This window comes from Crocodylus siamensis, chromosome 12, assembly GCF_052110815.1.
Source record: "Crocodylus siamensis isolate JL-2025a chromosome 12, ASM5211081v1, whole genome shotgun sequence".
Lineage (NCBI taxonomy): Eukaryota > Metazoa > Chordata > Crocodylia > Crocodylidae > Crocodylus > Crocodylus siamensis.
The window spans coordinates 24,993,766-25,136,036 of NC_143406.1; the positions used below are offsets into that span (position 1 = coordinate 24,993,766).

The window sequence follows — 142,271 nt, forward strand, 5'->3', positions numbered from 1 at the left end:
AGCTGCTCCTTTGAACCTATGAAGCTATGAAGGCTGTGTGGCTCCAGTTTGTAGTTGCCTCCAAGCTGCATCAGATGCGGAAGGGCTGGTCCCAGGGTCTGTTACAGGCTGGAGCATGATGTGAATGAAGCTTTTGCAATCTAGCAGGTGTTTGAAAATGCAGGCTCTAGTGTGGGTCTTTGGGGGAGCAGGGACATCTAGCCCGGAAGCTCACAGTGGGAAGCAAGAGACTGAGGCTTATGCAAATGGCTGCATAGGGGCTCCCTGTTCATCTGCATCAAAAATTCCAAATGATAGTACAGGGTCGGTTACCCCTGCAGCGACCCAGTGGGGCTATGGAAATGCCTGCATTGGGGCTTCCTGTTGTTGAACTCCTCTCTCTCTGCACTGACACTTCCCCTCATCCTGACTGTTGCACTCAGCTTCTCAAACTGGAGGCAAGTGGTAGGGCAGTGTGTGACAGTTTCTCAGCTGGGAAAATAGTTGGGGTAACAGAGAAAAAAAACAACCAGCAGCTCATCTCACTTTGCTGTTGGGATGTTGCATACATACATCTGTGTGTGTCAGTGAGAGAGTGAGTGAAAGTAGCTTCTTCTCTTTCAGATCCCCTCCATTAAGTACACGGACATGACTGTGCCTTTCCTCAAGACTATGAGTATGGGACCTGGCTCCATTGCTTGATTGCCATCCAAGACCACTTGCTACCACCCAGGGTCTGAGTGCTCAAGAGAAAAGGCCAGATACAGGGGTGTAAATACAGATTTCCTCAGATGTCTGGACAGACAGCACCTCCTCTTCTTGACCTCTCAGAAAGTGAGCGACTTAAATGAACTCTTGAATTTGGAATGAACCACAGTCGTGTAGGCAACAGTGTAGGGTGCAGTTCCTTGCACATCCTGTGGTGTAGTGCACACCTGTCAGAGACTTGCATTAAAAAGGAGCCTTGTGTAATTAATTTGCCCCCAAATCTATATGAGGACAACAAAAAAAAATCAACCAGGCCAAAGACTGTCCAATTCTAACCCCCTTACCAGGTTTCAGTGAATTTCCTGAAATGACTCCTCAGTGGGGAAGAAGCAGCAGGGTATATTTGTATTTAAAAAAAATCATGTTGGTTTCATCTCCTGGGGGCTTATGCCTTCACTTAGACCTGGGGACAAGAGGACATTTTGGAGCATGGGGTGTTTTTGTTTTTGCTTTTTGTGTTGTGTTCTAGGTGGAGAGTAGGTAGAGCACTAGAAGCAGAAAGTGAGTGACTATAAAGAAATGCAGTTGATGGATCTAGTTTCCCTGCTCAGGGGAACAAAGTAGAAAGGCAAAGTACATCCCTGATGATATTAAAATTTTATTCTTCCTGACTGTAACAGGGTGCCTCCTCATCAGGTCTTCACCAGCCGCCCTGCTCCTGGGGTAACCGCCTGCTTCGTTTTCCTTCCATGCCTTGATGGAAAAATATATGAGAGTTATTACTAAGGCGGGAGACTACCCATTACTTGCCCTGCTGACAAGGGCCTAATACCCACTCTGACCTCCCCTCCACAGGTCCCATGCCTCGCAAGCATTACTTTAGTGTTACTTCCAACCTATGGCCGGAGCAAAGTGGGCACACAACTGTAGTTCTTTTCTGCAGCCCCAGAGGGCCACTCGCACACTACCCTTCTCTCACTGGGGTCCCACTCACCCCACTGGCTCTCGCCCAGCCTATTTCGTACTGCCCTCTCTGAGCCACACTCATCCTGCCTGGCCTCACTTGGCTTCGGGCTTAGCTCTCCTCGCCTTGGTTAGCCCCAGCACAGTCTGTTGGGTATCTCCCGCTATCCTCACCTGAGCATTGACTGAGCGGTTGTACAACTGTAGGCCTATTTTGCTCCTGGTCCCTCACTATCCCACAATGGGCCTCCTCACTCTTCCACACTCTTGGGACCACTCTAATCATCACCCCTGTCACTCCGGGTCTTTCTACTAGTCACCAGGCTTTTCCTGCTGCCTGGGCATGACCCTAGGTCCCTCCTCTGCCTCAGGGCTCCTTAACAAACCCTGGGCTCCCCCTGCTCGTTAGAACACCACCAGGGATGTGGGGCTGGGGTTATGAGGCACCCCAACCTGTCTTTCACCTGGGAGGTCACTGGCCTGACGTGTCCTGGGGGCTCCCTGACATGCCACTAGGAGCCCCACCTGACCACCCTTCCCTGGCAGGGTGCAGTTTTACATCTTGCCCAGGACAAGGGGTCATCTCCACCCCATACCTTGTGCCCTTACCCTCTGACCAGGCCAGAGCAGCCCCTCAGCCTGATGTTACCTCCTTCCTCCTGCAGCAAACTGCAGCCCAGCTTCTATCCCTGGGTCCACCATGGCTGTCCTCATCCAGCACCTGGCTGCTGCCTGTTTTCTGCTCTTAAAGCAGCAGGCACCAAAGGTGCCCTGCCACACTGACTTTACCACTGTAGTTCCTGTGGCATCACTAAAATGGAGAAGGGACCTCTTAACCATTTGTGCTGGAAGTGGACAGCACTGCCTCAGTTTCCGAAGATTGTAATAGCAGCCTAAAGGTAATGTTATTCTAATAAGTGACTGCCCTTTTTTCCTTTAGCAAACATCGATTTCCCTCCCCGTTCTGAATGCAGCTGAATTAACAAAGCTGGTTTTGTTTGAACGACAATGATTTGTCTTGTGTCTCCTCGTGCCAAATCATCTTACTTAGCAAATCAACATCTGGGAATAATGTTCTCTCTTTTACTTGTGACAAAACAATAGCAGTAACCAAATCACACTATTTTTGATGGTCCTACAGAAATAGAGACTACTTCTGTTTTTAATTTCCTGGACTGAATTGGTTGCTATATAGTTTAAATAGAACTGGGAGGGGGGTGGAAGGGATCTAACTATTTTAAATGAGGTGGATTTTCAGTGTTGTGCCTCTGAGGGGATAGCACATACAACTGAGGCTTAAATAGCTTTGAAAGTGAGTGAGAGAGAGTACTTTAATTAAACACAGTGAAGTACTGGTTGGATTCTATAGCATAGGCCAGTGAAAGCAATCATCTTCAGAGGCAAAATGAATCTCCTAAACTCTCATATGCAGCATTTTATACATGATTCACCTGTGTTGACTGTGTTCTCAAGCAGAATACAGCTTTCATCCACACTTCAGGATGACTTAGTGTTTATAGCACAGCTCTGGCCATTTCATTAGGAGTCTCACTTGTCTGCCACTGGTGTCCAAGACTCTGCCCCCGTGCCCACTCTGAGCTTCCAGCACCGTAAATGCTTGCAATTTTGTCAGGAGCTTCATAACATTTTTGTGGGTCTTCCTGGAGTCATGTGATCACCCAAGACACTCACCTGTCATTTTATTGACATGAGTTTCAAACCCTCCTTGCTATGAGAAAAAGCTGGGGAATGCGACTGTTAAGAGCTCCTGAAAGGAGGCATATAAAAAAGAATGGTGGTGGTTGGTTTAAGTAAATTCTCCTGATTACTCATTAAAGATCCTGATGTTTGCATGCATAGGGTTTGCATTACTGAGCTCCATGTGGGAGTGTGGTGTGAGGCTGCAGCACTTGGCTTTTGCTGAGAATCTTTTCCCTCCTTGGGCAAATACCTTACCTTAGCTATGAACTTGGTACCATCCTCAGCAGAGGTAGGCTGAGAAATGCTTTAAATTCTTATTAAGGGGGCAGGCTGCAAAAGCTTATAATTTCTCACTGATTTTTAAGATTAAATCAAATGTACATTATTATTGCTTGTCATAAAGAATGATTTATGGTTTTGCTTTTTAGTTGTGCTGGTGAAACCCCGTGAGCTCCAGCCCCTTGCTTTGGATTAGAATGATAATGCAGGCTCTTCCTGGCACCCAGTCCTTTCTTTCTTGACCACCTGTAGTGCCTTTTGCATTCCTCCAACTTCTTGTTTTTAACTGTGGTGCATGGCAGCTGTGTTATGTCCTGGATGTAGATGCATTTTGGCAGGGGCTGGATAACTGTAGGGAAGCGTGTGGCAGACTGATCATGTGTTCTAGTGGCTGTAGGGGACTGGGAGGTGGTGTTAGGGGTGGATCAGAAGTGGGGGGTGCAAGTGCACCCCCACTCCTGTTTAATTCTTCCTCCACCCAAAGTTTAAAACCAAGTGCCTGGCAGTGGCAGCAGCATTTCTAGTCAGGATCAGGTAAATTACACTCAGCCATAGATGCCTTGAGCAGTGCCTGTCTCATTCATTCCACAGGGTTAATGACCCTCTCTCGTCTTGACATTTCACCAACCAAGCCAGCCTTTGCTCTGCCGTTCTGCTGTTAGCTGCTCCTAGTAAGTGGCAGCTTGTTTTTAATTTATTCCAATGACGTGATATTTGTTTTTGCTTCAATCTTAAACCAAATAACACAGCCCTACGCCCCTGGCACGTTAGTAAAGGTTCTAGTTTCTTTTCAACAGAGAAAAATAGGGGTTGTGTGATCTGCACCCTGCTCTTCAGAATTCCAGATCTGCCCAAGGCAGGGGCCTGATGCTTTGGGGGCCAGGGTACAGGACTTGAGCAGAGGCTGAGGGAACTGGGCTTATTTTCAGTTTGCAGAAGACAAGACTGAGAGGGGTTTTAATAGCAGCCTTCAGCTACCTGAAAGGGATTCAAAAGAGGATGGAGGTAGAGTGGTCTCAGTGGTGGCAGATGATGGAACAAGGAGCAACGGTTTCCAGTTGGAGCAAGGGAAGTTTAGGTTGGATATTAGGAAAAACTTTCTCAGTAGGAGGGTGGTGAAGCACTGGTACAGGTTACCTAGAGAGGTGGTGGAGTCTCCATCCTTGGGGGGCTTAAGACCCGTCTCCAAAGCCTTGGCTAGGCTGAGGTGGTTGGGGAGGGCTCTGCTTTGAGCAGGCGTGGGTCACTCAATGGCCGCCAGAGATCCCTTCCCACCCTCACTTCCTCTGTGCCCCGGGCTTGTTCGTCGAGGACGGGGGAGCCGAGGGGCCCCGGGGGCGCGGGGCGATCGGGGCAGGGCCCGGGGGGGAGCGCCAGGCCCCCGCAGCACACTCCGCTCTGGCCGGCGGCAGCCGCGGGCAAGCGCCAGGCCCGGGGCGCGGCTGGAGGGGCCGGCACGCGCGGGGCCCGCTGAGATTCGCCGCCCCCGGCCCGCGCGGCGCCTCCTTGGGCGGACTACACGTCCCGTCGTGCCCCGCGCGCGCCGGCGGCTTCCGGTCCGGCCTCGCACCGCCCCCTGGGGCTTGTAGTCGGGCCGCGCGATTCAGCTTCGCCGGTGCGCAGTGTCCGTGGCGTAGCGCCGCTCCCGGCTCGGGGCGCTCCGCTACGGCGCTGGCGTAGGGCCGCGCTTCTGGACTCCCGCGCGGGCGGCGCTCGGGCTGCTCCTGCCGGGAGAGGAAGCGGGTCGGGGCAGGCGCCGGGCGGGACGGGGCAACTTACCTTTGCGAGCGCGGGGCCGGGCCGCGCCGCCGCCGCCAGCCAGGTATCACCCGGGGCTCGCGGAGCGGGGACCTGCCCCTTGCGCCGGGGCCGGCTCTGAGGTCCCCCGGCTCCGGCCGGGCCTCCCCCCGCCCGGCTGCCCGCGTCGCGCTGGGGACCGCCCCCCCCCCCCCCCGCGCCCCTTCACCTGCTGCGGCCCGGCTCGGCCGGCGGGACTGCCGCTTGGGGCACCTGGGGCGGCCCCGGGGGGGACACGAGCCCGTAGCCGGGTCTGCGCAGTGGGGCCCTGGACGCGGGTTTCCCGGTGCCCGAGTGCGGGGTTCCGTGCTGAGGCCAGCGGGTCTCGTCCTGACCCGGCCCCACCCCGGGACATCGAGGTGGCCGTGGCTGTTGTGAAGCCGCCCGTGCCCCGCTGGACGGGCTGCTACCCCTCGGCCTGGCCACTGGCTGCACTCCGCAGCCGCAGAGCAGCGACCAGACCAAGGAAGTCCTTGTGCTGTGGGCACGTGGCAGCTCATGCCGGCCTTGGCACGGTGGCGCAGGGGCCGCTTTGGCACCCAACTCTCCTGTGGCACCGGTGAGCGTTGTTCATGCCACTGCTATGTGGGGAGAGGCAGCTTGGAGCGGCTGAGCAGGCACCCTGGCGCTGAGCTGGGAACCGCTGCCAGGACCATGCTACCTTCCAGTCCTCTGCGCTGGTCGGGAATCCGGCTGCTATCTGAACCGGGATTATGCCCCTCTTCTTTCTTTATCAGAGTGTTTAGGTGCAACTTGATCCTTCCTGTCTGCTGTCCTTCAACTGCACAGGTTGTAGATTGACCTAAGGCCGGTCACATTGTCGTACAACTGTCCCTAGCTCTGGGGAGACTCTTGGGAACTACCATGCTACAAATAAGGCATCAGTCAGAAGTACGTCAGCCCATGACTCCTTAAGTGTAGGTATCTGATACGATGCACATAAAAGTCTCTCTCCACTAATCAGCCCCTCTGTTATTCAAAAAGCACTTGCGTTTGTGTGTCATATTCAGATAATTTGGTTTTCACTGTATAGACTATGTGCTTGAAGTTTGAATGCAGGTTTCATGAATATGCTGTCTTCTGTACTATCTAGTGGATTGGACTCTATGTATTTGTAGATGGTGTGTGTTTTTTGGAGGGTTTTTTGCTCTGTATTCCTGTAATGGAAATAAACATCCAGGCTTGTATTCTTCAGGCGGCATGGATTGGTGCTGTGGTCAAACCACCTAGGTAGCTTTGTGATGCATGGAGTCGGGGGCATTGTGCAGTGGTGGTGGGAGGCTGCAGTGGCTTGGTTAGGAGTCCCTGGAGCCCACACTTCTTGTCAGATGTGCTCCACTCTGCCTCTCAGCCTTAGGGCTCATCTACCGATGGATACATATAGAAGAGTGGCCCCAGAGGACCGGCAGTCCCAGGATGGACTGCTCCTTATTGATCTGTGTTCACAGATCTTAGTGTGTCACAATACTTGGGGACCTACTGTTCCTAGTGGTCCTTTCCCTCATGAGTGAAGGTGAATGTGATCATGATTTATTTTATCCTTTGCGTGCGAGATGTGACCTTTTGTAAATGGTAACAAAAATCTGGAGGGCCAGGAAATCGTTAGTCCCCCCCTCCTGAGATGTATGGCACACTAACTACATTGACAGTCTGTTGGGGTGCTTCCTTCACAGCCATGTCATGAGATTCATGGGCGTAATTGATGGCTTTGAGCTTGATCCTGCCCTGTCCGAGCCAGTAGGAATTTTCCCATTGAATACAATGGCAGCAGGATCAATCCTGTTTTGGAGTATTAAGGAGTCAGTAGTCAGGTGGCATATTGGGTGAAGTGAATCGTATCACTTCACCCCTGCTAGAAGTGTTATCCTACCTGTTACTGTATCTGTAAGTTTGCCAGGTTTCTGTCTTGTTCATTGCCTCTCTTAATACAAGGCTAGTGGACTGCTGGGGAGGGATGTCCCCATGCTTCACCTGTCCATGAGGCACACAGGTATTGCACCCCTGTGACTGCTCAGGCCAGACTTGGGCTTGTGCACAGCATTGCTGAATGAGTGGGGCTGTCCTTACTTGCTGCAGCTGAGGATTTGATGTTTGTTTTGAACCATGTGGTTATTTTAAGCTAGGCTGGAAACAAATGACTATTTCTCCTACCCTTTCTCTCCATCTGGACACATTCCCATCCCTGGTTAGGTTCCTGGTGGCACCCTCTGCCATGAATGAAGAGGGTGGACTGATTGGAGCCTAGCTGGCTTCTGAGCCTGGCATTGTGTGGGCTGAAGGGTAGTTGGAGGAGATCCTGAGAGTTGTCCTTCTGAGCTGGCCATGCTGGGCAGTAGCAGTCATTAATAGTTGACTGACTGGACCCCATGTTTCTGCCTAAGAAGTGCAAGGATGACATAGCCTGGAGTAAGCAGCCCCTGCTTGTAATGTAATTGGGGCAGGTGAATTGCTGTTATCCTCCTAGGCTTGCCTTCCTTGGCCCTTCTCTTCAGAGCAGGGTAAACTGTCACCCCCGTTCCCTTGCCTGACTGACCTGGCCTGCATGTGGCCATGGGGCATAGATTCTGTGTGAATCTCCTGCTCAAGCACATGTGCTCCCTTCAGCCCAGGAGGACAGTGGTCTAGAGGGGTGCAGCAGGCCATGGCCATATTTAGTCCTGCATAGCTCCTGTTACTATTTTAAGTGCCATTGCTTGTCAAGTGTTCAGTGATCTCTGCCTGAGAAGCAAGGGGAGGAAGAAGCACTACAGGCAGTGCTAGAGAGGCATGTAACTCTTGCCTCCCCAAATCACTGCCACATGTTTGAGGCTGTGGCGTTAGCAGGTGGGAATCTAAGAACCACTGACACCTGGCATTCCCCAGGTTGTTCCTGCATTTGAAAGATGGTGAGTGGCTTAAGTGTCACTTCACCAGGCCTCCAAAGAAAAGCAGCTCCAGTTCTGTTTGGTGTAGAAGAAGGGGAAAGGAGCTAGCAGGGGAATCTGATCCAGAAGAGTGTGTCACCACAACAAGAAGGACCTACCCTCTTCCCTGCATTTACATTACAGAGCATTACTGCTCTGTCAATATGGCTGATGGGTGACAGCCAGGATAATGCATTTCTATTGATGTAATTAGGAAGACATGGAGTTCACTGTTTAGCTTAGGGGCAACATGGTTTTGACTTTATCTCAGCAAATATAATGGCAGGAGACCAGAACTGCTACAATGGAGTTGTGTTGCCCTTTGGGCATATGAAGGGGCAAGCTTTCAACCACTGAATTCTCTTCAGGGGCTTCTTATTGCACTGTATGAGGGATATTGGATGGGAACAATATTGTCTGACTTACTTTGGGTCTGGAGGATGCTATTTGTAGAGTGCTTGAAATGATCACTTTTTACTTGAGAAGCCCAAAAGGGAATTTTGGGCCTTTCTACTGCTACAGCAAAGAGCATTGGCGTTTTGGACTCCCTCCCATCTTGATGGATCCCTAAGCTTTCTGCTGATTTGTATGAACTGTAACATGCATACATAAATACAAATCGCTTTGCCCACCTCTGAAAACCAGCTGCTTCTTCGGTAACACAGAACTCCTCTTGAATGGTGTACAGCAAAAGGATGGAAATGGTTGGAGGGGAAGTGGATGACACTGGCAAAAGGTCCAATGTGGGATTCGGCTGTGACATCAGCATTAATGATTCTGTCCTTACCAAGACTGCTGTGGGATCTGGAAGGCTCACAAAGAGTCAGGAGCTCTGAAAGGCAGTGCCCCCTGATACTTGCCAGATGAAGAGCCAGCTACTTCCTGCAACACCTACATTTTCCTTGGATCCTTTCATCTCAGCATGAACAGAGCCCAGACCAGGGGTGGGCAGTTATTTTGATCGGAGGGGTGCTTACTGAGTTTTGGCAACCCATTGAGGGCTGCATGATAGGCAGCCAGGGGCAGATTAAAAAATTTAGAAAATTAATATTTGGGGCCCTGTGGGCTGGATGGAATGGTCTGACGGGCTGCATCCGGCCCCCGGACTGCATTTTGCCCACCCCTGGCCCAGACCCATGCAAATCACTGCAGACCTTATCACCTCCTTTTCAACCACATTCCTCTGACTTCTGCAATCTGTTCATTCCCATCAAGAAGAAGTTTACAAGGAAGCTAAATCTTTAACTGCTTTGCCAGGTGACCACCTCACTCCCTAATGGTTGTATAGTACTGTTCAGATATGAAGCCCTATATAAGTGCCAAGCATTATTCAACTGGAGGCAGTGGATTTCCTTATAGTGGCAGATGTGCCGTGCTATTCACAGCTCTGCCTGCTCACTCCATTCTCTTGGGGAAGGGGGGTGGGGGTGGAGAACTGAACTGGACAGGGATCTGGGTCTTGGACTTGTCCATATGAATCACCTGTCTATGCATCAGACCAGAACTGAGAGGCTGAGTAAGGGTGATGATGTGACATAGGCATGTGCAACCCCCTGGAACATGAGTGCATTGCAGAGGATTAATTTTTAAGGTTCCTAGGTGTTAAATAGTGTCCCCTTCTAGGTGTGTGTGTGCGTGTGCCTGCACACTTTACCAAGCACATCAAAGGGTCTCCTCGCGTGACCAAAGTTATGTTATTAGTTAGACATTGCAAGATGTCCTTTTGTTCTGATCATCAGAGCTGTTTGTCTTGGGGCTGAACTGGAGTTTGAATGGTCTGAGTGTCTAGATGCCTCTTAACAGATATGTATTAGCTCTACCAGGGATTTTTGGGTGAGACTCACTACTCTGTGCTGCACAGAGGGTCGAGTCGGCAGTGGGCCCTTCTGGACCTGGTTGCAGTCCCATGTTCCCCCGAAAAGCAGGTGGAAAATATCTCTGCACTGACACTGAATTGTTGAATTGTTGCCTCTTGTCCCCACTGTAATTAACAGCATGATCTGCAAGGCAGATGTAGAATCAGGCCCTTTGTTTTAGCTGTAAAATTTTGACTATCTCTCTAACCCCTTCATTCCACTACTGTCACTCTTGCAAGATTCCCAAGGAGGCTGGAAGTCTGTCATGTTGTGCTTAAGTACTCAACCACTCCACGAACCCTGAGCTGCAGTGATCCTAGTACTTCTTTGTGACACCACAGCTACCTTGAAATGTAGGTTAAAAGAGCTATGCAATTATAAATGAGGATCCTTCACTCCCTCATCATGGGCTATAAATTCTCTTGTGCAGTCTCATCCCAATGGAGACTTTTTCTTCTGAGGAGGAGGCTGAGGAGAGGGACAGGAATACAAGGGCAGGTTTCATTAAAATCAGTCAGGCTGCTTTGCAGAGATAAGGAAATGAAAATAAAACAACTTTTTTTTCCCCCGCAAAAGCTGGTGTTGTGAGAGGGTAACCAAGTCCAACTTTCAAACTTCAAACCTTGGAGGATCTTGCTGGGGACAAGCATTAGATATGTTCCGAGAAACCTGCATTCAGAATTTGCCAGTAGATGCATTTGCAAAGACGTCCTGGCCAGCCAGGGTAATTAACCTGTGTTGCTGTATTTGAACATGCCGGCAGCGTGTTCCTTTAGACATCCCTGCATTCACACACAAGTCCCTCGAGAGGGCCTGCCCCGCTGCTAATCATAGGAAGCTGTCCAGAATCCCTATCATTCGGATCCTGCTGAGTTTGCTACGTGTTATATTACCTGATTACGATCAAGGCTTTCACCAGAACCATAAACAGCAGCCTTTGGCAGAGTGAGGAGCAACAGAGACGATAACGGCGGCTGTCTGGCTGTCCTCCGCAACAGAGAGTCAGAGTTGTCCTGTAACCCCTAACTGCAGCGGAGAGGCTCCAAGCAGGTTCAAACTCTTTCTCATTGTCAAGCTGATGCTGTAATAAGCCCAAAGTCTTCTGGGAATTGTAGTTCCAATGAATCTGGAAGCCTGACAGATGATTTAAGCATGGGATTTATTATCTGTGGCTGAGGTGCCCATTTGTGTGAGATCTCAACAACTACTTGTGCACGTATTAACACCCCCTTCGTTCGCTGGCCCTGTGCTGCTGCCAGCTGGTGCACCTAACAAACCGGGACTGCAATACAACAAAGAGTTGTACAAGCTGGTGCACTCAGGGGCCATCTACTACAGCCCTGAGGCCAGACGCCCAGCTGGCCCATGCGACTCACGGACTCTGGCAGTGCTATGAGGATCTTGCAGTGGAAATAACTTGGCCTGCGATGTAGAAACTGAGACTGAAAATTCTGGCCTAAGGCTTGGAATTCTTTTTTGTGGCTGTCACCCTTTATGGTGGATGGGAGGAAAAGGAAAACAAGAGAAGACCTATTCTGCCTCCCGTGGGTCCTTGGCCCAGTGTGGATGTTACCACCTCCTTCTCCACCCCATCCATTTCCTCTGACATTTCTCTTTCTCTCTCGTGGTGTTTTGTTTTCCTTTTTGGTGCTTCCCTCCCCTGCTCTGTGTGCAGAAGGTTCTCTGCTGCTGCGGGTGGGAAGGACATGTGACTCTGGATTGCCTGAGCTCTTGTGTCTGAGCTGTGGCTGCAGGAGCACAGGAAAGAACCTGGGGCCATTGTGGGATGATGCTTTGAACTTCAGAGTCTTACGCACCAGAGCAGCTGTTCAAGCAGCTACATCAGAAGCTCCCACAAGAGCGGAGAAGGAAAGACAGGAGCTCAGTGCTGCTTTGCCTGTAGCTCCCTGAGCAAAATGGCATTTCTCAGTTTAGGGAGTGGGGTCTGTGTGTAGGGCAGCCTCCTGGGACAGATGTGAGGAGCAGCAATGGTCTAAGGTTATGCACTATTACTGCTCCTCACTCGAGTCCAGTTGTCCATACCAAACCTGTCTGGTGCCCTGAATAGTAGCTTAAGCATGTGGACCTGATTGATCTGGCCTTCAGAGCTCCCAGAGAGGCCAGAAATTCAGGAGCTGGGTGAGCAGTGGCCCCATTAAGCCCTGTGTCTCCCTGAGCTGACACAGCAGTCATCACTCATCCTAGGGATGAATTCTGGGATATGGAGCCCCTCTGGGAACTTGTTTCAACAGTAGCAGTGTGAGCCCTGCAGTTCTCTGAGGTTATGCAGCAGGGCTCATGGAGCCACAGAGCTTAACAGTGCTGCTGTTTGCATTGCTGCTGAAAGTGGGGCTGGAGCCAGTGCATGAGGAACCTCATGATCCAGATTTGGCCCAGGTGGAAAAGAAGTTTGACACCCCTGCTTTAGTGAACAGTCTGTTTCTGGCTTTGCATCAAAATAAACCAGGAATGTGGTTAAGGATGGGCTCATCCTCTCTGGAAAGGAGTGCTCTAGTCTTGGACATGGACCTTCTCTGGATGTGGTCACCTTCATCATCCCCTGTTCTCAGTTATCAAGGAGGGGAATCCTTCAAGACATCCATAACTCTGTAGAGAAGAACCAGGACCTGGAATCAGCTCTAGAGTATGAGGAGGGGTAACAGACTGCAAGGGCACCTATGTAGTGTGCCATACCAGCCTGGCTTGTGCAGGAGTCAAAAAGGTCCATACTATCTAGGTGGAGTCTTCATGTGATCTTAGCAGATAACTTCAGATAGTTGCACGGCTCCTGGCAAGTGGAGCCTGCTGCTTCACTGAGTGAAACTCCTCTCTGAGTGTGGCAGATGCCATGTCTCAGAGAGAGTGGGTTGACATGGAGGAAATACCAGTGCAGAATTATAATGTGACTACATGTCTTACTAGGCATTTGAATGACTTCTGTAGTGCATGAACTCTGAGCTGCCCTCCTTCCAGGCATTCCTTCTCCCAGGCTGATTTAAAGGTTTTTTGAGCATCTAGATGGCTATGCCTGATCTTGGGTGTAGCTGTGGCTTTGCCACCCCCACACCCATGGGTCAGCTGCTGCTGATCTCTCATTTGACCCAAAAGGAGATGCTGGTTGTGAGGAAGTGCAGTGCAATACTCTTGTTCTGGCCTGGGTCACCATGTTTACTTGCTGAAAGCATCTGTGTTTACATTGCAGTTCTTCCTTCTACAGAGTAGTTTCTTCCCATAAGATCATCTTCTTTGTTTAAAGAGCAGGTTTGCAGTTAAAGACTGCTAAGGCTTTGCCTAAACATCAAAGCTGTATGATCAGCCGTATTGGGGTGCTTAAACTGGCACAATTTCCATAGTCTGCATACAGCTAAACCAGTATACAAGTGCACACACAGGAAAGAAGGAATAAACTCAGTGGTATAAGGCACTTTAACAATGATCTAAATGGATCTGCATGGGGGGGTGGTGTTTGTGTGTGTATAATATCTACCTATCTCCCACCCCCACCAGAAGGAGTTCTGCCAATACAAAACCTCTGTGTCAAGCAGACTTTGTAAGTGAGGTGCAGATGCTTATTCAGTTCTGCTACTCCTTCTCCTGTATTTTCTGGTTTGTTTCTAATGCAAACACTAAATGCCACCTGATTTTTGTCTGTCATGCTTATTCTACTTCTGTGCCTGCCTGAGGCCAAATGTGAGACACCAGCCCTATAAAATCTAGGACAGTGGATTGGAAATTGGGACGTGGTAAACGATGAGAGCAGAGAAACTCCAATCTGTATTGAACAATGTAACCTGGGGGAAAGAGTCTCTCAAACTTAGGCTTGTGGACCCACCTTAAAGGAGTAGCTTGCTGAGTCCCAAAAGGGGTATGGGAAAATGTAGCAGTGGTGTAGCATGGCTCTGTTGAGGACAGCTGTGATATGGATGCTCATGCTGTAAGTAGCCCTTGTCTTATCCTGCTGGAGAAGCCTTATGGGTGAAATATGCCAGTAGCTTTCTTATAGGTTTTTCTATAGCATCTATCACTAGATCATCCAAGCATTTCCTTGGAGAATTACAGCTGCTGCCCTTCTAGGCCCTGTGCTGTGTGTGTTTTCCTTTCAGCTACAAAACTTTCTTTCTTCCTGCAAGTCCTGGCCCCACCCTGTTCCGGCAAGCCAGCTAGTTATCTACTTATCTTTCTAACTTAGCTAGCATAAAATGAAAGTACAATCAATCGCCTTTGCCCTTTAGAATAATATCTTTTCTGTGTACAGTGTACTGGAACTCAAGGCACTTTACAAATGTAATTGAAATACAAAACGTACCTGGGACTACTATACCCAGTGGAGAGTGAGGTGGTGCAAACATGGGATCTGATTTAGATACGACTAAAACCTGCCCATATCACAGGGACCATAGGACTGTAGGAGTAAGAATGGGCAGCCCTCCTGGGACCTCAAGACTTCTTGTTGCATCCCTTCCGTAACTTCATCAAGTTCCATCTTGGTGGGTTGTTTGCCCCCAGAACCCCATTCTTCTGATGGTTCAAACCCTTCCTCTGATATTCTGTCTAAACTTATTTGTAGCCAGTTGATGCCCAACACAGAAGTTGATCCTCATGCAACTTATAAATACAATTTCTTCGCTACTCTAACATGTTTTTAAGTTTCAGGACCCAGTGTCCTGAGTGACCTTTCTGCTGTGCAGGCTCTGTTTCTTTTTGTGTAGGGTTTTTTTTGTTTTTGTTTTTTTTTTAGTGTTCCCTTTGTTTTGCTGGGTTATTTCTCACTGGTGGGACATTAAATGACTATGTGGAGCTGGAGTTCAGAATGGACACACAGTTTGTGGATTGCAGTCAGTGTAGAAGATCTCTCTGCAAGCCAGTGCCATTTCTGTTTGGCTTTACTTCTTGCTTTAGCTGCTTTCACAACAATGTCCCAGTAGGGGAAGTTGGTGTCAGAAGCCACCAGTGCCATGAATCAGGGAGACCCGGGAAGGCAGATGCTTGGAGGGGATGGTGCCTGGCTCTTAGTCATGGTTCTTACTCATGTTTATCTCTCACTGTGAATGTGCAATAACAACAGTTCTGCTCTATGCAGGCTGGCTCAGCCTCAGACAGGAAGATCTGCCGTTTACCAATCAACACTCAACTGTAGCAGGAAAGAAAAAAAAATTTTTTTCATTGCTGCCACAAAATTCAGTCAAGTTAAACTCATATAGAAAGAGAGAGAACTGGAGCACAAGTCTGTGTGAGAAGCATTCTCCTCCCCAGTCTTGCATGCATTCCTTGTGTGGAGTCTCATTTTGAACTGTTGCCCATTAAATCTGTAGCACATTTGTAGTCAGTAACTTAAAACTTCCCATTTTTTATAATGGTCTCAACAGGCAGGATGTAAAGGTGATTTTCAGCTACCGTCTCTCAGCTGGGCTTGTGAAATGATAAAGATATGTTATGAGGATTATAAATGTTGAAGCGAAAGGGTTGGAAAATGAGACCTCCTGCTAATGCTCATGGAAGTTGGATGCAGTGGCCTGTCTTGTCTTGTTTTGTATTTTTTTTTCCCCTCTCTCCTCTTCCTGTGGCACCTACAGATACTCCTGTGGTGTCACTAATGAGAGGAGCTGTGCCAGCCCACACTCGCTTTTGTTAATGCTGCACTCAGAATCTGCACACAATTGGCTAATAAACTGGAAAATAGGAGAAGCCCCCTCACATCTCATTGAAGGCATGTTAATTGGCTTAATGGAGTGCCAGGCTCTGCCAGTGTTTGTTTTTTGAAATTTGTCTGCTTAGGCCCCAGCTTAATGGTGGTGGATTGCAAACTTGGTGCTAATTCAGATAAAATGAACTTCTTGTCATAAATCAGTGACAGAAATGGACTTTGAAATTAGTTGTTACTTAAAAGACACCATCAACCAACTGCCTCTTCCATAACTTTTAATTAGGACTTTGATTCCCTTCAAGATCTATATAATTCTCCATCTTGAAGCCTCTGTTACTCATGATAGATTTACTGTAATCAGTCAGAAAATTGTTGTGCTGGCCCAGATGTCCCACCTCCACCAGCAACTTTGTACCATGTTGTGAAAGGGGGAGGGTGCTCCTTAACTTTGGCAACAATTGATTTGAAGCTTGTTGGGAAATGAGACTGCTTTTCCTATTGGCTGTGACCCTCTTGTGAATCCGACCCCCTCTGCACTGACATTTGCAAAGAGCGAGTCAGTGCTGGGGCCAGGCTGCCTTGTGTGTTGTTGGGGTATTTGCTAGTGGTGTCTTAGAGTCAAATCCCAGTTTGCAGGGAGTTATGACATGTAACTGAGCTTTGTGGCTCTACTTTTGTGTACAGCATCAGCTGGAACATGCACAGATTTTACAGTTAAGCTGTGAGGCTTTGATTGACCTTTTATAACTCTAGATGCAGTGTACTCTGGAAAAGAACCTCTGGCTGGCCAGTGTTGGCTGGGGACAGGTTATGCAGTGGGTTCAGTAGTTCTGGGCACACCTTCCCCCAGAAATAAGGGCTTATCAGGGCAAATTTTCCCTCCCTGTTTATGCATGACTCCAACACCTAGGGTCTGAGCACCTGTCTTTGGTGTACATATCTTTGCAGCATTAATTTTAACCCCTCTGTGATGTCCGGAGAATGGAGTAACTTGTTTGAGGTTGTGCAGGAAGTTGGTGGCAAAGCCAGGAGTTGACCCTGGGTCTTTCAGGTCCCAGGCTGTTGCTCACATCACTGTCTGTTCTTCCTGTCTTCATTCTGGTCTCGGTGACACCCAGAGTGGGTGTGTGACTCTTGAGGGGTTTGCACAGACTTGTAGTGCATTAGAAAGCAACTTGCTTACTGACTCCCCAAACGTGGAAACTCCACCTCACTCCGTCCCGGCTGTACTGGCTCTGCGGGGCTAACAGGAGGATGAAGGAGCAGAAGCATTTGCTTGTTACCGAATTGTCAGGTAGGCACAGGACACCATCTGACTGCAAGGAGAGGCTGGGCGGGTTCATAAGGCCACCTCGCTTCCTGGAGCAGAACAGCCTTTTTAAGCTCCTGCAGCTGCTGGCCAGGGGAGCCTGTAGCCACATCCGTACTACATGGTGAGTTGGATTGAGCGCTCGCATCGTGGTGGTAAACACTGGTGAAGTTCTTGGCCTCCTTTTTTGCCTGGGATTTGCCTCTTGCTGCTTAAAGACTTTTGTGCCCCCCCCCTTTGCTCTTTTACAGTTCAGCCACAGCAGCCCCTTGAGGACAGTTTAGGAGGGAATGGAGCTTCACTCCTAGCCCTTCTCCCCTCACTGAAGCGCTAGCCAGACTTCTTCGGCAGGTCGCCTTGTCCCCAGTACTGAGAGGATGCTCTGGTGGGTGCTGAGGTAGACCTGCTCCCTGTCCTGCCTGAGGCAAGCATTTCTGAGCCCCGGGCTTTCACTGCACCGAGTGCACAACACGGATGGAGCGAGATTAGTCTTCCAGGACGGGGCTCCCGTCTCCCCAGCCGTGCGGCCCCCTCGGGACTCGGGGCCTTGCGCGCGGGCGGCCGGCCGGAGGGGCTGGCTTGAAGCGGGCGAGGCTCCGGCAGCGGAGGGCACGGAGGCGGGGGCAGGAGCACGGGCGCTCCCGGACGCGCATCCTCCCCGCCAGCGACCGGCGTGTCCCGGGCCCGCGGGCGAAACCGCTCCTCCACCCGCGGCGCGGCGCGGCGGGGCCGGGGCCCCCCCGGCCGGGGGCGGCGCTAGCTGCGGCTGCTGAGCGGCCGCGCCCGGCGCCCGCCCCGAGGAGCCGGTGCAGCGGGCTCGGGGCAGGCGCAGGACGGAGCCTTCATGGGAGAACTTTGCCGCCGGTCCCGTAAGTGCGGCCGGGGCCGGGGCGGGGGCGGCGCGGCTCGTTTCGGCACCAGGATCTCGGGCGCAGCGAGCGGCTCGTGGCGGCAGCGCCAGACCCGGCCGCTCCGCCGCCAGCTCCCGCCTCGGGCCGGGGCCGGGAGCAGCCCCGCGCTGTGTGCACCGGGCTCAGCTCCGGCCCCGCAGCTGCCAGTGCTGAGGGACTTCCCGGAGCGGAGGCTTCCCTGCCAGTCGCACCATCCCTGGCTGCCAGGTCTCAGCCCCCTGCTTCCCGCGGGGCAGGGTGGCGGCTCTCCTCTAGGAATTTCACAACCCTCCGAGGACCGGCCCCTTCAGCCTGCTCTTTAGTTTAGCCCTTTGCATCCCCGGCAGCATCCTGCTGTAAATGAGTCCCCACAGCCCCCCACAACGGTGGGCAAGCAGCCCCTAGACCCTGCCCTCCCTCAGTTGTTTCATGTAGCCTTGGCAGGGGGCAGGTTTGTGCCTCACCCGGCATTGCTGCAGCCAGACCCGCTGGGTGCAGGGCTGCAACCCTCATGCCTCCAGCAGCCCTGCTCTTACTTGTGCACAGATTTCCCCCCCCCACACACACACACTTTTGAATCATGGGTTTCCCTGAGCTGTTGTTTCCAGGGCCCCTTCCTAGTGTAGAGGGAGCCAGCTCAAAGCCAAAGGATTTTAACACTTTGCCCAGAGCAATCCAATTGCACAAAGCACTGACAGGAAAGTAGCCTAGTTAGACCAAGTGGTGTGTGAGACAGCTCCAGCTTAGTGAGGTTATCCTGCACCTATTTATAGATCCCTTCCTGTACCCAACTCCACCCACCACAGAGGTTTACTGAGCAGCAGGATTCCCCTCTTCCCTGTTTCCTGAAATACATTTGTATTCAGGGTGCCTGATCAATCATACTTCTTGTTGCAGTACAGACGTGGAGGGCTGGGGGAAGGGACAAGGCAGGAGCCATATGTTAGATGCCAACAGTCATGCGAATGGCCCACTTCTCTGTCACCTAATAAAGGCCCAGGAGATGAAACTGGGATGTTCATGTACAAAGAGGAAGAAGATTGGCCTTTGTGTTGTCATCTTGGGCTGGATAGTTGAGAAAATGGTCACCAATGTAGCTGAGTTGCTTTATCCAGTTGCTCAGCTCTTCTTGCAAAGGTGTTTCATGTTGCAAAGTTCCCTTTTCTAGCCTATACTTGACTCCTAATTTGGTGACTCACCTTGTCTGCTCCGTCTGAGCTTGGTTTCCTTTTTGGCTGTTTGGGTCTTGCGACAGAAGTACAGCCTGCTAGCCTGGTAAATCATATGAAAAGCACTTCTTCAGTCCTTTTGCCTGCTGAGCTTTTGAAACTGATAGTGCCTGACATTGGAAATTACTGACATCTAGAACTGAGACAGAAAGTTAGGGTTCTGCTAGTTATAAATAGGTCAGATGAGACATGATCTACCTTTTAAATTATGATAATCATAAGATTGTGTTTGGCCAGTAAATGGATATGCTTTTGTTTTTTAAATTCCAGTTTCTCCTATTAGCACAGAAAATCTGTTTTCTTACCAATTAGCTACTTGGATGACAGTAAAGGGGAGAAAAAGCAAGGGACTGCTTTTTTTTGGCAGAGCCACAAAAATCAATGAGGTCCTCATGTTGGCTGTGCAGCAGCAGCAGAATAGAGCTGTGCTGTCTCTGGTAGTGCTAATACACTGAGTCCAGGTTGGCCAATTAAGGAGGCACAATCAAGGAGGAGAAAGTAATGCTATTCTCAGGCTTCTGAACCAATCATTACTGACCAGAGGGAATTAAAGAAGAAACCATTTAAAAAGTAGTTAACAATGTCTGTTTAATAACTAATGCTGGCATGGCAGTCCTGGTGCTAAGCTCCTATCCAAACTGTACCTGTCACACAAGGTTCAGTGTTCTGGGCTCTGCTTTCTGCCAATGCCTTTCTTGATTCCCTGGAACAATCCTGGGATTGAAAAATGGTATTTTAGAGTCTTTGTTTCAGTGCTTTTACTGCACGAAGTAGCTTCTTCACGAAGTCTTTCTACAATTTGTTCATTTTAACAAAACCTGGTGGGTAATTGAATAAGCTCAGCTGGGCTAAGTTTTTTTCCTCCTTGTTTCTTCTTTTTCACTCTGTTAAATGTTCCCTTGATCCTTTTCTTTCTGACCCAAAGCCAGATTGTAAAGTCTTTTTTTGGAAGTGGAAGAAAAGAAAATGTTGCTGAATCTTTCTTAGAAATCTGTGATAGCTGTAAGAGAGTATGTATCTTCTGTTTAATTTCACTGTACAAAATGGCCCAAGAACTGACTAGGCAGCACTAAATCTACTCAGTTCCCTCTTAACCATAGTGATGGTAAGGACCAGCTCCCTTCAGCCCCCCCAAAAGTTATTCTATTTAAAAGAAAAAAACAAACCTTTTCACTTCAGATGGACAGGCAAGTTATATTTCCCTGGCTGACTTAATTGGCATGCCAGATTTTTAATTAGCTACTGGAGCTTTCAGAATAACCCTTCTGTGCTAGTGCTTCCCAAGTGCTAGTGCTTCAGGCTTTGTGGCTGGGATTCTACATTTTCCCCTTATCCTACTTTACCTGCAGCAGAGCCCAGCATAAAGGCTTGTGCTTGGCTTTCCTCCACTGGCAGATTGGGAAGAAGTGAATGGGAAGCAGAAGGCACCGACAGTTATACCCTAAGTTTGGCTCTGTTGGTATGTGGTATTTAACCAGAAGAAGCCTCTCTCAAACCTTCCAGCATCCCCCACACCTACACTACAAACTACTTTAGTAAAACATCCTTTCCCATGTCAGTAGATGCTGGAACTGGGTCCTGTCTAGAGAGTTCATTAACAGGCTTCTATAACCATAGAGTTGCTGGCTTAAATCATACCTTGTTTCTTTTTCTTTCCCTTTTTCCTTTTCTTTCTTTCTCTTCTTTGTTTTTTTTCCACTCTTTTGATCAGAACCGACCTCCCTTTCTCCAGTGTTGGGATCTTTACACCAGTCCATGCCGCAGTGCCTCACCCGACTGCCTGCGCCGTTGGCCCTGCTGGCTCGGACCTAACCTAGGATAAGCCTCTGCGTGGGCTTGGGTAGGGGGGAGCCATGGGGAGCTCTGCCTCGTCGCTGGCCGCAGAGACGGAGTCGGACCATGGCTTCACTAGCCCGCCCTACCCGGGCCACCCGGCTGCAGGCTGGTATAGGAGTAGCCACAGTGGCCCTGTTTGGGAAAGTGCCCTTATAACACGGCAGCATCAGCACTTGCATCACCGGGCACGAAGGTAAGAAAGGGGAAGGACCCTGATCACATACCTCTCAGCTGCGCCCTGAACACAGGACAGTCCCCTTAGGGGCTAAATTACGTAGGGCCATGCTGGACCATCTCTTTTGAAGGGCTAGATCCTGGTCCTTTTGAGATCTAAAGTTTATTCCCATTGGGATCAGTGGAGCCAGGATTTATCCTTTATATCAAGGAGCTTGTGTCTTGAGAAAACTCAACTCATCTGTGTGGCTCTCCCAATTTCCCCCCTCCATTTAATGGTAAAGCTGCCTACACTAGACAGCTTTCCATTCTATTCAGCATCTGCCTTGCTCTGGTCCCATATGACCCCATTTCTTTGTGACCTCCCAACTGGTTGCTATAGAAGTGATTATGGTATCACAAATGGAGGATTATGATTTCAGGTTGGTGGGGATAAGCAACCAGAGTCTGCCAACTCAGGAGAATGAGAGATGCTATTTTCAAGCTAATGGCTTGAAAACAAAGAACGAGGGGAAGAAGCAAAAATACCTCACCCCAAAAAAACATATAGGCTTCAGAGACCATTGCTTTGAAGGGGAACTTGGCCTATTCATCACCAGTTCTCCATTCCTGCTGCTGTGAATCACAAAATCTAACTGCAGGCTAATTGCTGTACATCCTCCATCTCTTCCCTGCCAGCCACTTACAGTTAGGAAATTTTCTTCCTATTAGAGGGCTGGTGTCCTGCATTTAGTTTCCCGCAGGTTGAGAGGTATGTCAAAAGTATGTAACAATGCACTGCCCTGGGAGCTTTGGCTATGAAGGTTGCCGTGTTCTACGCTAATAATATTTCAGCCTTTGATTTATGCTTGCTTTGTATAGCTTCTCAGCTTGTAGGGTGACTGGACTTGCTTGCCTCTGTCTGGAGACCCCAGCTTTTCAGAGTAGCAGCTTGCTTCTGAGCTGTCATGGCTTCACTTTGAAAGCATTTGCTCTGGCAACTGTGTGATGTGTGTCGCGTTTCTGTCTTCTGCCTGCTGCTGCAAGTCCCAGTGAGTCTCCTCCCTGCTTCACAGCATCTGGGTCTTGCCAGCATAGAGTAGGGGAGAAATTCCCTGGCAGACAAGTGTCGTGCTTTGCACCTTGGCAGTTTGTGTCTTGAGTTTTCTGTCAGGTTGGTAACTGTGTGAAACCAATCAGTTGTGTCTGCTCTCAGTGATGTGACCAGGTTGCTGGAAATGCCCAAGTGGTCTTTAAGAAGGATGTTTCATGTCATCTCTACCATTATTGCTCTTCTGCCAACCTGAAGGGCAGACCTGCTGATAATGTCCATAGGTCTCTAGGGCTGGACCTTTTGTGTCTGTGCAGTAATTGTTCTCTGTTCATGTAAGTCCTTTTTTCTTACCTATACTTCACATCAGAGCTCTGATATTGGATTTGCAAACTTCCAAGAGGGAAAATGTCTGCAGCTGTGACCTTTCCTTCCCTTACTCTAACTTCTGAGTGGTATGAGCTGGGGAGCCAGAGCCTGGGCTTGGACTTACAGGATGGAGCCAGCCTGCTTCTCCTGGGTCAGCACAATACTGAACGGATCTGTTTTATTCATGTTGAAATAACCTGGCAAGCTCTAACACCTGATGTAGAGTCTGGAGGACATGAAGACCTGTATCCTGGGACACCACCATACATGTTTCCTAACGGGTCGCCCTTTGTGGTGGAAAGGATGTAGGGCAAGAGGAGGAAGCGCTTGTCTCTGCAGATAAAGCCAGTGTCCTGTTAAGGATGCATTTCCCCAGCTAGAGAGAAGAGAAATAATCCCCCCTCAGTGCATTGTCACTCTAGGAGGCAGGAAGAGATCTTGGTTGTGATTTGTTAAGGATTTACTGTGTGGGAAGAACTTGCTTTTTGGCTGGTAATTATGAAGCTGGGTTCAGAAGCTCCAGTGAAACTACACAGCCTTTCAGTGCCTACATCAAAGTGCCCCCAGTACTGGGGAAACAACAGCACTGAACAAAGCAGCCAGTCTGTGTCCAAGGAGAGCTGGATAAATATACTCCTTAAGAAAATAAATAAAACAAGCTGAAGCAGGCAGCATCAGCTCTGGCCAGTTCTTGTTAACCTGCCTTTGAATGTCCTGGTCCCTGGAGCTGTGCCGAGCAGGAAGGAAGTATAGAGCTGTGCAGTCAATATGAGGTGGGAGTGAAGTTCTGAGATAGACTTTACTTTTCCTGCTGATTTCCTGTCTGTATCCAGCTGGCTTCTGAGCTGATAAGTCCAGCCCAGAGGAAAACCCTCTGCAGCCAGTTTATGCCTTATGAATGAAAGCAGATCATGCTCAGAGGGGTTGATTGTAAGGTGATATCAGCAGGGGGGGTGGTGTGGAGAGGAAGAGGCCCTTCCCCTTTTGGATTTTATAGTCTGGAATGAGGCAGGCATTGTGCTCAGAGATTGGTGCTTTGGCTGGGGTGAAGCCCCAGGGATGGAGTTCTGCTTGGGCTGAAGGCAGGCAGAGCATGGAAAAGTCTAATGGCGGAGGTGGTCACCTAGGACGTGGGAGCCGCTGGGCCCAAGGTTCTGCCTTGCTGTAGATTTTTGGTGTGACTATGGCCGTGTTGTTTAATCTCTTTGTTTCCATTCTCCATTTGCAAATTTGAGATGGTGGCACTGCTCTTATCTTTTGGGGGGTTTGTGAGGATCCATATGTTAAATACCAAGCTGCTGCTCTTGTGAGGCTGACCTAGTACATGGTGAGTGGAAGTCCCTTGGGTTTGAGACCATTGCTTTGGTATTGAAATCCCTGTTTAGAGCAAGTGATTATATGCCGTTGGTGAAAGCCCCAGGCAAAAGGGCAAACCTAAGGGCTTGGCATTATTTTGTGAGTGATGAAATCATAGGTCACGGGCAAAATTGGTCTGTCTTTGTGGGAGAGATTTCAATGGAGAATATAGGGCTAGGGACAGACATTCAAAAAGCTGGAGCCTGAATTGATTCAACCTTTGCAGATTACTCCAACCTGCGTAGATTGAACCGATTTGCAAGTGAACAGATATTTACTTTTGACTCTGGAAGTGCAGGCACATGCCTGCCGTGGCTCAGGTCAGAAGCCGGGGGACGCTAGAGTGAGCCCTTGGCTGGAGAGGAAACTAAGCTGAGGGAAGGGGCATGGCTAAGCCCAGGCATCCCTGAATATGATTGGGAAGGGGTTTAAAACCCCATCCTGGCTTGCAGGGACCCCAGCCGAGTCTGTCTGGAGTGGAAGGCGGAAAGCAACCCCTGTCAGGGGTCCCCAGTCCCCCAGCCCCACTTGCTGGCTGGTGGTAGGAGTAGGGACCCTGATAGCCTGAGGGGAAGTGGGGGTTTAACCCCCACTTTGTGGGGGGGAGGGTGTCTGCATGGGCACCAACAGGCTTCGCTTGTGCACCCGGGGCCACGTACCTGGGGCTGCAGCAGCCAGACACCAGTAGCTTTAATCTCCTCATTGCAGGCAGCAGCAGTGGGGATACCAACACAGCAGCTTGAGTGGATTTAGCTGCTGGGGAGAGGGCAGGGAGCGGGGATGTGACCTGGCTGTAGGCAGGGGGTGGGGAGCCGAGCTGAGCCCAGCCGAGGCTGGTTATGGAGCCTGACTCACTGGTGCCTCCTGCTGTGGCAGCACAGCCCAGGCTGGGGCGGCCCCAGGGGGTGGGCGTCAGTGCCGGCTGCTTCCAGCCCTGCATGGGGGCCACGGTTTGCAGGTAGGCTGCAGCTGCAGTGTAGCTCCTTGCTCCCCTCTGACTCCTGGCAGTGGCAGCAGAGCAAATGCATCCCAGCGAGCAGAGGTGAAGCACCTCACATCCCCTCCCCGTGGTCAGCTGGTCACTCCTCGGAGGGACTCAGCCCAGGGGTTTGTGTAGGTGCCCCTGCCATGCTGCTTGCGATGGGAGGATTAAACTCCCGCCCTTACCCTCAGCCCTTACCCTCAGACTAGTGGCGTCTGGCTGCTGCAGCCCCGAGTGCACAGGCGTAGCCTGTAGGTGTCTGTGCTGCCCCACCCCATAATGGGATTAAACTCCCGCTTCCTCTCAGGCTATCAGGGTCTGGCCCCACCCCTACTCCTGCCACTGGAGCAGTGGGGGGGGAGAGGGCTGGGGACGCTTGGCAAGGGCTGCTGCCCCTCTGCCAGGGAGACCCGGCAGCACTCCAGAACAGGGTTTCCTACCCCCACCCCTTTCTCAGCCAGCTCCAGCAATGACAGTGCTCCTGCTTGGCTGGAGTAGACAGCCCAGTCCAAGATTGCTGAGCGTACTGGGATGCTGGAGAACTCTGATTTAACTTAAACCAGGAAGGGGTCTGGGACACAAGTTCCACAAACTAGTTCGACCTCAGTCACTTAAGTCTGATGCTACATTCAACCACTTTTATCTCAAACCGGTTTCAGCGATTTTGAAACTGGTTTATGTGCACTGACCTTATGCTCTGTTACAGGTTTAAGGCAGTTTCTGATCACTTTAACAATTTATGTGCAACGTCTGTCCCTAGCCTAGATGAGGTTGCTTACTGGAATGTTCTGTATCGTCCATTGCAAGGTAAGATGGTTTGGGGCATACTGCTGCCCTTTGAATGAGATTTCAAACAGACATTCTGGTTGCTTCTCATGGCATTTTTTTTCATGAGCAGAAGGAAGCGGCTATTTCTTGTCTTGGCCAAGCTCAGCTGGGTGTGTTTCCCCTCTGCCCTTCTTACTTCCCCCATGTAGTTGCAGACTGACATGGTGATTACTGCACTAACTTCCTGTTCACTGATGAACAGTTGCTGAGCCATATCCCAGAAGTGGTTGCAGTTTCATGGTGTGCTGAGGAATATACCTAGTTGGCCCAGTCTGTCTACAGTCTCCCTCTTATAGGGAGGATTCTTGAGAAAGGTGTGGTGAGATAGCTCTGACTGACTTTTGATTCCTCCAGTCCCCTTGACTGTAGTCAGTTTGTTTCCAGGGTTGGGCAGACAGTTCAGGCCCCATATGCTCTCTGCCCAGCTGGCATTAAGTTCTGTAACACAGTTGTTACATTTTCCAGCACTCTAGAAATCCTCAAAATTCTGCAGCAGCTTCAGATTTTTCACTAAAAGCCTGTGTTTTTAATTAAATATTGATAACTCTCAGTTGCTGTGGGGACTGAAGGAAACCGTGTTGTCTAACTTCCAGTGAACGTTTGTGCTTATAGGGTGATGATCATCACTATGTGAGAGAATGATGAGAGAAGGCAGTACTCTGTCCCATTCAGGTAGGGAAACTGAGGCACAGAGAGGGGAATCAACTAATCAGAGGCCACAGATGGGTCTGTCAGAGGCAGGGTTTAAAAAAAAAAAGGCTCTTTGCTGTTATTCCTCTGTTTCATTTCCCCCATGTGGTGCCTGTGGTAGTACTAAGGTGCCTCTCCTTGCAGCCAGCCACCACTCCAGCTGTTCAGTGGAGGAGATGGCTTAGCTCTTGGCATCCAGGTGAAGGAATAATGCGGTATGCTTTCTGTCAGTGGCCTGGGCAGCACTACCCCCTATAGCTGTGGGGTTGTTGCCAGCCTTGCAGTATTCATGACTATGGTTTGTGTGAACCCCAGACAAAAGCTGAGATTAGCTTGGATGTCTGCATGTTACCAAATGGGGAGCAGCTGGAAGTGGGTAGTTTGTTCTCCCTGGCAGGCTCCTCCAGGTTCTGTTCTGTGGTCCTTTTGTTCTGCTGGTGTATGAGACTCTTGGGCAAGTTAACAAAACTTTTAACCAGTCCCTCAAATCTCTTAACTTGCATGTGGAAGCTTTTTACTGATCTGTGGTACCAGCTGTGGTATATGTACTGACCCAGGAGAAGACTGGCAGATCTGTCCCCCTGTCATCCTCTGGTGTTATATGCAGTGGGGAGCAGTGTCAGCATATTGCCTTGATGCAGAGGACTGCTGGATGCAGTGAGTCAGGTAAGAAACCCAAAATGACATTTGGGGTTATTCAAGCAGGCCAGCAAAACAGTCTTTTGTATATCTGTGGGACCAGGGTGGGGAAGATGAGGGCTTGGTGTGGAGTTATTTCTCTTGGTTTGGTGTGAACAGGGTCTACTGGAACCTTTAACATAACTGGCACTTGGGTTGCTGAGATGGGTGGGCAGGTCCTGTAGAGATTTCTAAAGGTCCTGCATTCTCTGTAGCAAGTTTTGCCCAGAAAGAGCTGATTTTGCTACTCTTTGAGGCTAGAGCTGCCTCTTGAGCTCCTTCACTTCCATTGTAAGTGCAGCCTTAGAATGCACATACCCCAGAACAATATACCTTTGGTTTTACTCTTTAGTAAAATTATACTGGTATCTAGTATGAACACACAGCCAAGCTCTCCAGAGGTTATACCAGCTGCAGCAGCTGGCAGGAGGCATTGGCAAAGGGTTATACATGGATGAAACCCAGTCCACCTGGGTAACTTACACCAAGGGTATAGTTGCACCTCGTTTTCTGAGGGTAGTAACTTTGTCAGAGTGGAGTGACTGACACTGGTGTTAGTGTCCACTCAACTCTTACCCCAGAATAAAGACTTAATTACTCCAGAGTAAACATATTCATAGAATCATTGAAAATTAGGGTTGGATCTCTGCACTCATATACACACTGAAGGCAGAAATTTAGCTCTCTTATTTTATTGTAGTTATGATTCCCCCCTACATCTGCTGCTGCTTATTCCTTGATGCATTTAATCTGAAAAGCACAAGCCAGGGACAGTGGTATGAGTTGGGATGCTCACTTAAGGTTGCCATGAATCTGTCCCAGCAGCGTCTGGGTGTCCGAGTGGTTCTATTTCTTCCACGCCAAGCCAGCCAAAACCCAGCCTGTGATTGGAGATCATATCAATCCTTGGGAAACTGCTTTTACAGCTGCCAGGTGAGGAACAGAGAAACCCCTGCAAAGGGAAGACAGAGGATGGCCAGAGTCTGGTTTGACTCTGTACCTGGGCTAAAGCAAACAACGCTGCTGTTTCCCATGTGAAGAGCAGGGTGGGGGAAGGAAAGACTTCATTTCCACAGCCATGGGGGTGCAAAGATCTTGGGACTCTGGACTGTTTTGGGCCATGTTGATGAGGTCAGTGTTCCCAGGGCTGTGCTTCTGCTGATGCTTCCCTCTGTGCTGTTCTCTCTGTGGAGCCCCCTTAGTGCTGGCTGCAGATGTGGGAGCAGACCGAGGTGGGTAAGGCTGCCAGTCCCCCTGGGATCCACCACTGGGTTCAACTTCAGCTGGGATGTGGTAGCATAAGACTGCTGCTTGTTGCCACGGATACGCTCTGGATGGGAGCCTCCAGGCTGTAACTCTTTGTGTGCCTAGTCTCTCTGAAGCAAATGGTATATGTACTAATACCCTGCCTAACTAGTGTTGAGTATAGAAGAGGCAGAAGTGAGAGTGGAAGAGGTGCATCCAGCTTCTTTTGACATCGTGCCAACCCCACGGCTTCAGATAAAGCGTGCTTGCTTTGCACACAGGCAGTTCCAGCAGCCCATTGGTTTGCAAAGCCTCTTAGTTATTTAAATTGTTGCTATTTTTAACACATTGCTCTGAGGCTGTGGAGAACTGGGAGGAAATGCTTGTTGGGTGGGGACAGTGCAGTGATGGAGACTGGCGCTCAGCTTGTCCATGGACCGGAATAGCACTGGCAGCACGTGGACGTATTTCCCCCTTTGCTGCGCTCTGGTAATGTGCCTTCTGCCCTGGGACATGATGGGAGTCTGGCCTCTCTGCCCCATGAAAGCCTTAACTGGTCTGGTCGTGGGGACTAGTCCTGGGGTGTGGACATCATTGGTTCTTAGGGAAGTTGGCCCAAGCCACCAACTCATCTCAAGATCCTTAGATGCCCTCCACTAGGCAGGAGAGTTGATTCACTTCCCACTTCTGCTGGACTGCATCTTGCCCATTCCTCTCTTTCCTGGAGGCAGTGCAGCAAAGTGGAACTATATTTGTAAACTCCTTTGCCTGTTGCCCTCTCTAAAAGCCTGCAAGTGGATTTGGAGCTTGCCTGGGGCAAGAATCAAAAAGGCTGCTTCATAACCTGTGACCTGTTTTTCAAGAGGAACTGTTCAAACTCAGCCTGAGGAGTGAAAGCAAGGGTCTGTGCTCCAGTTTACCAGAGAGCACTGCAGCCTGATGTTTAGATAGCATTAATATTAAGACCCCGAATGCTTGTGTTTTGTTCGCAATAGAGCAGTGGCTCCATCAGACTTGATCTAGGCTCTTGTCCCACCTCCCCCTGTGGTATCCAAGTGCTTCCATTCCTGGTGGTGTGTGCATGGGTATATCCTCCACTGGCCTGCAAGGGCATTAGTAGCTTGGCTTTGCTGTCTTGGTGGGGGCAGCCCGATTCAGGAAGGAGGTTGGCCTTTTGTTGTGAACATGCTCAGGCCCATGTCCTCTCTGAGTTTGTGGGCTGGTTGTCAAGGAGGTGGTTCAGTCCTGCCCTGGTGACTGATTATTCTGTCGGCCCCTGTAAGCTATAGCACCCCATCCCAAGGGAAGTGCTGTGGAGTTGACTGGGGTTTGTTCTTAGGGGCATAGGCAACCCGTGGTGCCCCCTAGGTTTCTGTGCCAGCTTCAGGGGTCAGGGCTGTAGCCTGGCTGGAGCCAGCTCCTGGCAGCAGGGTGGGGTTGTGAGACGCCACTGTCGACACATAGGCAATGCCTGTGCTCTGGGACACCCAACGTAAAGGGCTTGGAGGCTGTGAGAAGCCAGAAGAAGCAGTGGAAATGCTTTAAAAGGGGAGATCTCTGTTATGATCTCCCCTGAACACCTGCTTCAGCCTCACTCCTCTGCTGCTGCGAGGAGGAAGCCCAGTCTGGCGGTTCATAATAGATCATTCAGAGGAGCGCTGGGACTGCCGAGAGTCATTGTGCGTGCTGCTTGTGCTGCGCGGCCGCCTCCCAGAAGGAACTGCTGAATGAATACCATGTCAGCAGGAAGGGGGAACATGCTGAGCCCCCTCAACGAAGCAGCAGACACAAGAAGGCTCCCCTAGGGGTCACATTAAAAGGCTGAAGGGTGGGGTAGAGGTAGAAAGGGAGATGCCAAATCTGCCTGTTGCCTCTGGAAAAACCTCTGGCTGTGTTAACTCGTTTGTTCTTGCTGTGATGTGCATGCCTTCTGGCAGACTGAGTAAGGGGCTTTTAAATCATGTGCTTTTGTGGGCAAGCTGATTTGGGCAGGGTCAGGCAGGGAGTTCCCTTCTGTGACAAGTATGGCATTGTGTGACTGGGAAGCTCCTGCACAGGTCAAAAAGCAGCCATCTTCCTCCCCACAGTTCTTGGAAGGAGGCTTGCAGGCTCCTTGAAGCTGCCTTCGGAGTTGTCTTTGTGGTGCCTTGGAGTGGGCAAACAAGGTTTCTGGAAGCCTTGTCCAGTGCATATGAAGACCCATGTGACCCCTGGCTGAGGAGGCAGGGCTGGCAGGGAGACGAGGGCAATGACTTGGAGAGGTGGTGAGACAATTCAACAAGACGGTTAAAAATATAAGATTTGAATGCAAAGTCTTTGGTCTGTGTGACACTGCATCTGTGTTCCTGCTATGCAGACTCCAGCAAGGCCCAGCTGCTGTGCCTTATTAGATGTCTGTCTTCTAGGGTGTAGCTTCTCACTCATCTTTCTTGGGTCACAGGGTGGAGGGCACTGTTCCCAAGGGTTTGCACCTGCCAGCACCATATAGCGGCACAGGGACCCTGTGCCACCCCCACTGGATCATGATGTAGTGTGTTAGCAAGGCACAATGTGTAGTGTTAGTGAGACAAGACAACAGAACCAGGTCTCAGATCACTGTATCATCTGTGCTAGCAAGCTGCACTCCCGGTGTCCCTTCAGAGGGCAGGCATTGTCAGGGACTGTGGCAAGGTGTGACTGATGAGGCAGCTCCTCTGTTACAAATGGTCTCTGCTAGGCCTGAGTATTTCTCCTTGGCTGCAGGTTATTAGAGCAGCAGCCGGCTCAAGTTGCACTGAAAATGCAGCTTTCATGTCTTTTAGCTGGAGTCGTACACTGCACATGCCTGTACCTGTTGGAATGGCTGCCAGAGCCTGTGTTGCCAGAGCCCCACTGAGCTCAGCTGACAGCCTGCAGAAGCTTGAGCGTTGCATAAGCTGTACATAAAGTGGGTCAGAGCAACCCCACTTGCCTTTGGTGCAGCAGCTCAGACCCTGGACATTGGATGTCCCAGTGTGCCATGCTCAGAGGGCACTAAGCTGGTGCCTGTAGCTTCCATGCCTCTATATTGAAGATGATGGGGGAAATTTTCCAAGTCATACATGGCAGTTAGAAACCCACCTGAAAGTAGGCACCAAACTGCCCTTTGCTGCTCTGGAATACTTCCCCCAAGCAGCTGTTGTAGGCCTGCAGGAACCATGTTTCCCTCGACCCAAGCTGGGTGAAGAGGGAGCCTTCTTTCCAGCAGCCCCTTGGTGCTAGGGGAGGGACTGCACAGAACCTGCTTTGGCTCTGCTATAAATGGAGCTTTTTCATCCTGGTTTTGCTAAGCAGGAGGAATCATCTCTGTTCAGGCAGCATTAAAGGGGATCAAGGATGTGAGTACAGCTGTTCTCTGCAGTTATTCTGCTCCTTGTGCAGAGGGTCACAGATGCTCCACAGAGCATTGGCAGGGTCTCCTCATGCTTGAGCTGCTTATTAGAGCAAGAGGGCTTTCTTAAATTTCCCTGTCAGGAGCTTGAATGGAGAATACTGTAGCTGCATCACCTGACAGCTTCAGTGCATCTCCTCAGGGCTGGATTTAGAAGCGCAGGATTCTTCTGGGCGCATAAGGAAGATGTCTGATGAGCCTGGGGATTTCACCCACCCATGTAGGATGCTTGATTGTTAACGTCAGCTTGGGATCACACAGCTGGATCCATCAGCATTGGATTTGGATGCTGCGTGTTATGTGGCTATTTGTGTGTGTTGGGAAACTCTGTATTACCAATACAGCCAAGCTTCATAGCTGGATTTTAGTGCAGACTTTTTGATGCTTCCCATCCCTTTGGAGGGGTGGTGTGGGAGTCACAGCTGCTGGCTGGCTCTGGCTTTGTAAAAGCTGCCTGAGAGAGTGCTGTCCGTAGGGCTCAGCTGCAGACAGGACCCATCTGTCATGTGTAGTGCTAAGTGTCTCGTGGGCGGGATGCCGCTTCTCGCTCCCCTTCATGTGTGACTACGGGTGGGAAGAAGTGTTACTTAGCTTGTCCTCTCTCCTTTGAGAGGGAATGTGCCATCTTGGGCCAGAAAGAGGAGGAGGGGAAGGCAGGTAGGTATGTATATATAAAGACGGATCAGATTTTGGCCCACCTTAACCCCTTCATTGCTGAATATTTAAAAAAAAAAGCCAAGAATGAGAGTGGGTGTGGATTTATGTTCAGCTCTCTAATGGCAGCGGAGGAAGATTGTGCTGTTGCATGAGAACTGGAGCAGTGGGGTGGGGGTGGATGGGGAATCCAGTGATCATCAGAGTAGAGGGGTTGCAGGCCAGGCAGCAGCTCACACAGCTATCTCTGCAGCTGCCTGTAATGGAGAGAGTGGGATCTGGCCTCTGGGAAAAGCAGATGATCTGTGTTTGGGGAGAGGAGAGGCTTGTGTTGGGAGGGATGTAGTGGAGTGAGATTTCTGAAGCTCTTCGGGAATCTGGTAGTTCCTGGCCTGCCATCTCCGGCACCTGGGGATTAAGAGGTTAATTGGTTATGACTGAACAGGGAACATCCTCTGAATTCTAGCTCTTGAGACACTAATTTAAACATGCTTCCTTTTTATGAGGCAATAAAGTGTATCTTGGGTTCTGTAAATGGCGTTCAAAGGCCTCCAGGGCACGGTATAACTCGTAGGTGCTTCCTTGGTAATTACTCTCCAATTGAATTGCTGAAGGGGTCAGAATTTCAGAGGCCTCGCTGAGCAGACTGAGATTTTCCCTTGCTGGACAGATGCAGTGAGAGGCTGAGGTGGCCATGTTTGCAGTGGGCATCTGGATGCTGACATCAGAGATTGAGAATCAGAAGGCAGGATTTATGTCCTGTCCAGCTGCTGCAAACAGTCATACAGTTGAGTCCATCTCTGCAACCTTCTGGTGGTTGGCTGCCCCTGCAGACCCCTCTGGTGCTGTGTAGTCTCTCTATTCCACCTCTCTGTGCCCAAGAAGTTAGACATCCAAATAGCTGCTGCTCTTAAGGGGGGACCACAGAGATTAACTGAAAATTAAACTAAATTTGGATTTGGATGTTGAATGTTCCTCTTTGTGGGTCTGTGGCAACGAATGACTTCTATCCAGGAAGAGAGCACACCAACTGCTGAAACTTCCTCAGCCTGACGAAGGGTTTTTGAACCCAAAAGCTTGCTTAAAAATTGCTTCCAACTATTTAAGTTGGTCTAATAAAAGATATCAGATTCACCCAAAGAACCTTGTCTGCCTCAGTTTTGGTTGATGTTTACCCAGGAGAGGCTGCTCGCTAGTCACTTGGTTCTGGGTAGAATTGGCCCTTGGGTACCTTGCATGTGCTTAGACCAGGGAACAGCTACTTATGGCCCACGGGCTGGATCCAGCCCATGAAGCCATTGGACCTAGCTCAAGGATCCAGGGGGCTATGACAGTGTTTGGCAGCAGGAGACTTTGCTCACCCTGGCTGCCCTCCACATGTGTAGTGTGGGAGGTTTTACCTTGCCTTTACCTTGCTGCAGCCAGGCAGCAGGGAGAAATGGTGGTGCCAGAAGTGGCTTCATCCTAGCACTACCCCTCCTGAGACCCAAGCCAGGTCATTTCAGCCACTGCTGCAGAAAGGTTACCTATTCATTATAACTTCATCTAGTCTTGCCAGGCCTGCTCATGTGCCCCTTTCTGGATTGGGTTCTTAGTTTGCATGTCAGTCAGGTCATTGATCCCTTTGAGGTAGTGTCTGGGATTGAGGCTGTGAGAGAACACTTGTCCTTTAGCAAGAAGCCAAATCCACTTTTGTGACCTCCATGGCCATGAGAAAAACCATTTCTTGGAAAAGCTGCTTCATCGGTTTTCCATGGGGCCAGTTTTATGTCTGGGCTGCCTCTCAGGACAGGACTGATTCTAGGCTAACTCATCTTTACCTTTAGCCTGGCAAGTGGTATCAGCTGCCATGTTTAGGTGGCTCTTGCTGGGTGCAGATGACCCTTGGCACCTTTGAAAACCACTGCTTGAAATACCCAAGAGTGTTTGTGGGCGCAGCCCTTGCCCAACCAACCGTAAGTCTGATACTGTGGTAGTGGTGGAGGCAGGCAGGAGTTCTGTGTTGGCCCCAGTCAAGCAGCCCATCAGGCCAGAGTGGGACTAAAGACCCCAGTTTCTGTAGCCAGGTAGGGATGCACACAGCTCTAGTAGTGTGTCTAGCATCGCACCTCTGAGTTCCCAGCCTAAGTGACCAGATGCCCATTTCAGCTTGGTTGATGGGAGGTAGCTGGCAGTGGGAATCCAAAAAAGGGCTCCAAGTCCATGACTAAAGGGACCTGGAGGTAATAATAGACCACAGTATGATTATGAGCCAGAAGTGTGATGCTGTAGCCAACAGGGCAAATAATACTTTGTCAAGTATCAATCGATGCATTTCCAGCATAGCCAAGGAGATGATTCTTCTGCTCTACTCAGCATTGGTGAGACCACAGCTGGAGTACTGCATCCAGTTTTGGGCACTGCACTTTAACAAGGACATGGTAAAGCTTGACAGAGTCCAGAGAAGAGCTACCCGTATGATCAAAGTCTTAAAAGGCAAGTCATACAAGGAAAGGCTGAGGGATCTGGAACTCTTCAGCCTGAGGAAAAGAAGGCTGAGAGGGGACCTAGAAGCAGCTTTCTACTACACTAGGGGAGTACATCAAGGGCTCAGTGAGCAACTGTTCACCAGGGCACCCTTGGGGAAAACCAGGAATAATGGGCACAAACTCTTGGAAGATTGATTCAGGTTCAACATTAGGAAAAACTTCTTCACAGTCAGGGTGTCGAGACTGTGGAATAAGCTTCCTCCAGTGGTGGTGCAAGCATCTACCCTGGAAATCTTCAACAGGAGACTGGACGGTCACCTTGCTGGGATCACCTGACTCCCAGTTGTCTTTCGTGGTTGGTACAGGGGGCTGGACCCAATGATCTTCTGAGGTCCCTTCTGGCCTTACAGTCTATGAAACTTGAGCCCCGCAAAGTGACAGCTTGATGTGAACCACTGTGCTAATGCACCCCTCCTCTGTGTGGTGCCCAGCATGCATGCCTGTGTGAAACGAAGCCAGCTTTTAGTATCTCAAGCAGAAGAGCCTGGAACTTAGCAGCTGGAAATGCCTTGTGATTTTGATTTATTAAATGGAAATGTGAGTGATGGGAGCAGACAGCCTTGGAGCTGCGCTGTTGCAGCTGACCCACTTCTCCCCCTCCTCTCCTCTTTCTTTTCTGATTTTATTAAGCAGTGTTGCAAATTGTAACATAAATTCCAGCCCAGCAGCTATCAGGGTAGAAAGCTTCCAGTAAAACTTCTCCCTCCCCCCACTTCTTTGCTCCCATGCAGAAGCAGCCCTGGGAATGAAGGTCTGCAAGCACACAGGAGTTTCTCTGGGGAGTAAAAATGGTTCCTGTCCCAGCACTTCCCTGTGGTTATTTCCATCTGTGCAGCATGCGGTGCCTTTAACTGGAGTCCTGTGTGAGCAGGAAAAGCTGTCCCTGTCTGAAAAAATGGCCTGGGATGTATTTCCTGTCTGACACTGTCCTCCATGGGTGAAGCCTTGCCTGCTTGGACACAGTGAGGGACTCCCTGATGCTGGATGGGATGGGGGTTCAGACCAGATACCTAATCAGAAATAGCTCCATTTGAGTGAAAGAAAGATGACATCATTCCAGTGGGATCATCCAGTTGTTCTGCCTCCTTTCTTTAATAGAAAACACATGGTTACGTTGCCAGAACATGCTACAATAGCAGAGATGTAGCCTTTCTCAGAGCCACGCTGGGACTGGAGCCTATAGGCTCCTTTTTTTACTTGTAGAGGAAGAGCTCACACCTCCTCCACTGGTCATGCTTGGAGGATTGAGGTGAAATGTCCTGTTTCTCCTCCCTTTACCAAAATAGTGACAGTCCAGTGGGAAAAATCCACTGCAAGGGTCTGAGTCAGTATCCTGCAGCCTCTGGAGCAGGAGTAACTGTTCCTGTCAATCATAGGGCATTTATACACATACTTGTTCATGCTGCGATGTGCTAGAGTCGGAGCAGACTCGATTAATTGAGTCTGATTCACATGCAAGCTGACGCGCATCATGCTGCGTTGCTTGCAGTTGTATAAGCGGCGAAATGCATGTCAGCATAGAGAAAATGGTGGCGGTGCACTTTTGAACTAAAACACCTTTGATGTGTTTTACTTCAAAAGCACACTGCTGCCATTTTCTGCGTGCTGACGTGCTTTTCACCACTTATACAACTGCATGTGTCACAGTGCTGGGTGTTTTTCCTAAGCACCTGGTGCTGCGGCACATGCATGTGTAAAAATGACCATGGTTCCCAAATGTATGCTGTGGGTTCAGTTGTAGTCCCGTTTCTCTTATAGGGCTCTTATTCCTCAGGTTGTTGCATGAACACCCCTTTATAAAGCTGGGGAGGGGCTACATAAAATGATAGATCAGATAGTTTTCTGAGCCTGTGCTTTGCTCATCTGTCTTTGGCATCTTAGGATCATTGAAAAGTAGGACTAGGAAAAGAACTAACCCATGTTCAAGGCAGGATGGTCTCTGACTAAAATATCTTAGTCGAGTGTACATCTAACCTGCTCTTAAAAAAAAAATCCAAGGGTGGAGATTCCTCAACTTCTCTGGGCAGCGTGTTCCAAAGGGTTAACTACCTTCATAGTGAGAGAGTTCTTCCTTATATCCTGCCTACTTTTCCTTTGCTGCAATTTGATGCCATAGCTCCTAGTGCTGTTCCCTGCAGCTGCAGAATAGTCTTTCATCCTCTTCCTCCATATATCCACCCTTCATGCTAGGATCTTAAAGCTCTGGACAGTACAGTAGAATCCAGCCCTGTGGCTCCCATCTCACTTAGGAAGAGCATCATTGTGTAGGTTTTACCAATGGGGAAACTCAGGCACAGGAATGGAAGGTGACCCGCAAGACAGCTTTGGAAATGACGGACAGCTTTCGCCTCACTTTGTTGCTTGGGGATGAAGAAAGCCTGGAAGGATGAGTGGTGATGCATTTATAACTTGCTTTTTACTTTTAAAAATCTCAAGCACATTACATCTGGTTGTTCCCAGTTTTACAGGAGGACTTGGAGATCTGGAGAAAGTTTATTGAGAACATTAAGCCTTTAAGAGAAACAGCAGGTCCGATGTTCTTTCGATCACTAGAATGCTGAACAGTCTGATGAAAAAATCCCTCCTCCAGCCCCATGGAGCTGCTCAGCAGTAATTCTTGCATCTCCCAATGTCCTGGTTTCACCAGCTCTCCAGTCAGGTAATGATAATGAGTTCTCCAGTTGGCCATGAGATACTAGCCCCAGGTACCCATTTAGAGAGAGCATGGCATGGTCTCCCTGCACACCAGTGGTGGCTGCCGCTGCCGCCGCTGTGCAGGTTCCCTGGCAGGGGCAACAGCTGGGCTCTGAGTGTCCATTAAAGACTCTTCCCCACTCCTACTTTCTGACCTCAGCACAGCCTCCCCTTCCTTGAACTGCCCACTAGTTAACTCACCCCTTCAGCTACCCCTGGTAAAACATGGTTACATGGGATGGGTTTACTTCAGCTCCTGCTCTCTGTTCTCTAACTTATATCCCTGGACAGACCCTTCAGGCTTGTCATTGACTTCCCCCATCCCCTTTCAGTACAGGATTCAAGGCTGAGTTCAAATCCTGCTTATGTCCCCTTGCAGTAGATTTTAAAGGCCCCCTCAGCGTTTTTCCTAGGGCATCTAGTATCTGTGGGTTGCAGGCTTCCCATGCTGCAGCTGTTGTGGAGCTGCCTGCATAAGGGTGTTGCACACGTCACTGGAGTGGCTGCCCCTGTATGGCCCCTTTGTCTCAGAGGAGAGCATTGTTTTGTTGGGTCATCAGCTGTTAGTGACACATGGAGCTAGGATGATGAAGGGAACCAGCTTTCCTTCTTTCAGGTCTTGCTGTACAGCTGTGCCCCTGTTGCCACAGGGCAATACTTCTGTTCTGTGCTAGCCTGACTTGCTCTGAGTTTGCTCTGCCATGTGGTATCCCCTGAGAAAAGGAAACTTAGTACAGAAGGTTGCCTCGGGACGCGGAGGAATGGGTTGGAGGTGGGGAGTTTGGAGGCAAGTTTCTCTCTGAGCCTCCCCCTCAGGTAGGCCTGAGATTATGGGCCAAAAGAAGCTGGACAACAGGGAGCATGGTCAATGGTGTTAATGCCCCAATGCAGACTGGCTGTCTATATCATGGCTAGCACACAGTGTGCTAGGACTTGCATTCCACATAGCTCATGCCATTGTTTTTCAGCAGGGGCTCGTCAGGGGCTACAGGTGCCAGGTCCATTCAGCATAAACTAGATTTGTCCCTGCTGTCCCCTCTGATTCTGAGATGCTGACGCTGGCCCTCCCAGCATCTAGGGCAGTGATTCTTACCCCATGGTGCTATGGCAGCCTTGTTATGTGGAGAACCTTTCAGGAGTGCCATAGGGGGCCATGCAGTGTTTGCACTGATTCACAAAATAAACCCAGAGATTTCAAATAGGAATCTATAACGTTAAAAAGCTTCTGACCTGTTGTGGCTTTTCTGAGTTCTTTGCAACAGAACAATTGCTCTATTCTCTTTCTGTATTAAAAAAAAAAATGAATGAAATCTAAGCTGAAATTTCCTGAGGGGTGCCTTGAGCCTAAAAAGGCTGAGATCCACTGATTTAGGGTACACTGTGTCTACAACACTCCATGGAGGAGTTGATGCTGTAGTTGAAGGTAGGAAGAGATAACGATGGCTCTGCAAACAACACTATAAATCTTCCTGTTAGCACTAGAGAACTTTGGGAGATGAAGTTCAAGAGCAAGGAAGGTTTCCATGAGTGCTGGTAGATCATGGTCCCGTGGTCCAGTGCTTGGAGGTTGTGCCAGCCCATTGCATCACAGGCACCATTTACTGTGGTGTTCTTTTAAAATTCCCTTCCTACCCCTTTAATTGCTGTAATAAACCATATGCCTGTGTTATTTAAATAAAATAAATAAGTTGAAAAGGCCGCCTAGGAGCATCTGGAACTTCACTGCCCGTGGAAAATCGGCAATAAAAGGAGTCATGTATATACGGAGGGGTGAAGAGCACAGCCCATAAAAGCAGCTTCCCTAGAACAAGGGAAGAGTCTGCAAGTCTTTGATCTTCCTGAGCCCCATATGAGGTACTCAGCTGGGGTGAGGTGGGTTGGTCATGGGATGGTTGGGATGGTGGTGGGCATATTCTCAGAGGACCAGCCTCTGATTGTCATTCTGCCTGACAGCCCTTGCTCTGTAGCACAGAGTTGAGGAGGCTTTGGCCACAGCTTGGCAGGTTCCTCCATGCCCCCTCCTGCCCTGTGAGAGCTTTGTCTCCTGAGGGATGAAAGAAGTGCACGTGGATGAAGGAGGATAAAGGAGGCAGTCACAGGTGCATCTCAAGTAGAGCCAGGGAGGTGATCCTCCCCCTCTATGCGACACTGGTCAGGCCACAGCTGGAGTACTGCGTCCAGTTCTGTGTGCCCCATTTCAGGAGGGATGTGGACAACATTGAAAGGGTCCAGAGGAGTGCCACCCGTATGATCCGGGGACTACAGGGCAGACCCTAAATTGAAAGACTGCGGGACCTAAACCTGTTCAGCCTTCACAAGAGAAGGCTGAGGGGGGCCTGGTGACTGTCTATAAAGTCACTAGGGGGGACCAGAAGGGTTTAGGGGAGACACTGTTTCCCCTAGTGCCCCCTGGCATAACAAGGAACAATGGACACAAGTTATTAGAGAGTAGATTTAGATTAGACCTCCACAAGAACTACTTCACATTTAGGGTGGCTAGGATCTGGAACCAACTTCGTAGGGAAGTGGTGCTGGCTCCTACCCTGGGGATCTTTAAGAAGAGGCTTGATGTCTACCTGTCTGGACTCATTTGAGTCCAATCTTTTCTCCCGCTTAGACGGGGGGGCTGGGCTTGAAGATCTACAAGGTCCCTTCCGACCCGACTTCTATGATTCACCACTGCTGATTCACAGTTGGGCAGGGAAGGCCACTGGTTGCATTTGGGGAGGCTGATACCTCCTTGCTAGGAGAACGTGATGGATGGCTTTGTGGCTAAGGCTCTGGACTGGGACTCAGGAGACTTAAGCTCAGCTACTGGCTGTCAGACTCAGTGCTTGACCCAAGGCAAATATTTGTTCTTTGTATGCTTTGGCACCCGTCTAGTGCGAGGCTGATGCTGACCTACCTGTGAGGATTTCCCTAGCTGACTTCCTGCCCTCAGGGCAGGGGGCTGGACTCAGTGATCTCCCAAGGTCCCTTCCAGCCCTAATGTCAATGAAATCTATGATGCTGGGGTGATCTGAATGCTACAGGGATAGGGTTTTATAAATACCTTGGGAGAGGTCTGGGCAGTATCAGAGCTCCACATGGGCAGTGAGGGAGACAGGGCAAAGCAGCCAGAGGCCATTAGGTTATCCAAGGGAAGGTGTGGGGTATTCAACTCTGCAGTACCAAACTTACTTTGCTTCCATAGCCCCTTGGTTAGCAAATGAGCCAGCTAAGCAGGATCCAGCTATATTGGTGTCTGAATGGGAGACTCAGGCAATGCAGGTGATTCATAGGTAGCTAATGCCTGGATCTGAGCTAATGGCTGAACACTGTGCTGCAGGGCAGAGCTGTTTTTGGATGAAACCTGAACCCAGGTGTCCTCAATGCTTGGAGTAATTAAAGATCCCATGGTCCCTTTCCGAAGAGCTAGAGTTATTTAGTCCTGACAGTTTGCTCCAGTTCCGAATTGAATGACTACACACAGCTGTTTCACACTCCCCGTTGTAGGTTCACTTAGTTGGGAAACTTGTCCCACCCAGTCCTGACCTGCTGTGCCATGTTGCATCATCATTAGATGATGGCAGTGACTTACTCCAAAACAAAGTGAATTCCTCTGTGTGTAACAGTACAGTGTTTGGGGATGAAAATTGCCATTGTATTGAACCTTGGGCTGCTAAATTTGTAGTCTGTCAGCCTGGAGCCCCAGAGGAGAGCACTGGGATGGCAGTGACTAGCTAGCATGATCTCACTATTCCTGTCATAATGGCTGTCAACAGTCTGCTTCCTTGGATTAGGCCCATTGGTGGAGGCAGAGTTGGTAACCAGCACACAGCTTGGGATAGGCATCAGTGGAAGGATGTCATGGGTTCAGTTCCCTCTTGGGGGAGATGAGATAGGAGGAAAGGGGGAGGCCTACAGGGTTCGTATTGGTTGAGATTCCCACTCATCAGTGGAGCTGACCTCTGCTTACCTCAGAGCAGCATCTGGCCTGCTGGCTCTGACCCTCCCTCCTCCCATTTGTCGTGACTGCCTCCTTTATGGAATGTGCAACTGGCAACAGTGACTTGTCTGGAAGGGCCGAATCAATGGAACAGCTTAGCCAGTTGTCATGCTATATCACTCCTTATCACCCAGTGGGTGGAGAAATGCCATTTTATTGGTGCTGAGTTTGAGTAGTGCCAGGAACAGCTGCAACCCCCACCCCATACACCCCTTTTCCTGCCTGTGGGAAGACAGAGGCAGTTGGAGGGTTGGAGCATGGCAGCAAGCCGTGCTCCCTATGCTGTCAGGAATACAGCAGCTAATTTTGTGCTTTGTTGCACTTGTCTGCTAGAACCAAAGCACCCTGGGAACTCAAGGGAGAGGTGTCAGGAGCAAGGAAGAGCCAGGAGAACCGAGGTGGGGGCAGCGGTGAGGTTAATAGGATTTGTTACTGTTCAAAGTATTGACTCCCAGCGGAGCCATACAGTAGAGGGGTGATTCAGCTGCCACAACAGTCTGTTCTACACAGACACAAAGCAAGGCCTCTGTTCACCATTACCCCATGGTTGGTAGGTCAGAATGACACAGGGGCCCAAGGCTCCTGTCTGGCAGGCTTAGGCTGATCTCTCTGCACAGCTCTTTCCTATCAACTAGTGATGAATGTGATGCTGTATTCTGTGCACTGGGCTTGGGAGAAGGAGCATGATGGGGAAGGGGATGTATGTGTGAGTGTGAGAGCACCTTCTTGGAAATACTCCTTAAAATGTGAGCCCGGCCCTACATTTGGCGTTCCGTAGAAGGGGTCACATTCTCCCTATCTTTAGTGGCTGCTGATAGAAAATAGGCACTTGGTGCATCTCTGGGGAACTCATCTGCTCTGGGATCTCTTACCACAAAAGGAATCAAGTTGTTCAAATAGCCACATCCCTAGAGATCTTGGACTTGTCGACAGTGCCCAGAGTGGGTGGCATTGATGGCAGCTGGCTGCTTGCAGAGAATTGTCTCGCTGACTCAGTGCTGGTCTGTCACCCAAAGGAATCGTCCTCCACCACCACCGTGAGGTCAATTCATATATCATACCCTGGTCTGAAACCAGGTGAACTGAACTCCAGGAAACCTCAGGACATCACATACCAACATAGTCATCATCCTGTTCCAGCTCTTGACCAACATCTTCCAAGATGGGAGTTTTGCAGTAGGCCAGCAGTTGGCAGGATTGGTACCATCAAGAGGTGGTTTCCTGAGCACACGCTTTGCTGCAGGTCTCTCAAGGGCTGCTGGCCCTCTTGAGGGGAGGCACTGACAGTTACCATAAGCAGAAGCCCCAATACTTTTGCTGCCAACCTTCGCTAGCCAAAAAGGCCCACTTGTTTGTCACCCAAAATACAGCCAGTAGTTAAGACAACCAAGCATTGACCCCCAGAGTTTCATCCCACCAACAGCAATACGTGATCAATGACTTCATTAATTTAAGTGTGTGACATGAAAGCAAGGGTGTTCTGTGCATGGGGTAGGGGGGCAAAAATGAGTCGGGCATGGGCATGGGCATGGGAAAGTGTTTTGAGCTGGGGGTGAGGCAGAATGTGGCTTCTGAGATTGCAACTTGATGGTGAAAGGCCCAGGCCTATGGATTGGGAGATCTGGATGCTGTTTCCTTTCTCTGCTGTGGACTCCTATGGGCCAGTCCCATTTTCACTTAATCCCAGAGCTCCACAGCTCTGCCAAGCCTGTCAGACACATTAAGACTGAGGTTGGCAGCCTTGTTAGGCCAAAGCTAGTGGGAGCCTGAGAGGAGAGATTGTGAAGGATGAAGACTGGTGTGAAAGGTGGAAGAACGGACTTTGTTAGACCTGTGCCTCTGGTTTCCCCATTTATACAGTGGGGCTCACATTCTCTAAGCCTTTGAAGCCTGTTCTTTTAGCTGTGGCAAAGGCGCCTTCCGATCCTCTGCCTGGAGGCACTCTGGATATGACAGGCATTTCTGTTGCAGGCTCTCCTGAGTGGAGGGACAGGGAATCCAAGGTTTCTATACGGCTTGGAGCTAGAGCAGGGAGGAACAAACACCTGCTGAGACAGGTGGGAGGCATGGCTATCTTCATCAGGTCAAGCAGAAGGGAGTGAAAAGGGAGGTATTAATTAGGTTTTATGTGGTGATAGGAGCTGTGAAGCTTTTGTGCCTAACTAGGGGAAGAGTCAGCAGTGGTGGGCTGCTCCACTATGCTCAGCGTGGTTCCCTCCAACAGCAGTGTTTGCCTCTCAGGCCTCAAAGTCAATAAATGATTTTGCATTTCCATTTCCTCCTGGGAGGAAGGAGTTTAATCTAATTTGTTAAACTAGGGGCAGCATTTTGAATCTGAGCTAGGGGCTGGTGGTGCCAGTTTGATTCAGGCAGGGTTGTGCAGCTTCCTACACAATGATCCGCACTGGGCTGCCAGCACCTCTCGAGCCTTTCCCTACCATGCAGCACAGTCAGCAGTTCATTCCCAGGCTTTCCTGACAGCTCTACGGCTGCTTCTTCCTACTAACCTACCCCACTTCTACCCTCATCCCATTCTAGACCAGGAGATCTCTTGAGCACACTGTTGCAGGTAGGTGCCTTTTACTATAGCTGCTTTACTACACATCTAGCAAGCTGCAGACTGCTCAGTGCTGGCCCATCTTCTCCTCAAGTAGCTGCTTCACTTGCATGGGTTTTGCAGGTGAAGAATGTCTGCTGATTCATTGGATCTGGTGTTAGTCATGTCGTGTAAATCTTCCTTAGCTGATTTTAGGAGGAAAAGATTTACAGGGCGATGAGTTAACAATTTAACTGCAGCTTTCGCCAGGAATCCTTTTGGATCAGGGTGTCATCATCCAAAGCTTCCTTTCAAGCCACCATGTTCCTCCAAACCATCTACCTTTGGGCTGCTCCTCTCCCAGACAAGAGGTATCTTCAGTGAGTTTGGTTCAAGTCTCCTTAGTTTCTTTGGGCTTTTCATCAGGCAAGGAGAAATTAATTGGAAATTTCTTAAACCCTGATCATCCCCGCTACATGCTGCTCCCTTCTCCCTCCCCTTTTCCCCCCAAACTATATCAGTTTTCCACCTACATTAGTAGTGTGTTGAAGGGTGTGGTGTCAGAGTGATGTATTTTGTCCATGTACAACATGTACAGTGAGCTCTGCACACCATCCTCCAGAACTGTTGCTCTCACTGGTGCTTTCCCATACCAAAGAGATGGTTTCATAGTTTCATAGTAGCTAGAGTCGGAAGGGACCTAGGTAGATCATCTAGTCCGACCCCCTGCCTTGGCAGGAAAGAGCACCGGGGTCAGATGACCCCGGCAAGGTGCTCATCTAACTTCCTTTGGTATTTGGACTTGGTCTGAAGGCCACTGAAGTTAATGGAGTCTAACTGTTGACTTCCCCGAGATTTGGAGTGGCAGATACTGTATTGTCAGTGGTGACCCCACTGTCTGGCACTTACCTGATGTTAGCTGAGGAATGTTTATTTGAATGTTCTGCCTGTATTCATTTGAATGCACAGTTGGGCATGCCAAGACCCTGTAGACACTCCCCATCATACACTTGAGTTGGCAGCCCCAGTGCAGGAAGACACTCCCTTTGATGATACTGCAAATGGAGAATCTTGTTAAGGAATGTCCCCCTTGCTCCAATCCTGCACCCCAATAAAGCTGCAATGTGGAAAACATGGTTAAGGTCATTTAAAAAAAAAACACCAAGCAAAAATAAAACTCCTAAAAATTAAATGCAGAAAATGATGGCTCCAGCTACAACCATAACTTGGTAATATTGTGCACACATACTGAGATTAAATAGAAGCAGCAATTCAGTGATCACCAATACAATATACTATATGGGACAGGAGCCTAGTTTTAGTTGCTGTAACAACCATGGCTTTCCTTGTTTTGACACTCTGGGCCCAATTCTCAGCTGGTTTTAAGTCAGTGGAACTCCTTTGAAAGCCATCAGATGTGTATTGATTTACACCCGCTGACAATCTGTGCCCTCATTTTCAAGTCTTGGTAGTAGCACTAAATCTGTGTGCATTTGTTTTTGTTAAGTCGTGGTGGTGTCAGCTTTCATTGTTAGAGCTGAGAACTTAGTTTCCAACCTCAGCTAAAAGAGCCATTTTCGCTATTTTATTTAATGACACTTCTTTCCTGCCTGTCACTAGTGTGTCTAGAAACCGAGTTCTGCCCTCCCTAATCCCTAGTTCAGTTGTTTGTACATTTGTTAAGCAGATTCTTTTCATGCTGATATTTTCCATGCTGCTTCTCAGGCCAAACATTGGGGAGGGGTGGGAGATGGGGTGCGTGCACATTACATGTATAAAAGAACAAACTGAACCAATTTTGACTAGACATCCTAAATAAGCCAGGCATGTTTTTTATCTCATGTTTTGGCTTCAGTTCCTGCTCTTGTAGTGCACATAGAGAAGGCAGAGAAAAATCACATTTTTGTTCTGTCTTCCTTCTTTGAGGGTCTGATCTTGTGAGGATCTGAGCAATCTCCAGATCTGCCAGCTCTTGGAGGAATTAAGGGAGCTTGGAACCTCACAAAATCACAGTTGAGGAGATTATTCAGGTTTTGATGAGTTTATTCAGGGTAGGGATGAGGATTTTTAAATTGTAAACTCTTAAAATCACATGTATTAGGATTTCGGTAGGGGTTTTTTCCCCAGGTATCTTTAAGCAATTCTTTTAGGGATGCTTTTTAAAGGTTCATCTTTCAAATATTTTAGTAGTGCCAGAAAGTCTTTTGAGACTTTAGCTGTTGTCCACAAAAATTGCCCTGATTTATCCAGATTGATTCAGAAACTGATGCATTGAAATTACTACAACTCCCTGGTGTGCATGGTCTTACATGGGTTCAAAATGCACATTATAACTGGGATAAGTCAGTGAGATATTTACTAAGTTAAATCTATATATTGATTTAGCGTAGTCAATTCATTACTGCCTTAAGCTGCTCTTGAACCCACTCAGTGTGTCCATCAGTGAGTCGCACTTATTTAACTACATGTGTATGTAGATCTTCATACACATATCCATAAAGTGGCAGGCCAGGCATAGCTAGATCTTTCTCCATGTTTCTCCTGTTCTTTCTGCTTAGCTTCCTCACCTGCAGAAGCCCAGAAACACAAATGATATTAAATGCAAAAATCTTAAGAAATGAAGTAGTTGGAGTCCAAGCATGGCAGATTCTTATCATAATTGGCCTACCTTGAAAAGGCTGCAGCTGTGTCTGTAGAGTTTTCAGCTTCTCCAACCCAGTGTGTGAAATTCAATTTAGTCCCTGTGATGGATTAAACAGCTGTCCCAGGTCTAAGTGGAAATATTGTAATTCCAGGGGGCCGGTTTGCAGATGTTCCCAAACAAGTATCATTTCGTTTCGGGTCTAGATCCTGGAGGGTGTTAAGTAGGAGCTTGCACTGAATTTTGTCATGAGGATCTTTGTAGCTCTTTTGTTCCAGTGGAGAACTTAGTCACACCTTGTTACAAGAAAGAAGTATTCAGCGTTGAGCGTCTTTTCTCAGTCTCTCTAAGCCAGTGGTTCTCAACCTTTTTAGTTGTCAAGGTACCTCTCCACAAGTTTTCAGAATTTAGTGGCACCCCATTAAAATGGATATAAATATAGAATGAATGCTATAATATAAACATTACATTGTAATCAATTTGCTATTAATTAATTGCATTATTATATTATAATGTAAAATGTAATATAAGTGTATTAGTCACACCTTCAGGGTGCTCTCCCCTTTGCTGCCAGAGTTATCCCTGGACTCTCTACACATCAGTCACCACTGGTATCTGATGACCAGCAGGCCAGTTTCTGGCCTTAGTTTTCCTGGGGTGATCCCCACCTAAACTTCCCCCTGCACACACATGGCACATGCCCTAGTAGGTCAGAGGGAAAGGGTGGAGGGCAATAGAACATGTAAGGCCTCAGGTAGGTGCAGAGGGACCCCTCTCCCTGCCACCAGTCCATACCTGAGGGATAAGCACAGCCTCCACTGCCACAGCTGCTCTGGGAACTTACTTGCCCTGCAGGGTCCAAAGTCACCTGGCCCTGTGAATGTGCAAGGAATTGGGGGATGAACCAGGCTAAAAAGTGCAGCTCTGTGTCCACATATTTGCCTGCCCATATGCAGAAGAGCGTGCTGCTCAGAACAGCTGGCATAGGAGGGGGCAGCCATTGGTGTCTTTGTTTTTAGGACTCTGGGACGGGTGGGCAGAGGGAGGAGCAAGCAGCACACACTTCTTTGCACAGGCCTGAGTGCTGCAAAATCACTGCTCTGAGCAGTGGCTCCCATTCCGCTACTTTCTGACACATTTCTCTTGCAGTTCTCCCCCCTGGATGGGGTGAGGCTTCTTGTTGCCTTATCTAATGGATGGGGAACTCAGGCAGAGATGCTGAGTGACCTGCCCATTTCTCTTTGGCAGAATAGGTACTTGAACCCAGGATTGTGGACAAGCGTCCGGACAAGTGACCCATCCTTTCTCTCTCACCTCTTCTGCACTCCCTATCATGTTAGATTCCAGAGGACACTTCGGTGTGACATGCATTTCCCTTTGGCTTAACAAGATTATCTTCCACCCAAACCCCAAACTTTAGGTCAAGGAGGAGTCTTTACAAACCTCCTTGAAATAATCTGTTGTCCTTCCTTTCTTCTGTTGCTGTAAAGATTCTGCAAGTTACGTCAGACAAAGGCGCGGGGAACATTTTCATCTGTGACTGAACCTTTAAAAATTGCATTGTCTTGACATGCCTGTAACTGCACAGTTCACTGCTAGCCAAACTGGTTTCCTCCCGAAAGGTAATTGCTTCAATGTCCTGAGATATTAGGAGCTATTAGAAACTAACGATGCACATCCTGTTTTTCTCGTAAGGCAGACCTTAAAAATGCAGATCCCGCTTTGATGATTTTACGGGCAAGATGATCAAGTCCCTGTCTTTGATGTGTCATTTTTTGGCTAAGAGGGTCTATAGCTGTACAGTGTGTTACAGCGATGCATTGCAGGGGAGCCTTGGGGTGGGGGGGCATTACGGAGTCCCGCAGCATTGTATTTCATAGTGTGACACTGGGTTTGGGACCCCCAGGGCTGCAGAAAGTCCGCTTATGCATCTAGTGGGTGGACTAGAGTCTGGCCTGTAGAGCCTGAGTCTCAGCTACTGCATTTCAGATGATATGAAAAGAAGTTTCCTTTACTTTCCCCTGTGGACTGTGGTGGGGACTATTCAGTCCCTGGTATAGCAGCTCTAATTTGTACTGTGCTTCCCAGGACCCTTCTATGAGCACTGGGAAACGGAGAACAAACACAATGCATTGCTCTGTGGCCACACCTTAGATCCATTTTCTGTGCTTGGCATTGGGGTCTACAGCTCATGTAGAAAACCCTTAAACTAGTCAAGGAAGGCTTCCTGAGAAGGGGGGATTTTTAAAGGGCCATTTACATTGCTTCTCCTTTGCCTGGTTAGTGTAATAGGACCTGAGTGTAACTAGAACCAGGCACCTTCTGAGACTGTTGCCTTGAGGCCTGATCCACCCCTATTGAATTCAACAGAAAGATTCCTGTTCCAAGCAACAGGAGCCAGGACCATTGTAAATGCTTCTAAAAGAGTCTGTGTGCCCCTCTTCTCCCCCCCGCATACTGCAGCAAAATGCCTTCCAAAGCCCCCAGCTTTCCTGCCTTATCAGAAAACTGGAGAGCGAAACATGTTGGACGTGAAGGAACTGCTTTATGAAAGGCAGTATGCAATGTAAATTGGTGCAGAAAATCCTGCAGTTCAAAGCAGGTTCTGGGCTTTAGCTTGCTGGTACTGAAGCATCCTGTAAAATGAACTCCCCGTGTTTCCAGCCCAGGCTTCTCATTACTTGAGTTCTTATATTTTCACCAGAAACCTTCCATTAAACATCCCAGCCTTTCATCCTCCAGCCTAGCATACTTGGTATAATTCTGCTAAGTATTTATTGATGTGCACAGTATGCTAATGTTAGACGAGCTAACCCTAGCAGGGTAAGCACGGTGCTAAATGGAAGCAACACAGGAGTGAACATGAGTTCCTGGTTTGGTGCAGCTGGACTGAAAACATTTTTGCCACTGGGATATGCTATTAGAAGGACCAACTATTTGTGTCAACCCTAGGTTGTGCATTTGGTGTGTGAGCCTGAAAGTGTTATAGGGGGTGCTAATGGCTCTTTCAGAATAGGCCTGGCACTCACAACTTGTCCTCCTCTCCTGTGCATTTGTCTGTGCTCCAGCTGCATACCTGGATTTGTCTCTTTGCTGGATACCCCTCCTACCTCTGTGTCCTTATTAAGCTGTGAGAATATGGCTCTCATGCTTCGACTCATTCGCAAGTCATTACCACTCAAAAGTGCCATTTTCAGCACAAATGCACTTACATTACTTCAGTAAATGGTTCTTTGCTCTGACTCTGCTGAAGTCAGAGGCGTGGAACTCCTGGGATGGAAGGGGCCCAGGTGGAAGTGGGGTTGGCATGAAGAGTGAGCAGACTGGACCCATGTGTATTTCTCCACTGCCAAACTGGTTTCCCAGGAACCAATTGCTGATTTGTCCTGGGCTGACTCCAAAGAGCAAGCAAGCATTGGAGTAGGTATAAATATATAATAAAGCTGTGGAGCGCTCAATAATGAATATTTCAGGAACAAGGAGCTTTTATTTCATCAACCACAGCAATACAGAGAGTATTTTTTTTTAATTTCTCCCTGTCCCTGTTCTCTCACACCAGGGTGAGGAAACTGAAGGACCAACTCAAGTTTACAGCGAGCTGGGAGATGCGCAAAACACATTGGCAACACAGGGGGGGTGGGGAATGGGGGAGCATGCCTCCCCCCCGATTTTTGTGCCAGCAGCAGGGTGTGGGGCATGGGGCTACAGCCTAGCTGGTATTAGAGCCTGGCAGCAGTGGGGTGATGGTGATGGCAACGGCACAGTTTCTGTGCCAGTGGCGGGGCATGGGGCTGCCGTCTGGCCAGATCTAATGGTGGCAGTGGCAGCAGTGGCAAAGAGTTGTGCCCCCACACTGAGACACTGGCACAGGGTAGTACCCCCCCCCCCCACTAGCAGCAGTTGTGCATCACCTATGACAAAACAGGTTTGTTTTGCCTGACCTTGCAGCAGCATGGTGTTTAATTGCTGGTTTGCCCTGCTATCCCTGCCCAGAGCACACGTGTGGATGAGCTTGTACTTGTGCATACTGGTGCACCACCCCTATGTAGAGCTCTGGGAGAGTTGGGGTCAGTAGGCTGGGGCTACAGGTTAGCTTGCAAGCGTGAACTGCTGGACTGTAGTGTGCAGATAGGGCAGTGTTTCTCAACCAGCGTGCTATAGGATCCTTTTAAGAGTGCTGTGGGGTGCCATACAATGTTAGCATTGTTAGGTGGGTAAACATGATTTCACAAGTTAAGTTCAAAGATTTCAAATACGAATCTGCCATATCAGAAGCATTCAGACCTGCTGTGATCTTTCTAAGTTCTTTGTAACAAAGATTTTCTCTCTTATTTTTCTGTAGCAGGTATTTTCCAAGGGGTGCCTCTAGGTTAGCAAATCATGCGTAGGTGCTTCCACACCTAGCAGTACTAATATTGTACAACATCCTTGAAAGAATCTCAAGGCACCTGAGAGTCTCATGGCACCCTGGTTGAGAATCACTGCTCTAGAAACAGATTTACCTCTTTGCAATCTCTGAAGCATATGCCAGTACTCTACTAGTGACTTTTATCCAAAAAACTCTAACTGCTCAACATAGCCCATTTTTGAGACAAGAATCTCACTGTGCTTATCTTGCAAGGGGAAACAGTTTGAATGAATTGCACAGGGTTACACAGGGAATCAATGTCAGGGTTGGGATCAAAACCTAGAAACTCTGTTCTCCAGTGTCTGGCTCTAAGCCCTCACTTCCCACACCCTTGCACATAAGTCTGTGTTTTGCTAAAATGCCTTGGGGATTTATGTTCTATTACATTTTGCCTGAACAAAATACTGCTTTGAAGGAAGACAGAGCCCTACATAATTCTGAAGGTGGCTCAGGCTTCAGCTGAGGCAGCAGTAGACCCTGGGCATGGACCTTAGGATGAGAAACAACTCCTTTTTTCACAGAGTTTTATCAGGATATTGCCTGCCTAATTCTGAAGTGTGGTGCTCCCTTGTGCTCCTGGATTAAGAAGATTCCTGAATTCAGCCCTGCTGAATAAAATGAAACCAAAGGGCAGTTAGAAATTAACTTGTATGGTTAATGGTAGTTAAATTGCCCACTTAAGAAGAACTTGTGATTGCACAATGGAGCAACATGATGTTATAACTGGGGGCTGACTTAAAACATTGGGTCCACTCAAGAAATGAGGCATCTGGACTCCGCCCTGATACATTATGAATAGCTGCATTCAGGTACCTACTCATAATCTTGTCTGGATTAATAGGTTAGAAGGTGAGTTGGACATGGAAAAGAAAAAGGAGAAGCTCATGTGTTTGGGGGTTTTCTTTCCCCACCTGGAAGACCATTAGCAGGTTGGCTTTTGGGACAGGTCTTGGAAAGCCAAGGTCTTCTTCAGGCCCCTCCCTGCCTGTGCTGTAACTTCAGCAAACGGTGATGAAAGTTCCTTTTGGGACCCAGTTCATATTTAGACAATTTGTTTTTGTGTAATTGGCTATTTTGGGAGCAAGTGGGGAGGCAGGGTTTGGAATGCTTACAAGCTGCCATAGTTTGCATGAAGTTGGCATAGAGGGTGCCAGATACCCTGATAATCTCTCCTCTAACTGCATAGTGCTAATTCTGTTTTAGATCCTAAATGACTATGGTCATCTCCATTCAATGCCCCCTGCCTAGCTGGAGATAGATTCACAGCATTTTTGGGCCCATGCAGGAGTCCATGCAAATACGTATTGCACTGTTCTTCAGTATATAACCTAGTATCTCCTGTTCTAGTCATTGACTTTCCTGTAGCTGTGCCATTACAGTTGGTTTGTAACCTGCCGCATCTCCAGCAGGTCCGCTCTTTTACCCCCATAACAGTTTGGCCTGGGCACCTCAGTCCTGACCTAAAACACCTCTTTTTCTAGTTTAGTGTAAGAGACTTTAATGTGGATGGTGCCTGCTGGGAGAGGGCAGAGTCTAGAAGCTGGGATCACTGTTAGGCACCTGGAGTCAGGAACCAGAGTCAGAGGGAGCTGAAGTCAGAAGTAAGGTCAGATACAGATGAGTGGTTTCAAACAGGACTGGAGCACAATATAGCAGTGTTTTTGCCCAGACATCTTGCTGCTGTCTTTGGGCTCGTAGGCTGTGTCCAAATGAGTGCAGCCATGTAGTTTGTGGCACCACAGACATCTGTGGTGCTGCATACCGCACGTTCAGTTCTCTGTGCTGCAAGGGAGCAGTGTGGAGGGGTTTTTGATCCCTCAATATCCAGGCCTCAAAAAAACCCACAGAGCAAAAAGCAGTGCAGCGTACACATGGGCAGCACGTGCTGTTCAAAAGCAGCTGGGCTGCCCAGAGCTGCTCTGCAGCTAGGTTCTGCATGGCAGAATTGCCACTTGCAGCCCTGGGAGGCCCCCAGGACTCCAGGGAAGGCTGCTGGGGCCAGCCAGTGCTGGCCCCAGCCTACCTTACCCCACCTGGGGTAACTTGCCATGCACCAGAGAGCACATGGCACAGAGCAGGCATGGCACAGAGGTGTTCCCTAGGGACAACTAATGGCGTCACTAGGTGCATGGCTGCTACTTGTCCCTGGGGAACCAGATGTGTACAACATGTGTGGACATGGCTGTAAAGGCTTATGCAGGCAGGTCCTTTTTCCCATAGGTCTGGGGGGATGACTCGGTCAGTAACTCTAGTCCCTGATCATCACTTCCAACAGGGGTCTGGGGCTGAATCCTCTCCAGCTGGGCCTAGGCTCACTACATGGCGGGTGCACATGTAGTTTTGTGAATGCAGCTCATTCACTGCCTGCTCTTTAGCTCCCCCTTCTTTCATAGTTACTGGACTGTATTTAGCAGTGTCTGACCTAATGTGTGGAAGTTCCACGAATTGGCCCTGGAGTATGAATGGACCACACAGCAGTTCCCCCTGCTGCTCTGGAGCCATGTGTGAGATCTGTGATATATGTACCCGGAAAACGGTTGGTCTGGGGAGAATGGAAATGATTTGCAGCTTGAGAAAAATGAAGCCAAACGTTTTCTGTAAAGTTCAGTGCTTTTCTTTTGTAGTCGAGCAGAAGGATTTTGCTGAAATATATCATGTAATGGAGAATTCTGCCCTTATACTTTGTTAACAAGAACAATTGATTTTTTTTTTTTTTTTAACTAGAGAACTGAGACAACAAGGTTTAGGGCCTTAGTTGTTTTGAAGGAATTTTATTTAGAGAGAAGGCCTGATCCTGGTGCTGTTCCTGACTTACATCCTCTCGGTGATTCTGTGCCAGCTGGTGGAGTAGTCCCAGGCTAATTAATACTGGGGCAATGGTGTCATCGTGTGCCTACCTCTGACACCCAAGTCTGCTTACTCCTCACAGTAGGATTGAAATGCATTAATCACATAGCACAGGGGTGAGATGCATTTGCTGTGTAATGCTTAGCTTCACTGCAGAGAGCAGCCCCAACACAGCTCCTGATCTCAGAGTTGTATATACATTATTGGATAGCAGTCACCGACTCTCCCTCACTTCTTACTGTCCTAGAATATTGCTGCAATTAAGTCTCCAGCCTCCCAATGTAACATCTTTCTTAACTGTTGCAGTCCCCATAATGGATCTATTGAGTTGTGCCAGTCTGCCAGTGCCTGTTAACAGCTAGTAATGGATGGGGCTGGCTGGAGCAGTATTGTAAAACTCAAGTCCCCCTTACCATCTGATCTGTTGTTGCTTTCTCTTTACAAAGTGAATGTATGTGGTGGGTATATGGGTAGCATTGGCTCAAAATAGGTGATGTACCAGCTTCTCCTACAGTCAGCTGCCCCTTTTGACGTGGATTCCACCTTCCCCTGCTATTCCAGTCCTAACCCCTGAACTTGTCTAGTGCAGGTCAGTATAACCTGTGGTTGCTTCTGCCCTTCCAGACAAGCACCATCTGTCCTGTTGTCCTTTACAATCAACCTCCTTGCTCACTCCAGTTCTGATCTCTTACAACCATTTCTGGACAAATATACCTCACCAGCTTAGTCCCCAAATTCATCACAGTTGAGACCAGTGTGAATGAGAACCTAGTTTTCCAATGGTGACTAGCTGTTGCTTTCACTCTCTCCATCCTCTAGTCCTAATAATTGCAGCCCCGTTTAATTGAAGGAAGTTGCTACAAATCAGTAAGAAGGAAAGGAACAATTATAGCTGTGTAATGGGCTCCCTGTTCTCTCTCTGCCTTTCTCTCTCTGTTTCGTGGTACATCTGGGAATGCTCAGGACTGTGGTGGGTCTCTTCCATTGGGGGTGGGGTGGAGCTCACATGGATATTTCCAGCTGCGGCCTCTTCCCAGCATAGCTGCATGTTTGAAAATTGAATACAAAAGGAAAAATCTCCTTCCTGCCATGGCTACTGTCTTGAGGCTTTGAGGAGACTTTGCCCCTGGAAGCCACTTCTCTAGCTCACATCTGCCATTGTTACTGCGAGGTAACCATGTTTTTTGTCTGGGCTGCATCTCGTTAGGGGCATCTCCTTTTGCATCTGCTCCTGGGAAAGCCTGCCCTGGCACACTCCTTGCTGTCCCTTCTGGACAAGCAAAGCACTGCAGGGTTTTAAGATTTTTCTAGATCTAAGCTATGCCTGGAAAATTGTACATGTATAACTGTGTGGGGTGGGGGGAGAGGGGTGACTTTATTTAAACTGACAGACCTATTGCACTGGAGGTCTGTAATCTTAGTAGACGTATTCCTCTTCCTGTGTATAGGAATAACTATATCGGTGCAAAACACTTTTCTACTGATGTAAATGCATCTGTGCCAATGAGGGTTGTACAGCTTGAAGTGTGTTGCCATAGTTGCATCTTTTCTGGTATAGGCAAGAACTCCTTTAGCTCAGTGGTTCCCCACCTGTATCACTACCTTCCTTGTGTCTCTTGCACCCTCTAAGTCAGGATTTGGGCTGCACTGATTTTTTCAGACTAGCGCTTGGAAATGAGGCTGCCCTGCACATAACTTGTAAGGTTGGTTATAGAGTAGTGAGCCACTGACTGAGGGGGTGGGGTTGGATAGAGGCACATAATTATGACCTTGGTGCTTTCCATTCTTAGTTATGCAGTTTGAACAGAAAAAAACTCCTATTTGGCTGTGATCTAGTGGAGCAGCAGTTGTCACTTTGGATCACTTGTGGTCCATAACCTCAACCAGACCTATAGCTGCACTGGACATAGGGTCCTTGGGCAGTCAGACAAGGCTCCACAATGCTGATGACTTCATTCCCCTGCTAGCTTGGCTCGAGTCAACCACCATGGGTGAATGTCACCTTTTGGCCTTTAATGTACTGAGGCTGTCACCACAGTATAAAAAGCATTATTACAATATTCAGTGTTTGTTTCTGTGATCTGAGCTTCTTACCTGTACCATGCTTTTTGAGAGAGAAGACGACAGATTTGGGAGTAAGTATATAAAGAGGATTGTATTTTTAACTGAGGTGGTTGACTGGGTCTACTGTGGTTCAGATGGGAAGCAGTGTAGGGTTTATGATATGTTGTCAACCTCTAGAAAAGGCTAATTCCATTCACCATTGAAATGCAGCCAGGTCTGGGGGTAGAGCTTCGTAGCCATTCGGCACCCCTCAGCGCAGTCACTCAGGGCAGGGCGTGAAGGATAGATACTACCTCCAGTCACAACTGCAGTGCAGAATTTTAGGCATAAGGAGCACAGTTAACTCAGACTGGAGTTTATTCTGGATATCAGGGCTGACCTCCCTATTTTTGCAAGAAGTTCTGGGAGTCCTGCATTTATATCCCATCTAGGCAAGGGCTCCTACAGCAGCACAGCACCCTCTTCCTTCCATAGGAGTGTTGGATATGTGGTGAGTCCATACTGGAAGGACATAACTCGATGAATTGTCAACTTCATTCCCTGCAACGCTTGATTTGTCTTGAAAACCTCCCATTGAAGTAGTGGTTCACTGCTCACAGCACAACCCTCCTCACACACACCAGCAGTTATACAAATGTGTGTGTGTTTGTGTACGCAGATGGGAAAAGTGGGAAGAGATAACATAAGTGTCAACTTCATAGAGCTAGAGATTTGTCTGAGTTCTGTGGCTCCTGATGCTGATTTCGTGCTGGCTCCCAGCTCTATTAACTCAAGGCAGAAGGAAGAAAAATCAATTTTTACATTTCACTTTGTTATGAAAGATTCCTGAAATAACTCCAATAAATACCTTGTAAAGAACAAAATATTAAAGAATGTTATATATACCATAAAGAGTTTGCAATATCTCTGTCTCACTCCTTCTCTCAGAATTAATTTGATTCTCTGAAATGGGCTTTGCTTTTAAAGATATTTATCTTATTATTAAATGGGTCCTGTCGATAGTGTGGGTAAAGCAAGCAGAAGAGAGAACAAAGGTTATTCTGGTCTTTGAGGAGGAAGGGCTTACCTGCACTTGGATCGCGTGGGTTCATAGGTTGGGAGTGTTGTTGGATCACTGTTAGGCTATTGCTGGGTCACTGGCTCTCAGAACTGGCCAGGACAACCATTCCCATTTGCCTCTACCTGCTGGCAGTGCCTTTTCCTCTCCCCTGTGATTCTTACTACCTTGTTACATGCCTCTGTTGTCACAAGACCATGTATACTTGGGGTGACAGTCAACCAGCATAGCACCTTACTAGGGAATATCACACCTTCTCTCTGGGTGCTGGTGGGTATTTGGTTAGGGTTTGAGATGTCTGTATTCACCTGAAGAGATCTGGGTTCTGGGGCCTTTATTTAAGAGGTGAGATGCCTTGTTTCCTGGGCAATACAGCTGTGCTTGAGATCTGTAGAGGAACCCAAGCCCAAACCTGTACAACGTAACAGTGAGGAAGTCACAGGACCTTGTCCCATGGTGAGGTCCCCCAGATTTGGAGTTTGCTCCTGCTGGGTGGTCCAAAGCTTCTGGAGTTTGTCAGCCTTCAGAGCACACCGCGCAGCTGCTCCTTTCAGATGAGATGTGCTGTGAGGTGTAACGTCCAGGGAGGGTTGGGGGTATCTTCCTTTCCAGTGCAAACTAAGTCGCTGCTGGGCTTCTCTGAAAGGGCCCAATCCCACAATCATACCTGCAGAGTTGTAGTGGAGCCGAAGGTCTTCTAGCATGGTTCTTTTCACAGGGAAAGGGCCTTAAGTTTGGTATTCTGTGATCCCCTTTGAGGTGAACTCATGCTTGGTGACTGGAGTTTTGTAGTGTGTCTTTTTTAACATTACAATCACTTGCTTAAGTGAAAAAAGAAGCCAGAAGTTCATTTTTGAGCCCAACCTGCTGAGTTTCGCTACTGCTTCAGGGCTCAGGGCTGGGCCCAGGGCACAGGCAACCATTTGTACGGATCATTGCCTGTACATGTTAGCAAGTAACATAAGATTAGAGTGCAGCCCAGTGCATATCATGCTCCTTTTGTTGTTTATGCACAAGGTAAGTGTAGTGCAGAGGTAAGGTAGTGGTACCCATCTCAGTGTTCACAGTGTTGGGGAAGCTGCCCATAGACATACTGGGTTTTACAAAGTCTGGGATGACTGAAGGTGCTCCCAGGACCCTTTTATCTTTGCCAAGGAGAATTTCCATGTTAGGATTCAAAGCCCCCTGTGCAGCAGTACCTGAAGTGAAACTGGGCAGTCCCAGAGTTGCGTGGGGTGTTAGAAGTACAGTACTGCCCTGATAAACCTGTGGGCCCAGTGCCCACAGCACTACCTTATGCCATGACAAACATGTCAGAGTTTGAAATTTGCTCCAGTTTCAAACTAAAGGGGTTGCTGATCACCCAGGCAAGTTTCTTTTACAAGCTCAATTTCTCTTCCTGCACAGACATGCTACTGCAGAGTTGTTAGCTAAAAGAGCACTCTCTTTCTGGGAATAAGACAGACATCTGTGTGTATGTTTGTGTGTCTGTCACCTTGTGGCAGTAACAACGTGCTTCCCCTGCCTTTGTCCTCATATGCGCTACCTGGGTGTTTCTCCACAAGGCTGGACCTAACCACAGTTCCTTTGTATTCCAGCCACGTGGATGTGGCATGCTGCAGCTAAGGGAGAGCAGTTGCTGTTTGATGGTGTAATGGTGCATAGATTACTAACCAGGAGATTTATTAACTACACATAAAGGTGCTGCTAATATGGGGAATTTGCTGAGTGTAAAGCTAGAGGGGAGGGGAAGGGAGGAGGGGGCGCCCTTACTGCTCCTTGATAAATGGCCCGGGAGCCAGGGGTGCTTGGAGGGGTGCGTCTGGGTGGGGCAGGCGCTGCACAGTGTTGGATTGCTGCCACTCCTTAAGAAACTTGGTAGGATGCCAGTTTACTTCTTGTGCACTCAGAGGAATAGGTTGTCAGTGCCAGAGAAGCCAGTCCCAAGAGCACAGCTACACTGGATTCCTGCTTGCTCCCTTCCTGGAAGCAAAGTTCAGTCTATGCCAGGCAAAGAAACCCTGTTCATGCTTTTCTACAGCAGCTGTACTTGTTTGCTGCCAAGGGCAAGGCTGGTTCCCGTGGCCCATGCAGACAAGATCCAAGAGTCTGGCCTGTAATGTGAGCCTGTCAGCAGTTGTGTGAAGCCCCCTCTCCCATGGTGCTAGGGCCTGGTGTGGTTCTCTCCCCCATCGCTCCACTGCCTCTTGTTCCCTGCTCGTAACAGTGTCCTTTCCTGCTCTCTTGCAGTCACACCCACTCTCCTGGTTCTATGGCTGCTGTGCGGGAGTGGTCCTGCACGCGCTGCACCTTCCTGAACCCTGTGGGACAGCGGCAGTGCTCCATCTGTGAGGCTCCCCGCCAGAAGCCAGACCTCAACCACATCCTGAGGCTCAGTGTGGAGGAACAGAAATGGGCCTGTGCCCGCTGCACCTTCAGAAACTTCTTGGGCAAAGAGGCCTGCGAGGTATGTGGTTTCATGCCAGAACCCGGGCCAAGCGGCTCCCCACTGCCCATCATCAACGGTGTCCTGCCCAAGCCCACTGTGCTGGTGGAACCCAAGGGGATCTCCAAGGAGGATGTGCACAAAGCTGAGAGCAGCAGTGAGGAGTCAGGTGGGAAGAGCCCCGAGGAGACAGAGCTGGAGAATGGCTGGGCCTGCCAGCGCTGCACGCTGCACAACACACCTGTGGCCAACTCCTGCTCAGCCTGTGGGGGGCCACGCAAACTCTCGCTGCCCAAGATCCCTCCTGAGGCGCTGGTGGTCCCCGAGGTCATCGCCCCTGCTGGGTTCCACATGGCCCCTGCCGCCCCTCAGCCTGGCGTCTCTATAGAGATCACAGACAGTGACCCTGTGGCCAGCCAGGGCTCCACAGCCATGGAGCAGGATGCTCAGAAGATGCCAACCTTCAGCCCCTTCTCCCCTGGCCTGCAGAACAACCCTGTGCCCAGGAGCCGCAGGGAGGTGCCACCCCAGCTGCAGCCACAGGTATCTGAGGCCTCTCAGCCCACGGCTCAGACTGCAGCTGGGCAGAAGGGGTCTCCACAAGGCCAGGCCAGGGTCCCCCCTGTTGCCCGCTTCCAGGAGATGTTGTGCACCAAGCGTCTGAGTGTGCTGGAGGAGGAGATGGAAGTCAGCCCATCATACTGGAAGTGCAACACCTGCTCCCTGCTCAATTCTGCTGGGGCTAGCAAGTGTGAGGCCTGCAGTGCTCAGAAGAGCAGTGACACAATCGACCTGGCAGGCGACTCAGTGCGGTTCACCCCCTGTAGCCCTTCAAGCCCTGACTTTACCACATGGTCCTGTTCCAAATGCACCCTAAAAAACCCCACCCTTGTGCAGAAGTGCAAGGCCTGTGGCTCCTCCAAGCTGCACGGCTTCCAGGAGCATGGAGTGCAGAGTGAATCAGCCCCCAAGTGTCCTGACTGTGGCATTGACAAGGGGAGCTGTGCCTCTTGCAGCGGCAAGGCCCCATCGGCCCGCAAGGTGGCCCGCCTCTTTCCCTCTCAGCCACCCTTGACCCAGGACAGGCTGAATCAGTGGCCGTGCCCTGCTTGCACCCTACTCAATGAGCTGAAGGCCAAGCATTGTGTGGCCTGCCACACTCCCCAGCAGTACATGACCCAGCGCAAGGGTGCCAAGCCGCTCAAGAGGCGGGAGAGCATGCATGTGGAGAAGAGGCGGCAAACGGATGAGGGTGAGGCCAAGGCCCTGTGGGAAAACATCGTGACTTTCTGCCGGGAGGTGAGCAGTCTGTAAGCTTCAGCCTTCCCCTGCCCCTTTCCCTCGTCCTGTTCAGGATTCCCATGTGGAGGGAGGTGAGACCTGCCGGTTCTTGGCTGCCAAGCCTGGCATCTCCCTGGCAAGCTCTGCTCAGTGTGCTGCTTGCCTGAATCTGCAGGGAACTTGAAACAATAGGTCTGAGACATGGGTACTTCCCAGCTTATCTCACTGGGTGTTGATTCTGAAACTTAATGTTACACAGAATAATATGATTATTATTTACTACCTGGGCACATCAGTCATGAATCATTATGCTGGGCACTGTACAAACACATGAACAAAAAAGCCTTGCCTCAGAAAGCTTTTAGTCCAAGCACAGGGCAATAGACAGCCAGTGGGTGCAAATACATGGCAGGAACACTAGTATCGCCCACCCTGAGGTTTTAAGTCACGAGGCAGGGCCCCAGGCGTTACACTATTGGACTGCTGCTTACCATCCCCCATTGCCCAGGCAATGAGCATTCCTCCTTGGTAGCTAGGAAGGCATTCGTCCAAGATTGTAGAGCCAAATGAACCCAGTTGATTAGAGCTCCTGCCACAGGTTGGCGGCAGAGGGTAGTGTGGATTCCTGACAACTTCAGAGAGTTAAAGAACTAGAATTGCTCATTCAGAAACCCCTTTGTACTGTCCTGTTGTCTCTGCTCTCCTCCCATTATCAGTCTCAGCTCAGAGCAGGGCAGCCCAAAGGTCTGAAATCATTCCTGCCCTATGCCTGTTTTTCAAAGGAGGTTCAAGCCTTCTGTTGGCTGCTGTGTTCAGTAGTCCTTAAGTCGCCCATATATTCTGTTTGTTATGCTGTTGGAGTCAGGATGCCAGATTGCTCAGAGCATTGGTTTGTTCTGGGGTAGCCGCAACCCCCTGGATTAGCCTTAAGCATCCTCATGTGCCTGAAATATATCGAGTAACCTCTTGAAGCCCATTGATGCTGTTTGCATTGAGCCTTTCCCCTGACAGCGTGCTCCATATGCTTGCAGCCGGCGGAGCTCAGAAGTTCTGCTTGAATTCACTGCTGATGGCATTTTTATTCTCGCGTGTTTCTCTTGTACATTTCCAAATGTTTCTCCCTGGCTCTGCACATAAGTAAATAGGGCTCTGGCTTTATTCCTGTCTAGCTTTGCCCTTCCTCTCTTTTCCAGAGCAGAGCAGGATTTTGTCTCCCCCTCAGCAGCCTGATTTTCCCCCTGCCAACTTTTTGCACTAAACTATTGCATATTTTTCCAGTTCCTCAAACCCATGTCTGTGCCTTGCCCTCCCTTCTCATCCCACTGCAGTCTCCACCCTGCAGTCCTGCCTTTCTCCTTCCTTTCAGTAATACTTGCCACCACCGTGACCCCATCTACACAAATCTTGGGGCAGGTCCCTGGCTGATGCAAATTGATAGGGCTCCTTTGGCGTCAGTCTGGGGATGACATTCAAGGATTTGCCCCATTAATTAACCCTCACAGTCTCCTCTCTGAGCTTGTTCTGGTCATGGAGCAAGCCTCCTTATCACTGGTGTGCCCCAGGGAAACTGAGGCAGGAAGAGGGAAATGACATATCCAGGAGTTTTGTACAGTGAAGCAGTGGCTGAATAGGATGTTGAACCCATGCGTCCTGGTCTCTCTGCCACGCTCCAGGCAAGCTGTGGAGGTTTTCTCCTTCTCCCATCCCATGTGGTGCCTTTTCTCACCTTCCTATAGACGTGTCTCTCCCCTCAGGTTTTGTTCCTCTGTCTTGTGAGCTATCATCTCTGTCCTTCTCTGTCTTTCCCCCTTGACACTGTTCACTGCTAGGGCTATACCTGGCTGTTTGTTCTCAGAAGTGTCCTCCTCCCCCAGCCAGTGACATCCCCTTGGTCTTGGTCACTGAAAAACCCTTAAGGCCCTGGAATTAGGGTCAGGGATGTGGAACCTTCAGATTCCAGGACCCTTTTATCTTTGCCAAGGAGAACCTGTTCTCAGCTATGACACTGACTTTGAGTAACTTCCTGCCAGGTCCCCATGCCTCAGTTTCCCCCTGCCCAATGGGAATCATGACATTGAGTCACCTTTTGTAAATCTTTCTCAGATCTCTGAGGAAAGCGTCTTACAGAAGACCTAATGTTATCAGGCAGTAGTCAGACCATGTCATGAGTCTGATTCTTAGCCTTGCTGCATTGGACTGAGTGAACTCTGAGGTCAGGGACATCATGCTTCACCTTTACGTGTGGAGGGCCAAGCCCTGCAGATTCCTTTGGAAGGGCAAAACCAGCAGAGTCGAGGCTGAGCAGGGCCCCCAGGCAGCCCTGTGCAATCCCCAGCAAGAGCAGGTGCAGCCAGGCTCCAGGCTCTGGCTTGGCTCTGTTAACAGCTTAAAATAAAGGTCACAGGTGTGAGTCATTGATTCCTAATCACACAATTGCTTTAATTATGCAACTCTTTGAAAAGCAAATAAATAAATGACCGGGGTGGAATGGGCAGCCTCAAGCCGGTCTTTGACATAGTGTTTAACTCTTTGGGATTCCAGCCAGAACCGTTCCAGCATAGCAGCACATCCCTCCTGCCTCTCAGTAACCACATGTGGATCAATAACTGAGCGAGCTTAGTAGCTCTGGGGTGTTTCTAGAATGGAGGTGATGTTACTAGCTAATGCCATACGGATGTTCAAGTCTCCTGCACGTGCCTAGGCAGAGGTGCAGACAGGAGCACTATAAGAAATAGTATCCCTACCCAGGCCAGCGTCAGGGAGACCCAGAGCTGGGAGAGAGTATTGTGCCAAGAGAAAGCATCACCAAATGGGGAGGTCTTAGCTGACTTTAGGACCCTGCCAGTGGAGCACAGGGCAAGCCACGTGTTAGAAACAGACTAGGAGTTAACCATGAGGAATAACGAATTGGTAGGGTTCTGCTTACAGGGGAATGTGGTCCATGCAGGGCTGTGGCCATAGCCAAACCAGTGAGGTGAAGCTAGGTGCAGGGGAGGTGTGGGTCTCATGATTTATCTTCTAGAGGGTAATGTTAATGAGTGATTGGTTTCATTAGGGGAGTAGTGACTATCCCCTGGGATCAGCAATGTGTGTAGGGTGCACACAGGCCTCTTGGGACCACTTGCTTCTAGTCCTGTGTGCGCTTTCCTCGGACCGCTTCTGGGATTCTGCCCCCATTGAAATCACTGGAGGTGGACTTGAATGAGGCCAAGATTTCACCTGGGATCCTCTCTGCCATCACTTCATTTCAGAGATAGCCCACCACTGCAGCCCCTGTGGTGGAAGACAACCTGGCCAAAGCACTTCAGCATTCTTGGCTGTTCAAGGTCTTTGGGGTAGGAACCATCTTTTTCTTCTGTGTTTATTCACTGCCCGACACAATGGGGCCCTGGCCATGACTGGGTCTTACCACAGGGCAGATAACAAAAATAATGGCACAAGTTCCAGATATTGCGAGATGTTGTTGGTTGCAAATCCAGCACCAGCTATTTCCTCATCAGTTCTGTCTCGAGGACGTGCTGCTCTCCCAGTAGAGAAGATTGATGAGTCCCAAGGACTTCTGTTTCTTTGGTCTAGAGCAGGGTTAGCCAACCTGCAGCTCAGGAGCAACATGCAGTTCTTCAGAAGTTAATATGCATCTCCTTCCACTTGGAAGCTGGGCACTGTGTGCTTGTGCAAAGATTTAAGGAGATGTATATTAACTTCTGAAGAACCTCACATGGCTCCGGAGCCACAGGTTGGCCACCTCTGATCTAGAGGAATATTTTAAGTGTTAAATTTCCCACTTAAGAAAGAACCCCTTTGTAAAATACGAGGTTCTTTAAACAATTAGGAGATGGTTGTTAAAGAAAAAAAACATACAAAGCAGTCATTTTAATGATTCAAGACCATAACAAGAGAAGAAAGTACCAGTCTTATGTATCTAAAAGTTGATTTATATCAAATTGGATTTTAATCATAACAGTTTGATTTCTTTTAATTACAAAAATATCCTGGTTCTTAATCACCCTGTTTTAAGCACTGCTTCTCCTCTCAGTTAGCTTTGGCTTCCTTGATAGCCTTTATGCTATAAACCTAAAAACTTGTCTATGCTTGGAAGTTAATTTGGGTTAAGGCAGGCTGTTAATTTAGAGTGTGGCCAGCATTTCTAATGGACACATGAGTGTCCACATGTGAACATTTGGCTGCTATGGAGTCATGACAGTTCAGATGCTTTCAGGCAAAGGCTGCCTGGAAGATTTGCTGCTGTTATTTATATGAGCCTCTTGAGGCCCTGCTGTGCCAGGAGATGGGCAAACACCTAGTGAGAGACGCTTCCTGCCCTGAAAAAGTTACAGTTGAAATGGGAGACAAAAGAAGGCTGGTTATCTCCACATTGCAGCTGGAGGCTGAGACCCAGAGAGATTAAGTGATTTGTCCAAGGACATGCAGGGAGTCTAGCACAGCTGGGGATTGAGCCCAGGCATCCTGAGTGCAGTAGCAGATGGCGAAGCATCGTTGTGGCGACCGTGTGCACAAGGTGTGCTGTATACCCTGGTGTCAGTATAAGAGGAGGGGTGAAAAGGCTGGTTCCTGAGCTCCCTGTTGACTCATGGGAAAACTGCTGTTGCTTCGTGAGCAAATGCCTCTGGGCTTGTCTCTCCTGTTAGTTCCAGCCCATTGTGAGGGTCTGAGCCATGCAGATTTCTGTCTGTTTTGAAACTTCCCCTAAGGGATGTGCAGTCACAGGATGGGCCCCTCCACACAGGTCAGCTCTGTGCACTGCACCCTCAGCCCTGCCTTATTCAGAAACTCCCACTCTTACTGCAGCAAGGAATGTCTAATGACCCTCTGCTCTTGCCACTGACCTGACTCTGGCCGCCTGGCTTAACACAGCGTTTGCAGTGCTGCCCTCCTTACCTGGACCTGAGACTTGCCTCTGTGAGAAGCTGTGGGATTGGGGGGCCAGGACCACTGTGTAGCATGGACTGCTTGGTTTCATTGCCCATGTGATTTGTGTTTGCAGAACAAGGTGAATTTTGTGGATGACAGTTTCCACCCTGGGCCCAAATCCGTAGGGTTCCCAGATGGGGACAGTGTCCAACAGAGAGTGAAGCAATGGCTGCGGCCTCACGAAATCAACTGCAGCATCTTCAAGGACCAGTCTGTCAAGTGGTCGGTGTTCCGGACACCCCGGCCCTCGGACATCCTGCAGGGACTGCTGGGAAACTGCTGGTAAGGGACAGTGCGTGACAGGGCCGCACAGCCCCCTCCTCTGCTCCTGCAGGCACAGAGCCTGCTGTCTGTCACCTAGCCCCTATCAGATCTTTATCCTGCTAGGCTTCTGCCACCCCCGATGTCGTTCCACCCTCTGTTGTGGCTCATGCCCCATTACAGACCCTAGTCTCGTTCCTCTGGCACCAGCTGTTATCCCACCACATTACCTCTCCCCCTCCTCTGCCCCCCCCACCAGCTGCTGTCTAGCTCCCTTTCCCCCCACCCAGCACCTACTTCAGGTTCATTTCCTCTTCCACATTGAATTGACTCCCATTCCTGCCACCTCCGAGACCAGTTTAGAAGGGGCCGGAGAACTCACCCCTCCCAACCCCCATTCTCTCCGTGGTCTCCTGTCCCTCAGTGTTGGATGCAGGTCTGGGAATGACTGGACTGTCATATCAGAGGTCCAGCTTACCTAAGACCTTGCCTCCTGCATGGGCCAGGGCGAGGTCCTTCCGAGGGAGGTGCATAATCCCACAAAGGGCAGGGTAGGATTATCTGCCCTTGTGAGAGCTCCTCAAACAGCTGCTGATTGGCCTACGCCCCAAAATGGAGCCCTCCCCTCCTTTTCAGGGTGCATGTCATAATTGCAGCCAGCTCTGCCTATTCTTGTGATCCCCATGAATGCCCAGACTCAACTTGGCAGCAGGTGCCCAGATACCACAGGAAGCCAGCTCTTTCCCTGGTCACCTGGGCTGGTCACCCTTTTGCAGGGTTTCTCCTATGTGCTGGCTGCTAGCTTTGAGTGCCCTCTACTAGCAGTGCCCAGCAGTTCATGCTCATAGCTGGCCTGGGCACTGCTCACTACTACTGTTCTTAGAGCAGGAAGGTAGGGAAGGCTCTGGGGCATTCATGGGAGCCAGTGAGCAGAATGCTCCAGGAACCTCATGGCTGGATGTGAACTAGGTCCTGAGCTTGCTGTCAGAGTCCCCAGCCCAGTTCCCGTGAGGTGATCTGGGCTGGGGAGTCACCACAGCCTGCTGAGAAGCCATGAATCTTCCTCTGGGCACCTTTCTCCTTTAGGTTCTCTAGTTATGTCGAGGGGGCTCAACTAAGTTGCCCAGTGGTATCGTGGGGAGCATTTAACAAGCCCCTGGCTCTACGTGGGGTGTGCCCAGGTTGTTTTAAATTGTTCTTTGGAGACAGCCCTACAGGCAATATTCCTTTTCCCCCTAAGCCCCTCAGCCCTGTGGCTTTGGGAGGTTGGGCCCTTCTCTCTTCAATGCCTGAGGCAGCAGTGTTCAGAGTCCTTTTGCAGTGATCCAGCACAGATGCCCAGCATGGACTTCATCTCATGTCTCCCCAGGTTCCTGAGTGCGCTGGCAGTGCTAGCAGAGCGCCCCGAGCTGGTGGAGAGGGTCATGATCACACGGGCACTGTGCCCAGAGGGGGCCTACCAGGTGCGACTCTGCAAGGACGGCACGTGGACCACAGTGCTGGTGGATGACATGCTGCCATGTGATGAGTGCGGCTACCTCCTCTTCTCCCAGGTCAGTTCCTGCTCTGATATGAAAGCCCTTGGCCACTGAGCTAGCTGCTATAGGGAGCAGAGGGCTTACGTAGTGCCCTGACTCCATGGGGCTGGAGAGGGCAGTGGAGCTCACAGGAGCAGAGGATGGTAACACAGCAGGAAGATCAGGCTAATTTCAAGCAGCCCACTCAGTCATGGGGCTGAGGGACTGACCTTAGTCCGTCCTGTGGGATAAGTTAGCAAGGAGCTGCCCCAGGTGTAGAGCCTGGTCTTCAGCTGTGCTACTGACACAGGCAACTGGCAGTGGGAGCACAGGGGGGCATGTACCCCACTGAGATTGCCCCCTGACTTGGCACCACTCAGGACGGGGCAGTTTTTTTGCTCTGTAGGCTGGGAGTGTGTTGGTGGAGGGCACTAAGCCACAGCACAGAAGTATAGGAGCTTTTGTCCTGCCCCCGGGCCTGCCCACAAATTGTGCCCCCCCATACACAGGAGGCACCAGTCACCCCTGGCTACTGAGATGCATTTTGCCCCCACCCTGAAAATGGTGCCTGCTTTAGGGCTGGAAAGCAGGCTTCATTGCAGAGCCCCTTGAGTGTCATGTACCTTGGATTTTCTGGAGCTGGAAGTTTCCTTACTGCGTTCTCTGCTTAAAGGCTATTTGGGTTTTGACTGGTCATTTTGTGCTGCGATAAGTGTGGGGGGTGAGACAGTGTCTTATCCCCCACTTTTGCCAGGGCTCTCTGCAGACAGGGGCCAAGGTTTGATGGGAGCCAGAAACACAGTTCCTGTTGACACCTGCGGTCTACCTGCTTTGAGTGGGATGTCAGAAGTGCTCTGAGCCATGGTACAGTCACTTCTAAGCACGCTCAATCGAGGTCAGCGGGAAATGTGATTTCAAGAAGTCTTTGGGACATCAGTACACTCTGTCCGTGCCCATTCTGACACACTCAGAGGCTGCTGCTGGGAGCATTTGCAGAGACACAATTAAAAACATCTTTATTGAAAGACAGACAGTGCAATTCTCCAGACAAACTGAATGGCCTCTGTATTGGAGATGGAAGTGAATTTGGGAATGCGAAGAGGCATCCTGGATCTTTGCAGGCTGTGTGCTGTAGGATTTGGCTGTGTGCTGTAATCCCGAACATTTGTTTTAAAACGGCACAAAAATGAAAGGCTTGATTTCTGCAGACTTGCCTTGAAACTCAGATCATGTGCAGAGAGCTGTGTAGGAAAAATGCTGATGCAGTTTTAAGGGTATAGGCTTCAAGGTAACCTGCAAATGGCAGTCATAGGTGTATGCATAGGAAAAGGCTGATGAGAGCCTTATTTATGTATTTACTATCAGAATAAGATTTTTTTAAATCTACTTCTTTCTGTCACAAAAATGTCAAGTCTGCCTTTCCTGCTTTTGCTGGAGGTGTTGTTGGAAGTCTTGCGTGTAGACTGAGCTTTGTCTGCCTTTGGCTGAAGATATGTGGTGTCACATTTTTAGGAAAAAGAATTTTTTCCTGAATGTTTCTTAAGCATTTGAGTGTTAAGTGTTATTCAACATTAAGTGTTACTCAACATGAACAAAAAGCCAAAATGTTAAAGTAGTATCACCTCGGGGCACACTTGCATGGATTTTCAAAAAGAAATAAATAGAAGTTTCGATGGTGATGGGAGAAGAGGAATTTTTAAATCAGAACAAACAATAAGCATTTTCTGGCCTTCCCAGCTCTTTTTTTCCAGCCCAAAAGGTTCAACCCCAGTTTACCCCTCCTTTCTGGCATATTACCTTTTAATCTCCCCAAGTCATCCAAGGCAAATAGCAGTTGAATGTTGCTTTCCTTTTCACCTGTGGATCTCAAAATATGTACATTCCTGCTGCAGAAAATGCTGTAAGATAAGCCAGGCTGCCAGCAGGTAGTGATTTCTGTTACAGTTTCAAATGTGTAAACATACAGGCTAACAAAACTTGCACCAAATAGCACCTCTGCGGCTTCATTTCTTGGTTTGACCCCTTCACTTATTGTTTGTCTGCTGTTTACTCTCCTTAGACTGTAAACCCCTTGGGGCTGGGATTTGTTTTCTTATGTATCTGCAGTGAGTTTCAGTCATCTCATAAGCTGTATGCCACATGCTGATGTATTTGAGGTAGCACATAGGAGCCTCGGTCCCAGGCCAGAGCCCCATCCTGCTGGGTGCTACCAAGACAACAGCAGTAGAGACTGTTCAGCGTGGCTTAGCTGTCACTCCTGGTGGAATCTTTGAACAAGGGCTGGTTGCTTTCATGAGTGTAATGTATTCCCTGAATTTATTTATGAACATATAATCAGCATAACGATGCCAGAGCGTCAGCCTACCACCATATCAAAACGACTTAAGGGTAAGCTCCATTTGTAAAGTGTGCTAAATCTAATTAAGTCTCCACATTGTCCCCATGCCATGGGTGAGAAAAGTTTGCCTCAGTGTCTCTAATATCTCCGTGCTGTCATCCACTCGTCCTTGAAGAGCCTCGCCTCACCGTTGTGTGAAATGTAATTGGTTCCATCTCCAAATATTCTCTCAGCTGCCTAATCCAGGGAGCCATTGTGGGTGGGAAGGAGGGAGGGTGGGAGGGGAGCATTTGAAATCCAGGCATTCAGGATGTATATGAAATCCCCTTTTCTTATTAGACATTCCTAAAACTAGATTTACTGGGAAATGGGGCCATTAGCCTGTCATGGAAATAATGCCTGCATTTGAAAGAACTGTCCAAATATATATTTACAGTGCAGTGCAATGCACCATGCAGGCTGTAAAGCAATTGCAGCCTCTTGTCTCTGCTCCAATGCATTTCCAGAGTGGGAGAGGGGAAAATCACTTCCTGGGCACAAGATGCTGATCAGATCATGTACAGATCTCATTTGGCCCCATAAGTAACTCACTGTGACTACCACCATTGCTGGCTTCTTGCTGACTCTGGATAAGCAGACCATGGTAGCTTTAGTGCAAGTATCCTGCCTGGCCTGAGGGGATCCATGCCTGTTTTGTGTTCAGGTGTTATCTTCTGTTTCTTTGTGGAGCTGCCATGTGAATTGTACCCTGTCTCTATCCCTTTTGCAGGCCCAGAGGAAGCAGCTGTGGGTAGCCCTCATTGAGAAGGCTCTGGCCAAGCTACATGGTTCGTACTTTGCCCTCCAGGCAGGGCGTGCTATTGAAGGCCTGGCTACGCTAACCGGCGCCCCTTGCGAGAGCCTGATGCTGCAGGTCAGCTCCACTAACCCTCGCGAGGAGCCCATTGACACTGACCTCATCTGGGCCAAAATGCTGAGTTCTAAGGAGGCTGGGTAAGACGAGGCGGGAGGGGTTCATGCGAGTTGTCAGGAGCATTGAGATCCTAGAAGAGAGGCTAGGGTGGCAGCTTTCATTCATATTGCTCAGAGAAGAGAGGATAGTGTTGACTCAGGTTGTAACCTGTTACACTTGGCAGCCATCTTAGATGCTGCCAGAAGGCCCATGGGTGTAGTGCTAGGAAATTAATTTCCCCTTGTTTGTTTTCATATTGAAGATAAAACCCTGATGAGTTTCCCATCCATAATTAGTGTCATTCTTTGTGGGTTTCTAAATGGCTGATGATTAACCTAACTTTGTTTTTGCTTTGATCAAGTTTTATTTTCCAGTCTCCTGTGTTACAGCAGGCCTGACCCTGCAGATTCCCCTACTGGGTTATAACAGCTCTGCTATCTGTAACAAGCTGCAATTAGGAGTGAAGTCAGTCCAGAGCTAAACAAGACTAGGAGGAGAGAGGGCCCATGTGGATCTGCAGTTAAGAGCATTTTTGGAAGATTCAGGCTGAGTGGTGTGGGAAGGAAATTGGATTGCTAGGTGTCAGAGATGCTGCTGAGCTATGGAAAACAGGGTTATTTCCATTAGAATTGAAACCAGAGGGGCTAAACCAGACCACGTGACCCATAATGTTGTGCAATACAGTGCATTGACTGCCATCAGTTTTATCGTGTGTGTACTGCATGTATGTGGAGACTCCCTATCCCAGCATGTGTTGCTTTTCTGTGACTATAATGGTGTGACCCAGGATAATGCTAGCCTCCAGCGTGGTTTGGGTTTATTTCTCAATCCAAGCAGACAGGAGTGTTGTATGTGAGGGCCTGCAGTCTCATCAGGCTGTATCACCAGGCAAGTAGCTAGGGTGGTTGCTGCCTCCTCTTCTGCATGCCTCTTTGATGTGGCCCAACCCACAGATATTGGCAATGGCTGGGTCAAAGCCAGCTCTTCTCTGACAGGGAGAAGAGGTGAGCCAGGATGATGAGCCTGGCTTAGAGTGTGAATAATGCCTTACACCCTGGCAAGCTCAAGGCAAGGGTGGATCTGTGAGGAGAAGGCATCAGGATGGTGTTTGTGGTTCAACTCTAATGACCTATCTGAGACTGTTGGTTCTGGGCAAAGCCTTCCCTGGCTTTTCTGTGGTACATAGAACATGGTTTTCCCTGGCTGCCTTGGCTGCATCCATCCTCACTCCCAGTGGCTGCTGTTTTTGAGTCTCCTCTCAATGCTGCTCTGCCTGTGTAGTGTTAGGATTGAAGAGCTGGTAGAGGGCTATGTGTGGGGCAGAGCTGGGTCTCTCTTTCATATGCTGAAGTTTAAAAAAAGTAAGAGAGTTAGAGTGCTGTTGTGGGGAAGCTCACACCTCCAGGGTCTTTATTGACCTCAGAGTGAATTACAGCGCATTGTTGAAATGCTAGAGAGCTCTGCCTCTCAGGCAGGTTTGTCAGTTCACTGCACAGGCCATAAGCTGTGGCAGAGGTTGGTGGGATGGCGTCAGAGCAGAGAGTGAAAGCTCCTAAGAGTGGAGTAGAAGTGGCTGGCTCCAGCAGTCCTGGCCTGCATCATGGCCAGCAACAGGGCATCTGTTACAGTAACAGTGGGAACTTCCACCAGGGGATTGAGAATGGCTGACTAACCCTGGCTCAGGTAGAGGGGTCACATCCAGCTCATCCTATGTCCCGTTGGTACCAAGAAGGTGATGCCAATCTCCATTGTTTCTCCTTCCTCTTCCCTTGGTCCCCACTGCAGGTTTCTAATGGGCGCATCCTGTGGTGGTGGAAACATGAAAGTGGATGACGCAGCCTACGAGAGCATGGGCCTTCGCCCGCGGCACGCTTACTCCATATTGGATGTACGGGACGTGCAAGGCTTCAGGTAACATATCAGAGACATTCAAGCAACCTATCTGCAGCTTCAGGGTGTGGGGGCCAAGTCCCCAAGCGGGGCAGGGTCAGCCTGCTGTTGGGACAGGAGAGTTAGAGACTTCATCAGTAGCCCCTGGTGCGTGAGAGAGCCAGGCTGTGGCTGGGAACAAGCTGTCAGTGTTGAGGCCATCTGGAATCCTGCAGAAAAGAGAAGGGGTATCAGGAGGCTGTGGGTGGGATGCTGAGATAAGGGAGAATCCATGCTGAACTGGATGCTGGAGGTCCCATCCCCTTTTAACTGGGACACCCGGGGACCCCAGGAAACCAGTCGCTAGGTCTCCCCTCCATGTGGCAGCAGATGTTTTACTGCATGTCTTGGGGTTGCACAAATTTGTTTGCACCTTAGTGCACTGCTGAGTCACCAGGGCAGCCTCCTGCCCCCCTGGCTATTAGCTGGGCCAGATCCAGTGAAACCAGCCCCTTTGATCTTTCAGGGTGAGGGGAGAAGGAACCCACAGTAGGTTTTCTCACATGGCCTCCCTGAGGGGCAGCGTAATGCAGATGCTTTCTCTGAGGTTGTTCAGGCCTGGGGATGGAGCTGGACACATCCGATGCATTGTCCTTGTTACCATTCAAGGGCACTGTGGCAGGTGCTGTTCCTAGAGGCTTGCTTTCAGTGACTCCAGCTTGGGCCACTGTTAAAGTGTTTGCTGTGATGCATTCATCCAAAACATCCACTGCTTGGTTCTTTAGGGCCAGTGGCCTCTCCAGAGCTGAGATTTTGGACTGTGTGTGGAAGCCCAGGGCTGGTGCAGTGTGGGATCCTAGTGTGCTGGCAGAAGGGCTTGGGGAGGGTTGCACAGCCCTTGCCTGTACTGGGCCAGGCCAGGCTTTGGGCCCTGTGGTTCCCAGGATTCTGCCTGTTGTCAAGACTCCATCTCCTGGGTGACGAACAGGCCCTGGGGCTCACAGCTGCCCCTCACCCAGCACGACTGCATCCCTCCCAATTCCACGTGTCTGTGCTTCTGCCCTGCCAGGCTCCTACGGCTCCGTAACCCTTGGGGCCGGTTCTCCTGGAATGGTGACTGGTCCGACGAGTGGCCTCACTGGCCAACACACCTGCGACACGATCTGATGCCGCACGGGAGCAGCGAGGGCGTCTTCTGGATGGAGTACAGCGATTTCATCAGGTAACACAGGGCAGAAAGGCACCCCTTATGCTGGCACCTGGGCCTTTTTCAGCTGACCGGACTCAGCATTGTTGTCCCTGTCACTGTCTTAGATCAGTCTGTGGGGAAGTGGGAGCATGGTGAGCCACACCAGGGCAGTGTATGGGCCCTTTGTACTGCTTACTGCTCACCCATGTTGCCTCAGGCTATCACCAAGCTGGACCTAATGCTTTAAGCAGGACTGGAGATGGGCAGCATGTGGGAAGGAGTTTTGTAGAGATGGGCTCTGGCAGGTGTGATGCTGGCAATTCCTGGGCATGTGTTGCCAATTATGTGGGGAAACACTGTCATTCCCAGCAGTTGCTGGGTCTGTTGCAGTCTGTAAGCAGGTGGCGTGGGGCTCTGTGTAGGGCTGGGGGAGAGGAGGGCTCCTGTTGTATGACCTGGTAGAGGTTCCCTGGGCTGTGCCTCCAGGATCGCTCTTCTCTAAATGCTAAGCTCTGGAGCCACCTAGTGTCAGTTGGCTCACTGCTGCCTGGAGGAAGAGGAGCCCTCTCCCTTCTCCACCCCTGTGGGATCCTTTGGGGATCCTTGGCAAGAGGAGGGGCTGCACAGGTTTGGGGTAATGGCTCTTAATTGCCCTGCCTGCACACCTGAGTGCTGCTTTCCTCCTTTTCCCTTTCTCAGTCTCTTCCACACTTACTCTTTCCACCTGGAGCCCTTGGGTTTTTCCCACACCAAGAGGTGCTGGAACATTTTGGTCACAGGTGGGTTTTGTCATCACTGAGTGCTTACTGGCCAGGCCACTGGAGGCAAATTCAGCTTTCCACACCACAGCAGCTCTCTGCAGCCCTGTAAGGGCTTAACCTAGTTCTAGGGGTGCCTCGGGCTGAGCCCAGTGGTCTTTCCATTCATGCCTGAGATATCTGGCCATTGACCAACCCTCCTGCAAAGCCTGAAACAAAGCTTTACTGAAACAAGGGGTGTGAGCTTCCCCTTCCAGGCACCCTCCATTGTCCCCAAAGTGCTTGTTTGAGGGCTTTGCTTTGAGAGTGGCATCCAGCATGGCCGGTGTGGGGACAAGGTTGGGATTTTGTCAGGTGGGTTTGGCGCTGCTGGTGCTGTTGTTTGGGTCAACAGTAATGTCCGTCCCCTGCCCACAGGTATTTCGATTCAGTGGACATCTGCAAGCTGCATTCAGATTGGCATGAGGTTCGAGTACAGGGTACCTTCCCCAACAAGGCCAGTGGGCCTGTCACAGTGACCTCGCTGACAGTGCTGGAGCGTGCCACACTGGAGTTCGCCCTCTTCCAGGAAGGCAGCAGGTGAGCCAGGAAACAGGGCCTGGCACTTGTGCCTGCCCTACAATCAGCGAAACACCTGCAGCAGGCAGAATGGGCCACAGGCTAAGGCAGGATGCCAGAAATTAGGAGTCCTGGATTTCATTCCCAGGCTCCTTTGGCAAGGCACTGTCCCTCTCTCTGCCTGAGTTGCCCCACCAGCAAACAGAATTACAGTCTTACCTGCTTCTTTGGGCAGAAAGACTTTTGGGATTCTTTTGCAGGAGGGGTGGTTACAGACAGCTGCATTCCTCTCCCAAGTGTCTGGAGCAGCCCAGGTATGAGACCAGTCTCAGCTGGCCTTATCTGGTGTACAGGCTTGTGAAGCAGTGGGAGAATCAGTTCTGCTCTGAGCCTACAGCACCTCCAATGTCACATGGCAACAGGGCCTGAAATGCCTCTGCAGAACTTAACCCACCTGATGGCAGGGCCTGGATAAGCCCATGGTTTACACAGAGCAGCCCCATTCTTTTCCTACCACAATGGAATTATAGGATCATGGGAAAGTAGGGCTGGAAGAGACCTCACAGGTCATTTGTCACGGCCCCTTGCTCAAGGTAGGATCATCCCTGACTAAACTGTCTCAGCCAAGTGTCTGTGTAATTTGCTTTTGAAACCTTCCAAGGATGGAGAGTCCAGTTTCTCTAGGTAGCTTGTTCCAATGGTTGACCACCCTCATAGTCAGAAAGTTCATTGTAATGTCAAACCTAAATCTCCCCTGCTGCAGCTTGAGGCCATTGCTCTTAGTCCTGTCTTCTACAGCCACAGAGAAAAGCCTATTCCCATTCTCTCTGTAGTCACCCTTCTGGTATTTGAAGACTGTTATCAGATGCCCCCTCAGTCTTTTCTCTTCAGACTAAATTGCCCTAGCTCTTTCAGCCTTTCTTCATAAGTCTTGACTCTGAAACCCCTAATAATTTTTGTTGTGCTGCATTGGATTCTTTCCAAACAATCCACATCCTTATTGAAGTATGGGGTCCAAAACTGGACACAGGAGCTGGGTGAGGCCTCACGAGTGCTGAATAGAGTGAGCAGATCACTTCCCTTGATTTGCAAATGTCATTACTGTTAATACAACCCAGGATGCTGTTAACTTTTTTTGCAATAAGAGCATACTGTCGGCTCATATTTATCTTATGGTCTACTGTAACCCTGAGGTCCTTCCCTGCAGTACTGCAGCTTAGCCATTCACTCCCCAGTCTGTATTTTGTGCATGCAATTACTGTGTCCCAAGTGCTGGACCTTGTACCTGTCCTTGTTAAATTTCATCTGATTGCTGCGCAAGGGCAGAGGAAGCCAGGGCATGGATCACACCTGAGTTGTTCCCGCCTTGCAGGCGCTCTGACATGATGGACAACCATTTGCTAGACCTGTGCATCATGGTATTCCGGGCCACGTTTACCAGTGGGAACAAGCTGAGCCTGGGCCGGCTGATGGCGCACAGCAAGCGGGCAGTGAAGAAGTTTGTGAACTGTGATGTCATGCTGGAGCCTGGCGAGTACGCAGTTGTGTGTTGTGCCTTCAACCACTGGAACACGGCCTCCGCCCAGGGTGAGGCACATGACTGGTTGTAGTGGCCGGCTCAGGGTGGAGGAGAATGGGGTCGGGAGAGTGAAACCAGCAGACAGCACATTCGGGAAGGAGCTAGGGGGTGTAACTCTGGCTATTCTGGCAGATAGGACTTGGGGTGCCGGTTCTCCACCACCACAATAAGTCTTTCTGCCCAACCCAATTTATTACCTGTCTCCAGTCCAGCAGGTGGGGCTGAGGGTTGCCCTGGGAAGCTACAGTACATGGGTTCAGGCAAGCAGTGATCAGAGAATCTCAGGCTCCCCACTCCCTGGGTCTGTGGCCAGTGCTAGAGGTGGGGAGGTGGCTCTGCGATTTTGCTGGAGGGAGTTGGCCAGGCCTGTAGGAAGCCCACTGTGCTTTGCCAATCTACTCCCCTCTGGGCAGAGAGCTCTCTCTCCCACATCCAGGCCCGCCATCCCACAGCTGTTTGCCAGCTAGGCTGGTATCCTTGCCATTCCCCCAGTTTGCCACTACAGACACAATTTGGGCATCAGGATTCCTGGGCTCTATCCTTGGTTCTGCTGCTGATTCACTATGTGACCTGGGTCAAGTTATGTCGTCCTGTGATGCCTCAGTTTCTGCCTTTGTGCAGTGGTGTTAGCAAGGCCTTGTTTCTGGTGCTGAGAGAGGTCACTCATCAGTGTTTGCAGGCCTCTGAGCAGCTGGAGAAGGGAGTGTGCAGTGCCAGGGGAGCAGGGTGTCCTGTGCAGCAGGCCCACTATCTGGAGGCGGCATTAGTATGGCAGCAGTTAACAGGAATCCCAGAGATGATCCCAGGAAGTGGGGACCTGGTAGTGCGCCCCCCGAATCCATCTGTGTCTCCCCAGTCTCTAGCCCCACCAGCAGCAGCGGGCGCACCACAGCTGACTCCTCCAGCTACATCCTCGCCATCTACAGCTCCCGCCTGGTGATGGTGGAGCAGATTGAAGCACAGCCCACCACGCTGGCCGATGCCATCATCCTGCTGACTGAGAACAAGGGTGAACGGCACGAGGTAGGTAATGCCTACCTGGGCCCCAGGGTGGGAGAGGGTTGCAGCTGAGCCAGGGCACCCTGCAGAAGCACTTTGCAGTGGGGCAGGAAAGCCATGCCCTGGGGGTGTACCGTTGGTCTGGGCTGGATGCCTCTGTCCCTGCCATACTGCCAGCAGGGCAGACATGCACCTCCTTAGGGCGCCACTAGATGGCACCAATGGACCAGCCTGTGTCACTGGTGTGAGACCAGAGCTGTAGGAACCTGAGACCTGTGGGGTCACTGAGTGCAGCCCCTGCATAGCTGAAGACTGCTGGCTTTGCCCCTTCTTCTCCCTGTCTTTGATGACCCAGTCACCACTCATGTCCCCTACTGTCCCTGATCCCTCCAGCTAAGGAGCCTGCCCCTGGTTGGGGAAAACCAGACCCTTCTATGTCAGGCAAAACCCTTGAAAGGTTCTTTGCAGTACAACTCACACCCTGCTTCAGCCTCAGCCTGGGGTGTCATGAGCAGGATGGTGCAGTGGATTTTCTGTCTTCTGCAGGTACAGCTCAGTGGTATGCCCAGGGTGCCCCAGCCAGGGGGTAGCAGTTGGCAGGAGGCCATATGTCCCTAGGGTGGAGGCAGCTCAGGCTTCTGGAGATGTGGGCAGGGCACCCAGACAGCAGTGACAGGGAAAGTGAGTGGGCTTATTCTTGGGAAGTGGCAAGCATGGGAAATGGAGAGCACAGGACAGTGCTGGGCCCCAGAAGTGCCGACCCTGTGTTCTGAGGAGGGTCAGGCCCTGAGTTGGTGCACTGAGTTCAGGGCTGATGCCTTGGGTGCCACCGGGGTGCTAGGAGTTCCCTGGAGCAGGCATTAAGACCACAAAGGTGGCAGGGGAGAGCACCTGACCAAGTAGGTGCCTCACAAATGGCTTTGTGTAGTGGAGGGTTCATTCTTGTCTGCTTGAAGACAGGACTGCCTACAAGAGCTTCCTCCATAGCTTGCTCCTGCGGCCATGTGGCTGAAGGAAAGTGAAACTTGGGGGCATCCAAACCCCAAGTCTCTGGGCTTGGGGCTGCACGTAGGATGCCTGCCAAGGGATTTGGATGCATCTGAAGCCCCGAGCTGGGGTGGAGGATACTTGCTGGTAGCAGAGCTACATATGATTCTTGGATCATTCAAATGGATTTGGACCTGATCTGGCTAATTTGACTGGGGACACAAAAAAATTTCCTTAAAAAGGAGAAAAAAAGGGTATCAGCTTTCCCCATGGCGGTTCTGAGCCTGGCACTGCGAGCCAGCTGAGCTGTGGTGCTCTGGCCATGCAGTGGGGGAGGGGAAGGGACCTGTGTACCTGACTGCAGGTTTGCTCTGGCAGGGCCGTGAGGGGATGACCTGCTACTACCTGACGCACGGCTGGGCAGGGCTCATTGTGGTGGTGGAGAACCGGCACCCCAAGTCCTACCTGCACGTCCAGTGCGACTGCACAGACAGCTTCAATGTCGTGTCCACACGGGGCAGCCTGAAGACCCAGGACAGTGTGCCACCTCTGCACCGGTGAGAGAGCATGGGGGGCTTGCAGGGCAAGGGTGGGGTGGAGAAATCCATAGAGACTGCCAGAGGTGGGGCCATGGGCCACAAACTCCCATGAAGCACCAGAGTCTTGTGCCAGTGGTCTGACCAGAGGCTAACCCACAGGGCCCAGCCTAGCTGGAGAAACCACCCCATCCTGCCAACACCCTGGCCAAGGAATCCCCACAGAGGCAGAGCCTGGTGAGGGAGTCCACATGACTGTGTCCCCTTGCCCGCAGCATCAGGTTTGGGATGTCCCTGCCAGACCAGGCATTAACTCCTCTTTCCTCACAGGCAAGTGCTGGTGATCCTCTCCCAGCTGGAAGGCAACGCCGGGTTCTCCATCACCCACCGCCTGGCGCACCGCAAAGCCACCCAAGCCTTTCTTAATGACTGGATGTCTACAAAAGGGACCCACAACCCACTGCTTACCCCTGAGGTGGCTGGGCTGCACGGACCCCGGCCACTATGACAAAGGGCCCAGCCTTCCCCACCCTTCTTCTGCTTCTGCCTTTTTGCTTTAATCAAGTCCCTGGCCCCTTTGGCTTTGGGCCTCTTCCCCAGCTGGCATTACTGAGCCACTGCAGGGGTGGAGGCAGGAGCGTGAGCCTGCTCTACTTCCACGGGGTGGGCTGGGGCTAAGGAGGACTCAGGACCCCCCTGGCATCCTCCCTGTCTCTGCACACCCCTTCTTCCTCACCAACTCACGCACTTTACGAGGAGCCGTCAGGAGTGCGGGAGCAACAGTGTGGCTTGAATCATGGCAATCTCAGGATCTGGGCCCTCCCCACTGGAGTCCAGGCCCTCCCAATCCCCTTCTCCATCCCTTCTCATGGGAAGGATCACTGCCACTCACCAGGAAGAAGTCTGGGCACCTTGGCAAGACTTGGAGAGGGGAGTGGGCAGAACAGGTCCCTCCCCTCCCCCATGGCATGCTCAGGACTCAGCCCCGTTCCCTAGTGTCAGAACCCTAAGGCTGTGAAAAATGTACCTCTGACCAATTTTTGTCCACCTGTGTGAACCCCAGTGCCCAGCTGGTATTGCTGTGCAAGAGATCAGCTGGGTGCCACTCTAAAGTAGGGTTACCAAGGCTGAATAGGTCCTGCAGAGCTGACTGGACTGTTGGACATCCCAAGAGGCTGGGGAGTGTGGGCTGGAGCTGTGTCAGGGTCACGGGGAAGTGGGAGGGTGTGGAATGGATGTGTGGTATTGCCCTCCCCAGCCAGGCTCGTGGAATAGGAGGATGTTAGTCCCTCTGTCTAGGGCTGGCAGGCTGAGGGCAGGGACAAAGTGCTTAGGCTGGGATTGAATACACCCAGTCTGATAGAAGATGCTGGGAAGCTCCTTTTTCCCCACACGGCTGTGCCCTGCAGCTGAGGCCTTCTGCCTCAAAGGCTTGTGGAACTTGTAGTTCTCTTGTCCCCTAGCCATGATCTGTACCTTGGAGGGAACTTCTTCCTAGTGGGCAGGAGTTGGAGGCTGCTTGTTACTGCTGGGAAGGCAACTGATTCATTTCAAGGCAGCCCCTTATTACTTTTCACAGCATCTTGTACCAAAAATTGCATCAAGCAGTCCTTTTCTCTGTTGTGCTGTGGGCTATGGGGCAGACGAGGGGCTGCTGCCTCTTCTTGGAGTGTGGGGTGGCTTGCCTCCAGCCCAGTGCCAGCAAGGGCACTTCAACTCATTACTATGCAACTATGGCCACCAAGCACAGCACTAGGAGAGAAGCCATGAGCCCTGAGCTGGGGAACCACTGCCCCCACTCACATGCCCTGCTTCCTCTGGCTCCTCCATATCTGGCCTCAGCCCCAGGTGTGGGGGGGTGGGGGCAGAATGGATAAGGGTCCCTTCCAAGCACCGCTGGGCCTCTGCTCCCTGGTGGCTGAGTTGCATTCACCTGCCAGGTAAAAGCAGTCTGGGAATGGGGCCAGTGTGAGAGCCCAGTTGCAAAGGCCCAGTACAGGGGTTGTTGATGCCAGCCTGGGTCAGTGGGTGTGGGGCAGAGGGATGCAGGTACAGGGTAGCGGGTACAGGGTTTCCAGCCAGCATGTGGGGCTCAGACACAGGGTTGGGGGTTGCAGTTCCCCAGGTCTGAGGGCCTGGGTTCAGCCCCAGTCTAACACATTGCTGTGCACTGTTCTAGATGTGTTTTGTATAATTGCTTTGAGGAGTCTTGTAGCAGCGACCTTGCTGGGGTGTTTGACCCCAGCGCTCTTTCCTGCCATGGCAGGGGGTCGGACTTGATGATCTGCTCAGGTCCCTTCCAGCCCTACAAAGTATGAAGCTATGAGTCAGCAGGATCCAGCTCAATCTGCCAGTGCTTTGCTGACAGATCTAGTCCCTCCCAGACCCCCTCCCCCTGAGGTAAACCTTGCACTTGCCGGCAGGGCCAGACAGATCTGCCCAGGCAGGGCCTGGCTCTGTGAGGCAGGAGCGTTGTGAGTCCAATGGGAGCGGAGGCTGAGATTCACTGGGTTGGAGAAAAGCCGGCAGTTCCTGTGGGCTAAATCCTGCTCCCATGGAGGTGAGTGGGTCTCAGGGGCTGCTGGGGGTGCAGCCTGCTGGTGAAATGTATCCAGCCAGGGGGCCCATGCTGTTACCTCTTTGGCCAGCTGGGTCCCATGCACATGCTGTCAGTGACAGGGTGGACCTGTTCCTGCCTGGGATGGTATGGATGGGAGCCCCTCACCATTTGCATGGAATGGAAGAGTGGAGAGGGTGCCTGTGCAGTGCACAGGGCATGGCTAAATGGGGCCATGCCTCTCCCCTATAACACAAGTCCTTTGGCATTAAAATCTTGGGGGGGGGTTGCAGTTTTTATTTAAGCTCTGCTGTAACTTCTACTCAGGCTCCTGGGAAATGTAGGAGGTCACTTGGGCAGGGCAGGGCTGGAAGCCCTTGTAAGGAGAGGCAGGTCAGTTTTGCTTTCTGTTCTTTCCTTCCTTCAGCCTGATTTCTGCAGAGGTCCTGAGCTCCTGCCCCTGCTCTTAGTCTCCAGGCAGGCAGCCAGGTGCCCTGGGCCCTGACTTACATCAAGGGATTCCCCGTAGGGCTGTGTGAGAGGGTGAGGCCTGCACAATTGGGTCCCAGGCTGCTTGCACCCCATTCGTCTCCCCCAAACCAGTGCTTTGCCCTGGGAGATGGCAGTTCCATCACTCTACTTTGGAGACCAGGCTGGGGGCAGGCTGATGTTCTTCTGGGCATGGGCAGGGACTGGCAGTGCCAAGGTTTTATTCTGCCCTTCCTTTGGACCCTCAGTGTTGTGTTTCCCCTCCAGATGCCTCAGTTCTTTGGCAAACACAGGGCGTGTCTCCCTGTCCTCTTGTGTTCACCCTCACCTCTGCTCACTGGGATGGGGGTGGCTCAGACTGGGGGTGCCCTGTGAGGAGTCCTCCCCCTACATCTGTCTGTTGCCCCTTGGGCCCTGCTGGTCCCTAGGAAACGGGGACTGGCCGAGCCAAACTGTGTTTGTACTTTTCTTTGTCAGTCTGTCTACTCCCCTTCCCCACTTGGATATTTTTTGTGCTTTTTTTCTCTCTGGTTTTGTCATTCTCTTTCTGAGCTGTGAATATTTTTAACCCTGTAAATACTGTCCAGCCCTTATGAAACATAGGATATTTTATCAATTGTAAATCAAATCCGTAATCCCTGTATGATATGAATTATCCATGGATGGTTTTCAAACTCAGGTTCTGATGGACCAAATAAAGTTTTGTTTTTTAATTAATCCCCAGTTCTTAATTCTCTTTTTTGTTGAATGCTTTGGATCAGACAAGAAGTCCCAGAAGCTTGGCGCTGTGGGACCAGGGCAGTGAAATCATACAGGTTCAGAGGGGACTGACCTGGGGAACTGGCTGCTGCAAGATGTCCCTGAGGTCAAGAATGGAGCAGGGGTTGGGCTGTTCTGTAGAGGAACTGCAACCAGAGCTAACAGCATGTTGAATAATGACGTAAGACGCTGTTGACTCTGAGCTTCAAGGCATGAGTCATCCTGTAGCTGCTGGGGACCAGAAGGGACCTTTCCTTGGGTGAGTTTATCCTGCACTTGCTAACGTAGGCGTTCTCCTCCCTGGCTGTAAGCTGGGAGATGGGATGCTGACATAGACTCTCAGCCTCATTCCCTTTGGCAACTCACTGCTTCATCCAGCTCAGTTTCTCCAGACCCTCTGATCTGCAAGTTAGTTTGCAACCCCAGGGCCCCCCTGGGAAACCTGACTGGGTAGGGGCTCTTCAGGCACATTCTGTTCCCTCTCTGCGCTTATCTGTGCTCAGAGGGTGGTGACAGCTTTGTAAAGAGCTGCCACTTCTAGTGATGAAGTGGTACGTGCATACTCTGCAGTACTGTCACTGCCCTGGACTCCAGGGTCTCAGAGCCACTCAGATCCCTCCAGCCCAAAAGCAATGACCTCTGCCACAGGAGTGAACAGCTGCCAACTGGCACAGCAGGAGATGAGGACAGTGCTGCCAGTTCTGCCCACTGGAGGGCAGCAGTAACCTGCAGCATCTTGCTTTGGCTACTAACTGCCCTGAGTAGCTTCCTTTAACCCTTGAAGGACTGCAGACCTGCTGCCTCCTTCTTTGCCATCTCTTGGCCAGCAGGATCAGTCCAAGGAGGGAGCTGGCAGCATGATGCATCCCAGAGAGGTCCTGGTTGTTCCACAGCAGTCTGTCACAGCTTTGCACCATGCTTCTCCTGGCTCAGGAGCAGGGAGGTTTGGACTGGTCCTGGCAGCAGAGGGGATGCAATGTGCTGTGCAGTTCATGGCCAGGGTACAGACAAGCACTGTGAAGGGTGCGCTGTGCGGGGCCCGGTACTTCCAAACTTCTTGGCTTAGGAGCTTGTACCTTGGAGGAGGCTAAGTAGCTGCAGCCAACACCTCCTGGCTCCTGGCACCTTCTCTGCCTGGCAGGGGTCCCCATTAGTGCAAGGGGGCATAGTGCAGTAGTTCAGTTCACCCAGGTCTGAATTGGACCCAGAGTGCATTAAAAACTGTAACCTTTTTCTTCTAGAGATAATGACTGTGTATACATGTGTATACATGCATGTATGTGTGCATACATATGTATGTATATTCATAAAACAGATTAACTCTTCCTAAGTAGCCAAGTCCCGGCTGGAGGGGGGACACATTAATGCCAGTACATAAAAGCCCCCATGGCTGTGAATGTCTTCCATTCATAGCTGCCCTGAGTCACTGGGAGACATCCAGCGCATCCAGGAAGATTTATCCTGGAAAAACCAGTAAGCCCCTGAACCTGTGCCTCTTCTGGGCTGCTTGCGAAGAGCTTCGCATGCTGTGTGCAGGGATAAGGAGAGCCAGCAGGGGTAACAAACCCCAAGGACCAGCGCCAGCTTGGGCCTGATTTACCTTTCCCTGCCTGCTGGCATTCTCTTGAGCTGCACCTTTGACCTTAGAGATGCTTGGCACATGCCCCCGTCCCACAGCGCTCAGATGCTGCAGAGGCTGAAGCCAGGCAGATATTACCAGTCCAGCCAGCATCCCCCTGTGTGCTGTGCTGGGGAATGGAAATGGGACTACTGGACAGTTTGGGGGCAGGCTAGGGTAAGAATGATGGTGTAGCTGCCAGTGCAGGGGGACTTGCTCCTCTCCCAATGCCCCTGCTCCTGCAGACAGTGTGGTATCGTGGCTGGCCAGTGCACTGCAGTGCCCCTGCTCAGTCCTTGTGCTAAACTGGCAAGGGACAGAGCAAGGGAAAGCAAGGGACAGAGGCATAATTTTTTGCTCCTAATCCCCCAAGCTTATGTGGGGTGGTTGATGAGGCAGGATGGCTCCCAGCTGGGAGCACCACCTTCTGCTGTGAGAGCTGGGCCAGCAGGTCAGTCCCTCTGTCTGTGTCCACAGGGTGGTTGTGCCTGCCCTCCAGTAGCTTGCTGTTCGTAGCCCTGGACACAGCAAGGGATGAGCCTGCAGGGCGCAGCTCTGGCACTGGGGGGTGCTGCTGCACTAGGCTGGGAGGCTCTGCGCCCCTTCAGCTGTTTGGAGGTTTCTTTGCTCTTTAGTTTTGGGAGCTGTTTTAACCCCCCTTAGTTGGGGGGTTACATGAAATGTTACTGTGCAGTTGATTTATTAACTGCACAGTAAGCATCTCGGTGCCTACATGTGCACCGCTATTAGGGCACAGGAAATAAAACTCTGTAGCAAGGTAGGACTTGGACTGCTGCAGCGTTTTTTCATGCTCAGCAACGCATATGTAGATGCTAACAGGGCTGGCTGGGGTATGAGCGTGTTTCAGTGCAGAGACTGCCTGCCAGCTAGCCCCACATGGAAGTACCCTCATGCCCCAGCCAGCCCCTCCACAGCACATCGAGCTGAGCTGGAGCAGCCCTGGGCTGGCAGGCTGACCCCTGCACCCTCTGCCAGCTGAGGCTGCTGTGACCCAGTTCAGTGTGCTGTGGTCTGGGCATACATGTCAACCATGTGATTGGGACCTTCCCGGGAGCAATAAACTGGGGAGCAATAAGCCTGGGTGGGGGCAATGCTGGGGATGTGCACAGGTTGCTGCTCTAACCTGAGTGTGTGTTGTTGCATCTCTGCCACTTAGGTGCCCCACCACAGTGAGGTCTGAGCTAGGGCAGGCCCCAGTGACCTCCCTCCCTGGCTGCTGAGTAGACACAGCTGCAGCTTGCCAGCCTGATGCTTTGGGGTTAACTGCTGCTGTCTCCCCAGCCTTGGCCCAGAGGAAGCTCTGGGGATAGTCACCCTGCAATCCTGTGTAGAAGGGGCATGGCACAGACCCGCAGGCAGGAGGGCAGGGAGGTGAGGGCTGTTCTCACTTAGTGCCGCACTGCATTTGTCAGCTTGTCAACTGGGGCCCTAACAGCACCTCAGCAGCCATCTGGTGCCAAGTGCAGCATGTTCAGGGCAGGGAAAGGGGGGAGGGGACTTGCTGCTTTGATATCTAGAGGCTGAAATGTTCTCATATCCATCTCCAGAACAATGCCTACCGCAACAGACCAGGCACAAGGGCCACCATCCCTCCCCCTCCTCAGCCCAGCCATGTGAAGTGAGCCACGCTGCAGCCAGGGCCTCTCAGTACCTGCCCCTGCCAGCGTCTTCAACACTTCTGATTTTGGCCACTTCAGTTGCAAATGGAGTTGGTGCTACACTGAGGGAGCACATTTCTCCTCTAGCACCGAGGGTGCTGGGAGCCATTGCAAAGCTGGGGCTGGGTAGAAGGATGCTGGCAACTTGTTGCAAAGACACTTGAGGTTTAGTTTAATTGCCTGGATTGCAAATAGAGCAATTTTCTGTTGTGGTAAATATATTTCTTGACCAGTTTGGGCTTGGAAAATATTTGAGTATTTAAAAAAAAAAATTCTCTTTTTTTCTATTTAACACTGAAAGGAAAGCAGGGAATCAGAGGGGAAAATGAAGCTAGACTCCATGGCCTGGTTGACCTTTTCCATCCCTCACTCCTTTGGACATCACATGTTTCTAGGAAGGTCTCTGTTTCTCTCCTGCAGAGGCTGGGCTCTGACACCACCTACCTCCAGCAGCTTCCCTCAGGCAGAACCAGCCACACACTGCTTTTAGGCAGCAACAAGGACCTTAGAGACCTGGCCCCTTGTTACCTTCAGCCTCCAATTTACGCTAACCAGGGAACCTGTGGCTGTGTCCTGGCCCAGATGCGGTGGGGCTGGGACTTACTGAGAGGGCTTTGCTGTGGGTATACACCTTGGTGCTTAAGGTCCTGCTGAGGTAGAAGAGGTCATGCCAATGCAGCTGGGAGCACTCAGCAAAATGAGGCACCTGCCTCCACTCATGCCAGACAGGCCAGGGCAGGATGGGAAGTTTATCCCTGCTTACTGTGCTGGTGATAACACAACTATGCCCAGCACATGGACCACACAACATTCATGGCTACTCTGGGGGGTAGGGGGCAATACTATTAGCCCCATGGGAGGGACAGGAAAATGGAGGCTGTGAAAAGAGTGTAACTTAGCTTAGGTTAACCTCTAATACTGCAGTATTGTCCTGCTTTAGCACATGGAGCATAAATGCCCACCCCCAGGCTCTGGTTATTATGTAGGTGATTGGTGTGTATGGGTCTGCAAACCTGGCTTCTACAGGGCTCTACTAGTGATGGACGCTAGGGTGAAGGCAGCATGGGTGGGAGTGACTCAGGTTGAAAGAGAGTTCCTGGAAAGGATTTGGCCCACACCCAAGGGGAGGGGAGGGCTATAAGGCACAGGAGTCAAACAGGCCGTCGAGTGGGCATACCCAGCCTGAGTTACTTGGGGCCTTATTTCCAGAGGTAGTAGGCACCCATACTTTTAGCCAGAGACGATGGGACTGGCTAGTGTATGCAACTAGCTGGCAGGTGAGGAAGCAGCAGGTAAGTTAGTACTGCTGGGTGGAGGGTCCCAGCTACTACAGTGCAGGTGGGTGGCAGATGCATTAGCAGGGCTGGGATGTCCCTGTGTTGGCGTTACCAGGGTGCCTCGGCTGCATTAGCAGTGCTGGGGGGGGAGGGGAGATGCACTGTTGAGGCTATTTTGCAATCAATTATGCATTCGTTTCCAGCCCCAAATAAGCTGGATTTGCCACAGAATCCACCGGCTGCCATCAAAGCCGCGAGAGCTCCCAGCCCCACACAACGCACCACCATGTGGTCTCCATAGGTCCTGGAGGCGGCAGGGGGCAGCCAGGCCCTGGCCTCCCCTTGAGCTCACAAAGGCAAGCTTTCCACCTCAGTGGAGGGAGCAGCCCGCGTGTGCCAGCCCCCAGAGCCCTCTCTTGCCTGGGGTGGGCACCTTGAGAGACCAGCACGGGGAGACAGAAGGAGTGAATTTCTGTCTTTCTTAGAGCAACTTGTAATAGATTTTCCAGGCGAAACATCTTTGCATTCAGGAGCCCTGTCACAAGCCATCACAATCAGCCAAAGAGAAACAGATGGAGAGTTAATTTTGGGGGAGGGGGCTCAGGGTAGCAGCTCCTCAGCAAGGGGTTGGCTGTCTTCAGGAAGGGAAATAAAGGAGATGGAGGGACTTGCTTATTTAACCCTTACACTTCCCAGCCTCTCCCACAGGAGCATGTGCCGAAAATACATGGGGAAAACCAGACCGGACTGCTCACATGCTCCCATAGCTGCTCTCTTGCAGCCCGGCCCCGCTGCATCCTCCTGCCCCATGATGTGCTGTGTCTTTGTCTCCCCAGCATGTGAAACCAGAGCATGAGGTGTCGTTCATGAGACTGCAGGTTGCAGACAATCCCAGGTGGGTCTCCCAGAATGACTAGCATAGCCTTTCCCCACCCAGTGACCAATGGGCTCCTGCAGACATCACAGCCAATGTCCCTCACTCACTGCAGAGCTTTTTTTGGCTCTACCCTGTGTACTGCAGGTGGAAGTCTGCAGTGGCTGTAGCAAGAAGCAGTGATGGAGGCTCTGGGGTAGGTCACTAGCAAGATGGCAGTGGCTGTACCTGGTGTTTGCCATTGGTGATGGGGGTGAAAGCTATAACATGAACAGGGACAGCTTGAGTTTCCCCCTGGAGCTCCTGAAGTTAGGTGCTCTCCTCACTAGCAGGGCACACCCATCTCCAGTTTCTGTCCACTGAGCTGCATCAACCGTGGGCATCTACAATGCTCATTCTGAAATACACCACTGGGACCTGTGTCCTCTATTGTGTCATTAATTCCTTCATGATACTGACTTAACAAGGTGATGGCAGGGGGTCCTCCATGTGCCATCTCCCCCACAAGGATTTCTCCTGATTGTAAGCCAGGCTATTAACAGAGAGAAGGAGAACCACAGTGCCTCTCATCCTGCATTCAGCCAATAAATCTGTATTCTCTTTGTCATTTCTAGCCTATGAGACCTTTGCACAGTGTTTAATTGATATATGTTGTCTATGCTTAGTGGTAGATCACTGCTTTCCTGACTGGATAAGTAAAATACATGGCACAGGCACAGGAAAGAGTGAGTAACATGATACCTGGTATAAGCTGTTGCACTACTCCTCAGTTATGTTAAAATGATCAATGCTTTAGGGGCCTACCACCATTTTCATGAGTGCCTGGGGGCTGTGAATTGTCTGATAAGGAATAAGACCAGCTCAATCCAATCAACCAGCTCTATATCTGCTAATAATCTCTTGGAGGGTGTGGTGATGGGTTTTTTTGACATTAGAGAATGCTAAGGCCAAAGGTAGCTACTTCTTTTGGGTTGATTTCCCCCAAGAAACCCACTGATGGAATAAAGCTTAAGGAGGGGAGGGAGGGATGTGGACAGTAGGATTGTTAGAAAGAGTAAAGGAAGAGGGATGGGAGCCAAGTGGGTCAGCAGGATGTCAAGCCTGACATGGCAAGAGAGGGATCAACACATGAAGCTGCTGCACAAATCAGTGTGAATGAGGCTCATCCCAACGGGTTCAATAACTCCTGCCAGGTGGGAGTTATTGAAGGCAACAGTAGGACAACCGACTGGAGCATCCTGTCCAGCTACTGCCTTTGGGCAGGGGGCTGGACTAGATGATCTCCTGAGGTCCCTTCCAGCCCTAATGTCTATGAATCTATGAAAAAGGAAGGCACAGCCAAGGACTGGGTGGCTGGGCACTCTTAGGCACTGGAGTCAGAAGTGGGCACTGATTTGGGTGCTCAAATTAAAGCACCTGGAAGAAATGTCTGGTGCCCTGCCTGTCAGCTAAAGCAACTGTGGATGCTGATGGTGGGACAAAAGGGTCACAGTTCTTCTAGGAAGGTCCTCCAGGGGTCAGGGTGGCAAGTTAATGGATCCCTACAACTGTGGGATCCAGTCTTCACAAGTAAGCATGTGTTTGGCAGGCTTGACCTGTCCTCATTGTTGAAGAGCAGGTCTGTGTCACACATGGTATGGTAACAGGTCCATGTGTATAAGTATCAGGAGAGTTTCACATCAGGGCTGAGGGACAAGGGACATGGACTCTGTGAGGATACAGATCAGTGATAGCAAGGGGGTGGTGGATCAAGGGCAAATGCAGAGCTGCATAAGGAGCCCATGACTGGTATAGAAGAGTGCTGGAGACCAGTTTGTTGGGCCATGCCAGAGCTGAGAGGAGGCCAGGACTGGAGTAGCATGAGAGGTGCTGGGTCAGGGCTAAGGTGCAATGACAAGGTCTATGTGGGGCTCAGCACTGGAGCTAGAAAGGGGGGTTGCTTTTTAGTGTCCTCTTGATTTATTTGTTGTCATACTTTTGCTGAATCTGTCTAAAATGAGACAAGTGCCTTCCTGTCTAAGCTGAGTAGCCACTGCAGCCAGTTGTAGGATGTGTCCTCTAAGAAATGTGATGGCTGTGGTCAGACATTCCCTTTTGAGCATCGACTGCTGACCTGAGCCATTACCTCGGGAGGTGTGCAGCTGAGACATCATGGAAACACTGTCAAGGCTCATCCAGCCCCCAGACTTCTCCATTCAGGGGGCACTAATGATGCTCCCAGGTGTGGCCTTGAGCAGATCAGCCATGACTGCAGGGTGCCAGAAGCAAGGACAATGGAGTGATGGGGGCAAAAGTGGTGTTTGTGTTCAGCCATCCAGTTTAAGGGATGATATCTATATCTAAGGCAGGAGCAGACAAATACTGGAGCTGAACACAGGGTGTCAGCAGCAGGGCTTTGGTTTCCTCAACCAGGGGTGGTGGCCTGTGGAGGAGGATTGCTGGGAAGAGATGCATCAGCATGTATGTCCTTGTTCCAAAGTCCAGGAAGAGGTGAGAAGTGGATTGGATGAATGTCTGTGCGGGGAGCTAAGTGGGTGACAGCACAAGGGCAATATCATGGTTGGGGGCTGGAGGAGGAGGTAGAGGAGACTTTTCTGAGCAATGAACAATAGTATCCAAAGAACAAGCTGTTGTGAAAAAGGAGAACTTGACTACTGAGATATCTACTGGGAAAGCAAAGACGAAAGCCACTAGTAGCCAAAACATACCTGGGAAAGATTCTAAAGCAAATGATCAGACACCTAATTTCTTGGCATCTGTAAAGCAGCCAAATGGATCACTGAGAAGCAATCATTTCCAACTAACCTAATGCCTTTATCTGGCCAGGTACTGACTTCAATAAAGATTTGACATGCCCCACATGACACTCATAAGCAAACTAGGGAACTGCAGGCTTCTGATGGGAACCTGCTCTCAGAGAGTGTTTCAGAGTGGTTTGCTGTCAGACTGGGAAGAAAGATCTTATGGGGTGTGACAGGTCTGTCCTGGACCCCTTGCTCCTCAGCAGTTTTATGAATGATTTGGCTGATGGAAGGATCAGTGTACTAATAAAATAAATGGAGCTGCATCCTGAAAGAGGGGGGAGGGGGAGTCTCTGAAATCACCTTCAGAAGCTTTTAGGAAGAAGTTAGAGCAATGCCTGTCAGGGATGGTCTAGATTTACACACACATGCCTGCTCACATGCATGTACACATACACAGGCTGAGCGAGAGGCAGGCTCTGGCTACTAGTCAGTCGCTAGCACCATTTCCTCACTGCCTGCTGGGTTTCCCTCCTCTAACAAGCAGGCCCTGGCATCTTCCTGCCATGCTCGGCAATGGCTGGGGAGCATGTACAGTTTACACCATTAAGGAGAGCATGGGGAAGTGTCACTGAGCAAGGCCTGTAGCTTTCTCTGCCTCCCTGATTCACTCTGACTATAATGGGAGTTGCTGGTGAATATTTTATGGCTCCCACAGGGCAGATAGAACATATTGTGCATTTTACGCCACAAATCTCCGCCTAGAGACAGAGGGAGGCTTAAAAAGAACAACGCCAACATGCTCCTGGGGTGGGGGCGCAGAAGGGGGAGGGGGCACATCAGTGCCTGCATGAACAGAGAGGGTTTGTGAGGAGTCCCTATCGCCTCCCTGCCCACAGCTCCACGGCCTCAGCTCGGCACCCTGAAATGGCTGCTCCTGTGCAAACCACGTGTGATATCCCTGTGCCAACAGCCCTGTGCAACACTCATGGGATCCCTCCTTGTCATGGCATGTGCCAGTCCCCTGTGTCTTGCCCATGTCAACCCTGTGTTATCTCTAAGTGTGGGGTCACTGTGGGCAGGGGTAGGCACCAGCCCAGAGGCTCGCTCCCAGGCAGTGCCCAGGGCAGCAGGCGACAACCAGGAGAGTCCTGGCACCATAGTAGGGTCCCTGGGCAGCCTAGCACTCACCAGCCAGGGAGGGCGGGCAAGGTGACCAGGGCCTGTGTCATGGCTGTTATAGCCCTTAGTCCTTCTCAGGTCTGTGCAACACTTCACTCCCAGTGGAGCCATCACATAGGGGAGAGTCCTCCAGACCTGCCCCATGAAGTGTACTCCCTCTTTCCCTCTGTCCACAGCCCAGGTCCAGACCCAGGCCCAGGCCAGGGTGACCCAGGCATGTGCCAGTTGTCTCCACAGACAGGTCTTGCCCTTTGCTGTTAAACACTCCCCAGGGGGGCTTGGCTTCTCCCAGGCAGCCCTCCCTGCAAAGCTGGCCTGCTGCATGGCCTTGTGCAGCAGGCTAAGTGCTTTGCCTGGGGGCTGCAGGCTGCAAGCTCAGCCAGGCACACACGCAGCCTCCCCAGCTCTGGGGCTGGATGAGCTGGGGCCCATCTTCCTCAATGCTGCAGCCCACACAGGGTGCACCCACCAGCAGTCAGGGGCCACCAGCAATCACATCCTCAGCCTCAGCTGAGGACAGGGCAGCTGGGGAGGCTGCCCCTACAACTCCTAGCAGGAAAGAGCCAGCTTCCCCCTGCCCTGCCCTGTGCCTGGCTGTCCCTGGCACCCCTTGCCTGGACACTCTCTGCAGTGAGGGGAGCAGGCCCCTTTCCATGGGGGGGCCCCTCTGCCTAGCCATCCCTTCCCTAGCCCTGTGAAAAGCAAGGGTATCACTGAGGTTTCCACTGCTGGCACCAGGGTTGAACACCAATACTGCCCAGGATTTGGGTCTCAAGTGCCCAGATCAGCCATGGAGCACACTATGTCACTTCTCTCCTGGAAGGTGGTGCCAGCAGTGCCCAGCACCTACCTCGGTACCCCCTGGTGTTGCCCAACAGCATCACCCACTCCTCCCACGACAGGGCTACTCAGGGGTCTCCTCCATCCCCCACCTCAGCATTAAACAACATATGAACTGTAGCAGCCTCACAGGGCATGTGAGCACTGTCACAGGACAGAGAGGGAGATGGGGGGACAGAGAGGGGTATGTGTGCTCCATGTGTGCATCCCAAATGAGCTGCCTTTGAGCTCATGTGGAGCAGGTAGGCTCTCTCTCCCTGTGGAGCTCTCAAGCTGAGTCATAGGCAATGCAGACATCCTGGCACTGCCCCTTCCCTCCCTTGAGAAACAGTCACAGTCATTTTGGTTGCTGTTTCTGCAGGGTCTTGCTTTGTCTACTCAGGGAGGGCTCAGCAGAAGCCACCAGGCTGGGAAGTACACCCCCGAAATTGGGGAGAGGCCCCCAGAGGCTGTCTCCCTCCCAGCTGTCTCCCATGCTCCCCCTCCAGCCTGCCTGGGCACTTAGCAGGGAGGGATCCATTAGACATATCGCCGGCAGCTGTCTTGATGAGCTGGAGGCTCCATTAGGGAGAGGGGGAAGTTCGAAGTGAGAATGCAAGCAGCAGGGAGGGAGCACATCCCCCTGGGCTCCAGCACTCCAGGTCTGGCCCTCAGGCCTCACCACTTGGTTCAACAAAGTCCAGCCCCTTCCCCAGCAGTGCGGAGCCTCCCATCAGCCCTGGTGCAGAGCTGAGCATCCAGCCATAAGCCAGGGGTGGGGAGACTTCAGTTCTTTCACTTAAGAAGAAAAGACTCCAAGCCTCAGCTCTCCCCAGCTCTGTTGGAGCCCCTTGTTCCTCATCTCTGCCATCGCAGTGCTTTCCCCCTTTATCCCCAGTTCTGCCAAAACTCCTCATTCCTGACTTTCAGCTCCTGCTACTCCAGGCCTGGGACCCACATATAGGTCTGACAGTGCCCTTCAGCGCTGCCCCACAGTCCCTGCTGCACCAGGGCTGCCCCTCTCCACAGCGCTCTGCATCTCAGTCTCATCTGCTACTCCATGAAAGGGTGGCATGGCTCCGGATCCAACCAGCCACAGACTGGAAGTACTGTGTCAATGCCCTTCTCTCCCAGGCAATAGTGATGGCTTTGGCTCCTCTCCCCCTCTCCCCCAACACACCTGATACGCTTCACTGCTTACCTGGCCAGGCCTGTCCTGCCCAGAACATCCTTGCTTGGGTGGCTCAGACTACACTGTGTGCAGCATGGCTCAGGAGCCCCATTAAGAGACTCAGGTTCAGCAGCACCCTGAGGCCCTTTTCTGCCAAGAGTCGCTTGGAGAAGTGACGTGTTAAAAGAAGAAATTGCCATTCAGCTTAGAGAGCAAAGCCATACACTGGGGGGGGAGGGGTAGCTTGCAGTGCAAAAGCCCATGTGTGTGTGTCTGAGTGCACATGTGTGCATACATGCGGGCATCAGAGACCCATACATAGGTGGGACATGACAAGAACCCTGCAGTGAAGCTTGTCCCTGCTTCCCAATGGGATTCTCCTAATCATCCCTTGGTGCCATTAACACTGCGGCCCCCTCGTACCTGTCAAATAAGGAGCTCAGAGCTCTTCATGGGCAGTAATGAGGCCTCCCAGCGGTTACTGTCCATTAGCTCCATCCTCTACTGAGGCTCAGAGAGATTACAGGGTGCTACAGGGAATGACACATCAGAGATACCTGAGAGGGAGGGATAAGATGAGTGGACAATCACTTGCCTAAGGCCAGCAGGTCAGTCAAGAAGGACCCACGAGTCCTGACCCTCTGCTCTTGAGTCTAACCAGAAGACACCTTCCCACACTCAGAAGAGCATACAGGGACCTGGATGCTCCTGCCCTGCTCTGACCATTAGACCCCATATTCCTGGGCTGGGACCAGAACCCCAGGGCACTTCGTGAGGCTGAGATTAGAATCAGAGAGCCCTGCTGCTCAGGTCCCCATTGCTCTAATCACTGCACCGCCTGTCTGAGCTGGTACAGGGCCCAAGAGGCTAGACTCCCAATCCTCTGAGCTAACCCTGTATGCTCTGATGACCCTGGGACTCCTGACTTTAACTTGCCCCTTGCCCCCACATTCCTTCTACCCTTTCTTGAGTGGGCTGGTGTTCGCACTGTGCAGAGCTGTGTCTCAAAACACTGCAAGTGTTAATAGGTGAGGTCTCCTTTCCCTGAGTGACAGCTTGGGGTAGGTGCTCTGTTCCCCAGCTTGCCCAGCCCCAGCCTAGCAAAAAGGAAAGTATCTAGCAGTGCTTCATCTACAGCCTTGTGTGTTTTAATGAAGCCCTGCTTGCCCTCAGAGCCTGCTCCCCAATTTCCAGTCCAGTCAATCTAGTCCAGTCGCTGGGCTGGTCGACTCGGTCACTTGTGGCAACAGCTGTTTTCAAGGCAGTGGAGTTTAATGTCACATTTACATAGCTGGTCACTAGAGCCCATGTGGGGCAACACAGGTGAGAGGTGAAATGTTCCTTTAAAGTGCCATACCCTGTTTCAGAGCCCTGGCTATAGCACTGTCATGGCCTGATCTGGCAGCAGGGAGGATGGGGTAGAGCCATGGTTAGAGCATATGGCTGGGTCATATGACAGCCCAACAGAAGTCCAACCTCCCAGCTGGGCTCACAGCTATGTGGGGTTGAGACCCTAAGAGCATTTGGTGGCCTCTAATGAAGGGGCTTCAGGCAGAGGCCTATGGGTTTGCTGCTGCATTTACTCTGGTTGGCGAGGGTTAGGCTTTTAGCTCTGTTCAAGGCCCTGATGACCCAGCCAGGGAGGTGAAAAGCACAGTTCCCCTGGGCAGTCTTGCTGAATGGGTCCTGGGGCGTGACCATGGTGGGACTGGTATGGTTACATGTCAAGCATTGTGACTGAGGGGCCTGAGCATGCAGCTTCAAACCAATCTGGTTTTCCTGTTTAGCGCCTTGTGCTGGTCACATGACTTTCAGTGCAGGTGCTGGTAGGGACCAGGAGGAAGTGCTGGACCCTGCTGAGTGGGGCTGGAGGGCTGGTGGGGTGGGATATTGGTTGCCCCGTTAGAAGACCTGCATCCCATTGCTCCGGGGCTGCTTCATGATAAAGCCATTGCACCACCCATTTGAGAATGTCAGTGTCCCAAGCCAAGTTCCAGAATCCAACAGGAGGGAGGAGATTATAATAATGCCCAGCTGACAGGTGGGGAAACTGAGGCACAGAGAAGGGGAATGGTCTATAGTTATGGGCAAAGTAGATTCCTGACCGCCTGTCCTTACCCCAAGCATGAGGTCACACAAAGGAGGAATGGACCCGGGAGTCCTGGCCCGGAGGCCCCTGCTCTTGCCTCTGGACAATGCTTGCTGTACTTTGGGTGAACTAGTTCAGTTCCTCACCCACCCCCAGGGCTTCTCTCACATGCTGTTTCTTGAGTTGTGGGCTCACTTTGGATGAGCTTCATATTGTCCCTTCTTCTCCCTTAACCACACTCTGAGACACCCCAGTCTCAGAAACTAAGGCAAATCCCACAGGCAGTTGCGTGAGAGCAAAGCCCCTCTCCCTCCCCCTTCCCAGTCAGCAACTGGTTAGATTGGGAGTGTGTAAGAAACTTACAGAGCAAAACTGCTTGGCTGTCACTGGGTTAACAGAGGGGGCCAGGACCCAGGGCTTGTGACCCATAGAGAGGGAGGAGCCTCACCTAGTGGCTACCTAGTAGCTAGAGCAGGAGCATCTATTCCTCACTATGCCACTGACTAGTGTCACCTTGGGCTAATTGGGAGCTGTTTTCCTGGCTGTTAATAAATTGTTCACAGAAGGGCCATGAGGCTTGGCTGAGGTTTGTGAAGTGTTTGGGGAACCTTAGCCAGAAGGCAGCAGGCAGTAAACTGATATTGGTCCTGTTATTAACATGCCCTGGTGTTAATAGATAAGTGGGTGTGGTGGGGTGTCCTCATGGCATGAGGGGGCCTGGCAGGGCTGGGCCTGGATGGTCTGGCTGGGTGGAAGGGTCTGAGGGCTCAGAGTGCCAGGATCTAAGTGATGAGTTTACCAGTTTGTACAAGGAGCCAGGCACTTTCTTGCTTGCGTTTTTCTGTTTCTTTCTTTCAAAAGCAGCCAGGAGAGGAGATGAAAACCAGGCCCCCATGCCTCCCAAAGTGGGGACACTTGGCAGAGCTGCAGCTGCTCCAGTTGCACAGCCAAGGCTGTCACGGGCTAGGCTATCGAATCTGAAAGCAATTAAAGCCATCATCAGTGCTAGCTCCGGGCTGGCTCCAGGCTGCAGGGAAGCTGCCACAACAGATCATGCACTGTATGCTGCTGTCCCGAGGACCCAGACTCAGACGGTCTCTCCCTGCCTCCCACCTGCCTGAGAGGGATGGCCGCAGCCCGGCACAGCCCCATGCGCTGGTGGGTAAGCGCTTTACAAAATGCTCTGTCACAATGGTGTTCTGTATAGCTGTTCATGCCTCCAGGGAGGGGGCAGCTTGGTCCGGCCTGGCCTGGCCTGAGCTGGCCTGGCCTCCTGGAGAGGGCAAGTAGCCTTCCTCCCAGGCCTGGGATCAGGGCCAGCACTGAAATGCTGCAGGCTAATTAACCCATAAGTGCCAAGGAGCAGTAGCTCACATTGACCCAGTGATTCCACCCAGCAACATGCCTCCAGGCCACCAGCCATACCCCAGAGTGCCTGCCCTGCACCCTACATGCTATCACTGTCACTGGGCAGAGGGAAAATCACCAAATGTTTGCTCAGTACTCATTGGGTCCTGGTTGCAGTCCTCCTCTGCTACCAGATTGTACAGCATTGCTGTCAGCATGGCTTCTTAGATGGGGCTGCTCACCTCAGCTTCTTGCTTAGGGCCCTACCAGCCAGTTTGACTGCCCTGCAAGCCCCTTCTGCATTATAAAGGAGTCAGTGGTGTTGCCTAGGTAGAGGCCTAGGGAGCCAGGGCTCCACTGGAGAGAGTGGGAAGCCTGGTCTCCAGCTACTGCGAGCAGGTACCTTGTATGCCCAGGCTCCAGGGCCCTGCCAGAGAAGAGCAGGGCAGCTACCCCAGCGAGCTCCCATCATCTCCCAGCTTAGCCAGTGGCTGCTACAAGCAGAGAATGACAGGGTCAAATATTTAAAGGAACTATCCACTGCTGCCCTCTCCCGGCTGCACTTGGAACAGAGGCAGCACATCTCTGGGGGCCTGCTCCGAGCAGAGGGCTCTCGGTTCTAGGCCTGCTCTTGAGGATAATGGGGAATCCTAAGGGATTTTCCACCTTATCCTCCCCCTACCATTTATCTCTGTGTGTTTGCTGAAGCTGTTTTTCCCGGTTCTTGCACATACTGAAACTCCCCACCCCTGTGAACATGGCCCGACAGGATGGGAGCGGCGATGTCTTCCATCGGTTTGATCTCAGCCTTCCTGCCTTTGGGTGTGTGCACGTGCCAGCAAGGAGGCACTGGCCATTTATTGCTGCTGCTTTCTGTGGGACTAGAAGTAACAGAGCCTCAAGGGATCCTGGGAGCCATGGCTTCTGATGTGTGACACTACTGGGTTGTCCTTATAGCTTTTCTATATTCACACTTCCTGCAGGAGCTCCCAACAGGCACGGTGCCGTCTCTTGAGGGTTGGTCATGAGTCCCAGAGATATAGCACTATGCAAAGCAGAGGACAGGCTCCCAGTCAGGAGATGACTTTGCTGCTTCTTGAATGGAGCTAGTCATGAAATGATGCCCCCTGATCCAGCTCTAGCTGTGGTCCCCAACCCTATACCCCCACCCCATGCCCTAAGCAGGTAACTGCTGACAGGTATTGTGGGGAGATTGCTTTTCCATTGCTTTCATCTGTCCCACAGAAGCTCCCAGAACTGAGTTCAGACACTGCAGGGTAAATAGCAAGCAAAGCAAGTGATAGATGCATTTAGACTTTTCCTAGCCACAGATCAATGTTACAAAGTGCTAAGGAGGCTGGCCTTGCTCCTGCCCCTACTAACCTGTGCAGGAGGCAGGGCTGCTTGCCCTTGATCTCAAAGCACTTTACAAAGGAAGGCAGCAGCAGCAGGTGGAGAAATCAAACCATGGGGAAGCAAAGTGACTTGCCAAAGATCACTGATCAGGCCAGTGGCAGATCCAGTACTAGAACCGAAATCTCATGAGTCCCAATCAAATTCCTATATTCCTATTACTGCCTGTAGGGGCATTGGGCTGCTGTCCTTTCTCACGTGCCCCTCTGATAGTGCAGAGGAGGTGTCCATTGTGTCTGTTGTCCTAAGGGCAGAGCAGAGCGGGTGTGTGATTCATGATTACAGACATTTGTGCTGGCCTAGCTATGAGCTTCCTTGACCTCCCCTCTCCTAGGGCTCATGCCCATTTCCTCTTTGAAGTCTGTTGACTCTTGGTTGCAGCCAGTAACCCCCCTGCACTGTAACCCATTAGTTCATGGACATAGAAAAAATGACCACTCCAGGTCTGTGTAAGGGGTGGGCTGCTGACTCCTACCATAAGCTTCTACTCACAATATTTTTCTCTCTTCATACAGCCTGACATATTGTTCAGTTTTCTGACCTCCTGCATGGATTGAATACAGGTTTCTACAGAACTAACACCCCCCACCTTGTCAGTCTGTATAACTAGTTGTAATTACTACTTCCAGTGCCTTGCTACACCAAATTTCACCTGCTGTTATGGTAGTGGGTGGCAGCTTTGTCACTGTCCTCCCTGCAGAAGTTCCTCACACTTGTTGTTTGTCATTCCTCAACCTTGTTACCTCTCTGTTCACCTCTTAGCTCCTCATCATGAACTAATGCCTGTATTATGAGACCTAGGTCAGTGGCTCTCAACCTTTTTAGACTCAAGGCACTCCACGATACATTCAAATGCACATCTTGTCAGGCACGAGATACCCTTTGATAGACTTGAGGTACCCCTTGAACAATGCCAGATCTTAGCTTTCACTCAGTTTTTGACTACAGAAAGATAACACAGCAATGCTTCTGTTACAAAGAACTCGGAAAGACCACAGCAGGTCACACCAGCTTTAACATTGTGAATTCTTATTTGAAATCTCTTGATTTATCTTGTGAATCATATTCGCACATTTAACAGGGGTAACATTATGTGGGACCCTGCAGCACCTTTGAAAGGATCTCAAAGCATGCCAAGGTGCCATAGCATTCTGGCTGAGTATCACTGACTTTGATCCTGAGCAGCTAGCACCACCCTTTCCTTTCCATCTATTTACGCTGCCCACAGTGGAACATGTGGGCATTTGCCAGGCAACAGGGGATTGCTGTCTGCACACTGTCCCTAACAGGTGCAACAAGAATATCCCTGTTTTACCAGCAGGAAGCTGACAGACTGTGATTTGCCCAAAACCCCATAGTCGGAGTGCCCACCCACAGGAAAGCTTTGGATCCTTCTGGGGCAGCAGGGCCCACCCCGGCTCATGGGCAACAAAACCTTCTGATGTTGCTTGTGGTCACAAGAAATGAAACAGTTAGTGGGAACAGCAAAGCATGGTGTTGACTACTGTGTCCCATCATTTCCCCACTACCCAGGGGAATCTACTGGGGCGCAGAGGTCCTCCTTGCTCAGGTTCATCCCATTGCTCCTTGACTAGTCCCCATGGACACTCCCACACAATTCCTCTCCCTGCCTGGCATCCACTGGGTATGGAAGCAGCGGGGTACAGAGCCTAACTATAACTCCAGAAATGTGAGTCTGAGCCCTGCTCTGGAGTCATACTAAGGACTGGAGAACCCATCTATAAACAGGCACTTGTCATTTGGGCTGAGAAGTCAAAGGTGCCAGACATGATGCTGGCCAGTGGCCACATCACTCCCTTGTGTGTCACTGGCTATGGAAACTGGTAAGTCCTAACCACACTATGGTGCTGGGCTGAGGAAGACCTTTGACCTGGCATTTATACATCTCTCAAGGGTTTGGAGCTGCCAGTGTTTGTTTTTGGCCAGACCATACAAACCTGAAAACCCTTATACACATGCATAACTTCCAGCATGGAGCAGGCCCATTGACCCCAACAGAGCTACAGTCAGCTATGCACATATAAACACAGTAGAATTGGGGCCTTGGGGCCAGATTTGCCAAAGAGCATGATGGATGCTGGGTGAGTTGGAAAGTCTGGCTATAAGCATCACATGCGGAGCTGCTGCAGACAGAGCACATCAAAACAGCTGGCCCCATTTGTGGGTGCAGAGTCCTTGGAAATACTCCCCTCAGCAATGAGCAAATCAGCCCTTTGTTCCAAGTCTCTCTTCAGCAGCCCATCCTTGCAATGGTGCTCTTGCATTGGCAAAGCTGGGCTTGCCCCCGGCTGATGCTGAGCTTCTTGCCAACTACGAGTTGGGATCAGGCCCCTACCTTCTTGGGCCCTCAGCTGAGTTCCCCAAGCCCCAGTCAGCCCACCAAGGCCGGGAAGTTTTAACTTTGAACTGACTTTACCCGTAGTCCTGGCTTCTGAAAGTGCACAGCGTACAGCCTGGGCTCACCGGTGTGATTGTCCCTGAGAAGAGCCAGTGGGCACTTGTGGCCCATTTTCTGTCATGGGAGACATGAACAGCGGCAGAGGTAACAGGGCTGGTGAATTTGGCTTGCTCTGCTTGGCATTTATGAGGTTCCCCTTTATTCCTGCACTAAACAGTTAAGCAGAAGTTTGCCGATACGGAAGCTGAACATTTTCTTGAGGCACATTTTCTGTTTTTTCACTTGTGAAATATTTCTGTCAGAACCAGTTAATGTACAAATTAGCAGCGGTGGTCTCTCTTACGTCTTCTGACTCACTAATTTGACAGGGGGTGTTTTGTCTGTGTAGCAAACTCTTGACAGGCAAATAGCAGGTCAGTAATCGGGGCTTACTAGTAAAGGACCCGCAGGTGAACAGCACTGGAGGGGCCGGGGGAGGGGAGGGGAGGCAGAGGGCTTGGCGGTACACAGCTGTGACAATTAGAGGACCACAGCTGAATGAATTACACTTCTGAGGCAAAGAACTTCCCTCTTCCAGTTGAAAAGGAGCATTCCCTCCCCTGCTCGCCCCTCATCCCTCCGTTCCTCCTATAAATTCCTGGATGGCTTTTTCAAGGTGCCTTTAAAAGCTGGATTAATCATTTTAATACAAGTGCTGGTTAGCAGCTTTAAGTACTATGTCAAAGCCAGAGGTTGGAGGAGATGTGTGGTGACAGGGTGGACGTTCCCAGGTTCCACCTCATTTAGGTATCAGAGATCCAGACCCAGGCTCCCCTGTAAAAGGCCTGGGGGCTCTGGGGTCACCAGACTGAAGGCTCCCCCCTCTGCTAAGTCACTCAGCTGAGGAGAAGAACCAGGACTGCATTCACCTGGGTGGGTGCTCTGGGCACAGATGACTAGTACTATGGGTACATCCACTGAGAGGAGGAGAGCATCAAATTGGCCCTGTGGAGTGAAACACGGCCTCTGAAGGGCTGTCAGGTGTGCGCCCTTCTCACCCTCTGTGGGGCGTGGGGGGCCTGCTCTTTCCCCATCTGCTCTGGAGAAGCTGGCAGTGGGAACAGCCTCTCAGAGCCCATACTGGGTCTAGAGTTTCCTCAAAGGGCCAAGCACTTGTCCCAAGTGTGCCACATTGTAAATGCCCGCTGGCTGGCCTGGATCTCGGCAGGCTCTTCCCCGAGCCTCAGGCTGCAGCGCTCTGTGGGGACAATGCATTGCAGTCTCAGAGAAGCAAGAAGAATAAGGATCAGCTCTGCTGGTCGGAGGGAAGCCAGCACTGGTGTGAGGGGGTGGGCCTCGGAAGGGTCCCTACGGTCACAGTCACCAGGAGACTCACCTGCATCTGCTGGTGGCCTCAGCTGGCAGAATATGAAGGGAGGATGGCCCAATACCTCACACCTGTCTCTTTCTCTCCTGATTAGATAGCATTGCTTGGCTCTTCACTGATTCCCACCTCATTCACAAAAGTCTGGTTTTCCCAGAAATGTGGGAATATGCAGAGCTCTCACAAGCTCAAGCTGCTCCAGGGTAAGGGTGATGCATGGAGGTACAAGCTTTAGTGACTGTCATTGCCTTGGTTCCCTCTGTTGCACGTTGGAATAAAAAGGCCCTGCGCATGAGCTATAAAACCCAGGCAGCCACTGCTAGTTTGGGGGCCAGTGCCTTCCCCACAGATTAAGCAACTCCTAACTCTAGTCCAAACATCACTACTTGACCCTGCCTCAGTTTTCCTATCTATACCATGGGAGTAACAACAGCAGAGGACCTCAGAGGGAGCTTTTGGGGCATTAGTTAGTGACTGCTAAGTGCTGTTTGATTGTATTTTCCTTACTATGGTTATAGGTTACAGTGATGGAGAAGCCATAATTACCACTAGCTGGGATCAGTCTATGACTCCCTTTGTTTGCTTATTTTATTAATCAATTAATTAGCTGATAGGGAAGAGTGCACCATCACACCTGCCCCAGGTCACACAGCTACAGCCTTTCAAAACAATCTACAATGTGCTGACCAGCGTCAAACCAGAGATGATGGACTCAGCCCTACAGTTAAACTATGTTCAGAACCATATCCCACAATCTGTCCCCAGGGCAAAAGCCTGATGGAGCAGATGGGCAATGCATCATGCCCTGGAGGTCAACAGATTTTGGCTCTGTCAGACCAAGTGGGAGAAAGCAGATTTCAGCATTGATGGGCATCCATTGAAAAAAACCCACAACCCCTTCCTCTGTCCCCCATGGTCAAGTTTCAGGGCTGCGCAAGCAATAACACATCAGCTGAGCTCAGCTTTTGCAGTGGTGGCTGGGGAGAAAGACCACCTCTGAGGTTGCTAGAACACAAAGAGCTAGATCCTCAGGTGGCATAAAGCAGCGTGACTCTCCTAACTTTGAGAGTGATGCTGATGAATGCCCAGGCTTGTCGAGCTTTCAAATCCAGTGTTAGACCCTTGAATGGCATCAAGAATTGATGAGGGAAACCAGGCATTTTTTGGAGTCCTCATATAAACTATTCCCTAGGGCTAGCAGTGTCCACCAGCTATAGCTTCCTGGCGATGCCCGAGGGCAGCACAGGGGAAAAACAGTCCCATCTGACAGTTGTATAGGGGCCGGCAACTGTAGCACAGTACATTGCAGAAGCAGTCAAAGTCACTGTGCCAAGGGCTGATACCTCACCGGATGAGGTGTGGAAGCCCTAGGTCTTCACAATGTAGATGGCAGAGGTACTATAGTTTAATATGGCCTCTCACCTGTGCATCTTACAGAGGGAGGTAAGCATTGCTGGTTTCATGGGGAAATTGAGGCACATTGAGGGACCATAATTTGTTTAAGGTCACATGGCAGGACAGTGGCAGACCTGGGAATTCAACTTGGGCCTTCTGACCCCCCAGAGCCCAGACCAATGCTGCCAGTGAGCCATTCCTCCACCATTTATAAACCTCACTGAGCTAGCTAGCTAAACCCTGCACAGTCACAGTAGCTCATACCTGTCTTGCCATGTTCTCAGCCAATGTGATCTTCCTCCTACCCAGCCTGTGCCCAAGCACAAGAGGCATATTAGACCATCTGACTCAGTGACACAGGAATGTGTCTCAGCAGCAACCCAGGCTCTCCCACATGACTCAGAATCTCTTTCATAGATTCATAGATTACAGGAAGCTGGGAGGGACCTTGGAAGATCATCAGGTCCAGCCCCTTGCATCAGGCAGGAAAGACAGCTGGGGTCAGGCGACCCCAGGAAGGTGACTGTCCAGTTTCCTCTTCAAGATTTCCAGGGTAGGCAATTGCATCACCTCTGGAGGGAGCATATTCCACAGTCTGGACACCCTGACTGTGGAAGAAGTTTTTCCTAATGTTGAGCCTGACACAGTCTTCCAGGAGTTTGTGGCCATTAGTCCTGGTTTTTCCCAAGGGAACAGTTGTTCACCGAGCCCTTGATGTACTCCCCTGATATAGCGGTAAGCTGCTACCAAGTCCCTTCTCAACCTTCTCTTTTTCAGGCTGAAGACCAGGTCCCTCAGCCTTTCCTTGTATGGCTTGCTGTGCAAGTCTGATTATATGGGTGGCCCCTCTCTGGACTCTCTCAATTTTTACCATGTCCTTGTTAAAGTGCAGTGCCCAGAACTGGATGCAGTACTCCAGTTGGGGTCTCACCAATGCTGAGTAGAGGAGAAGAATCACTTTCTTGGTTTTGCTGGAGATGCATTGGTTGATGCATGCCAGAGTATTATTTGCTCTGCCTGCAACAGTGTCGTACTGCTGGCTCATATTCATACTATGGTCAATTATTACGCCCAGGTCCCTTTCATTTGTGGTGCTAGTCAGTTTGGCACTGCCAAGCCAAGGTTGTTCATCCCTAGGTGGAGCACTTTACATTTATTTGGGCAGAAAGAGGGGTGGGGATTGCCATTTGGGAGAGAACCTTGGTGAGCAACTGCCCTTCAAGGCTGGCCTTTCTCTGAGAGATAGAAGCAGCACCCCTGAAATGCAAGCCCTTCCTCCTACTGAAGAGCAAGTACCCTGCCAGCATAGGCTTGGCACTCCTGCAGTGATCCCCAAAGAAGAACAGTGCGTTGAGTGATAACTGCCTCCTGACCGGTTTGCCAGAGATGAAGTCTGCTCTCACTTGGTCCTGTTGGATCCATTGCACCAGTTGGATCCATTGCACCAATGATGAGATAACTCAAGCAACAATCCCCATTCCAGTCCTCCAGCAAACAACCCATCCCACAGCAGAGCAGCTCAGTCTGGTTAACTATTTGCTCCCTTAAAAAGAACTTGAGAGATCAAACTGACTAAGCTTACATCATAGATAAATTAGGGCTGTAAAGACCATAATAAGTGAGAGAATTATAAACTACCAGCAGCATTTGTTTGTTGTTAAGTGGCGGCAACTGAAATGGAGATAGCTTAGCTTATCATTTTATACATTCCTGTTGGTACCTCACTCGTTTATAACATCATTTTGCACAATTTAGCCAACACCCAGCTGCTCACTTATCTTAAAAGCAGAAGTACAAGGCTTCCAGAATACCAGATTATCTCTGGCTGACATTTTTCTGACAGTCTGAAACATAGGAGTGCAAGTTTACAGGACATGAACATCATCCATGGTGAATACAATCCCCTTAGCTAGGCAAGTTTTAAGATATTTTGACAAAGATATTTTTATTTATTTATTTATTTTAATGATTTATTTTTATTTTAAGATATTTTGACAAACTACAGATCACACAAAGTTCAGCTAAGTCTCTCAACAGCATGGGGATCCTGTTCACAGCATAACATAGCACAGAAGAGGCCTTTATCCTGAAGTATATGAATTCAGATAGATGCCTACCCATATGCCATTGGTTAACATACAACAGTTTAAGACATGTAGTGTTAGCTTGTAGTCCTTTCTGCTTTCCTTACCACTGCCATGGAAGGGGCCTGTTCTTTCCCCAACAGAAAGGGGAGGGACAAGGAAAGCCATGAGAAAACATCACAAATTCAGGCAGAGACTGCCTCCTAAGGAATGGGCCTTCAAACTAGCAGTGGTAGGACAGCCTCCTTGTCACAGTGAAGAACAATCCCCCACCTGACATTTCATGACAGGATCACAGTAGGCATAAGAAATAAACTCAGAGGTGTCAGCACAACATCCCTGAATTTAACACAAGGCTTCAACTGCTGTATGGTGTCACTGACCTCTCTTCCCTCCAAGCAGCTTCATTCGCAAGCAATGATTCCATGTGGTGAGGCTTGGGCCAACTTGAACTTTCCATGATGCCCTGCCATCGGAAGGCTCAAATCTGGAAAGCTTCTCCCATAAGCAGAGAACTGACCCAGTGATCACTGTGCCAGAGACAACGCACTCTGGGAGATCCGTTTGATTATATGGTGGCCCTGCATGAAGAAAGCAGCTCCTATAACACTTTGCATTGGATGGTAATGGCTTCGTTTCATACTGAGTCTCTCCAAAGCCTGTTGAAGCTTCTGCAGAGGCACTGAGCCCCAAAAGGGGCATGAAAAAAATGACCTGTGTCACCCAGGCAGGTCCAACTGAGGGTGCCAATGTGGATAGAGGATGCATATTCCAATTCATGAGACTGTGCAGGAACCAAAGCTCAAACATAGCATGGCAGGAGCAGAGACAGGAATTTATCAAGGTGAAGTAGTCTTGAGGCAGCCTTGCCATATGTGCAAGAGGCATGCCCTGTAGAGGGTACCATTAGGGGTGGGACCTGCGGAGGGAGCCTGCCCTGTGGGGAGGCATTCAATGGTCTCTAATGGCAGCACAATGCTATCACTCCTTCTGCCCCTATGTTGTCACCCTGGGGGTGGGGGACAGCATCTGCTCTAACAGCATCCAGGGAGAAAAGGGCAGAGGAGAATAGAAAATATGCTGGATGTTGGTCATTGAGCCTTGAACTAGACACTGTGGAGGCACTTCGCTGCTCACAGCATTTTTGATGGCAGCAGAGGGGAAAAGGTCTGATCACTAGTCTGAGTGTCTGCATTCCACTAGCCTGCAAACTGCCCTGCCCTGAGCCCACTGCTGGGGTCTGAGCTGGACCCCAGGGTTTACAAGCATTTCCCAAGACTCCAACCAATGGCAAATCCATCCTTCCCTAGGAAAGCTCTTCTGCTGGTTCAGGATTTTCACACTTAAGCCACTGCACCCTGGATATAGCCTGAATTTACCTGGCTCCAGCTTCCAGCCTCTGGACCTTGGGATGGCTTTGCTAAAAGACTACAAAGCCATCTCATACCTGATAATTTCCTCCTCATCCCTCAGCGGTTCACATCACTAGCCTTCACAGCACCAAGCTGTCGGAGGCTGGAGAAACCCCTGGTCCAAGGTCCTTTGGAAGGGGAGAGCATCCCACTGCCAAAGGGGCACACTGAGGACCTAAGTTCTCCATAGTCCAATCCACAGTTCCCATAGATTTCTTGTCAGGATACTCAACTACCTGCGAGCCAAATCCTGGGCTCTGCCCAGCTCTGCTAATGCACTTCAGTCAGCCTAACCTGCAGAACCTGTGCTAGCACTTCTACAGCTCCAGATGGGCCTGCCCATGTCCCTGCATCCCATGCCATGCTGTCCTTGTGCTGTCCCCAGCTCTACCAATACCTCAGCCCAAGCCTGCATCAGCCCTTGCCAAAGCTACTGCAGTATATGTACAGAAGACATTACTGTGCTGTGATTAGCCCAGACTGGGCCCCACCCAAGGATGCACTTTAGTCTTGTCCTGCAGTCCATCTCTGATCCTTCTCACTGTTGTTCTGGCCTCCCCGCATAGTTATCAACTGCATCAGCTTCCTTGGTCTGGCCATCTCTTACAAGAGCTCTGCTCTCCTCTACTACCAGAGCACTTCTTCCCTTTACTGCAATGGTGAGACCTATCTTACTTCTCTTAAAGCATCCTTCCCTTTGTAAAGGGGACCAAATGGGATTCTGTTACACACACACCCCCTCAGAATGAGGAGGATATTCAACAGCTGGCTGTAAACCCACCTTATCCTGAGACAGTCACTGAGCCATCCTCTGCCATGAGCACTTGGGCTGTGACACTGAACCTGGAAATGTCATAATGCATGTGCCCAGTGAGCACACACTGCACCTGAGCCATGCAGCTGTCTAGCATTGTGCTTCACCTGGGTATATGAAATTGCTGGGAGACCGTGAGGACACCACCCAGTGCACGTCAGCTCCTAGTCATGGGCAGGATAAGATGCCTAGCTTATAGGCCAGGGGTGTCCAACCTTTTTGAATGTGGGGCCGGATCATGAACTTTTTATCACCCAGTGGGCCGGCAAGCCATATTCAAAGACCTCACAGGAAGCGGTATCACGTCAGGAAGTGATGTCACATGACCTTTGACACCAATGAAGTTGTAGGAAGTGACAATGAAATGGGTCTAACCAGTTCAAAACTCTCCCTCTATAGCATCCACCTCTGCCACTGTCCAGGACAGGATACTGAGTTAGATGGACCATGGGGCTGACCAAGCATGGCACTTTTTATGCTCTTATGTTCAGAAGCTCTTATGTTCTTTGGCTGAGCTTCCAAACTATGGCTGAGATTTGCAAAAAGGGTTAGATAGGCATGTTACAAAGTTGTCATAAAAGATTGGAGCCCTCTAAATCCCATTCATTTTAATGGAAGTTGGCCTTTTGACTCAGCTTTGAAAATCTCAGCCCAACGTGCCAACCAAATAAGTCAAAATATATTTTGCATTTCTATGCAGTGCATCTATGTGGGGCTCTCCAAGCATTTTACAAACATTAAATGAACCTCAGTATGAGCCCAGCCGAAGCGGCAGGGGCTCAGCTGCACTTTCCCCCTAACTGGGCTGGTCAGTCCCGAGCAGCACATGGCTCCACCACTGCATCTGCTGGCTGGTGCTGACCCGGCCAGGCTCCTCCCATCCCCAGCAGTGCGTGGGAAGCTGGCTTCAGCCGCATGCTGCTATGGATGGGACAGACCCACCTGGGTCAGCACAAGCCAGCAGAAGCGGCGGCGGAGTCGTGTGCCGCTCAGGACTGACCAGCGCAGGTAGGAGGAAAGTGCAGCTGAGTCCCTGCCGCTCTGGCTGGGCTCATGTCCCAAGTGGCACACGGCTACTCCTCTTCCCACACGCACTGTCGGCAACATCAAGCTGGGGCGGTACGTGTGGGAACCTTGTCCCTTCCCCAGCCCTTCAGCAGCCATTAGGAAGCTGCTGAGGGGCTGGGGAAGGGACAAGGGGTGGGAACGAAAGTAAACAGTGTTTACTTTCGTTTCCCATTGCAGCACTGCAGGCCTCAGAAAACGACTTGGCAGGCTGCATGGCGGCCCACGGGCCACATGTTGGATAAGCCTGCTATAGGCACTGTGAACCTCTGTGGCAGGTGGGATGCCCTTGGGTAGGCTTTTCTCCAACTTGCCACTGCCCAGACTGTAAATGTCTGCCACTGTTCTTCACTCTCCAAACCACCGTGAACTTAGTCTCTGAGCAGGACTGAAATGTAACTGAAGCCAATGGGCAGTGAAACTCAATTTTGTGGGATTCAGTCTTCAAACTTACAGACTTTTGACAGTGCTTCCTAGTGTTCAAAAATAGTGTCCAACACATACTCACTGTGACTGTTCTGTTTGCCTAAGATCCAATTGCCAGACCATAACATAAAACAGACTGAGGATCAGAGGAACATACACAAACACTTCCCATAGGCTTAGCTAAGACCTCTAAAAAGGCAAAAGAAGATTGAACAAGCTGGAACTACTTCAGGGGCTTCACTGAATGATTGGGGGCAGAAGTCTTCAGTTTTTTCTTTGGCAGATGATTCTCTTTTATTTAGGGCTGCAGTTTTTCCTGTGCTCCCTCTTGGGAAGGCACAAAGAGACCAGGTGAGCTGTAGTTCATAGAAGAGCTGTTAGCCAGAGGATGGCTCTGCTTTGAGTAACAGAAAGGTTGATGCAAGTCAGGACTGCTGTGGCCTACTTGTTTAGGTGTTTCTTGCTGAAACAGTATCCATGACAAAGTGGGATTCACGTGATACCCATCCATGCTGGGGGGCCGGGAAATGATGATCCCACACACACTGTGGACACTTATGACACTATACTCATGGTACATTCCTGCTGTCAGGTAATGCGTGCAAATCTTCTCCCCTTCCCTCCTCCCCACCCCAACACACACAGCCAGGCTCTGCTTGCATAGTTGCTGTCTCTGGGAGTACTCTCAGAGCAGTGCCTGCTACACCTGGCTTAGACACATACACCCATGCGTAATGACACATCAGCTTTCCCTGTGTACTTCTATCTATAGCAGGATCTGCTCACAGAATGGTGTGCCCTATGCCTTCCCCATCTTTGTGTGTTGCCGCACATGTGTACACACACACACGCACACATATATATACACCTGAATGGCAGGTGCAAACAGGTACATGCTAACCTTACATGCCCTATAATGACAACCTGACAGGTGACCTGGAAACAGTTTCGGTCATTATTACCTTTCCTTATGCATAGAGAGTTCCTGTGTCTTAGAGCAAAATGGAGCTCCCTGCTTGATGCCTATCCAAAAATTCCAGGAATGTCCTGTCTAACCTGCTCAGTTGCTTTGGAATATCTCTTGCATAAAGAGTGCTCTCAGCCTATAGCTGAATGGCCTGGTAAACTGACCTGTTCATAGGGTTATAAACCTTATGGAGACAATGAACCATTATATCTAGTCTGACCTCCTGTATAGTGGAGGCCATTAATTTTCCCAAATTTCCTTTATAAAGCCTCAAACTTTAGTTAAGCAGAGCATTTTAGTACACATGAGACTAAACTATTATGTGCCAGTAGTACCCAAAGCCCCAGCAGTGGTGGCTGAATTGATGACATGAGATCCATGGAGATGACTCACGTAGGTGCTAACCCTGAAGAAGGCAAAAAACCTGCAAGTCCTCATGAATCTGATTAGGGGGAAATTATTGTCTACCCCCAGATCTGGGGAAACACATTTGATAGTTAGGCATTTAGAACAGGAAGCCCCTCTACCTCTTCTGAGCACGGTCCAGTGTCTTTTTACCAACTGTAGCCAATCTCTGTAACCAAAAGAGAATATGTCCTGCTAATTATACACTGGGAGGAAAAATCCTTCCTGATCCTGCAGACACTGCTAACACTGCTCTGAAGCATGAGATTTATTATAGTCACTGTCTTAATGCACGTATTAAGAGCATGTCAAAAGCACTGCAGGCAACCTTGTTGTCCCCACAATCCACAAAGAAAGGGGGTGAGCAGGGAGCTCAGCTTTACAGAATGCAGGGCCAGATAGAACTACTGCAACTCTCTATCCTGGCACCCTTGTGCACCCAAGCCATAGAGTTTCTTCCAGAAGCTGGATGAAAACATCTTTCTCAAAGATATCTCACTCACTTTGTTTAAATGACCCCGAGCAATGCTAAATCCACCATCTCCCCTGGAGAGCTTTCCAATATTTAATTAGCTCAACAGTTTGGAAATAATGCCTTATTTCCAAGTTGATTGGGTCTAGTTTCATCTTTTAACCTATAGATCTTGTTATGCCATTTCAGTAAGACTGAAAAGCTCCCGCTCTCCCCGACAATATCATATAGCTATTCCGCATGCAAACACCTATTCCCAGTGTTCAAGTCACCTCTTGGTGTTCTCTTCGATAAACAGAACAAGTTTAGTGTCTTAAACCTCACATCATAAGGCTTATTTTCCAGCTTATTAATACTTTTTATGTCCCTCCTTTCTCATGGCCTTGCATTTTAACAGTTCTTTAACCAAAGAGATTCTGTTCATTCAAGGACTTGAGTTCAAGGGTGTCAAAGAGACGACAACAGTTCGAGTACAATTAATCTTCCCTTTCAATGGGCATGTCTACACAAAATGCTTTACTGCACAGCAGAGCTAACTACTACATATTAAGTGTCTGTGTTGACACATGCAGGCACTTACTGTATAATAACTGGCTCTAATTATGAGTAAATTTGCTACCTGCAAATGCAAGTAGCAAGTTTACTCAAGATTACTTACTGCATAGTAGCATACATGCAGATACCTGACCAGGAGCAAATTTGCTCTGCCAGTGTCTGATGGGGGTGGGATATTGGAGCAAATTTGATCCAAAGGAGGAAGATTTGCTCCAAACAGCATCTGCAGGAGGCAAGAGATTGCTCCCTGCCCACAGTAGCTGCCTGCTTCCAGGGCAGGCTCCACCACTGTAGCCTGGGTGGGGACTGTGACGAATTCATTCTCAGTCTGCCTCACTTCTGTAAGGGGACATACCAACCCCTATGTTTCCTCTTCACACTGCCTTGTTGCTTAGGCAACTGAGCCTAATCACCTAGTGAACTGGGCTGTATAAATTCCTTTGTCCAGGGTTTTCCACCAAGGGACCTGCTGGACCAGTTTTGTGATCTTGATCTCTCTACCTCAGGATGCTGATGACTTTTAAAAGAATTGGTCTCATCCAATAGTGCCTGTTTCTGGTTGGGACTTAGTGATGATGAGGTCACAAAAGTTATATAAAGGGTCACTCCATTTTGGAGGGAGAAGTCATCTTTGGGGCCCTGAAACTAGCAGTAAGCCTCCAGAGCTCCACTGGTCTCTGGATGAACATGTGAGTAACTTACCTGAAATTTAGCCAGTAATTTTGGATTAAGTGAACTAGACACATATCAAAAGGGGCCAACAAGCCCATTCTGTTTTGCTCAAGTAGGTTTTCTTTTAATTTTCTGTTGTTTTGTATTCCTTCCTCACTCTCTCCCTCTTTGATCAGTAAAGCTATCTATTATAGCATGTCTTGTTATAAATGCATATGAGGGTGAAACTAACCTTTAAAGCCCCCTTCACTTGGCTGGGTAAGGTGGGCGTGACTTTTTACTTTCCTCCTATTCGGGAGGCTACTTGTGAATGCTTCAGGCTAAAAGAAGCATCCCAAAATACCATGGTGGGCTAAGCATCCCAAGGTAAAAAGGGTCTGTGTATCCCAGGCTGCACAGAGCCCTAACAAAGACCAGGGTCCGGGTAGTGGCAGAGGTTGCCCTAGGCTTGCAGGTGTGCTTCAGGAAGGGGGTTGGCCAGACATAGGCATCCCAGGAGAGACACCTGAAGCATGGTTTTTGGTCTGGCACAGTGAGGCGAGTGGCTCAGCACAGAAGCACCCTCTACTGGCCCACCACAGGGACAATGTCCCCCTGCCCTGGCAGCAGAGAGCTCCCAGCTCCTGCTCCACAGTCACGGGGCTGGGAGATTCTTATCTCCCAGTTCAAGACCCACAGTCATGGGGCTTGGGCTGGGAGATCTTTCTTTCCCAGTCCCAGCTCCATGGTTGTGGGACCAGTGCTGGGAGATTCTTCTCTCCCAGCCTAAGTCTCACAGTCATGGGGTCCAGGCTGGGAGATCCTTATCTAGGAGGATCTCCCAGTGCTGGCCCCATGACCATGAAGCTGGCACTGGGAAAGAAGGATTTCCCAGCTCAGGCCCTATGACTGCAGAGCAGGGACTGGGAGCTCCCTGCTGCCAGGGCAGGGGGGCATTGTCCCCACCCAGACTCTGGTAGTAGAGCCCACCCTGGCAGCAGGCAGTTCCCAAGGGCAGGTAGCAATATCCCAGCCCCTGCCAAGAGACAGCTGTTTCCTAGCCCCTGGGCTAGCACCTAGGGATAGCCTAGACCTCCCCCTGGCTGCTGCAGGGGCACTTTGTAGGGCCACAGGGAGCAGGAGCAGTCTGCTGCCAGGAGCAGCAAATCTGCTCCAGCATCCCTGCACATGTAGACATGTGCCTAGGAGAGTTTACTCTTGAGCAGTTTATTCAAGAGTAAACTGCTCCTGAATTATTTGCACATGTAGATGCACCCAGCAAGAATAATCCTCACTTTCAGAGCATCTGTGACATCACAAGTCACTCAGAATACCAGTTCATAAAGTCTCCAATATGACTTCCTAATGTAAGCACCAGCAAAGGAATAAAAGAAAGCAGGAGTTTTGAATAGTATAATAGGATGAGGAATGTAGGGGAGCATTAGGAATTGGATACAGGGTGTTAATTCTGTTAATTTTTATGGATACTTCCAGACCAGAGAGTCAACCGATGTTGCTATGACCCAGTGACTGTACACCAGTGAGGGTCAAGGTTTTGAATATAGCCTGTTTAGACCTATGGCAAATATATGAAAAAGTTCTGAAGTGTACTGATTAAAGCAGTGATTTTCAATCTTTGTTGGCCACATGACTCTCTATTGGAAAAATATTGTTCCTTGTATCCTACAAATCTACATATCTCTGCATGTTCATTCCTTAGGAAGAGTGTCAATCCTTCAGTCAACATGTGACAATACTATTATTCACTGCATGTTGCCCAGTCAGATACTTCACCACTGTTATTAAAATTTAGGTACTTCCCCTTGGCAAACCACTGTGTACTACCAGGGGTATGCATACCCCACTTTGAAAACCACTGGATTAAAGAAAACAACCAGAACAAAGCCATCAAACAATTTATACGGACAAATTTGGTCAAAACTTCCCCAACTTCCTTGTCCAGTAAGGGGATTTAGGTTAAAGTCTCCAAGTCTATCAGGGAATCTTTTCTACTGGAGAGGAAAGGGTTAGCTCTTTTGGTCAGTTCTAAGTTGTGAATGACATGCCTGCAAAAAAACTTGGCCCCTACTGCATAGTGGATGTGGTAAAGTATGGTATATAGGGGAATATAATGGCAGCGTGCTTATGATGGGGCAGGATAAAGGACAGAGATTTAATGGAGCTGTGTGTGGGGGGCCACCTCCTTACAGGTGTAACAGGTACAGAACACAACCCTCTGGTTCTGCACCACCTTCTCTGCAGAACTGTGTGATTCCAAGAACAAAGTGAAACTGAGGCGAGTGTGACCATGCCAGTCAAGCAGTGAAAATCAACTGTGACAAGCTCCATAAAGGCTGAGCCTGGGGGAGCAGAAAAATACAAGTTAGTTTCCTTTGCCTTACCATATGGTCTCCTTCAGCTGTGTGCTGCATGATAATTACTGCTACCCACCATGCTGGTTTGCTTTGTCAGGCAGTCTGACTGCCTCTTTCTTTGCCTGCTGCTCAGCCTCTGCTCCTCAGACACTGACAGATGAGCTAGCAGGGGCAGGAAAGAACAAACCCAGAATCTGTAGCCTTATCCTGGGGATTCCTTACTGGCCATTCTGGGCAGCCCATAGAAATCCAATGCAGGTTTGCACTGCTCCAGGGGGCGCTTAAAGAATCCACCACTCCAAGACAGAAATCCAGGTTTGTCCCATTGAGCAGCAGCTGAGGTTCAAGTCAGATCAGGTCAGACCCTTCTCTCCAAGCAAAGGTCAGGATGGAGCGGATAACCCTTCATCACAGGAGCACTGTGGCTAGTATTGGTGGGAATACCTCAAAGAGAGTTCATTGGGTGGCTCTAAGGTAGGGATGGGCAAAATGGCAGATGCAGCCATGGAAACTCTGGCCCCATGCTGTCATGGCACTGCCACTGCTGGGGTCTCCATGAAAATCAGCTGCAGCAATATGGGCTGGGGCTCCTGGAAAATGGAATCTGCCAGGGGCCCAATCCAGCCCAGAGGCTGGACTTTGCCCGCCCCTGCTGTAAGGAGACTCCTGCAACTGGAAATGCTTTGGCATGAGGAGAAAGACATGACTTGGAGCTGAGTGGCCAAAGGAAATGAAGGATGTTTGCAGTGGAGACTTTCTGCCTTGGGCTTCCTGAGATGCATGCAGCCTCTCCATTTCACTTACAGTTGAATATCCTTGTGGACTTTTCAAAAACATGTAGTACAACAGGGCATTTGAATACTCTTGGGCCAGCACATGGGAGATGGAGTCTGTCTTCCATTTTGGATTGATGGCAGTGACTCAAAATGAGCTGGTGGCTCTTCAGTGCAGCTGTTAACAGACAAAAAAACAATATCAATGCATTAACCCAACTGGTATTTATGATAGTGACTTCAGCATGGAGATTAGAACCCAACAGGCCATGGGGCTGAAACACAACACACATCAGCTATTTCCTAGCTGAGACCCTTTAGCAGAGCAGGGATGAGTGGAGACTTGTTCTGAGCAATCCAGGAGTTACTGTCTATGTTCTGCAGATAAACAAAGAACTGCATGTATCACAGCTGCCAATCTGGCCTTTTTCACCATCATGAATTTCTAATACCTTCATTTAGCAAACAAATGAAGACCAAGTCAGACCAAGACTTCCTTCTGGCAGCTTCACTTCAACATCTAGTTAGGGCCTTGGCCATGCTCAGGGTCTATTATAGATGGGCATCAACACTAATGTTGTAGCTTTCTTTTTTCCACAGCTTGCAACTTAAGGTTTTACAGTAAAAATCCATTACCCATAGGGTGAAGTTAATGTATGGATTCTTGTCCCTTCTCACAATGAGTCAGGCTGGACTGCACTGATGACTTCTCCAAAGGAGAGAACTCTCCCTGGAAATGACAAGGGCACCTGAAGACAACTCCTGAGGACACAGGGAATGGTCTCTGGTGGTAAATCAATGGGAAGGTAAGAGTGTGAGCTGCTGGTCTGAGCCCAACTGGAATGTCTTCTCCTAAGACAGCCCTCAAGAAGTAGACAAAAGGTACCTTCAGTGCTTAGTGACTTTCCAGAAACACTCAGTTCTCTGTTGCTGATGGGACAGCCAATGATTCAAGATGGATTCAGAAAAGGATTGGACAACACTGGGCACATCTATATATGCACATTTACTGTGTAGTATTACAGTATGGGTGCATGTCTACATGTGTACACCTGTACTGTCCAGTAAATATGGGAACTTATGTCAACTTGAACATAAATTTGATACCTGCATCATGCAGGTATCAAATTTATGCCCAGTTAGTTACTGTGTAGTAATACACATGTAAAAGCCTTAATGTGCAGTAACACTGTGTGTGTGGACTGATTTGGGACTAAGTTTAGTCCCAAGTCAGTTCACACAGTGTTAATGCACTTGAATGCCTGCATGTGTAGACGCCGGCCTATTCCCACTTACTGCGCAGTAAATTTAAGTGGGTATAAATGCACATGTACACAAGCCCACTGAGGACAAAAATATCCAGAGTTATAAAAGCTGTTGCTAACAACAATTCTGAAAGGGACATGAAGCCTCACATTTCACTCTAAATGTTTGGCATGCCATCTTTAATGTGAAGAGAAATGGGAAGTAGGTAGGAAACAATTCTGAGAAACTGTGAGCTGAGTTTGATCTGACTGAGGATGACTGAAAATAAAGGACTGTAGACAAGCTCCTGAAAGAGCTGGTCCCTGGACAGTGTCTGGGTTGCTCCAGTCAGACTAACCCAGGACTTCTTAGGGATGCAGAGGAGGAAGGAGACGTGCGTTATGCTCAAGAACTCTTCATTCTGATCAGAACAAACCCAAGTCCAACAAAAAGCCCCAAACAGCTCAATTCAGGAAATGATATGTAGGATAGAGGGGCATGGCTTGCTCTTTCTGAAGTCTTCCTGAAGAGACACAATAGAGAGCACCATCCCGTGAGCAGTTATAGTCTTATGCCATGGTTCACTGGCCTGTGGAAGGCACAGTGCGTCTGGATATAGAAGTAGCCTGAGGACTTATACTCACCAGGCTGTAGTGTTAGTGTCCCCCTCACTGGGCCCACTTTAAACTTCCTGTGTTTGGAATATGCTGAAGTATGAGTTCTTTCACTGGCTTTCCAGTCATCCCTTCACAGAAACTGGACCTTATGACCCAGCTGCTTTAAACCTCCAAAACCAGTGCAGGACCTCTGGGTTAGACTCCCCAGTAGCATAAGCAAAGGCATTCCCAGAACTCCACCATTGTAGTCATATGATAATTGGAACAGAGCAAAATCCAGGCTTTGTAAGGGTTCCCTCAAACCAATCACTGCTTTAGCTAGCCTGTGGACAAAATCATAATCTCCCATATACATTTTCCTGCTTCTGTTTCCTCAGCACTTTTGTGCATTCTCTGACCTTAGCACCACACCCTTTAAGGAGCCCATTTTACAGATGAGGTCCTGAGGCTTATTTTTTGGAGGTTCGGAGCACCTCCAGTTCCAACTGAAATCCAGAGCAGCTGAGCACCTTTGACAACACCATGACCCAGGGAGTCTGTGGCAGAAATAGGAAATGAGTCCCAGTTGGGTTTTTTTTGTGGGGCGGAGGGGGAGGTTTGGAAAAATACATTTATTTTTATGTGTATATATATATATATATATATATATATATATATATATAGATGCAGCATCCCACATAAGCATTTCTACACAAACCTTAAAATGCATTAAAAACCCACGCACCCATTACAATGGTTGCATCTGCACCCACATGCCCCTGCACACCCGTCTGCAGTCCTTTCTGTAATATAGTCTCTTAGTTATCACCCCACTGTTGGGGTTTACATCATCTGTTTATTCCCTGTGTTTGTTGTTGTCACTGTTGCTCTCACTGTTGCTTCTGCTGCTGCTGACACTGCTGTTCTCACAGTCGCTATTTTGAGGTCTGGATGTGTCGCTGCCATCCTCATTAGCACTGACCACTCTGCCTCTCGGAGTGTCTTTGAATAGCCTTTGCCAAGCATCTCTTTACCAACTGGAGTTGGCTGCATCTTCTCTGTCCTCTCCCACCACTTTTCAGTAGTAGGACTGGAGTGCTCATTGTCTTGTATAGCATCTTGTCTACACAGCCATCCATGCTGGCTGCTCTGTGGGTAAGGGAAGGACTAGAATATTTAGGTCTGTCAACCTGCAGCCTTTCACCAGGGTGAAATGCACTGAGAAGCCAAGTTTACATTAAGTAGTTGGATACTGAAGGGTGGCTGATATTCAAAGAGCTGCTGGCAACCTTTATCCCCTTGCTCCTACATGTTGCAGCCTGATAGATATTAATTTCCTATGTTAAAAGACCCTTTTTAAAAGAAATAACTTCTTCTTAATCCCCTCTCTAGCTCATCCACAGCATTCCTAGCAGAGACCAGCATCTCATCAGTGACCTGAGCTGCAATTGGTCCTGCCCAGCCAATGAAGTGAATCACTGACTCCTTAAACCGGTTCTGCGGCTAAGGACTTAATCGAGTCACCGCACTATGGCCAGGATATTGATGCGATGTGACAGCAGCCCCACACACCTCCCTGAACGCTGCTGCTCTGAGCAATGGCCAGCACGCTTCTCAAGATCCTGGAGAGTGCAGAGGCAGCTTGTCATGGCATGGCTTTCCACTTGGCTTCAAATCATCATCCACCTAGATGGAAAAGGGAACCTGAGTGCCCTCCCCTACCTGGGAAGGGAAGGTGGGAGAGAAGGAATGGAGTAAAGTTGGGGGGAGTGGCAGTCTTCATCCAGTGCCGAGGTGACCTTTGACGTCACTGAAAGGCATTTTAATGTCTGTTGATCAGATGGAAAATTGTCTGCTTGGCCCCTCAGCTTTCCCTCCCCCCTGCCAATTGTGTCCTTTTTGAAGGGCTCATTTTAACAGCACTAATGAAAGTGACAGGCTGGCAGGGGATGATATTTGGTATTATGAGAGAGGATGCTAATGGGTGACGCTCAGAATTAATTCTTTGGGGGTCTAGGCATTTGTGCTTGGCTGGACAAATCACAGCCTTCATCCAGGCTGCGCCTCCTGCAAGGCTGCACCACAGAAAAGGACTCATGTATCCTATCCTGTAGTGACTCTGGGGCTCCTGATGCAAGGGAAGCTGGTAGCAGGAGGTGGGGGCCTGGAGTGAGCCAGGAGGAGGAGATCATGATTTTAGGAGGTGCTTTTGTTTCAGAATGTTTTATTTCATGTCAGGGAGCCACAATGCCATGTCTACTCCTTCTGAGAAAGGGAAGGCCACGGAGAAGGAAACAAAGAGAATTAGGAAAAGGGCAAGAGTGAGAGATGTTCATATAAGAGTAAGGAAGGAAGTAGACACAGAATGTGCTGGGTTTCTAGGTGATATATTTTTACCAATAGGCACTGCAGGGAGAGAAAGGATGGTGTCAGATAAGGTATGATCTCACCGGATTGGAAAAGGCACCTGAAACCCATGAGAGACAAGAATTAGGGCTGCAGGAGGCTGGAAACATTGTAACCATAAAGCCAGGAGATCCCTCCCTTCCCTTTAGGCATGGCACTTGAAGCGGGGATGGGGTGTGGAGACGGTCTAGTTATGAAACCAAGCATGTTCTGGTGTGTAGAGTCAGTCTCTCATCATGACCAAGGCAGGGCTGCTGTTCTGCTTGGAAGTCCAGGGGTTAGCTAGCAGGCACCAAAGATCATTTACACTCAGTTATTTAACTCAGGCCTTTTTACCTAACCCCAACCATAAAATACTCTCCCGAGTTCTGTCCAAAAGATGTACAAATCAGAAAGTTCTCAGCATTTTCTGAGCTGCACTGGGCCTAGAAACCTTTAAGGCCTCAGAGATTATATCTCCAGCAGCATCAATCTCAGACAGCACTTGGAAAAGATAAGATGTGTCCAACCTTTCCACTGCATGTTTTCAATGCTTGCTTCTATCATTTAGCAGTTTTTCTACTCTACCTTGGAGATGACTGCATTCCCAGCTTGGCGCTCTCAACCATTCTCTGTCTTACTGGGTGCATCTACATGAGACACTAAATGGTCAGTAGACTAATTCTATTGTGCATGAGCATGTTACTGTGTTTACTGTGCATTAGTATCACTAAAAAGGCATGCACCAGCACTACTGCACAGTAGTGCCAGTTGCTGCACATTGAGTTAGTATCTGTTATTACAGGTAATTAATTTAAGGTGCCATAACTATGGCACATTAATGCACATGTAGACATGCCCACTGAGTTCTCAAGAGCACGCAAAATACATTAAAGGAAAATGTAAAGAGTACATTGGACCTGGAAATCAGAAGTCTCAGACTACCAAAGCAGTGACGTTTTAGAACAGCCTCCCAGCAGGAGTATTGGGGGCAAACAACCAAGAACCCGATTAGTTGATGAAAAAGATTACACGCCATGGTTGCCTGGGTCAGTAGTGGACTGGACAGCATTTGACTACCCAAGATGTTCCTCCTAGTCCAATGAACTTTTAACATTAAGGCCCTTGTCCCAAGGGACTTTCATTCTAAGTTAGGCCAAAAGCAAAGCAAGACAATACATTATGGCATAACTGCTAAGTGTCAGAGAACAACAAATTCTGGAAGCATAGTTTTCCACAGAGTGGATTGTCTGTAAAGCAAAAGTACATTATTACATTTTAAAAACTGAATAGCGTTGGCTTAGAAATGGTATTTAAAAGTCTGGTTTTTAGGAATTGACTTATAGGTGTGTATGCATTAGGATGGTTCAAGATGGGCAGCAGAGGTTAATTGATTTCTAAGACCTTGGGTCTTACAGTTTCACCCAGCCTTGGAAGCAGACGGGCTGTCTAACACAACAAGGCCAATGGATAGACACAGTCTGAGAACTGAGGGGGCATATACCATATTGTCTAACACAACAAGGTCACCAAGGACACGAAGTCTGGGAACGAAGGGAGTACGTACTATACTGCCCATAATGAGACATAATGACACCAGCTACAAGGCCTCAGAGCAGGGGGTGCTGAGTCCCAGTTTTGGGGGTACAGACCAAATTAGGAGAAGGCTGAGAAGGCTATGTGGACGTGTGACCTCAGAGAGACAACCAACCAGAGAGAGCCACGAATGACGAATCATCAGGAGGGAAGGAAGATACAAAAAAAAAGACTTGAGAGTAACAAAGTGTCCCTCCTTCTCTTCCTTTTTATCCCTCCCTGTTCCACCCGGGTTCCTCCTCCTTCTCCTCCTTGAGAGGGGTCCCCATCCCATCCCTGTCCCCTGGGAAGGGTCCTCAAGGCCACCGTGGGCCGGGGGCATACAACCAGCCCATCTCATGCACCCCACTGGAAGGGGGCTGTAGGTCTTGACATCCCACCTCCAGACTGTTGACACCTAAGAGAGAGAGCCTCAGAGTAAAGACTGCATCCTGACCAGATGTACTTTGACTCTGATGACAGCCCTAGGATTTGTTAGATATATAGAATTGTTTGATTGTTGGTACTGGGATTTTTTTTGTTATCACAATGTATCAATAAATTTGCCTATTACTGAATGGAAAGGTTGCGGTCAGTCTGAGGCTGGGTCCCCTTGCCCCAAACAAGGTATCTGGATCCTAAATCCAGAGCCAACAAATGGAAGCTATCAACATCTCCCCTGTAAAACTCAGTTCTTTTGTATAACCTCTCCTCTCTGATCCATCACTGACATAGCTTACTGACTCCTTGTTATCAGCATGCATCTTCCAGTTGCTGACACTCTGAGCAAATATTAGAGTACTCAGTGGTACATGCAAGTTCTAAATCCTCCTCCATCCCACAATGATAGAGGTTATTAACTGTTTCAGTCCCACATAGAGAAGCTGACTTTTTAGCACAGTAACACATGGGTATACCCACAGCATTTAATCAACTCCTCCATGCAAACCTGATCTTGCACTCATTTGCACTGGTGGAAATCAGGAGTGGTGCCAGGAAAGCCAATGCAACATCAGTGACAAATCTAGTTGAAAGGATAAACAAGCCTGGATAAGGGGGAGGGAGAAAACTCAATGTCAGTTGTTGCTTTGGACATGAGCTTTTATGGCAGAGTCTGGGCTACTCAACTCCTATCCAGGAGCTGAGTGGTTATTTCTGAAGCCCTCTTAATTGGATGCATTTAAGGATGTTTCCTGAGCTGTCTTTACCTCCTTGCGGCCAGGATACACAGCCCTAAAATGACACTTGGTAATTAAGGTCGTGGAAGCCCAAGAAATCTTCTGTGACTTGTTTGTTATCTAAGAGCCTGAGGCAACGTTGAGGCCAGTTGGACCCTGACAGGCAGCTGGGGAAACCTGGTAATGATGGAGCTGCCAAACCAAGAGAAGGAGAGAAGGACACAGGGCTTACTAACAACAGTAACAACAACTGGCCCTAACAGTGCTGAGAGCCTGGAAGAGCCTCAGAGAGATGGGATCAATGAACTGGACTGAACTTTCTTGCTGATTCCTGCCTTTGGGTGCAGCAATATCAGAGCTATAATGGGATGGAAGATGAGTGGAGGTACCAGGGGACAGAACAGGTTGAGTGTGAGTTTGAAGATCAGCCTCTGTCTCCTATGTGGCTACTCTGTGCTCATCAGAAAGCTGTCTGAGGGCTTCAAAAGGATCTCATGTCTCTTCTGAGCTTTGGTAATGGTCAGACAACACCCAGAGGGCTGGAAACTTGCCTGGCCTTCATCCCCATTCTGATGGAGGGGGGGGTGTTGGAGGGTTTTTTTTAATTCCTTCTATCTCAGTTGTAGACTGGGAAGTGCAAGAATTGTGTGTGTATGTGCAAATAGCTGCATGTGTCTGTGGCTGCCAATGTGTGCATGCCTACATGCAGGCAAGCATGGAACTGGGGATATGTATGAGTACACACATGCCCATATGTACCATTTTTTTTCTCTCTATTTTCCTTGTCCTAGAACTTCTTTTAGGATCATAGAAGAGTAGAGCTGGAAGGGACTTCATGAGGTCTAGTCCAATGCCTTGCTCAAAGTAGGATCAGACCTGACTAGACAATTTCACGATTCTCCATGATCCTACCATTTCCCTGTCATTCTCATCCCATCTATCTTCTTCACTTCACATCCTATCAGCTACCTGGGGAAGCTCCAGGAACACAGGAACAGTGAGTGAGTGCCCTGTTTGCACATTCCTCATAATTACTTTGGGGATGAGACAAACCCGGATTCCCCTTGATGTTCTTACAGTAGCCTTGGTTGCTAAGAAGACCAAGAAGATCTCATATCATATTAATGTATTGTCTTGGACCTCTGCCACCACTCTCAAGTGAGAGCACAATCTCATGGTCAACAGTGTTGAGTGCTGCAGAGGCTAAGTGAATGTCTGCCCTTTATCAGTTGACAGTGGATCATCCTTCAGTGCTGCTGAAGCAGCCTGTGGATCATATCCTGGTCTGAGTCTGAATTGTGTCAGGTCTAGGACATTAAAATTTATGATATGAGCATATGGGTGTGCTTTGGACAGTTTCTCCAGGAGGTGGCTCAGAAGGGGAGGTTTTATACTGGGTAGTAGATGGCTACAAGTAATAAATCCCAGGTGGGCTTCTTCAGGGCTGGTGGGATGACTGTGGAGTGAAGTAGAAAAGAAGCTCCCTTCTGTGAATGATGCATTGGCTATTTCAGCCAGAGGCAGCACCAGTGGTTCACAGCTCTTTTTCTGGTCAGGAAAAGCAAGTGTTGGATTCACAAGTATTAGGTTGTGAATCCTGTATGGCATCCAGAACTCCCTGATCAGTGAATGCACTGAACATTGGGCATGCAAGGTGAGCTGTTGGTTGGTAGGCTGAGGCAGAGCAGACCCACATGCTCTGAGAAGGATTTCCAAATGTGGGAACACGGCCTTTGCAGTGTGGAAGATTTCATAGATTTCATAGACGTTAGGCTGGAAGGGACCTCAGAAGATCATCTAGTCCAGTCCCCTGTCCCAGGGGCAGGAAGTCAGCTAGGGTCAAAGGACCCCAGCAAGTTAAGCATTCAAGTGTTTCTTGAGTAAGTCCAGAGTAGGTGCCTGCACCACATCTGGAGGGAGTCTATTCCAGGTCTTGGGGGCTCGGACAGTAAAGAATTTTTTTCTTACGTCCAGCCTAAACTGGTCTTGTAGGAGTTTATGACCATTGGTCATTGTTTTTCCTTGGGGCGCTCTGGTGAACAGATGTGCCCCCAGATCCTGATGCACACCCTTGTGTACTTATAGGCAGCCACTAGCCCTGAGCCTACGCTTTTTCAGACTGAAGAGTCCCATGGCTCTCAGTCTCTCTTCATAAGGCCTGTTCTCTTGCCTTCTGATCATGTGCATGCCTCTCCTCTGGACTCTCTCAAGCTTGTTGACATCCTTCTTGAATTGTGGAGCCCAGAACTGGATGCAGTACTCCAAGGCTGAGTACCGTGGGAGGATGATATCCTGAGATTTACTTAAGAAGAATCTATAGATGCAAGCCAGGGTTTTGTTTGCTTTACCAGCTGCAACATCGCATTGGTGGCTCATGTTCATCTTGTGCCACCCAAGTCTCATGACCCCCAAGTCTCTTTCAGCAGTGGTGCTAGGAAATGTAGCACTGCTGAGCCTTTAAGTATGCTGCGGGTTTTTTTCCCTGAGGTGGAGTACCTTGGATTTATCAGTATTGAACATCATCAGGTTTGTGTCCACCCACTTACTAAGGTTATCCATGTCAGGCTGGATCACTAGCCTGTCCTCAGGTGTGGACACTATGCCCCGAAGTTTAGTGTCAAGATGCTTGGTCTTTGCAGTGTTTGGTGTTGGGTTCCAGTACAGGCTACAAACACTTAAGACTGATGAAATGGTTAACCATCAGGGATAGCTCTGGGGGAAGTTTTTGCAGCGCCAATATAGCTGACAAAAGGTTCTCTCAGTCTGTCCCCAGCACAGACTCAAATGAATTTGTTGATACAGACAGAATAAAATGCAACCTTTGTTTTTCATCACCAGTGCCGAGTTTTCTGCTTCCTCTCTTGGACCAGTGAAGAGGAGATCTATGCATGCAGTGTGCAGGAAGGTGGCATTTCAGGTGAAGCAGGTCAATGACCAAAGTAATTGTTTAATGATAATTCCAAGTATTCTTTTCCTGGCCCTGTGGGTATGGTGTGGTGTCCATTAACAGGTGTGGAATTTTGAAATCCAATCTTCAGGGTTATGTTCAGATCATTGCTTGCTTTTGTTTTCTGAGAGTTAGAAGGTCTCTGACCACTGTGTGGTCTGTCTGAGGTGGTCTGTCCAAGGCAGATCAGTGTTGCAACTCCTTGATCTTCACATCTAGGTCAACAATCAGATTCATGCTGCAATTGGCTGTGTGTGCTGAACCAAATGGCTTATGCAAACACTAGGGAGGCAATAGAGGAGATGAGTTTTAGGGCTTTTATGCCCATGGTCTTCTTGATATGTAAGCCGTCATTTCCCATAATGACAAATATAGGGCCATTTATAACCGTCAACCATAAGAAATGTGTCTTTTCATCTTTATGAATCCTTTCATTTGTGGTGGTCTATAAATGAACATAAAAATCTGTTACCTTTGGTTGCAGTTTCTACTTCCAGATGAATGGATGAGAATGAAGTTGTCCCAGGGACCTCCCATGGATGTGATGCTGGCTGAGAAGATAAATTTAGTACCACCTGCCTGGGGCTGCAATGGATGATTCATGGGACATGTCTACATGTGAATTTATGTGTACCTCAACTTAATGCACCTTAAGCTATGGCGCATTAAAGCAATTGGGTGCGCATCTACACTTGCACACCTTAAGGCACCTTAATGCAGCTTGCTGGGTGAACAGGTTTGCAGTCTACCCTCCTGGACAGCACCCTGGACAGCCCCCAGTACACACAGCTGTGCTGGGGCCTCCAGGCAGGTACCATGCTGGGAAAGTGGCTGGAGGCAGTGCGAGTAATGACTGTATTCCTGGCCAGGGACTGCAGAGAAAGGCATGGGGAGCACCTAGGAGATGCAGGGTCTGTCAGCGGCATGTGCAGAGCTGGTTGGCACACTGACAGGTACTGCTGCTGCCAGAACTGCCACTTCAGCTCCAGCATCTGCATCTGGGAGAAAGGCACCTGCTGCTTCTTCTTTTTGGCAGCACCCAATGGCATCATGGGGCCCTGTGGGCTCAGCTCCAGCACACTCAGTTGACATACACAGCATTAAAATGCCTTAACGTATCTACATATCCTCTAAGGCACCTTAACTATTTGTGCCTAAATTTGATACCTGCCTTATGCAGGTATCAGAATTAGGTGCAATTAACCTAAAATCACCATTTTTAAGGCACATTAAGGGCTCACACATGTAGACCTGCATTGTTAATGTGCCTTAAAAATGGCTAAAGTGCCTTCAATAGGCATGTGTAGGCATGCTCCATGATGCCATACAGCCAATCTGGTGCCCCTTCATGGAGTGTAATAAGATGATGATGATTCAGGTATGATGAAGAAAGTTTTTTTTCCAGCTGGGATTGTTATGAGTAGGTCATAAAGGGAAGGAATTTACTTGCAAGCAGAGTGTAGAGACCACTGCAAATTCTCTTGGATAAGGCTCTTGATTCTTTGAATTACTTGGCTTTGGGGATGTTCATGAGTTCTGAGGTTTGCTTTCCATCAGCCAAGACAGGAAAGAGAAGCAGTAGGCAAGACAGATACTCTGTCTGTTCAAAGCAGAGGGTACATCAGCTTCTTGGTAGTGTTCCCCCTTCTTGACTGGTGCAGTGAGAATGCCCCCTGCTGTTCAGTCTATTTTAAACATTACTTTTTACAGACCCTTGTCACTTGTCTGATCTAGTTCGTCTGATGAGAATTATTGTGTTATGGCAGCAGCAGGGTGTGGATGTGGAGCAGTTAAAGCTTGTTATGACTCCACTTTGCTGTTGACTTGTGCCAAAGACACACCCTGCTTTTTTGACCAGGCTGTAAGCAAACACTTGCCATTCAGGCTGGAGAGTGGAAGGTGCCCAGATATGGCGCTCTAGCCATTTTTCTCCTTTACATGCTCCTGCCTATAGAAATTGGCTTCCAAGTCTGGGGAGGGTCTTTCATCTCTGATAAAAGATAGCAGTTAGAGGCCCCACCTGAGATCAGCATCCCACTGTGCAAGGTGCTACATACACACAGTGACAGCCCCTGCCCCAACTAGCGTATCTTTTAAATAGACTAGGCAGACAAAGCATACAGAGAACAGAAAGAAGCAGAACAACTTGCCCAGGAGTTTAATGGTGGAGTTGAGACTAGAACCCAAGTCCTCCTGCCACCTGTCCTTGCTATGAGCCAATGCAGCCTCCTCACTGCACAGGGCAGGCAAGCCTCAAAGTCACAAGCTGTTATGTACACACACATGAATATTCATGGTATTCATAGTCAATGTACCTGCCCTTCAGATATCTAGTCTGCTTAGACTGTGAGCTTCCTGAGGCAGGGGCTGCCTCCTGCTAAGCTTTCATACAATGTTGACAGCACTTAGGGCCCAGCCCCAGCTGGTCTGTAAGCATAACTGTACTAAAACTGATCGGTAATAATAATTGCACACTCTTCCAATGAAAGGAGAGAAATAACCCCATCTGACCTTTCTGACTAACACAGCAGTCCATCTCAGATAGGAATTACATGCAGAGAGCTGTTTGCAGGTTGCAGTTATTACACACAATAATTATTAAGCATTTAATTTCAAACAGCATATGAAGGAGGAAGAATTGGTGACCTGGTTGTGGGAAGTGAAGCAGAAAAAGGAAGATAACTAAGTCAGATAAATTATTCATTCATTTCTGTGTGTAAGTTACAGATTCCCAGCTATGTTACTGGGGAATTTGTTTGGCGTTTGTAATGCTGGTCAGTAACAAAGTTTCATTCCCTTGCTTCCTTCTAGTTACTTACCACAATTTTGCAAGCATCCAAAGGCTGGAGTTTACAATATATGACAGCACAAAAACTCCCCAGTGGCAAGGTTCTAGGGAAACACACAAATAACAATTTACTAATTTCATGCTGCCCATGGGAGGCTTGATGGCTTAAGGGTTTAGGGATGAACCACAGAGCATTTACCTTCTAGGTCACCAGTTTAAATCTAGCCCTTCTAATAGGTGAGAGTTGTAGCTCCTTTATCCCCCTAGGAGCATTTCATTGGTCTATAGCAAGTGGATTGGAGATTTTAAGATGACTCCCAAGGTCTCTGTGTCATCAACTGTATCTCCATTATTGGGCCACCCTGTTGGCTGTGGGGCGGCTCAGTGAAGACCTGTGTGTTAAGGAATCACCAGCTGCCTGTGATTAGAGAGTAGGGGGCTAGCTGCCTGTTGATGGTGGGGTTCACCTGTCTCTGGGCAAGATGGGGAGAGGTCTCATGCTCACTATGGGAGGGAAGCTGGACAATATCTGATTATATTAGATGCTAGAGGCCCCCTGTTGGGCAAAGCTCTGTACAAACATATGAGAGAGTCTCTCTGCCACATAGAGCTTGCAATGAAAGGGACAAGACAGACAAAGCAGAAGGGAAAAGGGGTGGAGTCATTCATAATGTTCAATTACTGTGATAATAGTATACAGGTAGTACAACATCTAACAATTAACCAGATAGTACAACATCTGGTTAATGCAGTACAATGGGTTTTGCTTCCTATTTAAGTCCTTGCAGTGGGGTTATGTTGTGGTGGGTTACCTAGCTGGGCAGACAAACCACAGGAAGTGGATGGGGTGGAACAAACAGCTAGTAAGTCCAGGTTGGAGGATATTGAGAGCAGAGTGAAGACAATGGTCTGACAGCTTTGCACTTCTCAAGCAGAGGGTGTTATCAGACTGAGGTGTAGGTGGTCTGGTTTAATGGTTAGACCATTGAGGGAAAGCAGGGGCCTAGGGATGGTTCAGAGGGCAAGAGTCATATTGCCAAAGCCAGAGGGAAATCCAGAAGCAGAGTCCACAACACAGCCCAGGGTCATGATCCAGGGATCAGATGCCAAATACCAATCCAAGGGGCAATCCACAGGGTGAATTCTGCAAACAGCCAAACCAGGGTCAGGAGCCAGGAAACAGATCTTCAGGAAAATCCAAAGCCCAAGTCCAGAAAAATCCAAAAACCAGGGTCAGGATGAGAGTGCAGGGACCAGGATGCTTGCCACGGCAGAACTGTTAACTGATCTGCAGACCCAGCGCCCCAGCAGGCGCTAAATGGCCAGGTAGTGCTCCCAGCAGCCAATCAGGATGCTCGCTGCTCCTGACCTGGGGCAGAGGTCACTGCTGAGGCTGCTGCGGGTGTGGCTGCTGTGGTACTTGGCCGGGCTGGCCGGCCTACTCAGAGTCCCAGCCAGACAAAAATGATCTTTGCCCCCCAGAGGCCAAGCCAGGCCCAAATGTGTGCCAGGTACTACAGGCCATTATAAGGACAAGGTCTCTTTGCAAAGGGGCTTGTAGCATCGGGGTCAGACCCCGCCTGTCTGCCCTTGCATAGGCATGTGCAATGGCTTTCAGAAGATGAATCACTCACCAGAGCAGAGATTTATTTTTAAAACCTCATGAGTGAATATTCTGTGCTGACAGAGACAACAGGATGTTGGATGCAAAGGCTTGCAAATTCACAGCCCGTGCATGGAAGAGAGTCTGTTGTCCACAGCAAGACAGGGAAAAAGAGGAAATGGAATCTCCGCTAGTTTTGCTGTGCTGAGTGAATTGGGAGCACTAGGCATTCAGGGCAGCCACCCGTGTAAGCTGGGCCTGTTCAAGGAGGAAAGTGTGGTTTGATCAGTGGTATAGCTATACACCTGTGGCACAGGAACAGCAGCAGTGTCCAGTTGTTGCTGCACCACTGGCGCAATAACAGCTGCTGATGGAGCCATTTCTTTTTGCCCTTCTCCCCCCTACATCCTCACCCCCACACTCCAAGTCAGCACCCAGGGCAGTTGCTCCTTTCGTCCAACCCTAGTTACACAACTGGGTTTACAATGTAAGGGCAAGAATAGAAGATGCTTGCTAATTTACACTTTGCTAATCCCTGCCCCAATTACCATGATCCTTGCTGCTCTCTGCAAGGTGGAATCAGAGCTGTTCAGTTGTGGGTTGCATACCTTAAGCTGTTGCTGGCCACTCAAGCAGCCCCAAAGGGTTTTCTGGAGCTGCAGGTTTGTAATCCTTCTCTCATGATGATCCTTCATGGTGGATGATGCTATGTGGCACAGAGCCAGCGGAGAGGGGTGATTACAGATTGAGCAGGGTACCATGCAGTGCAGAGATAAATTGAAATTAAGAGGTGTATTCAAAATAATGGGATAAGGGACATTTGTCAGGCATTTGCTCTGCTTGAGTTACTGTGTGTGCTCACTAACTTGGAATCCAGGCATTCACAGAGGGGTATGTCCATCACTCATGCTTAGCAGAGAGGTTCTGCCTCAGGTGACAATGGTACTTCTTCCCATGTTGGTGATGTGAGAGCGTGACTTCCAGTCAACACTGCCAGCAAACACACTGTCTTATTCCTATTGTCCTTGCAGGTTCAGTTCAGCCGTGGGAGGGAGGAAAAGACTATTTTCCATGGTCAGCACAACAGCCATGTTCCCAGGACAGTGGCAGAAGCCGAAAGAGTTCAGTTTGGCTTTTCAATCTGAGGCAGAGTTAGCGATGGCATCAGCAAGAGAATAAATATGGTCCCAAAGGGCCAAATCTTCAGATGGTGTAAAATAGCAGGCTTATCTTCACTGTAGTCAACTGACTTACAGTGCATTTACTGACACTTGACACTAAGTATTTATAGGGATTTTGGCAGGCTCTATGCACAAATTCTCAGCCAAAAGGTTTTAGAATGGAAAATAGGCCAAATTTAGAGCCCCTTAAAAACACTGGGCACTGGCCTATCCTCAAGGAGTACCAATGAAATTATGGTATTGGGGCCTTCCTTTTCTGTGACCTTGCATGACAAGTTATTTAGCAGAATTTACGGATTTGTTGGAATCTGACGGTGCTGTGCCTTGAGCGCTTGAGCGCCTCAAACTTGTGACTTAGTACATGCACCACCCTAGCCCCCATTATCAGGGCTACTTACAGAGGAAGGTGAGTATGAGTAGCAGAATCTGGTCCTTAATGTATGTTCTTTGGTCTTTATGCAGCAGAAACTCCCAGTGCAGTCAGTTGGGGTCATAGAGTCAGAGGGAAGTGGGGCTGGAAGGGACCTCCAGAGGTCATCTTGTTCAGCCCCCTGCCTGAGACAGGATCATCCCTATCCAAACCATCCCATACAAGCATAATCTGAACTCTATATAAGACTACCCTCAACCCTGATGTAACATAGACCTAACACTTTAACCTGCCACAGGTAAAGCAGGGGAACTATAGCAGCCAGTGCCTTGCTTCTATAAAATGTTGTCAATATATGCTCAAAAGGTCCCAGGTAGAGGGCCATGGCCCCTGCTACAGAGGAAAGCAAAAACTCCCATTGTCCATACCAATCTGACTACAGGATAAAATTCCTTCCTGACCCCAAATATGGCAATCAGTTTGACCTTAGTAGAGGACAAGGCCTTCTAGCTCCTAGCAAAAGCATCAGCACACACCAGTTGAAGTCCCCAGCCTTGGCTGTAGCCAACACCTAATGCCTCTGGGAAGGCTTAAAAACACCCTGAAACACAGAGCAGAAAAAAAAGGAGTGGGGGGGAACAACCAGCAAAGCCCAGGTACCCATGGTAGAAAATAGGCATAGCCATACCTAGATCATCATCCCTGACCAGTGGCTGTCCAACCTCTTTTTGAACACCTCCAGTAACTGAGAGCTCACAACTTCCCTAGGTAGTCTATTCCATTGCCTCACTATTTTAACAGTGAAGAAGTTTTTCCAGATATGCAATCTAAACTTGCTTTGCTTCAACTTCAGGCCACTGGTCCCCAACCTTCTCTCTGCAGCAAGAGAGAAAAGGTGCTTTTCCTCTTCTGTATGGCAACCCTTCAGGTATTTGAAGACTGCTGTCAGGTATCAAAGGCTCTCGAACACTTTTTCTGCAAGGTAAACATGCCTAGCTCCTTCAGCCTCTCCTCGTATGACTTGCTTTTCAAGCCCTTGATCATTTTTGTTGCCTGCCTCTGGAGCCTAACGTCTCCATGTTCTTTTTAAAGGGGTCAGTGAGCATTGGCCTGAGAAAAGACTTTGTAAGGACTGAGTAGGCACGTCCACACATTCATTAATTCTTTGAAATTATGGTATATTAAGTTTAGTACCTGTAATAACAGTTATTAACAATGCGCCATAATCGGTGCTACTGTGCCTTAGCACAGATGAATGCTTTTTTGTGACATTAATACACATTAGACTAATTCTACTGTGCATTAGCACAGTTTTTACCAGCTGCGCTAATATGCAGTATAATTAGTCTTCTGTGCATTAAGTCTCTCATACAGTGAAGCCCAATAAGGACTCCAGAAACTGGACCAGAGGAATTTGAAGGTGCTCAGAACTTGGTTTACTGAAATTTTATCCAAGATTAGCTGTGACATCAAGAGATTTGTCAATAATTGTGGCCTGAATAGGAGCAGTGCAAGTGCCAGGCCTTGAGGCCTGGGCTTATTGGACTCCCTTCCAGGAAAATTCTAGGGTGCTGTGGACTTGAGTCTTGAGATAATGGTAAGGAAGGAGGATTGTCAGTGGTGAAAGAATTCACTGGGCCTTTCCCTTCCCTGTGTTCAGTACCCCCTGAAGTATCTGCTCTCACTCCTCTCCACACACAAAATCAGCACTTCAGCTCCAGGGCAGTTGTTCTGGACATGTTTTTGTTGTGTGACTAAAGCAGTACCTAAATACTAGTCCTTTCCCAGGAGGACCAGAGATGGTTCTTCAACAGCAGGACCACAAAATATTACAGGCATTTACTGAGCTGTATTTTGCAACTCATTCTGACAGCATTATTACTTAATTGTTGACATTTCACTGAACTGGCCACAGCATTTTGGTAAGAAAGTCCTACTGTGAGGGGAGGGCAGGGACTGACATGGAGGTTTTTCATGTCACGTGGCTGCTCCAGGAGACACAAACAACCACCAAGCTCCAGCTACGTCTTCACAGGGAAAAAGAAGGACTCCACCTGCCACAGTTGGGTCTGTCTGGAGTCAGGTCATACTGGGACGTCTAGGAATATCTGGGAATTAAGAAGACTGCCATCTTATTTCTCTGTCTGTGTCTGTTATGCCCTCAGCATAATGTCCCCAAACCATCACAATAACTGGCATGTCTTCAGTAGTAAGATAGGGCTTGGGGATGACCTGATGGGCATTTATTGTGTACATTTTCTCTTGAAGACCAGCTCTGACTAGTAGCAGCTGACAGTGGTTCCCATATGTGCAGAATGAACAGGGCTGGCTCAGTTTGGTTAGTGTCACAATTAAAGCCCATAAGAACTGGCCTGGCCCCTTCATTGCCATGCTGAACTGAGAACTCCAGGGTGGAGAAGAGTCACTCTTCTCCTTGGCATCTTTCTGGTTAAGGCAGAGTTAGGGTGGTGAGAAAGACATATGGGGATGTCTAAATTGCTGTTAACCATGCAGTTTCTGTTCTTAGTGCTGGGGTACAGAGATAAGGCTGGCTGTTTCTTTCTCTTCATGTTTACTCCAACTGCTAGTGGCCTTAATGGCTCTGTAATAATTATCCTAACTGAGCTGAGATTGGGTGGGTGAGATCTCAGCCTGCCATTGATCTTTGGGTTTTGTTTGGACAATTATACAGCAAATGGGCAGGACCTTTTCATGAATGGGTTTGCCAGCATAGCTGTTCTCTTACAGCTGGAGAGCAGCTTCTCATCCACTGATGACTCTACAGAAAGCCCTAGAAAGTTCATCTTCCTCCATTTAGTAACTCTCTTTCAATAGCAGAGGCATACAAATGAGGCCATGTTCATGTCTCGTTGCAAGAGGACACTATTCTGCATTCAGGATTAATCTCAGAGTCTTGCACATGGTCGAGCTTCCTGGGCAAACTCCAGGGTAGCTGGTTACCTGAACAGCAAAAGTGCAAGAACATTAATTCAAACAAACTCATGTCAACAAAGTGCCATTCACAGGAATAATCCTGAAACCAGTGAAGCCAGTGGAAACTCATCTCAATTTGATGTGCTTAGTTCATTTGATGGGTGAACTGATTTGTTGTAATGTACACAACCACCATTCCCAAGCTGTATCAAGGTCACTGCAGGAATCATGAGGAAAGAGGAACAGACAGCTTCTTAAGTACCACATCTTGTTTTTTGGAAGGCAGAATGTAGTTTAAAATATTTTTCCAGAGTCACAGCCAACTGTGTGACATACACTGATTCCTCCTGCTAACACAGAGCTTCCAGAAAGCGTGGCATCCAAGGAGACAGTCTGGGCGAGGCAGCAGGAGCTGTGGCAGATCAGCAACACAGCTAGGACCAGGCCAATGCAAGGGCAGTAGCAAGTTCTTTATATAAGTTCTGGTAAATAATAAAAGTACTATTTCCATAGCACAAGACTCATCAAAATACTACAGACTGCATGCAGGAGCTCATTTGCCCAGAGCCATCTCAGTCCTTCAGGCACTAGCTATGGTGCTCAGTCAATAGCTACCACTGTGAGAGGACTGCCCCCACTTCTGCTTGGTTGGCCAGAGCCAAGAGACAGCCATCATACCTCTATTCCAGTGAAGAAAAATCAGCTTCCCTGCTTAAGACATGCCCCTCAATTTTGGAGAGCTGATTTGTGGGGGATTCATGTGGTGTGTGATGAATCTGGTTCTACAGCCCCCCTTCTGTTTCACTGGCACCTATAGATATTTCAGTTTGTAGGCCACTCCTGGGTGTACCTTGTTGACCTGCACCTCGCAGTCCCATTCCTTATCAACTATCTCTGCAAACACTGGCGCTTCCTGGCAGGACATAGCATCGCATCTTTTCAAGCCCTTTCACATTTGCTCTCCAGAATAATTTTTCTCTTACCCCAATGTTATTACTTAAAATGTGGCTACCACTGGATGGTTAAATATAGGTGTAAAGTATTGGCCTATAGCTTCCCCTAAGTAACAAACTGAATCAATGTCAGAGTTAGAAGCACAACTCAGGATCCTGGGCTCAGATTGCTCCTGTAACTGCTAGACCCCAGTCCTTCCCAGAGCTTGACTCCCAGCCCCGCTCCAAGTACTGGATCAGGCTGCCTCCTTCCATTGTCTACAATAACCACCTCAAGCCGACTGAGTCCCAGAAATGTGACAAGAGATGTGGGACATGGGCCTGGTTTGACTGCTTAGTCCTGTGTTGGCTTATGTTTCCCTCTCTTGTCTCTTACTAAAGGCTCACAGACAGTGGAGGTGCCCATCACCCCTCAGCCATGCTTTTGGATGGTCTGTCTTGTCATTCTTCCCAGCGGTCTCCTCTCCATGCTAGCCACATTCCTCTGCTCTACTCTAATCCATGCTGGCTCCCCACCGCCTCTTCCCCCCAGTGGCAAAGGAGCGTTGTCAGAGCCAGGAGAGCTGATCCGGCCTGACAGCCTTGCTCTTTTTCTCACGACCCGTAGGTTTGACTGTGAGCGAAGGATCTAGCCCACACAGATATAATTATCCACTGAATGGCTCAAACTTCCCTCAACCCCCTCCTTCCCGCCTGTTACCACCCGCAGGAGATTGCTTTCCACCGAACAGCTGTTCCATGTCATATTGAGTCACTCTAACAATGCAGACAGGGGCTGCGGCATTTGCTCCAGCCAGAGCTACACCAAGAGCTGAAGGCTGCTGGAGCGGAGGACTGAGCTGTGCAGGGGGTTTTCCAGGTGCATACGCAAAGGGGTATTTGGCCTGAGCCCCAATTTCCAAGGAACACCACAATGAGGGAGCACCAGAGCTGCTGGGCTATGATTTTGTTAACAACCAGAAGTAAGAGGACCCAAAGGAGAAGAAGAAAGTCTGACAGAGACAGGCAGTTTCTCAAGCAACTAAGCTGGTTTAAAGCCCATAAAATGCAGAAATGAGCTGCTGCCCCTCTAGCTCCATTCTCCCCTGAGAACAGTCCTCAGGGGCACGATTTCATAGACATTATTTCATAGACACTAGGGCTGGAAGGGACCTCGGAAGATCATCTGGTCCAGCCCCTAATGATGCATGGGGTTGTTTCATCACTTGTGAATCTAATGAGCTGGTAACCATTTAACTTGTAAGCTATTTGGGGCAGAGAGCTCTGAGCAGATAGGGGTCCTGGTCCAGGACAAGTTTTCCACACAGCTCTGCCAGTGCTCTTCCCTCCTGGTCCACAGACCTCTCAGACACTGTTGTCTTCCTCCTCCACTCCCCCTTCCCCATGCAGCTATCCCAAAGCAGAGCTTGTCCTGGGCTGCAGCACTGCCTTGTTCAAGGCCTACTTTTTCCAGAGCTTCTTCATTTTGACCCAAAGGGCCTCTGTTTATTCCAGTCCTCAATGGAGTCAGCAATAGTGCTGAACTGGTGGTGGGTCCATTATTAAAAGACCAAATTCATAGCTATGTGTGATCCAGGTCAAACAGGAGCTACATGCTCAGAAAGGGATTGGCCCTGGCCTCGGCACACAGCCTCAGCTGGGGGCAATCAGTGTAACTAAATCCAATGGCAATTTGTGCCAATTTGCACCAGCCGCAGGTCTGGCCCTATATTTTTTGCCTAGGAGTAAGTACAGTAAGTGTCTAATATGAATCTTTATGCAATCTCCTAGCAGACAGTGCCTTTCCCTTCTCTCCCCACCCCACCCCTTTTTTTTTACACAACTCCACAGTGTCTGACCTCTAATACCAAGATAGCTCAGTGCCTTCTGAAGAACTAAACAACTTTTAAAGAATGTAATTCATGAATATTTTGTACTGAGTCAAGCTCCTCTCCGTCATAGCTTTGGGTGTATTTTGCCCCGTGAAGCTTGGAAGAAGGCCTGCTATACTTTTGCAAAGCTTTTCACCTTGGTAATGGCAGCCTGGCTTGTCCAATTATAATTTCTTTTACAATACCCAGCCTTGGCTTATGACCAGTATAGAAGAGCAACCCATGGAAACGAGAAGTCCACTGTGATAGTTTCAGGAATCTGTCCATGTGCCAGAGGTCACCGTTGCCCTCTGGCTGCTCCAGCCGTCCAGACTGCTCCAGCCGTCTCCAGCTCTATGTGGAGGCTGCCCTTTCATCCCCCTGAAGTATCCTCAACCAAAAAATGTGCCACTGAAAAGTGGTGAGCAGCAAGAATTTGCAGTGGCCAGTTCAGCAGCAGTGGTGACCAGTGGTAGGAGTGAGGGGGACAACATCCCTTCAGACAGAGCAGGAATGCTGGGGAAACTGGAAGGCATCAATGTATCGTTAGTAAAATGTGGAATACAGAACAGGAGCCAGCCTGGATTGCTAGGGATAGACATACTCCTAATGAAACATGGTTTGGATCAGAACTTTATGGGCCAGATCCAATCTTTTTTGAGGGCTGTATGTAGCCCAGGGGCCACAGATTGCCAACCCCTGCTTTAGAGAGCTCTGATCTTGGGCCAATGGACTTTCCAAAGCAGGAGGAAACAAGAGACAGGGAGATGCCTGTTTGTGTAGATTTGCTTATTTCTTGTGCTCATGTAAAGAGGTTTTTGGAAGCCTTACAGAGCTTGGAGTTCCCTTTGCTTTGAATTTCATGAGACCTTGAAGAGGGAACAACAACCCCAGAACAGTGTGGAGCTCTAGGAAAGGGTGAGCTTAAAACTACTGAGGAGTCTGGGGAGGGGAGGGGAGGGGAGGAGAGGGGTGGGGTCAGTTTGGTCCAAGAATAAGTGGGGTGTGAGGTCTCATTTCTGTCTAGGGATAACAGAGAAGAGCTAGTGTCCAGGAAATGTGCTAGAGAGGCCAAGGGAAGAGCAAGTGCCACAAACTATCTGACCAATAAAATTTTTAAGAGTTTAATGGCACATGTGCTTTCCCATTTGTTGTGAGCACACACGTATTGGAGATATCCATCATCATTCAAAATCATCCAAAGATGCATTTTACTTCATCCCTCACTCACCAGCTTAAGTGTGGCATCAGTCCCAGCAAGACAATGCTACTACTCAGTTAAGAGGCCCTCCCTAAGCAGTTTGGGAATCTTGACACACAGTTCATCCTTTGTGTGCTGTGAGGGGCTTATAACCAATGGCACCAGAGGTAACAAAACATCTGGACTGCCCAGAAAATGTTTTTCCCAGGCCTATGGCTTTTCCTCAACCTCCTTTGGCAACAGGCCCTGATCAGTCTTCCCCCACCTCTACCTCCCACAGTGACCAAGAAGGTAGTCAACTACTAGGCTCCTTTCTTTATAGCTCGCTCACCATTTGTTGTCCAAGCTTAGAAGAGTCCAGATTTCAGGCAGATCAAACTTTCATCCCATGGGCCTGCAACTTCATGGGGTTCTTCTAGCTGTCCTGGATGAGGGAGCTTCTGCTTTGGTGCTGGGTAATATGGTCCTCAAAGTGGTGCATCAAAATGCTGCTCTCACTGCTTCAGCCAAAGCAGTGCCTGCTGGTACTGATCCACCATGTCTCAGGCTATTTTGAAGTAGCCTCTGCCAGATGACTACTCTTTGACAAAGAGCTTAAAGCACACAGCACACCAACTGAGTCCTTACCACAAGAGGAAATATTCCTTGGTATATAAGACCCCAAGCATAGTAGAAAATCCTTCCTGGATGAAGCCACCATCTCCAGTTTCTCCTTTTTTCCTTGCCCTGCCCAGAGTTCCCATGCCCCAGCACTGCAGGCTGCAGCACTGGTTAGGGTGACCCTTGACCCCATGCTCATTAGACATTGCTTATTTGTCCATCTTCAAACATGACTAGCAGTATTTCATCTACCTGCAACTCCAAAACTTAATGGTATTTTAGCAATACTGTCGCATAACAGGTGTGCGAATAACTTCCATGCAAATTGCACGCAAATGAGGCTTAAACCATCTCAGCTCCTGCTACTAATCCACAGGTGCCCAAGAGGGCTCCCCGAGCTAGCAACATGACTGTGGACCTGACCAGAGTTGCCGGACCCTATATTCCACCCTGCATCTTCAAATGCTGAGGAGGTCTCCTTGCTTGATGCTGGGGCCACTGTGCAGCAAGATGTTTAGATCAGATGCAGAGTGTTATAGAGGAGATGCATTAGCCCAACCAATTAGGGTGCCTGAGAGGTGTTAGGTCACGTGTCTTGGAGCAGCACCCCAAGAGAAAGCAAAAGTGTCTTTCTCTCACTTTTCCTCCATCTTCCATTGGAGCTCTCAGAGCTTGGTTTGGTCCCCAGCACAATTTACAGGAGCTTTAGGGCTCCTCTACATTTTACCTGGTTGGGAAATTCCTCTAGTGATTATTCACGACTCTGAGGATCTAGTACTATGCCCTCTTTAACTGTTAGCATGTCCTGGACATACCGCCCAGCCTAGGAAGGCAGAGATTGTGTAGAGCAAGCACAGGGGCAAATCTCACACTAAAAAGCAAAATGGCCATCTTTTTAAAATTTAAAAACAATAAAGTTTCTATTGGTGTCTTTTTTTCTGGTCACAAGCTATCAACACAGGCTGTGCCACCAGTCATGGTCACTGACTTCTGACTAAATAATATATGGATATACCTCTCTGGGGTCTTTAACCTCTAGTATTGTGTCCTGAGGGAGGTTCATCACAAAACATGAAACTGTGGTCATTTACAATCATGTTAAGCAGACAAGCAGTATCAAGAGTACCTACACTCCCCTGATGCTTGTCTCCTCACTGGGTGGTAAAATTCAGAACAAATTCTCCTCAGGATGGCCAGGCATCTTGGAGAGAATAAACAGCCCTGACTGTTCTGACTCATGAAACAACAAAGAGCGCGTTCTAGTTTCCCCAGAAGAAGTTATTGAGATCCTGGCACCATTTATAAAAAAGAAGGGATGTCCATGGGTGACTGGTGCCTCCTGAGTCACGGGGGGGCACTTGCCTCCCCAGCAGTCAATCAGTGACTGGGCGGAGGGCGGTCCCCTCACAGCGAAAAGCACCAATGGGGGGGGAGGGAGTGTCCCCCGCGGCCAATTGCACTGGCCCAGAAGTGCCAGCGGCGCACCTGAAAATGCAGTGGCACTTCTCCTGGCACCCCCACTGCCCAGCTGGTGCTCTCAGGGGGGCCACCAGTACTCCCACCTGCCCCCCTGCCTGTTGCCTAAGCAGGGAACTCTGGCTGTCAAGGGGTGCACCAGCACTCTCAGGGGGTGCATGTGTACCCCCATTTACTCCTTACCCATTGCCACTGGGGATATTCCTGTAGAACTGAGATTGTCCTGCTAAAACCAGGTGAGGGTTGCATTAGGAATCCCCAGCAGCCATTTAGGGACACTCCAGGTCTCCCCTGTGGGACTAGGGTAGGGCAAAGTAGACTTAAGGACCACATCCACAAGGCATGCATTTGCAGCAGCACAAATAGCAGAGGCACAAATTTGTGCCACTACTTTGTGCCACAGTGCATGCTCCTGCTCATGGGCTTTGCAGCGGGACACGTTGTTCCAGTGCTCCATGTGCTGCAGAGGGGCTGGCTCAGGCGCATACATGGCAACATTTCAGGAACCTTCAGTTAGCCATTATATAATAATACATGCGCACATATGTGTATGTATGTATATATGCATGTATGTATTTATTAGATTAATAAATCTAATAATTATGCTGCCCTATTCAAAGAAAGCTCAGGCAAAGTTACAATAAAACCCACAAGTATGAAACAAAGAAAGGATCCCCAAATGATACCCCAAAACCTTAAAAACTCTACTCCGTCCCATCTAGTC

At 49.6% G+C, this 142,271-nt stretch overlaps 2 protein-coding genes across 5 annotated transcripts; one reads left to right on the plus strand and one right to left on the minus strand.

Annotated features, from left to right (window-relative positions):
• Positions 1–4,907: 4,907 nt before the first annotated feature.
• LOC149854801 (uncharacterized) lies at positions 4,908–6,154 on the minus strand. Its single transcript, XM_090023952.1, has 2 exons — positions 5,597–6,154; positions 4,908–5,354 (listed from the first exon to the last, which is right to left on the minus strand). The coding sequence occupies exons 1-2, from the start codon at positions 5,780–5,782 to the stop codon at positions 4,908–4,910; spliced, it is 633 nt and encodes a 210-aa protein (XP_089880078.1). The 5' UTR covers positions 5,783–6,154.
• Positions 5,318–83,237, plus strand: CAPN15 (calpain 15). 4 transcript variants are annotated; one of them, XM_090023950.1, is made up of 13 exons: positions 5,334–5,452; positions 6,165–6,344; positions 59,523–61,017; positions 66,005–66,213; positions 67,562–67,745; positions 70,817–71,040; positions 72,785–72,910; positions 73,938–74,090; positions 75,233–75,394; positions 76,746–76,960; positions 77,809–77,975; positions 79,317–79,495; positions 79,805–83,237. In XM_090023950.1, the coding sequence occupies exons 3-13, from the start codon at positions 59,545–59,547 to the stop codon at positions 79,980–79,982; spliced, it is 3,270 nt and encodes a 1,089-aa protein (XP_089880076.1). In that variant the 5' UTR covers positions 5,334–5,452; positions 6,165–6,344; positions 59,523–59,544; the 3' UTR covers positions 79,983–83,237. The 4 variants fall into 4 exon arrangements, with proteins under 4 accessions (XP_089880075.1, XP_089880076.1, XP_089880077.1 ...); XM_090023949.1 differs by lacking the exon at positions 6,165–6,344 and having other exon boundaries at positions 5,318–5,452; XM_090023951.1 differs by lacking the exons at positions 5,334–5,452; positions 6,165–6,344 and adding an exon at positions 17,865–18,008.
• The last annotated feature ends 59,034 nt before the right edge of the window (positions 83,238–142,271 follow it).

Coding starts and splice junctions, on each gene's coding strand:
- LOC149854801 (XM_090023952.1), bottom strand. CDS start 5,782: ATGTCCCGGGGTGGGGCCGGGTCAGGACGAGACCCGCTGGCCTCAGCA. Junction 5,355..5,596: donor GCCGAGCCGGGCCGCAGCAG/GTGAAGGGGCGC, acceptor CTCTCCCGGCAG/GAGCAGCCCGAGCGCCGCCC.
- CAPN15 (XM_090023947.1), top strand. CDS start 21,112: ATGGGGAGCTCTGCCTCGTCGCTGGCCGCAGAGACGGAGTCGGACCAT. Junction 76,961..77,808: donor GAACACGGCCTCCGCCCAGG/GTGAGGCACATG, acceptor GTGTCTCCCCAG/TCTCTAGCCCCACCAGCAGC. Junction 77,976..79,316: donor ACAAGGGTGAACGGCACGAG/GTAGGTAATGCC, acceptor TTGCTCTGGCAG/GGCCGTGAGGGGATGACCTG.